This window comes from Rhipicephalus sanguineus, chromosome 9 (genome assembly GCF_013339695.2).
Source record: "Rhipicephalus sanguineus isolate Rsan-2018 chromosome 9, BIME_Rsan_1.4, whole genome shotgun sequence".
Taxonomy (NCBI): domain Eukaryota; kingdom Metazoa; phylum Arthropoda; class Arachnida; order Ixodida; family Ixodidae; genus Rhipicephalus; species Rhipicephalus sanguineus.
In genome coordinates this window covers 72927238-73071416 of record NC_051184.2, presented here as the reverse complement: position 1 = coordinate 73071416, position 144179 = coordinate 72927238, and the positions used below count along the sequence as shown (strand labels likewise).

The 144179-nt window shown below is 48.3% G+C and overlaps 2 protein-coding genes and 1 pseudogene across 2 annotated transcripts; 2 read left to right on the top strand and 1 right to left on the bottom strand.

Annotated features, from left to right (window-relative positions):
- Positions 1–44642: 44642 nt before the first annotated feature.
- Positions 44643–109306, bottom strand: LOC119405318 (protein enabled homolog; annotated as a pseudogene).
- A 961-nt stretch (positions 109307–110267) lies between these two features.
- On the top strand, positions 110268–124405 carry LOC119405317 (autophagy-related protein 101). Its single transcript, XM_037672148.2, has 7 exons — positions 110268–110448; positions 113084–113161; positions 118109–118192; positions 119532–119630; positions 120902–121016; positions 123016–123182; positions 124216–124405. The coding sequence occupies exons 1-7, from the start codon at positions 110419–110421 to the stop codon at positions 124300–124302; spliced, it is 660 nt and encodes a 219-aa protein (XP_037528076.1). The 5' UTR covers positions 110268–110418; the 3' UTR covers positions 124303–124405.
- Positions 124406–136586: 12181 nt separating this feature from the next.
- Positions 136587–140414, top strand: LOC119405638 (uncharacterized protein K02A2.6-like). The gene has a single exon (XM_037672474.1). The coding sequence runs from the start codon at positions 136587–136589 to the stop codon at positions 140412–140414; it is 3828 nt and encodes a 1275-aa protein (XP_037528402.1).
- Positions 140415–144179: the final 3765 nt, after the last annotated feature.

Here is a 144179-nt window from a genome sequence, read left to right as displayed (position 1 = left end):
TCCCACCATGCCCACCAATGCTGGGATTTTCAATAGGGCAGTCCGTTTCATCGGGGGAAAAAAGCGCCGACTTCAAGATAGCCGCGCGATAGTCAGCGATGTTGCATTCCAGATCCACTCCAATCCGTTTTGACGCCAACACGCATAGAGTTAATATAGACCTCGTGAGCTGGTATGGTGGCGCTACTGCTCTCGCCCTCTATCGGGCTAGCGGCGCACTGTTAGGATTGTCGCCTACGGGCCCGACTGCATGTTTCAAGGCGGCGGCTACGGTTACCACTGTACTACGGTTGCGGCGGCCGCTGTTCTCCAAGAACGGCCGCCGTAGTTCTTTTCTTTTTCTGTCTGCGTGTGTAAATACGCTGTGCTAACTTATCTTTATTTATGTTTTTTCTTCCTGTCTGAAAAACTTCTCAAACTACAGCCGTTTAAAGCTGCCGAAAAACCAGCATGCAGCGACTCTTGTTAACGTAAGCATTCAAAAAAACTTCGTCCCCTATTCGCCTCAAGCCATTCGAGGAAGACAGGCCCCTCTCAGTCATTCTTTTCGCTGAAAACCGAACTGCGAGCCCTACCAACAAAAAAAAAAAAGAAAAAGCCGACAAAAGACAGCTGTTTGCGCCGGAAACAAGTTCTTTTACGTATCTTGGACACCACGCGGGGAACAGTAGACCACCCCCCACCCCCCTCCTACACACACACACAAACACGCTCACAACGCACGCACACACACAGGCGAGCGAGCACACACATTTCACAGACAGTGAGACTGCAAGCGAGCGCCCATCAGTTCGTCACTGGTTGTCGTCTGCTAGGAAAGCGCATCGCCAGCCACGGCCGCCAGCCCGCGCGTGAACGTGAGGACACGAACCGACGATCGTCTGTTGTTCTGCGGTTTCTGTAGGATTGAAATTGCAATAACGTGTGTTTCAAAAGGAGTTCTTGATCGCTTGGTACGAAGTCGCACGCGAGTGGTCAGTGTGTGGTCTGAAAGAAGAATTGATGTGCGCGATGGAATCTTCCGACATTATTGGGAAATGCGAGTGCAATCGAAAACCGAGGACTACGCCGAACGAGTGGAGGTGAGCTTTTGATTTTTCAGTGCTCTACGTGTGCTGAGCCATACCAAACTGTTTTCGTTCTCAGCGAAGAGGACGCGGCAAATTTGTGTCTGATTCCGCACCGGCTACCCCTGCTCGCCGCTCTGGCTGGCAAGAAATCACGCGTGAGAGCAGGAGACGCAGACAGGCACATTGCCCCTCTAGGTGGGCGTTGTCAGCCTGCTATCTTCCTATTTCTTTGTGACCTTGTAAGCTTGTGTATACATTTAAAATAAATAATAAAAGGCGAAAAGAAAAAACGCACGAAAGTGGGGACACTTATGTACGGAATTCGAGGCGTTGCTTCGCAGCCCCGCACAGCTGGGGTAGAGTTGTCTTTCATTTTCGTCCGATTTCTGAGGTAACCCGCAGAATTTTAAACCTAGTTGCTTCCGAACGGTGTTCCTACAGCTCTTGTGCCAGCCATGCACGCAGAAGTACGAAAAAGTACCGGACTACTGCGATGTTTTTACGTCCTTTCAGCGAGGAGTCCTGCGTTTCTACCGTGACTGTGCGCCCGGGAGCAACAGACGACAATCCCAACTTTTCAGCCGCGGGCGTCAGGTGGCGCTGCCTGTTCGGTTCAAAGCTGCAGCGCACTAGGCCTATACTGACTCTAGAGGAAAAGCTGGGCCGCGAGACCGCTAACCACAAGAACGCTGACATCTTGGAACGTTGTCATTCTTGCTATCACAAATCAATCCTAAAGAAGCACTTGCACAATTAAAAACGCGCTGATATTGTTTTGTGTTTATTTTAAATACTTTTGCGAAAGAATACGACGGCTATTTAATTATGCAATTTTTGTGCGCGGAAAGAAGAGTTTGCAGGCTGATTTACTAGATGGCGCCACCATATCAACCAACACTCGAGAGTGCGCGGCCGATTGCGCCGGTTTGCGCGTCGTGTTAAAGCCCCGGAAACTTTGACAACTACGAGACACACGACGTAAACATAGTGTCCCGTTGTGCGCGCTTTCTGTTGCCACGTGCCACTCGACTTCATGTGACAGTCCTTTTTTTCTTTCAAGCTGGAAACTTCAGTGCAAATCAGCACGGACGGCAAAGAAGAGATGAGACAAGCGCTGAAAGTTACGTACGAACTGGGCGCAGCTTTTTACACTTTTTAACGGCGATAAAATTTCGTCTGCCCTGTATCTGTAGTTTTGATTGAAGCTTTCGGGTGACGCCTCACTCACATTCACCGCTGCATGCTTCAATCGACATTTTTCTGCTTTACGGCTCTCTGCGCTGAAGTACGGCAGCAATGAGCTGAAAAAGAACGTGGATACACGTTTCTCGTCATTGCAAGTCGAAGCACCGCGCTATCACGGCCTACGCACTTTGCTTCGAGCCGCGAATCAGTGGAGTGACCCTTATTGTTCCAGCAAACGGAGAAACTTTATTCGTTATGCATTAGTGGTTAGGTGTGCCTAGTAAAAACCATGCACAAACAAGTGGAAATGTTAACTGCTATCAATCGGGCGGGCTTCACAGACAACGCCACACTAACATACGGCTTCACGAATCAAAACACAGCTGATGTTCCATGAACAGCGCGTAGCTGGCTTAGGTTGGTAGATTAAGAACTGATTAGTACGTCAAATACAGCGAGCGTTTCAGGGTCTGGCAACGTTCGTTTTGTTCCATCATGGTGGAACCCATGCGGTTATAGGTTTCAATGCATGGGCCCTATGGGGAGCTTCTCCTCTAGAGTAAATATATTAACTCTATGCCAACACGGCAGCGATGTTTTCGTCAGCTGTGCCGTTTTGTCTACTTCGCGTAACTTTCCTTAATTCGGCGACTCGAAGTAAGCACAAATGTTCGTCTATTCTAAAGCGCTTAAGCGCTTTAGAATAGACGAACATTCGCAGCGCAAGCCGCGAAATTTCGCGGCTTGCGCTGCGCAAACGAACGTGAAGCCGCCTTGCACTTGGGAAGCACGTTGAGCACTGGAGGCAGCCATTTTGGAATATGCGGGAAGTCGACGCACTCATCAAAGAGGGCGCGCGCATCGACACCCCTCGCTAGCGGGAACGGCAGCGACGGTCCGCGCTCCGCTTAGGCTCCCTGTAAGGGGAGCCTGGGCCTCGCTCCGCTAGCCCGCTTACGACTAAGCGGAGTACGCATGCGCACTCGCACCCACGCTCCGCTTAGCTGCTGAGCGGAGCGTAAAAACGTCAAACTAAAATACTCTATTAGTATTAGTCTGATAATACTTCGCAATTGAATATCCACGTTCATCACAGCGATCGTGGCGCACGGAGTACAGCACTAAGCCTAACGGTCGGTTCGGCAAGGATGAACTACTGCGGCTGTATAGTACGCGGAACGTAAACAAAAAGGACAGAAAATATGGTTGGTTGGTTGGTTGGTTGTGTCGAGTTTTGTGGCGCAAAAGCGACCATGGCTATATTGCGCCAAACGCAAGGTGTCTTTGAATGCACATGGGAAGTTATAAGAACAGGTTCTAAAAGCTTTGCTAGAGAGTCTTATACCCGTGTCACACGGACACTAAAAAGTCTTTTAAGCAAGAAGACTTTTTCCGAAAAAGAGTTCCGTGCGCTGTCGCACGACAGAGGGCGATCTCCTTTTCAGAAGCGGTCTTTTCTGGAAACGGCGTTCGACGAACTCTTTCGTGGCGGTAAAGGAGTAGCCTTGAAACCAGTGGGCGCCAGCATTTATGAAGTGGTGAAAAAAACTGACAACCCTTTATTACGGTGTCACTTGGGCTCACCATAAAAATAAATTTCATTTGTCCTAAGCAGCGTAAGAAAACCGTTTCAAGCGCATTTTTTGTGTACTCTCGTAAACAGGGCTAAAGGGTTGGGGGTTATGGCCGCCCGCATAGACGCGAGCAACATAGAGTTTCCTGCAATACTTACTAGAGGGAACTCTGGCGCTAGTGTCTATGGGAGCTGCAATGCATCGCGCTTCAGCCAGCATGGGAATCATGGGTAGTACACGGATTTGTCTAAACTTCGTTCTTTTGGCTCCGTTTGGCTCAGCGTCGTCTGCATCCGCTTTGTCGCAAAACGAAGTTCAGCAAAAATCAGCAGTTTCACTTCACCACTTTAACTTCTTTAGGCTCACCGATTCAAATCTGGTCACGAGGTTCACAACGATTCATTCTTTTATCCGATGAAAACCAAAACATAGCAGTAAACAAAGTCGCAAGTGCGTTCGAAGCCCACAAGCACGAAGACTAGGCAAATCCGTGTACTACCCATTATTCCCATGGTGGCTGAACGATCGCAGCGCCAGAGTTCCCTCTAGGTCATTTTAGGAAACTCTATGGCGAGCAATGAACATAGCATCATGGGGGGCGATCGGAGATCTGTTCTGCACCGTTCGTTCGCGTTCGTTCTGATGAGCGCACGCGATTGGCTGAAGCCGGAGAATTCACGCCACTCTAAGGGGCGTGGCCTTTTTTTTTGCTTGTTTTCTTTTTTGGTGACGTCATGCCGCGTCATAACGAGCATGTCGTCTGCTACAAACGAACGGAGAGCGAGACCGTTCGTGCGCGTTCTCTCGAGCGAACAAGCGGCTTCGCACGGCATGGATTTGGATTGATGCGGCGGTTGCGGCGGTCGCAATAGCTGATTTTGAGAAAATGGCGCTTGCAACGGCTGCTTCTCTTGCTACGTTGGCGTTTCTCGAAGTAGATGCAGAACGGTAGGAGGTGCGAAATGCGTTTGAAGAGATGAGCGAGCGTGAATTCCGGCGTCCCTTTCGTTTCTCGAAACGTACTGTACGTTGGTTGTGCGACGAACTCGACCCCGTCATCGGGTGCCAACGAACCAGTGGGATTCAAACAGAGCGGAAGGTGTTGCGCGCGCTGAGATTTTTTGCGATCGGATGCTTCCAGCGAGCTGTCGGCAGCGAGGACTTCATCGGCCTGTCGCAGTCGTCCGTCAGGAACACGCCATTACTGTCGTTCGCGGGCAAAAACGGTGGGTGGCGTTTTCCGGAGACCACAGACGCGAAGAGCGAACAAAGGCGGCGTTCGCGCGGCTCGGGCGGGTTCTCGTTGTGGTCGGGTGCGTGGATGGCACGCTCATCGCCATCCAGAAGCCCCATGGCCTGAGCTCCACGGACACGACGCATTACATGTCGCGGAAGGGATTCTACGCATTCAACACCATGCATGATCGTGAGTATTATTCATGCATTGTATGCGTAGCGAATTGTTTCATTTATATTGCTTAAACATTCCGCTTTACTGAGTCTGTTCCAACCGAGTATAGTGGGAGCGGTATTTTCGATCTATCCAGAACGGGAATTGGTTCGTTTCAGGGCACTTCGTTTAGGATAAGCGATGGAACCATGCGACGCGGGGTACGCTTTGGTTCAGCGGCCTGCACAGTGCATAATATTACCGTTGCTCGTTCGCCATGTGTACCCGAAGCTTGATTCTCGATGGTACGCTACAAGACTTGAAATTGTCACTTTTTCCTCCGTACGGTCATCCATGGCGAGGCAGACAAGAGCGCTAACAAGGAAAACAGACGCCCACTGTTGCCACAATAATATATAAAGGCCGCCAGTTGTGCAAACGCTTCTTAAGATACTACTGCGTGAACATTTTTTTTTCAACTGGAGTTGTTAAATTTATGTCAACAAACGTGCCATACAATAAATTTGGACATCGTCTGTCGAGATACATAATTTTCTTTTCGCTGGTTCTGTTTTGAAGGCGAGCGCCACTCTTTCGGTAGCGCATTCGGAAGGAACGCCTAAAAAGAGATCGTCGGTGCCGTGTGACTGCGAGGGAACGCCTATTCATAAAAAAATCACAGCATATCCACGGAGTGAATGATGATGAGTGGGCGAAGCTGCGGAGGTTCATCGGTAAACCGTGAATCTTCCGTGAATTCTGCCCAGTACATCATCACCGACGTGAGATCGGGCGCGTTTATACTAAAGGTTCGATGAGTTATGACGACTTGCAGCTCACTTTAATTTTACATGGACGCTGTGAATTTTCATTGTTTAGAAAACCATTGCTTTAGAAAACATCTGGCGTCTTTCGTTAAGCAGCTGGCGTCTTTTCCTTTTGCTTTAGAAACATCTGGCGTTTTTCCGTTTTGCTTTTACAAAACATCTGGCGTCTTTCGTTGGTTTATTTCATCAATCAACGGCGTATTGAACAAAACTTTTATTGTTTAATCACGCACAGGAGAAATCTCACCAGGCACTACCTTGGAGGTAAACAATGGCTGCTGGGAATGAGAGACAGAAGTCGGCTTTTAGCTAACACTTACACTTCTACTTCTACTAACGTTTCTTACTGGAACATGCCAATGGCTGCTAATGGGGAATGAGACAGAAGAATTCGGCTTTTAGTTAACGCGCACGCTGCGAATTTTTTATTGTTCAACAACGCACAGGAAAAATCTCCCACCGGCACCACCTTAGAGGTCAAAGCGTAAGACTGGTTACGCACTACGACTACTACGACTACGAGGGACGAACGGGTGCCGCCTTAAGGAGCTTCGCCCCTAAAAGGCAGGATAAAATGGTGTTGTTTGATGGTATAGAGGCTGAAATAACTGTTTCCGTTCCCGCTCTAGTTCTGTACAAGAGATCAAAAGATGATTTACTGTCAGGATTTCTCCGCAGCTCTGACAAGTCGGTTGTTGCTCCTTACGTAGCAGATAACTGTGGTCATGTGTGCATGTCCGATTCGTAGTCTGCACAGAACTACCTCTATGAAACGTTCCTGGCGTCTACAAGACTTCAATTCTCTAATAATTGGTTTGATAACATGGAGTTTGTTATTTATGTTTTTTATCCCACTTTAGTTGCTATTGCTTGTTAAGTGCTCGTCGGAATGCTGCTATACAGTCGGTAGATGGCATTTCTAGGTTTTTTATCGGCAATGTTGTTGCTATATTTGCAGTCTTATCTGCCCTTTCGTTTCCTCTTATACCGACATGGCTAGGGATCCAGCAGAGTTTTATAGCTTTCCCGGTTTCGTTTGCCTCAATGATGATTCTCAGTATGTCTGCTGCAATGGGGAGCCGGCTTTTGTTGTGTGATAGTGATTGGAGTGCACTCAACGAGTCACTATATGTAACTGTGCTATGGCTGTTGTCTTCTATTGCTTTTTTTACCGCTGTGCATATCGCGAAGAGTTCAGCAGTGAAGATTGAAGCGTGATTCGGTAAGTGTATGCTCTTTTCCCACTCTACTCCAATAACTCCAGAGCCGACGTGTTCATGTGTTTTGGATCCGTCGGTATAAAATTCTGTGAAACCTCGGTATGTTTCTTGCATACTGTAGAACTGTTAGATCAAGTGTTCGCTCGGTGTTTCACTCTTTTCGAATTTTGTTAGCGTAAAGTCGCATGTAGCATCAAGGCTTTTCTATGGTGGTATTGCTTGCGGTTTTTCCCAGACATACACATAGTCATGTGGGATGTTTAGTTTCCGACATATCTCTTCTAATCTGAGGTAAAACGGTTTTACAGCGGAGGGTTTATTGGTATAGAGAACTATTTCCCTGCATTGCGTAGCAATGTCAAAACATGGATGTGAGGGTAATGAGCGAATTTTTAGTGCATATGTTGCCATAAGTAAGCACCGTCTGTCGTCTAGGGATGGTTCGTTAGCTTCTACATATAGACTTTAACTGGGGATCTGTATGCTCCCGTGGCTAGTCGGAGGGCATAGTTATGTATGGGATCTAGCCTTCGCAGGTATGACGGTCTCGCTGATCCGTATACGGCACAACCATAATCAAGGATGCTGCGTACCAATGATCGATACAGGTGAAGTATGCATGTTCTATCCGAGCCCCAGCTCTTTTTAGATACACTCTTATTCAAGTACCGTATAACGTCCGGCACATAAACGGCCCATTTTTATTCCACCACAAGGTACTGCATATAAGCGGCCCTTCAATCGCCATTAGGCGTGACAAATTCTGCGGTGACGGATTGGGCCCGCTATATGCGGCCGCGAGCGGACGCAACGCTTATATGGAGCCCGACGCGAAAATGGCTCGAGCGGACGCAACGCTTATATGGAGCCCGACGCGAAAATGGCTCGAGCGAACGCAACGTTTATATATACAGAGTCCGTTGTTTTATGCAGGAATTGAAATCGGCGCCGCGGCGAGAAGCGAGAGAGAAACTTCTAGCAACAGCGCCGAGCGAGCGTGCTCAAAGCTTGAAGTCCACGTTGACGTCGCGTAGTGTTTCCTGTGCTGGCGCCGAATGCGGCCGGTGAATTCAAGATACAGCCGCGCCTCCCTGACTTTGGCCTGTGTCACCTGTGAGAAAAGCCACAAATTTTTAATAAAAAATATGACCTGTAGCATATGACTGTAAGCTAACAGCACTAACAGTTGCAACAGGTCTCGTTGTACTGCCGGAGCGCCGCCGCCAGCTTCACATATGTGCCGCGCTTACATGTTTATCGTGTATTGTGTGCGTTTATTGCGTGCTTATCGTACGCGACATTCGTCGACTGGGCATTTTCCGCGTGTTGAGGCGTTCTCCTGCCTTGATCCAGTGGCGGATGATGGTCGTTGTTCGTTGCCACTCAACACAGCCTCACGGGACGCGCAGCTTTGTGTCCGCGCTCAAAAGTGCTTTCTTGCTTCGTTCATCGATTACTCACGTTGATCGAGTGATCGAGTGTACTTCCGAAGACAATCCGCGTCCGAGTGTTTTGACAAGCGGCGACCGCGGTTCCACAGGAGCGGAAGCTTGAGCCTTTTGACGAGCGACTGTGAAGAGTGCCAATGCCAAACTTGGGTAAGTTGAAGAAGGTCGCTGAACTACGTAACTTTGTTATAACGTCGAAGTCTGGGTCAGTTGGTACATGACGCTGAGGCAAAAACGAGTCAAAAAGACGCCGGACAAGGGGAAGAAGTGACACACACAAAGACTGGACCTTCTGTGACAATTTCTGGCTACGCCCCGGGTATTGAACATGAGGGAGGTTGACTGGGACACGTAAAGCTCAAGATTTATGGGTGTGCTATTAGTGTGAAAGCGTGCTTTTTATTTGCAGCTGTTATTTGCAATTATGACACCTACTGAGTAAAAGAATTGTTCCTCTATATCTACTATTTAGTATTATACGTTTGCATGTCGTGTCCCATGATCCGAATCAAGCAGGATGCTACTAACTGCCCATTTTTAAGACAGGTGAACATTTATTCCTAGAAGTCAAGATTACTGCCCGAGTTCAGCCACTTCTAGCATTCTGCTAGTTTATACGTTAAAGCGTTGTTAAGCTCAAAACATACTCGGCTGGATGATGTGGAGTGAAGTAATACTGGCCCTTGTCGCTCCGATCACATCTCGTAGCCAAGGAAAGAATCACTTTCACTCGTCGACAATGGGTGGAATACGAAAACAACCTTCAACCTGCTATGTTTCCCAACACAGGGCCTCCACCAGATCGCTGTTCGGCGCTGATATGTGGTCAACTGAGGCATGTTATAGAGCTTAACGTTCATGAAGCTTCAAGGTGCAAAACAAGTGCATATTTAAGTTGGGGTTGTTATTTAGATTTAACAGCACCTATTAGAATGTTTCAAGTTAATCTTTGCATCATTCAGTATAATTGTTAACATGATCCTTCTGAATCCTTCAGGCCACTTCTGACTTTTGAAGAAATAGCATGGTTTTATCCTTGAAAGCTGGATCATATTGTGACTTCATTCGATTTCAAGCATTGCTAGCTTCTTTTGATGCGACGCTTGGCAGGAAACATGTTCTAACGGGTGATGCAAGCGATTTCATGCGTGCTCTTTCCGCGCCAGTCATGCACTATACGTTTCATCGTTTGTGGAAGCCAAGGGGAGCATCACTTCCAACTGTCAACAACGAACGAACCACGAGAACGAACAACCTCAGACCCGCCGTCCTCCCCAGCATGACAATTCCACGGCATCGCTCGTCCGCGCCGTCAGCCTCGAGCTCGGGAGACTGCATTCTTTTTCTGCGAAGGCTCGTTGTTCTTTCAACTCAACAACAACGTTTCTTCATCGTCTATGCTATACTCGAGAGAGAAATGAGCGCGCCCGTTCTGAAAGCTGGTCCGTCGCCTCGTACGCGCTGCACTACACCAAACCCATCAGTTGCGCGAATAAGCGATTATGTGTTTTAATCCGATTCTCTGCGCGAAGGACGTGGGAGACTGTACTTCGCCAAGTAGAGATGAGATCAGCTGACTTCCACCGCCTGTACTGCGTCAAACATCGCAGAAAACTTTTCTTTGGCGGCTGGTTGCACATCAGGGCACGTTCGGCTGCTGTATGATGCCGGCAAATGGAAATGCACTCGGAAACGCATCGTTCATTGTTCACCTCTGTCTCCGTGCGGGATGCGCAAGCCGTCGGACGAGAAACATAATTCCACACACAAACTGACTATGACTGCCCGCGAGGGTTCGCTTAAGGTCGTGCACACGTATACACGCGCATTATACGCGAACGATGCCTCTCATATATGCAAAATTATAGCGTTGTAGCCGATCGTAAAATCGTCCAAGATAACGTGAAGTGCATATATAAAGCCGCGGAAGTCCACCAAGATCGTGTGGTGCGGTGGCGTAATGGTTACAGTGTCTGCTTGTCACGCGGTTGGCCTGGGTTCAAATCCCCGTGGTGGAGTGTGTGTGTGTTGATACATGGCTTGCGACTCTCTGTGCAGAGTTCTTGTGATGTGTAAATGCATATTCATGAGTTGAAAGGCTGAAGAGAAGAAAAAAAAAGAGGAACACTGCACGATCAACTACAACGTAGAAGAATTTCTCTTTTTTCTAAAAATTTGCGAAAAGTACCGCATATATTTCGACCGCATATTGAGCCGTATATAAGCCGGACAGATTTGACCTGAAATACCGCTTAACCACATCGACGGTATGCGTTACTTTAAGCGGTCACTTTTAAACGGCCTTCTGGCAACGAGATGGCCGCGCATAGGGAAGAGCCGCATAAATTTAGGCCGTATAAGAAAGAGCCGCTTAGCCAGAGGCCGTATAAAGAAGGGCCGCATGAAAGAGCCGTATAAGTAGGCCGCTTAGAGAGCCATTTATAAGCGTCGAAAATTTGACCTACTTTCCGCCTTATATGCGTTGTTTTAAGCGGTCGTTTGCTAAGAGTGTAGGATCTTTAGGATGTTAAGAGATTTATTTGCTTTTGCTTTCAGTGCATTTATATGAGGTATAAAACTTAGTGATTTATCAAATATTAGACCAAGGAACTTGTGTTCTTTTCTTACGGGCAGATTCTGTTTGTCTAGTTGTAAATTACGGTCAGGTTGGAGTCCTCTTTTGCATGAGAACAATACAGTTGCCATTTTCTCGTTTGAAAATCTGAAGCCATTTTTATCTGCCCATTCAGATAGTTTGCTTATGGTTTGTTGGATCTGTCTTTCGCAGGTGTTTATGTTGGAAGAGCGACAGGCAATTTGTAGGTCATCTACATATATGGAATACTCTACGGAACGGGGTATTACTTTTGCAACGGGATTCATTTTCACTGTGAAGAGGGTTGTGCTTAAAATACAGTCATGTGGTACCCCATTCTCTTGAGTTAAAGTACGCGAGAAGGCGGTGCCAATGCGGACCTGAAAAGTGCGATCTGTGAGGAAGTCCGATAAGCAGCTTAGCATTCTGCCTGTAGAATTCAGAACCTCCAGGTAGTGTCATAAGCTTTTTCTAAGTCAAAGAAGACTGCTAGGTACTGTTGCTTATGTATAAATGTCTCTCGTATTGTGTGTTCTAACCGGACAAGGTGATCCAACGTTGATCGCGTTTGTCTAAAACCGCACTGGTTAATATCTAGTAGATTTCGGTGTTCGAGGATGAACATGAGCCTGACATTTACTATGCTTTCGAATGATTTTGCTAGGCAGCTTGTTAGGAGCTATAGGGCGATAGTTATTAGGCAAACAAATCAACTACCTTCTCTTAGGCTCTCGGGAGCACGAAGAGATTGAAATCTGCGTAATCTAAACGAGAAAAATGAAAATACTGGCTACCGGAAGTAGTCATAACATGAAGAAAAAAAAAAAAGACCTCCTCTCGTCTTTCAGGTGTGGTGCAGCGGTAACGTGTCAGATACAGGATGCACGGTGCGTCGAGGTGGTGGGGTCGACTCCCGCTCGCTCGTTTTAGTTTTTTTTTTTTCTTTTTTGTCGCAGTGCTCGCGTTTCAGCCCCAATTATGATCTGGGTATGACCACAGTTTTAAAAAAACAATTTAAAAGCCCGATTTCGGCCCATAACGGGTGGCCCAGTGTGCAGTGCGCCAGCGTCCAGTGTGCCTCGTGCAGTGTGCCAGCGTCCCAGTACCCAGCGCCACAACGGTCCACTAAACAGGTATGGCACTGGGACAGTGCCACTGGGTTTTCCAATAGGGGTCTTCCCTGCTGTGCACTCCCACACATTTCCTTCCACTTTTCAGGAGAATATATGAGCGCGTAAGATGCTTAAATTTGTAGTAATATTGTTTTATTTTGTGCGATTACGATCACTAAAGTATATCGAGTACAAACGCTAGGATATTGGTGGAGAAATGTGAGCCGGTGATATGTCACTATGCGTCTTGTTATTAAATTAGTCATGAAAGTATTAGTCTCTTTTATCTAAATGCAATCAATGTCAGTGCATGTTAAAGAACCCCAGGTGGTCGAAATTTCCGGAGTCCTCCACTAAGGCGTACTTCATATTGAGAAAGTGGTTTTGGCACGTAAAACCCTATAAATTAATTACCTAAAAGCAATAAAACCGATTGTTTTCTTTTTTTAAGCGAGAGCACGCTACCGCAATACAAAACTGGCTGTTTACAGCATATATTGCATCCCGTGTCCGCTGATGACGCGCTCATGTTTAGCGATGCTTCATGCGCCAGAACGACGGCCAAAGGAAGAATATGCTCACGCAAAAGAAAAAATGCAACGAAAATGGCCATGAACAGGGGTTGCACAAGAGTAGTGCTTGAAGCGCTGGCAAACTAACCTTCGCGCTGTGGGCAGCAACGCGTCGCTTACATTGCAGGTGGTGGTGGAGCCATCTACCAGGTGAGACAAAGTGCGTCAGTGCACGGCCTCCAGTCAGCCTACTACCCTTTTCTTGAACACTTTACCGTCTAGGTGCAGTCGTCATGCAGGGAGTGGAGCCACTGCGCGATACTAGCGCCCTCACTAAAACAAATTCGAGAGTGCAGATGTACAGGCCTGCTAGTGTCGGTTATCGTCGGGCGAGTTGTGTAGCGGTCGTGACGGTTGCAAACTCTTGAAAAGTCGGCGTTGTTGCTGTTATGATCGGCCTGCCTGGCTTGGCGCCGCTTTGACGCATGAGACGTTGCGGCTAAGACTACCCTGATTTCTTCCGGGTCAGCGGTTCCAGAGATGCCCCAAGAGCGGCGACAACACGAAGGTCGTTCGTCTAATATTCTCAGGTTGTCTGCGTCCCTCGTAAAACCCTTTGGGCACGCCTGACCGACTGACAGATTAGGAAGAGTTGTTGGCCGTCGAGGCGGCTTGCTTTGTCGTCAAGGTGCCCCGGACAAAGGACCCAGCGTCTGGGAACCGTCTGCGGATGCATTTCCCACATTCTCCGTGGCGCCTTGTTGCCGCTGTTTCCACAATTCGTGGTCTGCCTCGCGCATAACCATTTGCAACAGACTACGAAATTGACTTCCACGTAAGACTCAACGTCTTCGTGCTGTGCCGTGTGTGCGCGGTGGGCAGTGTTTTTCCCTCGCCATGGGACGAACTGGATGTGCCTCTTTCTCCTTTCGTGGGTTGGGAAGGAGGCGGCGTTTCACCTTCCCCTTTTGGGGGCGGAGGTGAAGATGGAGATTTTCATTGGACTGTCCTGGCCTCCATTGTTTTTTTCCTACAGGGAACCCTGGGAAGGCCAGGACATAAAATGCGAGCGCCGATGCGCTCCCGACGAGCTCTCACAAGTTCTCTCATGCTCTCACGAGCCTCGAGAGCTTCCATGATGCTAACCCCATCATGTAGCAACACGCTACCTGTAAATAAACGTTACTGTTAACAGCTCCGGGCTCCTCCCCTCGATATCTCCCCGGGACTCTGGCTGGCTCCGGTCCTCTGGGCAGACCCCCGACTACATCAACTGGATGGCAGCGGTGGGATGCTGCTGACAACTGGAACACATCAACTGGTTAGCAGCAACGGGATGACCCATGCTTGACTCGGGCCTCAACGATATGGTGAGTGCTTGACTTTCTTTGAGTTTTGCCAGGTTTCAGCTTTTGAAGTTTTCTAAATCTGTGTGTAATCTTCTGTGCGTATAGGCTTCGTTGTACCGCTACCATACGTCACAGCTATTCACCATTTTAGTTTTCATGTTCTAAAACTGGCAGTGTTCTACCGTGCGTCTAGGCTTCGCTTGTTCGCTACCTAACGTCACGGCGGGTAGAAAGTCCTCACTCGTGAAGACCATGGAGTTGGTAAAGAAGCTAGAGAGACCAGACCTCTTACTACTGTGTGAAGAGCTGGGAATTAAGGTTGGGAGAGAAGAGAGAGAGTCACAGCTGATTAAGGCTATTCAGGAATGCGGGGCGGAGGATGATGAAATTGAGGAGTGCTGGGAGGAAGTTGAGAAGAACAAAAGATGGGCTGAAGAAGACAGGATAAATGAGAAAAGGCGATTGGCTTTAGCACTTTATCAGGCATCAAGTAACCCGAATAACGAGATAGCACCCTCAGATAAGAAAAAGAAAGGCAGTCCTGCTAAGTCCACGTCTACAGTGAGCCACTCAGAAGATCGAAAGAAAGAAAAGGCGTTTAAGGCTAGGAAGCCGGTTGTATGCCACCGTTGCAAAGAGCTAGGTCACATCGCAATCGGCTGCCGCAAGCCTAGGAATGCTCTCTGTTTTGGGGACAGCAGCGACAATGATCTGGAACAACTGAAACCCCCCATTCAGGAATTAGTTGAGGAAAACGTACCGCGGGACTCTGCCGCAACGTTTGATAGTGTACATCCGTACTCTTTGACAAATGAGGTGACCACAGGGGAACGCCCGTGTGCATGGCAAGTAGTTGAAAATGAAAGTATGTGTTTGCCATTAGCCCGCGTTGAGTGTGAGGGACCGTTCAGACTGCTCGCCACGGAAACTTTGGTGTCCCAAAACCTGCCCGAGCATTATCCCTCTCAGAATGACGTGGATATGCTTTCGAAAGGCCTTTGTTTTGGTGACGAATCCGCGGCAGCTATGACGGATCCGATGGCCTGTGAGTCTGCTCATGAGGTTCCGAAAGCAGAAAGCGCTAATGAAGCAGACTGTAAAAGTTCAGATGATGAGGCGCTTAGCTTACTACGAGAGGAAGAGGCGCTCAACATAGCGCGAGGTGATGAAGCGCTTAGATTAGCGCGAGGTGATGACTCTCATCAAGGAGAGACATCTGATGGCGAGCCGGCTGGTTTAGCAAGTGTCGATTGTAGCGTTGTTTCTGAAGTGCAGACAGCTAGAAATAACGCCGAGGATAAGCCAGTTGAGCCGCCTGGAGTTTTGAGCAATGTACTTCAGAGTATTATTGCCGAGTCGGTGAGCGTTCCGTGCCTCCCCGAAAGAAAAAGGCGCCAGCGAAAACTTCGGGAAAAGGGGAAAGGTCCAAGTTGCCTCGAGCGGAGGCTGGAAACCCCTAATAAGTTCTCTAAAAGCCAAAAGTTGCGGGTCTCGCACAAATCGAGATTAGGCATGAAGCGTGTCGCGAGGGCCAAGAAAAAGAGACGCCGAAGTGGTCGCCTGGTTTCTTCATCTTTGGTGAAGGCTAAACGGTGGAGCAAAGCGAGGTGGTGCGTACGCGACTGTAACGACCAAGGTCCTCCCCCAAGTTTGCGAGAGGGTGACCGCTGTTCGGGGAGGCCCACAATGAGGAAGCTTAAGCGTCCGGGTGCCTCTTTGTCGAAGTTCGGGGCCCGCGGAACAAAGGTCACCGCCACTGTGTGCTTCGGACAGGTTGGCTTTTGTCCCTCCGTCGCGATCTGGCCCATCGACAACTGTGGTATGCGCGTCCCCCCAGAGCACGTCTGAAAGGGTGCCGCATTAAATTACGCAGTGTCACGAAGGATACTAAGAATTTGTCTTGTATCCAGTTTTATTATTGTTTTGTTTAGCTGTCTAACGTTTGCATGTCTGCCGATGAGCAAGGACTGTGTCGATTTTTGAAAGTTTTATTTTCCTCCTCATCTTAACTGCAGACATTGAGATATTTGCTAAACTGCTTGTTTGCTTACATTTTGCAAAAGCTAGCACCCGAGTAGAGGGTTTTGCGCCGATTTTAACAGCGAAGTAGGCTGAGGGTAAAAGCCTCTGTATAAACCTTGTGTAAATTGCAGCACACTTGTTAGTATGCGCATCAGTGTAGTGTAGGTTTTTTGTTTCTCCGTTTGTTTTATTTTCATACGCGCAAGTTTGATATTGAGTTTTACTTACACTGTGAGAGGCGTAATTCATTAACTACCTCCTTTCGTTTTGTTTCGCCCGTAGCACCTCCGTGCCTTGAACGCTGTGAATCTCTCTGGGAAATGATACAAAACGTTAGGCTGTTGATTTGCTTCGCACGTAGTAGGTCTGAGTTTGTTATGGCTTCATTATCTGATTCTTGATTTTCACGAGTGAGCGCACCAATTGTAAATTTCTAGGGAGTTTTACCGAAACTGTAACCTGGCATTTCTCGAGGTCAGTTGAGTGCTCTATGTTTGTTGTGCCTCGGGTCTTGCGTGGTTCGTTTCTGGCGTTTGCTGGCCATGGCTCAGGTCCAGAGATTGGTGCAGCCTGCGTCAACGTCTACAAGGGAGCAGATCTACGGTCTCTGCGGAGTGCTTTGGTGCTGCAACCCCTTCGAGACCTCCTGTGACGGTGGACGCGCTGTTATGATCGGCCTGCCTGGCTTGGCGCCGCTTTGACGCATGAGACGTTGCGGCTAAGACTACCCTGATTTCTTCCGGGTCAGCGGTTCCAGAGATGCCCCAAGAGCGGCGACAACACGAAGGTCGTTCGTCTAATATTCTCAGGTTGTCTGCGTCCCTCGTAAAACCCTTTGGGCACGCCTGACCGACTGACAGATTAGGAAGAGTTGTTGGCCGTCGAGGCGGCTTGCTTTGTCGTCAAGGTGCCCCGGACAAAGGACCCAGCGTCTGGGAACCGCCTGCGGATGCATTTCCCACGTTCTCCGTGGCGCCTTGTTGCCGCTGTTTCCACAATTCGTGGTCTGCCTCGCGCATAACCATTTGCAACAGACTACGAAATTGACTTCCACGTAAGACTCAACGTCTTCGTGCTGTGCCGTGTGTGCGCGGTGGGCAGTGTTTTTCCCTCGCCATGGGACGAACTGGATGTGCCTCTTTCTCCTTTCGTGGGTTGGGAAGGAGGCGGCGTTTCACCTTCCCCTTTTGGGGGCGGAGGTGAAGATGGAGATTTTCATTGGACTGTCCTGGCCTCCATTGTTTTTTTCCTACAGGGAACCCTGGGAAGGCCAGGACGTAAAATGCGAGCGCCGATGCGCTCCCGACGAGCTCTCACAAGTTCTCATGCTCTCACGAGCCCTGAGAGCTTCCATGATGCTAACCCCATCATGTAGCAACACGCTACCTGTAAATAAACGTTACTGTTAACAGCTCCGGGCTCCTCCCCTCGACATCTCCCCGGGACTCTGGCTGGCTCCGGTCCTCTGGGCAGAACCCTGATCACATCATTGCCCAAACGTTACCTATGGGAACCGTGCTTTGAACCAGCGATGGGCTCCCTTCCCGCGATCGTTCAGTTGGCGATGGAGGTGGTCGACTCCGACAGCGAGGATGATGAATACGACGAACTGCTGAAGATCGCACTAAAACGTGCGAGACAGAGCAGGAATCGTGTGCCATGCTACTACGAAGATGTCGTGAACAAATATATTGACTTCGAATTCAAAAGAATTTCCGACTTTCGCGGGGCACGCTTTACGCACTTGTCGCCCGTTTTGAAGCCTCTTCTTTTTACCCAAGTGCACCAGAAGGCCGGCCTCAGATCAGTGCCGAGAAAACGTGCTTGGTTGTCCTAGCCTATCTCGGACATCAGTCCTGTATGTACTTTCTCACTGGCCGACCGCTTCGACATCGCCGAATCTTCTGTACAAGCCTGCGTGGACAGGCTCCTCGCATTCCTGAATGCGGTGAGTGGGAAAGTCATAAAGTGGCCTGAACGCAGAGGAGAGATAACGGTGTAAGGCGGGATTTCTGGCCAAAAGTTGCGGGAAAGGACCACGTAACAGCATCGGCTGCGTTGATGGCTGCCACATAGAGATCAACACTCCGCGGGAGTCTCCCCAGTCGTACTTTAACCGGAAGAAATTTTCTTCGATCATTCTGCATGGGATCTGCAATAAACGCAACAAGTTCATTGATGTGCTTATTGGGTTTCCAGGGTCAGTGCACGACCCTAGAGTACTCAGGGAGGGCCCTTTCTTTGCGAAGGCCTCTACAAGTGCAGTGGTGGTTATCTACTTCGTGACTCAGCTTACCCACTGCTGCCTTGGCTGATGACACCCTACAGGAACTGCCAACAAAGATTACCAGTCTGGGAAAAAGGTATAATAAGCACCATTAGCAGCAAAGAGTAGCGATAGAAAACGCATTCGGCCTGCTCAAGCTGTGCTTTCGGCGACTCTACATTGTTAACGCGAACTCCATCAAGCAGTGCTGTTTGTTAGTCATGGCCGCCTGTACCCTGCACAATTTGCGCAATGAGGAGCGGGACTTCTTCGATGAATTTAAGGGCGCCACTCTGGACGATGAAGTCGGCAGCGATGAAGCTCACATCATGAGCGATGACATTTGCTCCAACGAAACATTGAGGAATTTTATTGCACAGCTGTGGGACAAGTCGCTATTTTGTCGTCCACGGAGCGATTGAGTTGGTGGCAGCTCGCACGAGCGAAGCTCGTGCAGCCAGTGAAAAATGGTGTATTGTGCGATGGTCAGCTGCAATCCTCGCATGCAGAGCAAACTGCGGAAAGCGTCGAGCAATACGTCCGATGCTAGTTTCTTCAAAGTGCCCAAAGTTCGTACGAACGAGTGCGAAAAGACGAAAGCTCTCTCGGAAGAGCGTCGTCGTGTTTGGCTGGCGCGCATAAGCCGGGCTGGCATTGATGACCCTGACAAGTGCCGCGTCTGCTCACGGCATTTCTTATCAGGTTCTGTGGTAGTTTTATCTTCGCGATAGTGTTAACAAGGGGAAAAAAACTATGTGCAAGGCTACTGCGTCGTATAGCCTTGTGTCGGAGACTCCATGATGCTTTTCACTCAAACTTACAGCTAACTTGTGTTTAACGTAAACTTGGAAAGCTGACAGACTTCAAAACAGTGGTAACATCACTGTGGCATTGTCAGGCATATCACGATAAACGAATGATCCGCGAAATAAATTTTGTATCTACTGTGCGTTGCAAGTAAACATCCCATCGCTCATCTATGCAGGGAAGCCTGCCGTTTTTTTTGTTTGTTTTTTTTTTTTTTTTTTTGAAGACTGCTCGCCCGACCGGGCTCCGTCGGTGCATTTAGGGTACGATGCAAAATCCGCGTGTAGAAGCCGATACAATCCGCTAAAAGCACTGCATACCCAACAGCAGCAATTTCATCCGACAGGTAAACAACTTTTAGGCCGCGAAAACGTTTCACCAACAATGACCTTGCTTGTTTACAAACGCAGTTGCACCTGTGGATGTAGGTCTAGCTGCAGCCATGCCACCGGAGTTGCTTGCTGACGAGACTGCTGCAGTGGAGCCCTTTCACTGTGCAACGAGTCTGACTTTTGTAGCGGCTGCTGTGTAGCGCTGCTATAAAACCGTGCTCAAAGCTTGTACAATCAAACCAGGGAATGATGTTCTGATTGGCAGAATGTCTAACGTGGAGAAGGGAATTTGACATGCGTTGTTTCGTCATCTGATGTACTCGTGTACTGCGCTTTTCTTTCTTCTAGGCATAAGTTGCCAAACTGAGGTGACCGGGAGTGACATCATGAATCTCCAAAAGGAAGTAGCAAGCCTACAAGAAGAGCTGACATCTGTGAAAGCAGAGCTAGTGGCAGGGAAGTTCACTGAAAGTGCATCACACCATGACGAAAAAGTGTCGTATTATACAGGGCTGCCAAAATTTTTTATGCTTTTTTTTTCACTGTTCAACCTTCTTAAGGAACATGTCTCGCACTCTTCCAGGAATGCCTTCACGCAGTTTGAAAAGCTAGTTATGTTCCTCATGCAGATGAGGCTTGGAATTCACCTTCAGGATTTGGCGTATCGCTTTAAAGTGTCACAGCCAACTGCCTCAAGAATTTGTAACAAGTGGCTTGACGTATGCTGTGACCGCCTGAGTTCACTGGTGTACTGGCCAGAAAAAGAAGACATAATGAGAACTGTGCCAGTTTGTTTTGTTGAGAATTTCGGGTTAAATGTGAGGTTCATATTGGATTGTTTCGAAGTATTCATATAGAGGCCAAGTTCACTTCTGACTCTAGCTGAGACGCGGTTGCAATACGAACACCAGAAACTGTTAAGTTTCTGCTAGCTATATGCCCACATGGCATGATAACGTATATTTCAAAAGAATTTGGTGGGCGTGCTGGTGACAAGCTAATTACAGAAGACAGTGGTGTGCAACAGTTGCTTGAAAGGGGCGACATTGTTGCCTTGTGGATAGCAGACCCTGTAGTGGCACCTCTGTTCCGCCCCGCCACGGTGGTCTAGTGGTTATCGCGCTCGGCTGCTAACCCGAAGGTCGCGGGATCGAATCCCGGCCGCGGCGGCTGCATTTTCGGTGGAGGCGAAAATGTTTGAGGCCCGTGTACTTAGATTTAGGTGCACGTTAAAGAACCCAAGGTGGTCGAAATTTCCGGAGCCCTCCACTACGGCGTCTCTCATAATCATATGGTGGTTTTGGGACGTTAAACCCCAGATATTATTATTATGCACCTCTGTTCCGTCACTTCCGCTTGGCCAAAAGTGACGTCACGCACACTATGTTGCCAATAATTCTGGGAAGCTGGTGGAGAGAGTCGGGGCAATCAATAAAATGCATTCGTAATGCATATGCGTATCTCTCCAGCCTGTAATTTGTCATAAATAACGGGAACGTGAAAAGGAACGTACTCAAGGAATATTATTGTAATCCACTGACTTCGAAAAATCGCCGGAGTTGGCCTTTAAAGATGACCTGCTTGGTGCCAATCAAATGATGACGGGCGCCTGGCGAGACGTGAAGAAGGAGCCAGTGGCATGCTTCCGGAAGGAAGGCTTCTTGACGGCCGAACTTTCCGAAACCTGCGAAGACCTTTTTCGGCGACGGCGACCAAGAAGACGAGGGCACGGACGACGCGTTTCGCGAGTTGTCGCCCCTTTTTCCCGGCCGCCGTTCCAGCCGAAGTGTCTGCTGACGATTTTGTTAACGCTGACTGCACTGTTCAGGCTGTTGCGAGCCTCGCTGACGAGGACACTGTAGCTGCGGTCGCAGAGACCCAGGCTGACAGCTCTAGTGACGAAGATCGTCCGGACGAGGGGATGGCTACACGCTCGTACTCCACCACTGAAGTGGCGGCAGCGTTCGGCTTGATTCGACGTTGTTGCGGCGACATAGAAGGAACCGGGCTGTCGCACCTACACAGCATCAATAAGATCAAGGCCAGCGTCTTTAACTTCATTTCGAAAACGAAGAAGCAGACTAAGATCAGAGATTTTTTTTTCACGCACATAAAGCATTCTGTTGCGTCGTGTGTGCAGAATTCGTTATTATTAGACACATTAGGGAGTTTTGCTTGTACGTAAACTTCTTTACGTTACCGTGTTACCGGATGGAATCTGCGCATGCGCGAACCTTTTTGGAACGTAAACTTTTGCGGAACGTAAACTACTCACCGGATAAGCTTTACGTTCACGGCCCTATCTCGCAGATCCACCTTTGTTCGTGGCTACTCGCGATATCCGCTTCGCGGAGACTCCAGCCACCGAGTCAAAGTAAGCCGAAGTGCGAGCGCCACTTACGATCACCTTATTTCAGCCGGATTACCGAGGCTAGAGCGACCTAGAATACCAAATCCGCAAACGTGAGACGCCTAAAGACGCTGACAGGCTGGATAGGTGGCGCCATCCAGCGGGACCATGGTGTACTACGCAAGCACAAAATTGTTATTGCAGAAACATCGGGCGTTCTACTTCCAACACCGCGGAGGACCTGGAGCGCGTTGTGCCCATGAAAACTATATTGAATAATATAAGAATATCTGTTGCATGCAAGCTGATGCCAAACATTTGGCAGAGCGCATAACTCTGCAAAACATCAAATGGCAGTTTCACATTGAGAGTGAAAGCGTATAGCCGGAGTGTGGCTCTCCCGGTTTGGCTCGAAAGCGGATAGGTCATGCCCTTACGGAGGTACTCCTTCCCTGCCCCTAGACAGGTACTACTGTAGCTAGGGAACGCTCCGACGACTCATCAGCCTTGTGCCCAGCCTTTACTGGTAGCTGCCAGTCTGACTCGGTGCCCTCGCCCGCCCTGCGTTTACATGTGGACGCATGCCTCCTTTGCGCGGTGTGGTAATAGGCGACAGCCAAGTGAAATTCATATGCAAGAGTAGCACCCAGTCAGACTCGGTACCCTCGGCGGCCTTGCGTTTACACGCAGAGATATGCCTCCTTTACGCGGTGTGGTAATAGGCGACAGCCAGTTTAAATTCATGTGCGAAAGTGGCTGCCAGTCACTCTGCACCCTCGCCGGCCTTCCGTTTACACGCCGAGTTATGCCTCCTTTACGCGGTGTGGTAATAGGCGACAGCCAGGTTAAATTCATGTGCAAAGTAGCTGCCAGTCAAACTCGGTACCCTGGCCGGCCTTGTGTTTACACGTAGAGTTGTGCCTCCTTTACGCGGTGTGGTAATAGGCGACAGCCAGTTTATATTCAGGTGCAAGAGCAGCTGCCATTCAGACTCGGTACCCTGGCCGGCCTTGCGTTTACACATCGAGTTATGCCTCATTTACGCGGTGTGGTAATAGGCGACAGCCAGGTTAAATTCATGTGCGAAAGTGGCTGCCAGTCAGTTTGTACCCTCGACAGCCTTGCGTTTGCACTTCGACTTATGCCTCCTTTACGCGGTGTGGTAATAGGCGACAGCCAGCTTAAATTCATGTGCAAGAGTCGCATTTCCTTGACAACGTGCGTCGAGACATGCACATTTAGTTTCGCTGAATTCGACGCTGTGCGCATGGCTGAGGCAGTCTCTCATGGCTCAGCGCGTAGATTCTGCAGTGTTGTACGTTGGTGGAAACGATCCACGGAGAGGCTCTGACGACACTACTTCAAACTGCTGCTTCCTGCACTGTGCCACAATCACTGAGCTTACATAGGGAAATTCAATTATGCACCATAAAAATATCGAACTGATTAATACTCCACGGTGCGACTGTGTAGGGCGATACAAAAAATCTAGGAGACAAAAGAGACAACAACATGCAGCCAAGTGCTAACTTCCAGCTGCAGGTCTTTGATGCAGAACAGTTTATGCATGAACAGAATCGTTTGATCCTAGCATGCTACTTCTTACATTATTATACAACAGGATACCAGCACAAGCGGCATAAATACCTTTCCTTTGGGCAGCAATTGTCAAATCTTCACTTCGCTGTAGGTAGCCATATGCAGTGAGAATACAGTGCAGTGTGATATTGAGTAATGATTAAAGGTAGGCTTATTCTTCTCGAACGGCTAGTGTGTGATAAGAAACTGGATACTATCACTGCACTGAATGGAATGATGGGTAGCTGAAGGACTTAATTTCTTTTCTGAAGCGTAGGGGTGAAAGAATAAATAAAGCACTTGACATTAATCTACGAGTATGTCTAAGGCCTTTGAACTATTTTCATCGGTTTGATTTCTCTCTCTGATGCTATGTTGCATTTGTATTACAGAGCTTAGTGAATGGAAAGCTCAGGAAAAGACGAATGAAAACTGTTGGTTTGTACTTCACGCGGCTCCCAAAAAGCTGGCCAGTGGGCAAACAAGGAGGCACTACTACTGTAATAGATCAGGAGTGTCTAGGCCAAAGGAAGGTCATAGTAATCGTCGAGAGAAAAGTGAGAATAGACCTGCAAGTCCGGTAAGATATATGTCTCATTTATTACTGTGACGAAGCAGAACACTCAAAAGTCCGCCACTTGGAGATATCAGCATAAATGTAAGGTACCAAAGAAAGCATTATCGTCAAAGCAGAAATTCAGCACTTGAGGATGAGTGACAAAGAAAAGGCCAACACAGCGGAGGACCTGGAGCGCGTTGTGCCCATGAAAACCATGTTGAATAATATAAGAATATCTGTTGCATGCAAGCTGATGCCAAACATTTGGCAGAGCGCATAACTCTGCAAAACATCAAATGGCAGTTTCACATTGAGAGTGAAAGCGTATCGCCGGAGTGTGGCTCTCCCGGTTTGGCTCGAAAGCGGATAGGTCATGCCCTTACGGAGGTACTCCTTCCCTGCCCCTAGACAGGTACTACTGTAGCTAGGGAACGCTCCGACGACTCCTCAGCCTTGTGCCCAGCCTTTACTGGTAGCTGCCAGTCTGACTCGGTGCCCTCGCCCGCCCTGCGTTTACATGTGGACGTATGCCTCCTTTACGCGGTGTGGTAATAGGCGACAGCCAGGTTAAATTCATGTGCAAGAGTAGCTGCCAGTCAAACTCGGTACCCTGGCCTGCCTTGCGTTTACACGTCGACTTGTGCCTCCTTTACGCGGTGTAGTAATAGGAGACAGCCAGGTTAAATTCAGGTGCAAGAGTAGCTGCCATTCAGACTCGGTACCCTGGCCGGCCTTGCGTTTACACGTCGAGTTATGCCTCCTTTACGCGGTGTGGTAATAGGCGACAGCCAGGTTAAATTCATGTGCAAAGCAGCTGCCAGTCAAACTCGGTACCCTGGCCGGCCTTGCGTTTACACGTAGAGTTGTGCCTCCTTTACGCGGTGTGGTAATAGGCGACAGCCAGTTTAAATTCAGGTGCAAGAGTAGCTGCCATTCAGACTTGGTACCCTGGCCGGCCTTGCGTTTACACGTCGAGTTATGCCTCATTTACGCGGTGTGGTAATAGGCGACAGCCAGGTTAAATTCATGTGCAAAGTGGCTGCCAGTCAGACTCTGTACCCTCGCCGGCCTTGCGTTTACACGCCGAGTTATGCCTCCTTTACGCGGTGTGGTAATAGGCGACAGCCAGGTTAAATTCATGTGCAAGAGTAGCTACCAGTCAGACTCTGTACCCTCGACAGCCTTGCGTTTGCACTTCGACTTATGCCTCCTTTACGCGGTGTGGTAATAGGCGACAGCCAGCTTAAATTAATGTGCAAGAGTCGCATTTCCTTGACAACGTGCGTCGAGACATGCACATTTAGTTTCGCTGGATTCGACGCTGTGCGCATGGCTGAGGCAGTCTCTCATGGCTTAGCGCATAGATTCTGCAGTGTTGTACGTTGGTGGAAACGATCCACGGAGAGGCTCTGACGACACTACTTCAAACTGCTGCTCCCTGCACTGTGCCAAATCACTGAGCTTAGATAGGGAAATTCAATTATGCACCATAAAAATATCCAACTGATTAATACTCCACGGTGCGACTGTGTAGGGCGATACAAAAAATCTAGGAGACAAAAGAGACAACAACATGTAGCGCAGTGCGAACTTCCAGCTGCAGGTCTTTGATACAGAACAGTTTATGCATGAACAGAATCGTATGATCCTGGCATATTACTTCTTACATTACTATACAATAGGATACCAGCACAAGCGGCATAAATACCTTTCCTTTGGGCACAATTGTCAAATCTTCACTTCGCTGTAGGTAGCCATATGCAGTGAGAATACAGTGCAGTGTGATATTGAGTAATGATTAAAGGTAGACTTATTCCTCTCGAATGGCTAGTGTGTGATAAGAAACTGGATACTATCACTGCACTGAATGGAATGATGGGTAGCTGAAGGACTTAATTTCTTTTGTGAAGCGGAGGGGTGAAAGAGTAAATAAAGCACTTGACATTAATCTACGAGTATGTCTAAGGCCTTTGAACTATTTTCATTGGTTTGATTTCTCACTCTGATGCTATGTTGCATTTGTATTACAGAACTTAGTGAATGGAAAGCTCAGGAAAAGACGAATGAAAACTGTTGGTTTGTACTTCACGCGGCTCCCAAAAAGCTGGCCAGTGGGCAAACAAGGAGGCACTACTACTGTAATAGATCAGGAGTGGCTAGGCCAAAGGAAGGTCATAGTAATCGTCGAGAGAAAAGTGAGAGTAGACCTGCAAGTTGGGTAAGATATACGTCTCATTTATTACTTTGACGAAGCAGAACACTCAGGGTCCGCCACTTGGAGATATCAATAAATGTAAGGTACCAAAAAAAGCATTATGGTCATAAAGCAGAAATTCAGCACTTGAGGATGAGTGACAAAGAAAAGGCCAACATAGCAGAGGACCTGGGGCGCGTTGTGCCAATGAAAACCATATTGAATAATATAAGAATATCTGTTGCATGCAAGCTGGTGCCAAACATTTGGCAGAGCGCATAACTCTGCAAACATGAAATGGCAGTTTCACATTGAGAGTGAAAGCGTATCGCCGGAGTGTGGCTTGTTCCGGTTTGGCTCGAAAGCGGATAGGTCATGCCCTTACGGAGGTACTCCTTCCCTGCCCCTAGACAGGTACTACTGTAGCTAGGGAACGCTCCGACGACTCCTCGGCCTTGTGCCCAGCCTTTACTGGTAGCTGCCAGTCAGACTCGGTACATTCGCCAGCCTTGCGTTTACATATGGAGTTATGCCTCCTTTGCGCGGTGTGGTAATAGGCAACAGCCAAGTGAAATTCATGTGCAAGAGTCGCCTTCAATTGACAACGTCCGTCAAGACTTGTACCATTAGTTTCGGTGGATTCGACGCTGTTCACATGGCTGAGGCCGCCTCTCATGGCTGAAAGCGTAGGTTTTGCAGCGTTGTACGTTGGTGGAAACGAGCTTTGCAATGCCAACGTGGAGCGTCAGGAGATATGCGACAATATCAGGGCACGCATTCTGAAATTATCCCATGCTTGGCGTCCGCAGCTGAAAGTTGTATTTTATTTAGATTTTAGGAGTTAGTTTCGCAACTGCAGCACGATGTGGAAATACACACGCAAGGCCGCCATTTTGACCTGTGTGTCGAGCGGTCTGCGTGCGCGTGGCGTGGAGTTTATCGACCGCGCAATGACACCACACATGCGGTGCCATGTTATAATAAGGCACGCCGTAATCTGGGCACTGCTAGGCACAGCAAAAGATGAAGTACGACCGCTCGCATCGGAATGGCGAACTGGTGCTGGGACGCCATCACGTTATCAGGGATGCTAGCAAACATTTCGCAGCCTCGCTGGCACCGAAATGGTCCAGTCCGTACCGAGTGCGTGAGAAGGTTTCCTCGCTTGTTTATCGGCTGGCGAACATGAAAGGCAAACCGAGCGGCGGACCGGTGCACGTATGTCACTTCAAACGCTACGTCTCACGGGAGGAACGTGGAACGACATTCAGTCCCCCTCCGAGCTGCAGGCGGCGGTTGAGAACGCTCGCAACCGAGTGAAGAGCCCAGAGTCACAGCTGCAGAGCCCAGGTGCAGACAACTGTGCATGGTAGGCCCCGCTTGATGTTCTACGCGGGGTGCAGCGAATCACGCGCAACACGATTTGAGAGTGTTAATCCTTTTCTGTGTCGACTCTCCCCAAACTGATGGACGTCAACAAAGGAAACAAGTGCCGCCGGGACGGCTCCGAGAGGAGACCGCCTCCTCACGGCGAGCCCCCACACCCTCCATCGTCGTCGTCGCAGCCCCACCCCACCCAAGCATCGCCGCGGACACCTTCGTGGAGGAACCCCGGCAGGCGACACCAACGCCGCACGTACGCCCCGCCGCCTCCGCCGCTTCCCAGCTATCCCATCGCCTCACCACCCGGCCTTCGCCCAAGGGAGGTCCGGAGACCATCCACCAGCCCAGCCGGGAAAGCCGGCCACATCGCCTCGGGATCGCACCTGGACGAGCCAGGAGGGAGTGGACCCACCGGTGGCGTATGTCTCTTCAATGCCCTGGCGCCGGCAAGAGAGGGACCGTGATGAGACACCTCCCGCCCGCCTGTACCGTCTTTTCCAAGGCAAGACAGTGGCGGACGGGGACGGGAGGGCGAACGGGGCCTGCCTCTCGGTGCCAGCAAGGACGCGGTTGTGCTAATGCGGAGCCATTGATGTCCACGACACCCACAAACAGGGCAAACTGCACCGGCGCCGCACGGGAGGCACCCTGCCACCGAGCCCCGACCCCTCAGATGAACGCCCCAGCGAGGCGGCCAGGGCCATGCTGGCGCGAGCAGCCCGGGAGGTGGACTTCGCGCAGTCATGCTGCGGGAGCGGCTCTGCCTGATGGCCACTTTTGCGTCGCCTGCTCGATCGTCTGTCTGCTCGCGCCGTGCGGTCACTGTCATCCAGCATACCCCTGAAGCGAGCGAGCGGAGTCTAGAATATTGTGCGTGCACGCGAATACAGAATACGCACTGATCAGAGGGCAAGCGAATCGTCTGATTTCGATCTGTCGTCATCACGGCACCTATATTTTGCCCTGTGAAGTCTTGTGCTAGCGAAACGGCAGACAACAGGAGCAAATTCCACCGATTCCCGTCCGATCCGGCGCTGAGACAAGCGTGGGTGGACTACGTGCGCTGCGGCCGAGGCGGAGAGGGGACGCCGACTAAGCGGAGTTTGCTCCCCTCACGCCACTTCACTCCGGACGCGTACATGCAGCATGCAGTTGATGACCGACTTGGCATTGTCGACGAAGAATCTGTGCCTTAGAAGTGATGCCGTCCCAACATTGGCCACCCTGCCGCAACGGCGCATCACGATGTTTTTCAAGGCCATGTCCAGCCGCCGTCACGCCTGCGCAACCCGCCTTTCATACCCAGGGTTGGGGCACAGAGCCACGCAAGGAGAGGAGAAATTATCACTCTTTCGACGGGTGCTCGCTATTTGTTGTTTTCTCCGTAACCTGTGCGGAATTCTCAACCACTCAGTTTTGCACATGGCATTTATTGTTGCTTGCAATGGCATGAAAAGTGAGACGAATAGACATTACACTGGCCTGGAACTCGCTGCGGTCGCGAATCAACGCGAACCATGGATGAAAGGTCCCACTCTAATCGATAGGGCTGCTGCGGTAGTGCAAGCGACTGCCACTCCGCTAGCGCACGGTGTGACCACAAAGAAGGATCAGGTTCTCACACGCGGACCCGTGTGAAATAATAACCCCTATAGACTACAACCTTCAGGTGGTCCATCCACAAAATGCAAAATAAACTGAGCCTTGGGTCTCAGCTTCAGGCTGAGCAAGTCGGACTCTAGTGTAACAAACAAGTGGAATGCCGAAGTCACTCCTGGAAATGGTGTACTGGAAGAATCCAAGTAGAGTTCTAAATGGTTTATTACCAAGCAGGTACTATAAGAAGTGGACAAAGCTTGTTGCCATCATGCAATTTCGCTTGCAGTCATCCATTCCTATGGAAAGAATGAACAAAGTGAAGCAACTCATAGTGTGCTTCTTGAAAGAATACAAAGACTTCAATTGCAAGGTGAGCATTAATATACAATGCTCGCATCCTTGTACATATCGTGGACCATGCTGGTGGTCAATGGGGTCCATTGTAGAGCTACTCTGCTTATCCATCCGAGTCAATGAATGGGAAGCTGATCAGTATCAGACTCTGTTGAGAAGTTTGTTATGTTAACTTCCCTTCAGTAAGTCCTGCCTATGAGCAATAGGCGGAAAAGTGAGGGCTTCCAATAGTCTCGAATGTGCAAAAAGGGAGTTGATGCATTGTGCGGAAAGGAAACCTTATGACCTATAAGACAGCAATTGGCGACATCCCATAGCGTGTAGATTCAATGGACAAGTTGCAAAGGAACAATTCTTACGCTGCCACAAGTGCTGGTTCATTCGGTCAAGTGATGAACATCATCCAGAATACTGGTGTGCAGCATGGTTTCGAAGTGCAGTTCAAAATGAGAAAGCTGCACATTAATGACACGCTTTTTGTTTGCTTAGTTCGTTGTCATTCTGTTCATTTTGCGACTGTGAAAGGGATGAACAAATCTTGGTTCATGCTGGGGAAGCTGAAAAGTACTGTGTCATACAGGCAAGGTTATTTGGTGTGCAATTCATGAAAAATATATACTAGAATCTGATCTAATAAGGAGAAGGCATGATCACAGTGTTGGCCACCGAGCACGAACTGCTCGAGCGCATCTGCCTTTGCAGGTGGTCAACAGCAGGACCATTACCTCAGTCGAAAAGATCGCCGAGCAGCGATCTTTTCGCCGTAATACCGATGCTGAGGTGTTGCACTCTGCTTCCCTCATTCTATCTTGCGATGCACGAACTAAGAAAAGTGACCTTTGTTTATCTGAACTGGGCAATCTCAGTCGCCGCCGAGTCCTTGATAACCGTACTGAACATCGTACCACGTGGGCGATGCGCCCGTAGCTCCCTTCCCTTTGTCCTACTGCACCGTTTTGTCGAGAGTGCTTTGAGTGTACGCAGCGGGAGTGATGTAACCCGCGGGTGGTTGTCTTCTGCACATCGCCATCCCCGCTGGCCAGGAATGCAGTCGCGAAATCTCGGGCAGTGGACGTGCCTGTGACCTGCGCGGCTGCCTTCAAACAGGCACCCTGGGGAATGCTGCTCGCAACCAGAAGACGTGTAGGCGCGAGCGACGCTTTGTTGCGATGACTGCCACGTTGCCATTGCTGGTCCGGGACTGAAGTCAAGTCGTCGAGCCAGTGCAGCGGTTTCGACCAGAGGCCGCGTCGCGGTGCACGGACATTCTTTAGGGACATTTACGTCACATGTGTTGTCTTCTTTCGGAGAGCTTGTGTAGCTGTTTGTTTTAAGGTTTTTTTTTTTTTTTTTTACCGGGATATGTGTTGACTTAATGTTGGGGAGATGTGGGGGTGCTATCACCCCCTGTAGGTCGTTTGCGCCTCATGGCGCACGCGCGCCTCGCGGATTAGCCGCAGTTAGCATTAACAGCCGCCGGGCGAGGTGTGGCGCTGTGCTCACGCGATGTAGGCTTAGCGCGGTGGCGCCGGCAGCGCCGCCTGGTAGGTTAGGCCGGCGTGCAGGAAACACCAGCGAGTCTTTTTTTGAGATTAGGTAGCGTGCGTGGATGGACGTCTCCCGCGTTGGGTCCGTGGGGGACGATACCGCGGCTCGTTTCGCGCGGGCCCGTAGTGGTGAATCGAACGTCGACGACGCCGCATTCGCGATACATTGTGTGTGCTATGTTTTCTGTACATTGTATGGTCATTGTATAACCTTACTTAGCGTGTTCCTAGTTATGTATCAAATTCGACAGGCGATCTTGCCGTGATGTAAAGGCAGGTTATAAAAGTACACGCGGTTGCTGCCCGACGGCGTGAACTGTCTCCGTGTGTTCTGAGAGTGCGGCTTACTACAGACCCCAGGAGGAAGTGGTATACGGCCGAGAGACTGTTTGTGCGCCCCATCTCTTCTTCCCTGTCTTCGTGGCGGATCAGCGGCGCAGTCGGCGACAATGATTGCCCCAAGGAAGCCTACCACGGCGGAACCAGCGGGCTCACCGGCAAGGGTCGAGGAAGCCGACCAAGCGGGTACCACGGCCGCCTGGGCCTGCGGCCTCGGCGCAGCCACGACCCAGGACTCAAGTACGTAGCTTGGCCACGTGGGCGCAACAGCAGGGGCAAGAGGTGCCGCGCTTCTTCTGCAGCGACGCACCCCGGAATGGCCAAAGGCCGGTGCGGCGCGACCTGCCTCTGGACCGTGGCCGTTCCGCGGCTGCACGGTCTCGGAGGTCGATGTGGCGGCCCGGGGGGCCCAGTTGCCAACACCAGCCGGCGCGAAATTCTGCGCCACGTGAGGCGTGGCTGTCCACTTCCGTAGCCATTACCAGGGAGACATGCACGTGGCGCGGACAAGGAGACCAGCACCAAGAGGGCTTCGGGTGTGCCGGCCCCGCTCGGTCAGCGCTCAGACGCCGACCTCGCGGCCCTCTGCCGACGCCGCGCGGGGTAAGATCCCCATTTCGCGGCGCTACTGACCGGGTCGCGAAATGGGGATATGGACGCTGCACACTGTTTGCGCATGGCAGGAAGCGTAGTGGCGTGCTCCCACGTTGCAGCCTTAATCAGGGTGCTGTCAATTCAGCGACAGTCACGAATGAAAGCCTGCGGGATGATGATGGAAAAGGTAGCCTTTCATACTGGCTTTCCGACATATTTGACGTTACTTTCCGTGTTTGAACTGTTGGTCATATTTCTCATTCAGCCAAGCATACCCTCACACAGTTCCAAGAGATGATTCTCTTTTTGATGAGATTAAGGCTGGGCTGTCAGCTATATACAAGACCTTACTCATCTTCAAGGAACGCGTACTATAAAAATCTTAACGCGACGTCGATCGGAGCTGGAACGTCAGACAGATATAGAGCACAGCTCAAACAAACAAAGAAAACGGCGAGATGGAAAAAAATATGCCTGCCATGGGCTTTGGATGTGTATACGACCGTGTGTGACTTGACGTACACACACGCCAGTAACAGTAACGACATGTTTCAACGACTACAATGTCCTACCCTTACAGTGATGTGACCTTAAGCTCATTTTTCTAAAAAGTGCAGAAGTTATCATTGGCCAGCGCATGCTTATTTAAAGCAATGCGTGATTTTTTTCTGATGCACGCAGCAAGATCCCTATAGTGCAGATAACTAGAGCTCATTTACAGTCTGGTGCGTCGATTTACTCGTATTCATATTGGTAGCGCAGGAAAACAAGTCTCAGTATCAGCTGAACACTGATGGTGCGCATGCGCTGTTGTTCTAAGGTTTTTTGGCTTGTACATCCTTCCAGTAAAAAATCAGTTGATGTTTAGCGCCCATCCCGTGTGTGTGTTCTTCCTTGTGTCTGCGAGTCTTGTTTTCCGGCGCTACCGATATGAATACGAGTCACTCCAACCATGCAACTAGCCTGCATCACCGCCTTGACTGCGTCGATTTGGTTGCAGAGTTGCTTTTCCCCATGAATACGCAGATATACATTTGATATCCAGCATATCCACAGAATTTAACAGCTTAAATTTTTTCAAAGAAAGTGCATTAGGAGTTATGGCAGTATATTTATTGTGGGATGATCACAAGAGTAGTAAAACTGCTGCAGGGTGTCAAACCAAATGTGAGATCTGATAGAGCTGAGCACGCTTCTCTTCAATTTCATTGGCCAGCATTTCTTTAGTGCTTTCAAAAGCCATTGTTGAAATCGGCGGGCGATAAATATTGATCAACCCATTAATGCCTGGCACAAGTGTAGCCTGATCTACTTAAAAATAGAGAACTAGATATTGAAGTGTTCAGATACAATGGCTGGACAACATCTAGGACATGCTGAAAATTTTCTTGTGGCCCTGATGTGAGGGAGTCTGTAGTTACCAATGTATGTTTGTCCCTGCAGATAAATGCAAATTATTGTTAAACTGATCATACTGCCAAGTGCAGCACGACATGAGCAGCATACGTCTTAAATAATGACTAATGTTCTCAGATATAAGAAATGTTGTATGCACGTGCTTCTAATTTAAATCACTGTTGCCTTTCTGTGTGCAACTGTACTGTGATTTATATTTTCATTTTTTTGCAATTTCACAATTTTATTTTGAAGTACCCTGGTTGACATTTTTTTATGATTTTGTAGACTGCCTGGCTAAGTACGTGGAGGCATTTTTTATTTAGACCCCCTACTAGCCAGTGGCTATGGGTCTAATCAGTGTTGAAAAAAAAAAAAAAAAAAAAAAAAAAAACCCCCAAGCCTCCGCCAGGAGCCCCTGCGGTACACCGCCTTGCCGCTGTGCGCAAACATCTGCGCAGCGACTTTACTGAAGCTGGCCGTTGTGACAAGAGGCCAAAAACAGAAAAGGCATTGGGAATAAAGGAAGACTAATTTATTTATTTATTTATTTATTTATTTATTTATTTATTTATTTATTTATTTATTGTGTGCAATAAAATATGTTATTCTACTCTCTGCGTGAGCCGTGATCCATTTCTCGGCATCCACCGTGCTTCCAGCAGTGTCCAGCAAGTCCAGCATTTTCCATCATCCACCATGTTCCAGCATCCATCATATGCCACCATACCAGCACCATAATCCACCATAATGATGGATTGTGGATTCCACCATCTTCATGGTGGCCATATTTTCAATAGAACTCACGTATGCCTTTCTCGGACGCGCGTGAACGGACGAATAAGGGACGACGCAGCTGTCATGGAGGAGGGGGGCACTGGCGCGGCCGACCCCCTAGTCACCTAAGAGGGGAGGGGGCGCTGGGATGAACCTTCGAACCTCAACGTCCCAGCGAGGAAAAGCACATGGGTTGCCGAAGTAGAAGCCAGCAGGACGGGAAAACCGACAACCAGAAATAAGGACAGCTCTTCCTCCGGTATCAGAGCTGGACGACCTAGGAAGAGGTCTTCTCTTGAGGACGACGGCGCAGAAGAAAGCAGTGACAGCGAATCGTCTTCAGATAGCACGGCGCGACAACAAAAGGTGGTCGGAAGGAGATACAAGTGATTCCGAGGTACTCTCCGGAAGCCTTGACAACCTATTGGAAACGGACACTCCTACTACTTCCGTGATTCCAAATACTAGCAACGTCCCGAGGGTCCGCGGTAGGGGTTCCGGAGAAATTACCTTCAAGGGGGATGACTGTCGTAGTAAACTTCAAAGGACAACTTTTCCCGGGAAGAATGACGAAAGTCAAACCTGAGGGGTGCATCGTCAGCACTATGGAGAGGACCAAAAGGAATTGGAGATGGCCGGACCGCGAGGACGCTATTTTGTACACAAAAGAAGAAATTTTGTACACATTTGAATCCCCTAGGCCGGTAGGCAAGCGAGGCATCTTTGAGGTAAAATTATTAATTGAGGAGGTACATGTATGAATAATTTGTACTACAATTGTAACGTTGCCAGAGCAGAAACCAATTGTAGATAACGCAAATAAACTTTTGATGGGGTAACTTTATGACAGCCCTTTTTTTTCCCAATCATATTCATCAGCCAAGAACAACGTTGTCAAAGTTGCCCCACACGACGGGGCAACCTTGTGACAGCTTCCGTCGTGTGAGGGAAGGTTTTAGCAACGTTATATGCCACTATTCATTCGCCTTTATATTGACAATTGTTCAGCGAGAAAATGAAAACGTACGGAATCTGCCACAAAGTAACCCCGTTTTACGGTACCTTCCGAGCTCGTAGTCGCTGTCGATAGCGACCGCGGTTTGGTGCGCGGCGGTTGCGGCAAACTATAGTTCATTTTCAATCCGCATGCGCTGGCCGCTTACGTGCCTTCAGAACTACCTCGGTTGTTACAATCTATGATCTGAACCAACTCGCCCAATCTTCAACACTTGTATCTGTGATCGCATCTGCCGCGGTTTTGACCGCAGCATTTGCGGAAAGGAGCGTCGCTTTGACTGGATGAGCGTTGGACGCGTGCGCGCACTTTTGGAGTTCCGTCAGTTTCGTCGTCGCCGTACATGATCGCGTTAAGAACAACAGCGGTTTCGTCCACAGCGGTTGTGGGAAACGATAACCACAGTTCTGACAGTGTTTGCGCTAGCCGCGCGTGTACTTCCGAAGCTTCCAGCACGCTGCTCTCGGCCGTCGCTCGACGGTTTCGGTGCCAAAGTTCGTATCACCCGCCGCGACACGGAAAAGTGGTCGGAACATCCCAATTTTGGCCCACTGGACACAGTGCAATTCGACTGGAGAATTTTACGCATTCGTATCAGCCGGTTTCGTATCACCGAGATTCGATTCTACTGTACTTACATCAACGTCTCCTAAATTGGTTTACATAATGCTGTACGCGATGGGTTCGCAAAAAGCCTGGATCGGACTCGCTTGTTTGTGAATGTGACCAGATCACGCACAGAAATTTCGATTTCCGGGAGCTTTTCCAGCCAGCCGTACAAACGTAAGAAATGGTCGAAATCCGGAAGTATCCCGGATAATTCGGGAGACTTGGCAGGTCTACAAACGGAACAGGACGAGCCTTGAAAAACTCCGGCTTAGCATTGCCTTACGAGTGTCATCTTTGCAGACACACCCTCGAATGTCCTTAGGGCGTCGTTGAAAACACTGGCATGCTCGACAGGCTGTTGGCACAATATGACAGTCTTGACTTAACCAGCCACGCTTCATCACAGACGGGCAGCACCCATGGACGACGCACAACACATCCAGGGGCACCCGTGGTTTCCAAGCCGGACATTTGCAGGCAGATTGCCTCGCATCGAGGACAGCTCGCCGGAGTAGCCCTTCAACGTGACGCTTGACGGTTCTATAGAAAATGACTGGAACTTGCGCTGAAATACCTCCTAGCATCACGACAGACAGGATCGCTGTTGTGTAAAGCTCCGAAGTGGGAGCAGATTTCTACTGCAGTAGGCCATCATCTTCCATGAGATGATGGCCTCACTAAAGTGGCAGGCTATCATTGTGTGCATGAATAAGTGACACTGTACAATTAACAGGCATTAGCAAATATACAAGAACCCTGTGGAAAGATACATTGATAGGATTGTGTCATGTCAGAGCTTTAATAAAGAACGAATTTTTTCTAGATGGCTCTGGGGATTCATGATTAAAACTTGTGTCCTTTACTGTATGTGTTCGTTGTTCTTTCCTGCAGCTTTCGAACTCTGGTTAATACTTAATTTCTCGCAAATTATGTATTTAATTTTGTTAAAGCTATGAATGAGAAAACAGTAATTAGTGTCTTGCTGCAATTGTATTATGTTGCGCCATATTACTGAAATTGGTGAAGTTTTCTTGAACTTCACCCTAACAAGTGACATCAACTTGTGTGACAAGGTAAGTATGCCTCACATGTCTTTTGGGTGCATTTATTCTAGGTACTGTCAAGTACACCATCAGCAAGCCTTTGGAAGACCGCAGTGACGAAGAAGCTCTGTTAGACATGAAGGAAGCTGTCCGAACTGGCACTATTGTGCGCGGTGTTAAGGGCCCATCCCCTCTAATCAACCTCCCTGGTTTTAGCCCTGTTTGGGCGTGGTGCCGCGATTATATGCACTGCATACTTTTAGGAGCTACTCCGCAAATCACAGAACGGTGGTTCTTTGAAGTGGCAGCAGATTTCTACTGCGGTAGGCCTTCGTCAATGGCAGTCTTAAACGACAGGTTGTGCTCTGTGAGGATGCCAGGCTGCATCAGTCGTCGGCCAAGGTCCTTGATGCTTGGAAAACACTGGAAGGCATCTGAGTGGCAATATTGACTGCTCGATAACAGCATCCCATGCTTAAACAGGAGGAGTTTTGAGCTCAGTCCATCCAGGCTAATGGGCACTACTTGTAGCTAGAGTTTACTTCCTGCTGAAGGACTCCGTCACAGCACGTAATAAGTGAAAGCACAAAGCTAATGACCGAGTTTGCAGTTCAAGTTCATTATGTGCATTGTGTGCTACTATGTGTGACACGACAAATCACCGAGTTGTACTTGCCGAAAATAAACAAGAAATTCTGCATTTGCAATCCGAGCCACCCGAACTTGCTTAATGAGCAAATTTGCAGTGTGGAGCAACCTGGACATTTTCACCGACTTCAACACTTGCATTTATTAAGTGCTAGAAGGCAAGTGAGTGGAAACAACGGCTGCATTTTTTTTTTTGCAATGCCATGTATGCATGGAATCTGCAATGCCAAGTTTTTAAGACACTTTGGTTTACTCATCAGAGGTGTTTCACGGCTTCTGCGTAGATTCAGGACTGAAAATATTGTTGCGAGTACAGATTCTCTAGTAAAGTTTGTAGTTCCCGTTCAGTTCCTCATTGGGGAATCATAAATGACAATGCTCATGAGCTTCTGAATTTGCCCAGGAGTAACACAGCAGGGCCCACTTTGGGCATACTCATGTTTCGTATTATAATCAAATCTTCGGCAAGTAAAGGAACTTGTAACACCTACGAAAGGTACTCCCATGCAAATCATGGAGCGGCTAACGATGAAAAGCTCATATGCCAGTCTGAAAGCTTTTGGCCAGCTACAAAGTTCAAACCGTCTTGAGCAAGGATAACAACATGCACCAAGAACGTTTTGGCCCACTTGGAAAGCCACGCACAGCTCCTCCATCACTTTTGGAGCTTCTAAAAACCAGTTGGATTTTTTATAGCTGGAGAGCCAAGTAACACACAATGTTCACCAACTATTCCATGTACCAAAGTCTGTTGTATTCTTCAGCCCCCTGAGGGCCCCATTCTTTTTTCACATTTCAAACTAACTCCGGCAAACTACTGAAACTTATAACATTTCTAGTGGTGTGGCCTTTCAAATCGCCACAGACCTTCTTCAGAGTAATTTGTCTGGTTTGGAACAAGCGTCCAGTAATAGGGCTTTGTAGCTTTGCTCAGAAAAACCTCCTGAAAGTTTTGCTGACGGCACAATACCACTGGGAAAACCTGAGCGGCTTGATCGCAGCTTGCTTGAGGAATACATAGAACTGCAGAGGTGTGACAAGCGAACTTAAGAGGATACTTCTCAAGCAATCATCGTGCCATGTAGAGAAGTACTTAAGGCACAAGAGGATAGGCTGCACTGCAGTTTGCTTGTCCAATGGAAGCTACGTAAAAGACCAAAGATTAATTTTTTCCAGAGACCAGACAGGTCGTGAAAAAATATGTTTTTTTCTTGCGATTACATTATAGAGCCTATAGCAGCATGCAGTCGCTTTAAAGCTGCAGGAAAAGGTACACGGTAGTTGTCTGAGATTACTGAGAATGCTTGTCCCTGAATTCACCTTTGTGCCCGGAGGCAAAGTTTTTTTGCGACCTAGCAAATTGTTACGAGCGGTCTCAGGAGATGAATTACCAACAAGCCCAGCTGGAAACCCTTCCGAAGTTCATTTGTGCAACATTGAATGTGAAATTTGAATTAATGTCAGATATCCCCATTCCAGATATTCTTTATCCAATAACCTTCAAGAATGAAATAGTGCAGACATTTTTTTTTCCATCAACTAATCACGATATTTATCAACATTTGACAAAGGAACAATTTAGTATTTTTGGCAACATGCTTGGTGGTGTTGTATATAATCTGCACGTTATTACTGCTAATTATCAGTTGCATTTCCAAATTTTCTTGTCTAATGAACGTCTTGGGGCAGTTTCGTTTGTGTTTAATGTTTGCATAATGTTTAACACATGCATAATTCGAATATTTCAAGTTGCGGGAAACAACATGAAATGGATATCTCAAATAGGAAAACATCAAAGATACTGATTGTGTCTTGCTGCTTCAAATACTCATCAATGACACGCATGTGTATGCGATTACAATGTTAGGACTTGTGCTATTGGCCTGGTGTGCGACCGATGGCGGCGCTGCGAACGGCGCCTGTATGACGTCAGAGCGGGGATTCGCGCGCTTTCGTCTGCTACGTAGGCCCAGCACCGTGTTGAAACCACCGTTGTGGTAAATCTCAACAAAAAAGCAGATCAGTTGGTTATCTTGCGTATGGTGGCTGCTGACGCTGTTCGAACAACCGTTGGTCTGCTTTTAACGTTCATTTAGAACTGCAGCTCTTTGTTTTGTAGAACTGTGGCCGCTTGTCTCCGCGGCGAGTGCTGCGCAATGATGAAGTGCTGCTCTCAGTGTACTCCGTCCGCTCGTGAAAAAGGCGTTAGCTTTCACAACTATCCTAAGGACCCAAAGCTGAAGAAGAAGTGCATAGTCAAGTTCGGTATGGGAAAGCGCCCCACGCCTTCATCGACAGTGTGCAGCAAGCACTTCGCGGACAGTGACTTCTGCTACCGCCACTCTTAGGTAAGCTTGTGACCGCGTTTAAGCGCCTCGCCAATACTTAAGCCGTTTATTGCACGCAGGCTATAAGCAGAGCTGAGGTACACCAGGTGCGGTGCCGTCCCACAACCTGCCGCGAAGGGAGCCGACGACGCGGCCTCCGAACCGCCTCGCAGGAAAGCGCGCGTCGTGAGCTCAGCTGAGCGGCGCAGGATATCTAAGACTACGGCTGCATTTCGATGGTGTACATACGTATTTTACTTATGAAGGCAAGCGCGCACCTAGCGGACTGCTTATCATAAATTCATAAGCGAAACCTGTTGCCGCTTTTTGGTGTACATTCTCTAAAAGTTTTCACCTGATGCAGCACAGACACTTCTTTAAAAGCGGAGCTCTTTAAGCTTTTCGTTAGGCTGCGTGGCGTGAAACTCGATCCAGCTTGCCTTTGCCACGTTAATATCTGTGGCCCTTTGAGTGGCATAATCAGCGATTAACTATTTGTTATATTCTAATACCCACGCGACGGCCCCGTGCGGTGATAATATGAACTACGACGTAATATCGTTCTCACCGAACCAACATTACGGGATAAACTGTGATCATGGGCATCGGCAGGGGGGTGTGCAACAAGGCGGCACTTGCGCACTTGTTTGCAGGACGAGAGCTGCGACGGTGATGCGATCTCCGTTGACGGCCTCGACCGCGCATTCAACAACGTGGCCTGCGTCGTACACCGCCTCGCCCTCGATGAGGCACCGCGACCTTTCACAAGCTTTATCTACATACTTGTAGATGCTGGAGAACGGCACGCTTACTGAAATATCGAAAGAAACACCCGAACTAATTAGTATCGCACGGCGGAAACACGATAACGAGCGAGAACACTAACACATGGTTTCACTTTCTTACCAGCAATGCGGTTGGTGGCATCGGCGCACTCGTCGGCCATCCGGGGGATCTCTTGGCCCTGTCGATTGGACCGCAACTAAAACAAGTTCAAGATTACACTCGAAAACATTCGTTGTAGGCGTTAGTTGACCGTCGCGGGGCTGTTCGTTCGACAAAGTTCCCGCCTGTAGCAGACGATCCGCATACAGGAGCAGCGGCTGCTGCGGCGCGGTTCAGAGCGGAATCCCCGCTCTGATGTCACACACGAGAGGGCGCCACTCCAAGATCTCGAGGCCAATACAATGTCTGTTATCTGCAGACAACGTTGTCATTGCCAGAGGAGAAAAGTGCTCTGCTGACAGTTTCTAATTTTTTTTTTTTCAGTAACTTGCACATCTGCTGATCACTTGAAAACTAACCGGAAAATATTCAGTGTTTTGAATATTTATTCTTTTATTTGTTTTTTGAGATTTTTATATCTTGTTCGCCTGTAGCGCCCAGATACTACATTTGTCTCAGTAACTTTCTTTGTGGGCAATATTCTATGAAAACTTATTTACATTCTGTGTCATGGATTCATTGTGTCTATTTTAGAGCTTGTTTCTCTTGAAGCGCTGAACATTTTGTACAGTAACTGTAGTCGTGCGTCCAACTCTCTTCACTGATGCTGTTCTCAAATCTGCCTCAAGAGCAGACGAAACATTCCGCTGCAGCAACGCTAGCCGTCCAAGGCCTTTTCAGGTGCACTAGGATGGACATGTTTCGGCTCCTTCAAAATCCAGCAACTGCAACAAGGGCCGAAGCTGCTATCTTGCACTCTGCTACAGAATGCCGTAGCTGCTGAACCATTCTGGTGGGTGCATAAAACATTCCTGAGGCAGCCCACAGAGGTGCTCAAAGAGTGGTCGAAACCTGTAGCGAGATGAGCCAAAAATTGTTCTATGCATTTTTTCGCTTATGAAAGCAATCTGCCAGAACGTAACCATATACAACTTCACTGTAAAATAACGTGCTTCTGACTAAGACTCTGCTTGAGCTTATTTAACTAGTATTGTGTCCACCTGGTGCGAGAGAGCCCGATAAAGCATGTGAAAGCAACCACTGAACTGCAACCAAATCATATGCGCCTAAACCGACACTCTGAACACTGGCATGTTCCGAGGCCACGCACTAACTACGGCTTTGAGGCACTGTGTTATTGTTTGCCAAATACTCTAAATAATCTCAAAATTACTTGTGAAAATGTACGCATTCACTCTAATTCTTCTATTTTAAGTATTCTTTGTTAAATATGTCCATAATATTAATGGCTTTTTGTAGAACTTCTTTTTTCAATGTATAGCATGTGCATAGTTGGTTTGAATAGTGTTTAAATTTACTTTGCTTTTGCCGTCGTGTTTGCCACAATAAATCTGGGACATAGAGCACTGTCCAGCTGTTTTCATGCAGCTTTTTTTTTCCCTGTCCCAAACACTTATTTTAGAACTGTATGTGGATAAATAAACTCAACTCAACGGATGTGAGAGCTCTATGCAGAGACTTCAGGTGCTGCTTCTGTGTACGATTTGGGACTGCACGAACATCCCAGTATCTCAAAAGCTGCAACGCCTTGGCACATGAGATGCACTGTGCATGTAAATGCACAGTGGAAAGAAGGGTCACGTTGAAGAGAATATTTTGCTGTTCCTGCTGTCCTTCGTGCCCTGCTGTGACGCTGGAGCTGGGACGCCCTGTTCCGTCCTTCCCCTTTTACGGGGCGGGGCGAATTCTCTCAACTCTGGAAATGTGCGCCACTTTCTGGACGTTTCTTTGCTTTCCGACTTGAGAGGTGTGGCTGAATGAATGTCAAGTGAGCCAGGAGAAATGCCTCCCGCCATCACCACCCTTGCAGTGCCCCAGCCTTAGTATGCGGCTCTCTGCCGCTGGGCGGCAGAGAGCCACGGAGCCGCTGGGCAGCTCTCTGCCGCGGAGCCACGCGAGTCAAGTTGAGCAATTGTCGCTCACTCAACGTGTGCTTGCTAGTTATTTTTGCCACAGCCCGAGAAGAATTCTCCGCCGCTGCAGTATTTTTTTTTGTGTGTGTGTGGTACTTATTGTTGATTGTGGGAGCACCAAATACAGGAGTTATTTTAACACACAGATCCGCATGTACAAACCTGACCTTTCTCTGGGTCACACCACTCACTACCAGAGTAGCAGTCACTCGCTAGCTCTTCCGCAGCAACTGTAACAGTTATGACCACCTACCGTATTTACTTGCATTATGAACCCACTTTTTTTTTTTCAGAAAAGTTTACACCAGTTCGAGGGTTCATTACACGGGAGAAAAAAATTTCGAGTTAGGTGAAATTTCGCATGACGGTGTGAAGAAACTCGCTGTCCAACCACTGCTGGCCTTGAAGTCAGTGGCAGGAATGCCATGATACCTGACCATGGCCCGTGCGTGGGTTTGAATCATTTTGTGGGACAATGCACAACCCTCACTACAGAGCCTCTTAACATGTTCGAGAACTTAACTCTCCACAAGGGAAAACATTCCTTGCTTTGGCCTGTGAAATGCGCGACGATCCTTTTTTTGTAGCCCGAAGCCCTCCCTCATTTCCTCCAGCAATGTTCACGCACCACATCGGAACTGAAGTGTCGTCCAACCGCACGGTTCCCATGCTCCAGCACATATTCGACCACCTTGAGTTTAAAACAGGCCGTGCAGCTAGCATACCGGACCATCGTACCCTACACAGCAGGTACCCAACGAAGTTCACCACGAGAAACCCGACAACAAAGCAGCGACGGATGACGGTGCACACATTGCGCCGTCGGCGCCGTTGCACTTTGTTTTTCTATTTTTTTGCTGTTTGCATGTCGCTGGGTTATTAGCAAGGAGGTTTCTTCTGCATTCGGCATATGGCGCTCCACCACAAAAAGGCGCGCGCGACTCAGGTATGTTTCGACCTGTATAGTTCGCGCTCGTGCTGCTGGCACCTATTTAGCCTGGTTGTTAAACTATGTCTGGACTTTCAGTGGGTCGTTGTTTTGAGATATAATGCCATAATTTAACGTTGTTTCAATCGTCAATGGCAATCACACCAAAATGAAATGAACAGGTGCATACAATACAAAATAGCTTTTTTTTTAGAGGACCAAAGTGGGGGGTGGGTTCATTATGCGAGTGGGTTCATTACGCGATTAAATAGGATAGTCTCCTGGTTAGCTTAGATGGTAGAACGACCACACTGGAAAGGTGTTGGCCATGGGTTGGAAACGCATACCGAGTCCAACTTTTTCGTAACTGGGAAGCTTTCCTCATAACTTTTGTTTCTAGCATTGCACTATGCACAGGTAGGCGAATTTATTTCTTTCCTTCCTTCCACAAATACAGTACAATAGATTGTACAGTACCATACAATAGTACTCTCTTGTGCATTTAGCATGCTTTCCATTTTCCTGTGCTGTACTATCTGTTTGCAGCTAGCGTAGCACAGCAGACAAACATTTGTTCTCAGTTAAATAGAAGGGCGCCGTTTCATCTACGACTGTGATGGTGGGTTACACCAGGCAGGCTGAGGCTCACGAAGTCATGAAAAAAAGATCACAGCCTCCCAAGTGCTAAACTAGCCAACCTAAGCCATTTCAAAATGTAAAATGAACCTTGCACAGCCATCTTCTAGCCAGCTGCAACACTGCAGCTTCAGCTCAAAGGAAATCGAGGCATATTACAAAACAAACATGGTACTAGTTTTATTATTCAGATCTACCGGCATCACACCCAAAACAACTGCTCAGAACATCTGTATATGCAATTTCTTCTAGCCAGAATCAAGAGCTTTGTAAAGGAAGATCACTGGGTAAACCTCCTAAGCCTACAGAACAAAATACAACAACCTAAGTGTAAAGAAGTTTCGCCAAAGCGCTCGCAAGTGGTTGCAAAGGCATCAAGTCAGCAATGTCAGCGTCACAGAGGACATGGGTTAAATAAAATTACACCTAGAGTGGGTGGCATTGCGAGCCGGTTTGCGTCTGCGAAAAAACCGCACGGCGCTTTCGCCAGTCTAAAAGAAAAGTATGACAGCATCTATGAAAAAAAAGTCTAAAAAAGAAAGTAATCTCTTGAGAGCAAGTGCTGCTGTCAGCACAGAAGAAGTAGTTGTTAAGAAGACATCCGCGTCGTCTTGGTAAACATCACAATTTTCCAATCTGTCGAGCAAACAGCACGGGCCTACAATTGTCCAGCGTAGTGCCAGGGTGATATGGTTGCCATGGCAGATGTGTGCGTCAACAGCGGTGAATGCGTCACTGAGCAGAATTTGCACCACAATCATGGAAAAGTCGGCAAAAAGCAGCACCCAACGAGAGTGGCACGCAAAGCACGGGGGTGGGAAAGGAAGTTGACGAGCGGGCTGGGAGGAGTGGGTATAAGGAAGAGAAAGCTTCACTCAAATGCACCCCGGGTGAATTCGCGACCAGGCGTTCTGTTTTTCACGACGTACAGCACACTGGCCGAGGGAAGACAATGGGAACGCACACGACGGAGCTCGTCACGTCGCGCAGCACGGGCCAGCCCGTGCAACAACGTGTTCTTGCACTCGCATGCACACTCAAAGCTGCACGAGACGAGACAAGATACTCGGATAAAAGAAAGACCGCGCACCCGCCCACTCCAACGGCAACAACTACACATTTAGAAAAGTCAACAACTGGCTCTGCAACCCCTTTTTGCAAGGCCAACGGCAAGCCGCTTGTCTGCCAGTGCCCTTCACACCTGATAGGAACAAGCCTGAAGCATGCCATCATCTTTTATCACTATTTAGAATAGTGCCCAAAATGGCCCGCCGTAGAGAGCCTTTTGACCGCTCGAACACGTGGTCAAGGCAGGAGGACATGCACATGCAAGGAAAAAACGACGTTCAGTCATACGCACGCGCGAAAAGTTCGTCTGGATGAAGCTAACGCCGATGGCGGCAACGTCTGTTAACGAACCTACAAGAGTGCAAGTTATTGTTTCCTCACTACTGTGTCAATCAGCAGGCATGTGTGTTATTTCACCATAGCCCAAGCATAGCGACCTTGGCCTTTCTTGTCAAAAGCAAAAGGTGGGGCCAAATTAACCTTCGACAGCGCCAGAATGCTGATCTCATGCAGGCGGTTCCAATTAATTGCTAATGGAAATCCTAACAATCTCGGTGCCGAAAAACAAGGCAATACGCCAAACATGGCACCAAACATGCTTGCTTCCCGTGCAGTGTTCATCCGCTGCCCCGCCTGTTGCAGATCACACAAGAAAGCTGCCCTAGAGTAGGCAGTTTGCTAACAGCACTCCGATAATCCTGTAATGTGAAAGTCAGTTGGTTCGGCCTCACGATGGCTTAGGCTTTGGTCACTAGAAACAACATTCCGTTTACAGAGGTGTGTGCGCCAATCGCGCAGACTGAGCATGTGGGCAAGCTCAGCACCCACAACTCGCACGGCCTCTGGGCGAATGCGGCGTTCATGCTGAGGCCGGCCGCCAGGGGCGCAGTGGCCTAGTTGCGGTGCTGTCGAAGGCTCTCCCGGTTGTGCGGTGGCGAACTACGAGGAGCGTCATCCGATCCGCGCTGCGCCCATGGCTCCAGCAAGGCGCTCCTCGTCCTCGGGCGACGCCCCCCAAGGAGGCGAGGGCCACAGTGACGTCCCTCGCTCCACGCCGGGGGGCAGGTGCGGTCGCGGCGACGGCATAGACTGCGGCACCGGCGGTGGCGGGCTGCGGCACACCACGCACGAGGGGCGGCCCGGAGGGGCACGACGGTGCGACCCGTTGCCGCACCGACGAGCCGGCCCAGCAGTCACCGCCGCCAGGTGCCGCCTGGTATGGAAGCCCCGTGGTTGGGTCGTAATATCCTGGCGTGTACGGAGGTGGCGGCTCTTCTGCACCAGACAGAGCACTTTGCTGTAACGCAAGCACCATATGGAGGTTCCACATGGACACTGGCGGCAATACCATCCATCCATCCATCCATCCACACCACACCTCAGTCGCTCCTTCACACAAACCACGCTCTCCTTGTTAAGTGGCGCAAAGCCAAGCGATCCTCTGTCCCTTGCACCACCGTAACCAAAAGAATATTTGCTGTCTCCGGAGTTCTCCACTGAAAACCCTGTGGCCTTGCAAGTGTCAGTCAAAACTTCCATCACAGAGGGATCCACACATGGCACCAAATGTGCCAGCATCTTGAGGCCTCCCGTTCTGTATGAATGCACTGTGGAGCTAGCGATATCCTTGTGACACGCCGTTCCTCCCGTCTAACTTGTGAACTCTTGCCTCCCCTTTAACTTCAAGGGACATACGTCTGCCTGCAGTCTGTAGAACGCATTTTCATACCTGATTCATCACAGTAGCAGCACTTCTGTGTGTCAACCGAAGGAATGAATTCACTTCAATTTCCTGTATACTTTCCAGCTTGCCTGATGAGCGTTCTTCCCCGGAAAGAAATAGTCGCCTATGCTGAACCAACACAAAACAAAAAAGTGGGCTTCTTTGGAACATAAAAATTAAAAGAAACCTGAACACTGGTGACAGAGCTTGCAATGTATGAAACACACAACTAAAAAGGAAAAACAGAGCTTCTTCCAGAGTTAAGTAGCTTGCAACGCCTAAGAATAATGCAGCATTTCGACGAGTTCATCTATTGGCTGCACCATGATCCAGCAAATTACTGGGACATTCACTGCAACATTGGCCGCCGACACAGACCCGGCACAGGGATGGTAGGACCTCACGTGTCCCTGGCTAAATGAAAACAAGCAAAGCCTCTAAACATGCCAGATTTATTGCAAGAAATTCTTAAAGCTGCTTAATTCAGTTTGCATTGTAAACATCTATGACGTAGTAATTACAGTATTGCGTTTCTGTGCTAGAGGTTGTCTGAAGACTTGGGAGGATCGGTAAACCCTACTGCATTCAGAGGAGCTGGTGGCGCAGACCATGGCTGCCAACCGAGCCAGCAGTGTCATGGACCACCACCGAATGAACGCTTGAGCACAACGGGGCCGTGCCGGGACCTGGAAGCCTGCGTGCTCCAAACTCCTCTGTTCAATAAAGTGTTTCGCCTCCTCCTGTGTTAAAATACTGGAGAAACTGTTGTTCGTTCTTCAGATTTTATCTCAAGGTAATCCTATTTTTATTTTCAATTTTATTCGTCTGATATATTACGGACCAGCGCCATCACAGAGACAACTCACACATGCATTTCGAGTATTTTTTTCACATAATCAGGCCTGTTATTGCTTGGGCAATAAAAGTTCACCAAGCAAATATGGACAGCAAGAAAGAAAAAAAAAACTTGGCACAGATCAATAGGGCACAAAAAATTTTCTTCAGATACATTTTTTTGCAACGTGAAAGCAGTGCACCAACCTAAGCTCCAGAAGGATACGTATGAAAAGAGTGTGAAGAGCAAAAAGGTGATCGTGTAACCCTAAAAATTCTTGCCCGCATTACTTGCCGCAGCCCTAACACCTACCTAACTGCAACCCTTAGATGTAAGAATCACATAAAAGCACACAATATTAAGATTTTATTAAAAGCCACACCATACACTTCAAGCATTGCCACAAAGTGAAGGAAGGCTCCATACCAGCGAAGAGATCACAGTGCTGATCAATTTCGTGTGCAGTGGCACGAAGGATATCTGGTGCGCCACGACAGCAGCTAAAGGGGACTACGCAATATAACCACAGGTACTAAATTTACCTAGTCACTGTTTCAGGCGTGCAGTTTCCTTAACACCCTCTGCTTTCAAACTGGAGAATAGGTGGAATCACCCTCTCTTCTTTTGCGACTGTGCTTCAGCGCTACAATATGTTAGCAAACATCAACTTGCCCAGCACACACTCTGCAGTGACTGTGTATTATGGATGGATGAATTTAAGTTTAACGTACATATATCATGGAGGGGTGCTGAAAATACACCAAGGAGACCTAGAAGCAATGCAAAAGAGCCGTTCGGGCTACTTTCCATTGCATAGCATCCACTGATACAAACCCCAGGCGTTTTCATTGCCCAAGTGGTGAGGAGCCTTGGTGCAAATATAACATGGCTATAGCTAAGCAGGAGACCGTGCCAGTCAAAATGTAAGATAGAAATTGTCACTTCCAGCTTGAATGTGTGTACGTAATGTATACATCGTACTTTCCAGCCGGTGGGCTCTTGCGGTTCTCCGACAGCACGCTGTCCCGATGAAAAGAAGCACGAACAGTACGGCATTTACCCGCGCCGCTGGTCGCATTACTTTTCAAGTGGTTGTAGCCTGGTTGGTAATAAAAAGACAAGTCATCCATGATGCATTCACGAGACTAGGGTCTCTTTATTGTCACCAAGCTAAGAGCGCGGAGAAGGCAAGTGTGAACAATGCTGTTCGCGTTTCTTTCCGTCGCCTCTGTATGTCGTAGCATAGTCCCTGAAGTATTGACGGAATGTGGTCGTAGATACGTCGACGAGTTCGCTCGAGTGCTTGCATGACTTGTAATTCCTCTTACGGTGGTCAACATCGTGTTCGCGTTCGGTGCCGCAGGTTACTGTATCACAGGGTACCCTTATTTCGCATTCGCTTGCACATATAAAAACAAGAAAAATCTAAAGTTCAAAACATGCGGAAATATGATAACGATAACAATATCACGAGCAACCAAAGTGATAAAGACTTGAAGAGCTAATTAAAAAAAAAAACTATATAGTAGTCACGTGAAGGCATGGTATGTCTTGCATTTCCTTTTTCTTTTTGCAGCTAAAATTTCAGTTCGCTACGCTTTTCATATTCTTCCGATGTGTGTGCAGCTGAATATTTTTGAGGGGTTGGAAGTTGAGTAAAATACTGCAATGCAATAGCAAGAAAAATATATCTTTTGTGGTATGGCCATGGCTAGGAAACATTGGCCACGGCACAAGCGCTGGAGCCAGCAAGCGAGCAGACTACAGCCAGCCACAGTTGCAGCTTATGTTTTCGGTCAAGCATGCGGCGTGGTCGTACTCGACGTCTGTAGGCTTGTAAGTGTTGCATGTTTGTGTCTTTTGAAGGTTGCACAAAAATGTACGTGTGTAATCACGGCGGCAATGCTAGGTCAGTCATGAACGGCATTGCAAACTTGTGCTTCACCACATCACGCAACTGCTTTGTGCGGTGGCACAATAGCCACTATGGCTAACATTTTCTTTTGTATAAATTTAACTTTTACAGATAGACAGTTCATATTTGCAGTAATGTTGTATACAGCCTTCTTTAAAATGTATATTTGGAAATTTTTTTAGATTGTGTTGACGACCATCAACGACTTCGGATTTCTTGGGGCAGATCGCCCCGAACCCTTCTGTCACAATTATCTCGGGGGTGTTTGCAATGATGGATCGGGAGAGAGTGAGACGGGCACAGGAGACCGTGGTAGGACGGGCAAAAACAACAAAGTTTATCATGAGCAAAAAGGTGACAAAGAAAAAAGCGTTATGACCACTGAACAATATACACAAAACCTATTTACATTCTTGCAACATCTCAGTTCATGCCCAGAACCGAAATTAGCTAAACAAAGTGTTTTAGCTAGACTTAGGTAAGTCTCCAACTCAGTCTGGCCACTATGGGCCTTGCGACAACAGAACGTTCTTACAGTTCGTCGCGACGACTCGATGTTCTCGTTGCGTCAATCTCTCGTCGAGACCGTCGTCGACGTCCCTCAGTAGGCCTCCGAGTTCATCGTCGGTTGCCTTCGTCCAGTCTGTTGCTTGCTCTCGTCGCGTGCGTCCCCAGTAGTCTTCTCCGTCCTCGGTCCGTCGAGGTTAGGCCTAACTGGGCCTTGGTCCCTTGCTTCAGGACTCCACTGGTGACGGGCGTCTCGTTGACTGCACTGTGGTCTGCAGCCGTCCTGCCGAGAAGAGAAGGGCTGCTGGCGATCCCGGAACTGCTGTATTGAGGGGCAACGCGTCCGGGTAGCCTCGCTTGGAGCCTTCCAAGGTCGACGGCCACTCCCCGGGCCTTGCGTTCCACCACCTCCAGAACAGAGTACCAGCCACCTTCGCCGCGGGTGCGACGCTTGCTCCTTCCTTGATCTTCTTCGTCCGGCGCCCCACAGCACAGTCCCACGATCATCTTTCGTCGTTCACCATCACGGCTCGGGTCGCATGCCACGAGCCCCTCTCTGGCCAATCCTCTGCGTCGACGTGGCTGGTGCGCGTGCCATCGGGTGACTTTTCTTCTCGCGCACCGTCGCCGCGCTTCCACGTTCGGCACGCGCCTCGTGCCCCTCCTTTACTCATCACACCTTCATCTGGCACCCAACGTGGTATTGCCGTCTGCTGCCAGCAAGGATGGAGGCAGCGTTGAGCCACCTCCTTGAGGCGATGGAGCGCCTCGACGTGGTGTCCGCAGCCTACTGCACAGTGAGCGGCATTGTAGTCCCGACAGTCACCTGTGAATGATGGCTGGCAGCCCCAATTTGGGCAAGTACTGGTGCCCGTGAGTTCTGTGCAGTTTAACCATTTCATGTTCCCTACCAATAAACGTTCGTTTTGAGTTTTCCACTGGCAACGACTTCAGATTCCTTGGGGCAGATGGCCTCGAACCCTTCAGAGGACAAAGGTGAGCTTTTCCAAGAAGCACTGCCACATTAGCAGACATGCAACTGCCACTACTTGTATATGCACGTGAGCACTTGTCTGTGTCGCCTCTCTTCGTCTGTCTGTTCTTTTCCACACCAATCTTTTTTTTCTTTTGCAACAACTAACCTGCACAAGTGTCCACATTAAGCATTGCTTCAGAGGACTTCTAGTACGGCGTCTGCCAGGAAAAACCAGTCACAAAGATGAAAATTTTGTCAATCGGGCATTTCCTGGCCATGTCTGGACGAAGTGACCTCAGATACTATTGCAAACTGCTTTCACAAATCTGGAATTTTTATGGGACTGAATGAGGCTCAAACGGAAGAATAAGAAGAGCCCAACGATGACTTGCAGATTGAAAACAGGGAGAATGTCGAAACTCAAGCTTCAGCTCAAGACTTCATCGCTGCAGAAAACAATGTTGCGACTGAAAGTCTAGTTTCCTTCAGCAGTTCCCATCATGAAAGGCGCATCAAGAGAATGTTTGATCGCCTGACAGCAGAAGCCAGAGCCCACCGTCATCGTGGAGTGAAAAGGGCCCGTTTGAAAGAATGTTCGCAAGGATCGTGCAGCACAACTTATGCTGGTGGACAATTTTGGCGACTTTTCATGCTTTTCAAAATTCTGTTCACCATTATGGCCTAAGATACTGCATTTTTAACAACACTGTGATAAGAAAAAAAGCTTTGTTCCTAAAGACAAGGATGTGCCACTGTTTGCAGTCCAGGCAGCAGTTTGAGAGGCCCTCCAATGCATTTCAACCTTGGCACCCACACTGCTAGTTCTAGCATATTGCGAGAGCTGCAGTTAGAGCAAACCTCAAAGGGTTGCCAAAGGACAAATGAAAAGGGCTACCACTGCATTTTCAGTGCAGAGAAGAAGGGAGAGACACTAGGCAGTTTCTCAAGCAGCTGCGAAGTGGATGCAGAGAGAAAGCTCCACCCAGGTAACTCGCCAATGGCTTTTCCTCACATGGCGATTAGTTATTCGGGCTTGTTGCCTGCCCCAGGCATGAGCGTCGGCAGGATTTTGTCTTGGGGGGTGCAAGCCTGTGTTGCATTGCGGCTGGGAGAGGGGGAGAGCGCTGGTGTAGCTTGGGTGGGGGCAAGTGCTGGTGTGGCTTGAGGGGGGCAAGTGCCCCTTTTGCACCCCCCTGCCAACGCCCATGGCCCCAGGTATGGCGAAAAAATAGCACAACTTTTTCGAAGGCAAAAAAAATAAATCACACCATCTTCCGCTAAAGGGGAACGTGAGGCAATGCGAAGCAGCGTTTCGGCATGTCGAGCCCGGGTTTCGAGGGGGATGGGAACGGGAGAGAGGGGGAGCGTAGAGAGGAAGTGGAGAGGGGAAAGGGAGCGAAGTTGGGGGAAGTAGAGAGGGGAAATGGAGAGGGGGAGGGTAGATGGGGAGCTGAGAGAGAGAGAGGGGGAGTGGAGGTGTGTTGAGAGGGTTTGTGCATGCACAGTAAGAGTGGTCACGCCCCACACCACCTGTTTAAACTCTGCCATTAGATGCTTTGCATCTAATATATATATATATATATAAGGGCTGGGTTCCAAGCTTCCTACTGTCATGCAGCAGGTGAGACTTTCACGAACGAAGTTTTTCACACCCAAGATAGAGACACCAAAATAAGGCCCTTCGAAGTGAATTTGTGCGCAATGAACGCTATAAATAGTATTGGCAAGGAGGCAACGGCTGTCAGACTCCTACGCCATGATCAATATTTCCCATCAAGGGCTTCAGGATAAGACATACCAGAGCCACATAAAGGTTATGAAGGACACCTGCAGTGCAACTGCTGCTAAATGCAAAGCGACGAGTGTAGCTTGCATCAAAGAGCTTTATGCAGAGTTAGGCAATGCACCCGGAAACGTTGACGTCATTTATGACGGCACCTGGCTTACGTGTCGACATAGCTCGCATATATGCGTTGGCTCTATTGTTGAAATGTACAATGGTCTTATGATAGACCATATCGTGCTGTCATTCTTTTGCCAGGCATGCACCACCGGACCCAAAGAAGGCAAGGCAAGAGCTTACCCAACACGCCCCTCTATGTCAGAAGAGTGTTGGTTGCAAGTTGAGGGGATTCGAGGCACGCCCGTAACCTTTGCACGGGGATTTGCCGTCTGCTAACCCATTTTCTCCCCGTTCCCTCCCGCGGCGGCAATGTGGCGCCATCTTGCGCCATGCGCCGCCGGGTTCTCGTGGTGGCGCTGTACGCTATCTCAGAAATCGCGAGATTCGGTGCACGCTGGGACGGCTCTCTCTCTCTCTCCTGGGCCAGCGAACGGCGAGGTCACGTTTTCCTTGCGCTCCGACATCCCCTTTGGGAATCGCCGGACTGTAGCCTGCCTGGATGCCTTGGCATCCTTGGCGGGCGTGGCCACCGTTGCGGTAGCTTCTGTTCCGTACACTAAGCCAAAGGCGGTGCCAAGTGTTCGTGCGTGGTCGTACCACGCTGAGCCGCACTTGCCGGAGGCCCACGTGTGCGGAGATTTGCCCTAACTCTCTAACTCTCGCGACCAGGCCCAGCGGTCATCGCGAAAGTGCGCAGCATAGCCGCTCAGGACCGTTTCCCTAGCGGCGTGTCAAAGCTCGCCATTGCGAGCTGCGACGTGCTTCACGGAACCCCTTTGTGTATTCCGTCCGCCTGCGGCGGCCCTTTGCTCCCCGCGTCCCGGGAGCGGACGCTGTGCTTCGTTGGGGTGCAGCGCGACCTGCCCGCTGATCGCGTCCCATGCCCATTCCGCGGCTGCACGGTGGCTGAGGCTGAGGAGGCTGTTGGGGGGGCGCAGCTGACCACACCGGACGGTGTCACCGTCTGCGTCACGTGCGGTGTGACGGTCTGTTTCAAGAGCCACTACTCCGGAGAGATGCACGTAACGCGGACAAAGGCGGCTGCGGACCACAGAGGCGTCGCGAAGGAGGCACCGCGGGCGCCGGCACCGCTCAGCCAGCGCTCAGCCAGTGCTCAGATGCGGCTCTCGCGGCTCTCTGCCGCCGCCGCCGCCGCCGCATGGGCGAGGACCCAGAGTTCGCCGCACTGCTGGCAGGGCCGCCAACCAACGACGGCCACCCAAGTGGGAGGTCCGCGGACACCCTGGCCACTATGGACGTGAACCGACTTCTAGAACTCTAAGCATGGACTAGACAATCCCCCCCTCTGTCCACTGGCTTTTTTTTCTTTTTTTTGAAATACAATCTTTTCCTTTACATATTTTCAAGTGTATTGTTTTTTTTTTTTAGCAGCATTTACAGGGCTGGGCTGAGGCTAGTTGTTGCTCAGTTCATGTCGTCTTTGCATGCATAAGCGACGACCGGCTGCCTTTGCAGACCGGTATATAGGGTGAATTAAGGAGAGGAGGATGTGGGGATTCGAGGCACGCCCATAGCCTTTGCGCAGGGATTTGCCGTCTGCTAACCCATTTTCTCCCCGTTCCCTCACGCGCGGCAATGTGGCGCCATCTTGCGCCATGCGCCGCCGGGTTCTCGTGGTGGCGCTGTACGCGATCTCGGAATTCGCAAGATTCGGTGCACGCTGGGACGGCTCTCTCTCTCACTCTCCTGGGCCAGCGAACGCTGAGGTCACGTTTTCCTTGCGCTCCGACGTCCCCTTTGGGAATCGCCGGACTGTAGCCTGCCTGGGTGCCTTGGCATCCTTGGCGGGCATGTCTACCGTTGTGCTAGCTTCTGTTCCATACACTAAGGCAAAGGCGGTGCCAAGTGTTCGTGCATGGTCGTACCACGCTGAGCCGCACTTGACGGAGGCCCACGTGTGCGGAGATTTGCCCTAACTCTCGTGACCAGGCCCAGTGGTCATCGCGAGAGTGCGCAGCATAGCCACTCAGGACCGTTTCCCGAGCGGCGTGTCAAAGCTCGCCATTGCGAGCTGCGACGTGCTTCGCGGAACCCCTTTGTGCATTCCGTCCGCCTGCGGGGGCCCTTTGCTCCCCGCATCCCGGGAGCGGACGTTGTGCTTCGTTGGGGTGCCGCCGAAAAGCAAATAAAGTGTCTGTGTGTTGTATTTGATTGAACACTGTTTCTGTCACGCGGCGCTCGGCGCCCTCGTTAGCGGAATGTCCGCGGAGCGGTGCGCGTACGTAAGCAGGCAACGGCACACGCGGCCCTGTGGCTCGCTAAGCCTGAACCCGCGGTGGTCTCTACTCCGGTGAGTTTGGAGACTACCACAAGATGAACTATTTGCAGTCGAAGTGGCTCGGAGGAGGCAGTCACTTGTGCACTGCTTTGTTCAGCCTTCTGCGAGATGCACCGGGCAATTACCGAGCACAGGAGATTCCTCACTGGGCACCTTTCCCGCACTACGCGGTGTCTTTGCAACTTTGTGACCCGACCAGCAGCTGGTTGTCACTTGCATCGGCGACACATCCAGGCAAGGAAAGACTGCACCTGACAACTAGACCAGTTTTCAGGAATGTACATCGCTGTGATCCCTTCATTGTGCGTATAGTGCCCTATTGTGTCTGTTGTTCACTTCCCGGTCACCATCCGTCGTGCCAGGCACGCCGCTTCTCTCTTTCCTGGGGTGGGAAGTAGGCGGTGCTTACTTTTCTTTTAGTGGGCGAAGATGAAGACTGGACTGGACTGTGCTGGACATATTGCTTTCTAATGAGGGGTACTAATTAGTACTGCGTAGTGCTCACTGTGGAGGGGTAGCAACTGATGTGGGTTCGTGTTGTTGGTGGGACGAGGTCGGTTCTCGCCTTATCAGTCAACCTTGAACGTTGTTCGAGTGCCCTAGTCGTATGATGATAAGAGCTCCTCGGACAATAGATAAGCGACCACAGACGCAAACACTTGAGTGATTAGCCAAGAGTATGGATGTAGTAGAGACCGACACGCTCACATTATCCATGTCTGCCCCTGGGCATCAAACTACTGCAGATGCAAGCCCTTACAAGAAGTCCCAATCAAGCGGCGAACAAGACCTTCAAAGCCCTGGCAATTCCTTACAGTCGAACACTTCGTCAACTTCACTGAGCATGCAATGCTATACCCCAGGCAGCTCTGCTTATTTGAAATTGGAGGCTCACCCGTCTACGTCTCACTTGCTTCAGGTAAGTATTTTTTATATATATATTTTTATATATATTTTTTAAATTGTGTTTTTTATATGTATGCAGATAAGACTGATGGAGGTGGACCAAGATCCCAGGATTCCTGGAATCCGCTCTGGCCGTTTGGTTACCAAACTCTGTGTGCCGATTTCCCAACAAGCCAACCTGCTGCCACTTCAAGTGCTGATGCAAGCTGCGATGCAGATGCTTATCAAGGAACTACCTTCAGCGAGCAGCCAAAACGAAGACCCCAGGATTCAACAGTAGATCTCATTTACAACTTTCTGAAGCAGATTTGTGTGTCTCCACCAAAGTCTAGCTTTCGTACTTTAGAGTGGGTCAATGGCCCTGTAGCTTCATATAGTGCAGCTGACTCTAAATATAATTTTGCAGTTCGTAGGTGGAAGACACAGCTGACCTATTGGTCCTTTGATGACTTTTGTCATCATTATGATGTAGTTCAGCCAAATCCTGTTTTTGTGCCAATGACTACATACATGTCACTCAGTGAAAGTGTTGTCTGGATGGAAAGGATTTTATATATTCAAACAAATGGTAACATTAAGCAGTTTGTAACTGAAGTATTCCAAGTTCTTGAGAAGCTGTTGCCAAAGAAAAATTGTATATATATTATATATGAGCCCAGTTCAGGGAAGAACTTTATTTTTGATGCTATAAAGACATTTTATTTAAACACTGGCCAAATGGGTAACTTTAATCGCAACACTTCGTTTCCTTTCCAAGACTGTGACTCCCGAAAAGTGATTATGTGGAATGAGCCTAACATTGAGCCTCGCTCATATGAGACTGTAAAGATGCTGCTAGGTGGAGACACTCTATCTGTGAACAAAAAGTATGAAGATTATGTTGAAATATATCGGACTCCCATTATAATGTTAACAAACATTGAAGTCCTTCCTAGAACTCCTGTTTGGACAGATCATTGCTTCTTTTACCAATGGCAACGTATTGACATATGGGAGAATAATGTAGCAAAACCTCACACATTTGCATGGCGTGAGTTAGTAAACAAGTACGTTGACTTGAAGTGAATAAAGACAATTTTATTTTCATTCATGAACTTGGTTTTGTATTCCTCCGTGAACAGCCGATGTAATGCCCTTGTAGACGTTGTCTCGGGTCTTGAATTGGTTGTCCACCCACATAGAGTCCTTGGCAGCGTGCCTGAAGCTTCTTGTATAATAACTCCAGTGATATTCCAGGTGCAATTCTGTGGAGACTTCCCATATGCCACACACAGCAGCAAAGTCAGCAGTCGGTGATAATGGTGTGTTTGTCTGTACTGGTAGTACACCAAAGTTTATCAACGGAGGATCATACGGAGTCATGCTGTTTCCTAATGGACGTTCCGCTAATTTTGCCTTTTCTATAGGTTCATCATAAGCGAATATTATTTCATCTAACTTGGCTATAAGATTCTTTCCTTCTTCAAATTGGTTTTTACTGTTAATCTATACACTGCTGCTTTTACGCCTGCATTACAAGGAAAAGTAGCTGGTACTTGATATACATTTTTTATCGGTGAAAACTTGTAATCATGCTCATAATTGATAATTGGTTCACCTTTTTGTACATTCATATCTGTAATATTTAAATGCTTAATTAGTCTTACAGCCTCCTTTTGAGGAGTCTGAATCAATGTGTATGTATTATAATGTCTTGGTATACCTACAACTGCAGGAATTTGACTATCTCTATCCAAGTCGGCACCGCCCCATAATGCTTGAATGATACCGGTCGGTGTTTTTTCTGACGTTACTACCAGCTTTGTTGCGTCCGATTCAGTCCATGCATATGGCACGGATAATATGTTATATGTCGTATCAAGTCCTACACATGAACCAATTTGTACTACTAATTGGCTATTAGCATATCCGCTCGTAGTCTGATTTGTAGCAAAGGGTAAACGGTATCCTAGTGGTGTTACTTTCATTTTACAAGATTTTGCAAAAGTCCTATCGGGTAATGTCATAAATTGTCCCCAGGACATGAAATTAAAAAGGTAATTTGGGTTTAGTGTTACTAATGGTGTCTTAAGAAAATAATCTTTAGAGTCTACACTGAATCCCAATGTTCTCATTACGTTTGTTATTTTTTCATATTCGAATCTATATCCGCCAGTATATACTTGAAAGGTATTATATATAGTCATATGTTGTGTTTTTTCTGTCGGATTCCTTATTATTTGATTTACTTGCATTGCTCCTGTGGTAGTATAACCTTCTTCATTTTGTACTTCCATTCCCTCAAGGTTTTCTCGATTATGACTTGTCATTTTCGATGGCTCTGGCTCCATACGTGCCCTCTTACGGCTAGGGAAAAATTGCTTTATGTCTGCCGTGTTGATCTTTGGATACTGTACACCAGCTACAGACTCACCAATATATTTTCCTGCAATGCCGGCTGTCCCAATCCAAGCGTGCGGATGATTGAAGCCTTCTTTAAAAGTCTCTTGAATAAAATGCCAGTCAGCTTCTCGTACTATGGAGGGGTCTCCTTTTTCGATGGCTTCTTGATATGCACGGTCGTGCTCTCTCGCAAGGGCGTCGTCCTTATCAGCAGGGTCACCGTTGTCAAGAGCGTTGCCTGGACCGACGTACTTGTGTTCTGGCAGGAGAGGCATTGATAAGATTCTGCTTCGCACGTCTTTATATACTGTACTGATAAGGCGAGAACCGACCTCGTCCCACCAACAGCACGAACCCACATCAGTTGCTACGCCTCCACAGTGAGCACTACGCAGTACTAATTAGTACCCCTCATTAGAAAGCAATATGCTGGAACGGCAACCCCAAAGGGGCACCCCCAACCCATTCACCACCGTGGCACTGCAGCCCCGAACTGTATCATAAAAAAATTAACAAAAATTAAACAAAAAAACCTTAAAAAAATATATATATATAACAATATATATAAATAATTATTAATAATAAAAAAAATCGAAGAATTAAAGAAATTAATAAATTAATAATAAGATGAATAGCGATAGCTATAAGCGGTGGAATGGGTTGGGGGTGCCCCTTTGGGTGGATGAAGACTGGACTGGAAGAATGTGGTTGATTGGACTGTCCTGAACTTGTTCTCCAACAGGGAATCCCGGGAAGGCCCAGGCTTTATAACGCGAGCGTCGAGACGCTCCGAACGACACTACTACACGCTACCAAATCATTATGCAAATAAATGTTCCTGTTATCAGCTCCGGTTCCTGATCTCGACTTCTCCCGGAGGCCTGGTTGCTACCCGGTCCTATGGGCAGACCCCCAACCACGTCACTTGGACGATGACAAGGACGTATTTAACCCAGAGGAGAGAGGTCTGTTCTATAAGGCGAAGCCAAACAGCATTTGACAGTGTTGTTGTGTTATAACATGAATGGCACAGAAGAAAGAAAACTGTTAGTAAATGGAAAATCCAAATAGCCTCGCACCTTGCAGCATGTAAAGAATGTGCCCCAAGTGGATTGCAGAGACGAAAGCATGGATGACGAAAGACATCTTCAACGCCTGGCTACTGCAGTTTGACAGATAAATGATAAAGCAGAATAGGAAGGTGCTATTTTTAGACAACTGCTCAAGCCACCACAACTTGAAGCAGTTGAGCTGGCCTACTTTCCTCCAAACGCCACCTTGGTATTTTCAGCCAATCAAGGTATCTTACTGTACTCGCCTTGTCAACGCCTACTCTTCGACATGCGAAATAACCGGGAATCGAAAATAGGCGCCAAATTTCTAGTCGAAGTGTTGGCAAGCATTTGGCAACAAGTGAGGTCATGAAAAACTGCTGTAGGACGGCTGGTTTTCAGCGAAATGATGGAAATGCCAACAAGGAGTCGTCCTTCCTAGATGTCAAACCATCGGACACATCACTGTGCCATAGTCAAAGAAGTTGAAAATGGCATGAAAAAAGCTGTCATGGCCGCAAAGTATGGTATCACGAATACCGCTGTATTGGTGATTTCGAAGAATCGAGATTAGGTGCGACAGCAGCTGGACATGAATGCTGCTTCATTCTCCGGGAAAAGAAAGCACACATCCAAGTACGAGGACGTTGACGCTACCTTGTTCCGGTGGTTCAAGGGAATGCGGGCACAAAATGTACTGATTGGTGGGCCTACTCTGCAAGCGAAGGGCAAGTGCTTCGCAAATCTTACGGGGTACAATTAATTTAACCCCCGAAACGGCTGGATTCAGCGATTTAAGGATCGCCATGGGATAATCTGTAGAGTTATTTCTGGCGAAAGTGGAGAAGATGACTCCGCGGTGCAAATGTGGCTGAAGATCAACGTCGAGACAATGTTTCAGGCACATGCGGACCGCGATAATTACAACGCTGACAAAGCCGGGCTGTTTTATAACCTGCTCCCGAATCGCATTCTTTCAATGAAACGCGAGCACTGCACAGGTCGTAAGGCTTCAAAACAGCGCGTCACAGTTTTGTTCTGTGCTAACTTGGATGGGTCAGAGAAGCACCGCTTGTTTGTCATTGGGAAATATGTGCGGCCACGCTGCTTCTAGAAGACTGAGCATCTTCCCATGATGTATAAAGCCAACGGCAAGCCTTGGACGACCCAAGACCCATGACGCAAAAGCGCCGTGTCATCCTCATTTTAAACAACTGCACAGCTCACAACATAGAGCCAAAGCTGGGAGCTGTGAACTTGAAGTTCCTTCCGGCCAACACCACTGTGAAGAGCCAGCCGCTGGATCAAAGCGTCATGGCAACTGTGAAGGCACTCTACAAGAAGCGCATATGCGAGCAAGTTCTGCTGCATTTACAGCGGAAGGAGCCTCTCAAAGTGGATTTGAGAGCCGCAATAGACATGATCATGGCCGCTTGGTGGCAAGTTAAGCCATCTACCATCAAGAAATGCTTTGAAAAAGAAGGCTTCATCCGCAATCACGGTACCGATGTGCCCACTGACGACAGCGACGACCAACCAGTGTGCGCGGATGAGGTATGGTCTGAATACATCACGAACCATGTTGTATCCGAAAGTGACACTACTGAGGACTTTTTGAAAGACATTGACGACGATGCGGACATGTGTGAAAAGGCTGCAACCGATGAATACATCGTTGCAGTGGTCCGGGGTGACGAAGATGAGGCTGCGCTCGAGTCCGTAACTGGGTTCGATGCAAGTGCGGGTTGGCTTTTCCGTTTTCATCAGAGAAACGGCATAATTTGGCAGGTAGTCTCGGGTGAAGAAAAGGCTGCGAACAAAGAGGGCACGAATTCCTGGTGGAACGATAGTTTCCGAGAGATGGCAGAGTCTTTCTCCGAAGATGATCTTTTCCCCCCATGCGAGACCGCATGCTTCTATCAGCTTCTGCCAGATCAGACGATGCGCTTCCAAGGACAGCAGTGTAAAGGAGGCAAGAAGTCGCATCTTCACAAGACAGTCTTGCTCTGCTGCAATGCATCAGGCACAGAAAATCAAGCCACTCATCATCGGAAAGTACGCAAAGCCTGGCTGCTTGAGGAACGTCGTATCCCTACCAAATGACTATCGTGCGAACACGCATGCCTGGATAACAAGAGAATTCTTTTCAGAATGGCTCATCAAATTAGACCAATTGATGAGAGAAAAAACAATTCTATGGTGGTCGACAGCCGCTCGGCCCACATCATGAATGTTCACTTGCCGCACGTTCGCCTAGAGTTTCTGCCCCCGAATAACATGCCCCTGCTGCAACGACTCAACCAAGGAATTATGAAGAGCGTTGAGGCAGAATTTCGCAAGAGCCTTGTGCAGGGGTTGATTATCAACCTCCGCAAAAGCCAAAATTCGTCAAGCGGCGGAAATGCTCATGGGAGCTTGGTGGATCTTGAAGTCGTCCACAATCAGCAGCTGTTGGCGAAAAGCAGGCCTAATGAAGGTGCCTGTGCAACTTGAAGACTGCTTGGAAGTGAACAAATGTGAGGCCTAGCGACGGCGATGCTTCTGACGAGTTTGCCGTGGCATTCAAGTATGTCAGTGCCTTTTAAGAAGATCGGACTCATCGACAACGAAGGAAGATCGCGAGAGAAAGAGTTCTTCCTTGATCCCCGACATAAAAGCTTTAAACATCCTTGTGATCATTGCAGTGTGTCCAACGTGTCACCGTTCGGGAATACGTGTCCGGTAAACAGCTGACGAACACAAAGGCATCGTTTCTGGAACTACAATGCGAAACAGTGAGTGCCCCGAAAGTATTCTTTCAGCGATGTGTACACTGCAGTGAGTAGCTTCGAGCGAGGAGGCCAGTGTAAGCACGGCGAGTGACGGGCTGATCGCAAACAGAACCTACGACAGCGGGAGTTCGCGCAATAGCTATGCTGTAAATGCGCAAGCTGTCAATGTGTAGCTGCGTGCGCTTCCGTCTCATGATCTAGTAGCTCTTGGCACATCATGAGGCAGGGCACGCCAGAAAACAATGTCTGGCAAACTAACAGCAGAAGCAAGAGCACATCGGCGTACGCTGGAAATCTCTCGTCGAAGAGTCTGCTCAAAAGCACTGTGAGGGAGAAACTTATGGTGCTGGCTCATTTCAGTGGCAGTGGCCACTAGAACAATAATTCGCCCCTTCTGTGTGCAAATATGATCGCATTTAATGACCTCTTTCATAAATAAACATTCAATTTTAACTTCAAACTTCGTTTTGCGCAAAACACTTTTTTGGCAACTTTTTCAGCTTGCCCGTCTTGATACTTCTGGTGCACGGATCTGCACAAAATTCTGCCCACATTTTCTCTGAGGTGTGAGGAATGCAGTTATCTCCTCCAAATCTCAATATTATTTACCGCACTTTTGCGATTGTAAGCAAAAGTATGGTAAATACTGTCGCTGTCACTGCCGATGCAATCCAGACGAAAGCGATGGAGATCACGAAAAGAAAGTAGATTCCCCGCACGGTGTTTCATGCTAGCCGCAGCTGGGTGGAGCACATGATGAGGAGGAATAGTTTTTTTTTTTTTTGAGGCACCGGACAACCATATGCCAAAAGCTGCCAGGTGACTGAAGACTTTTCAGCAATACGTTATGGATCTCTGCAGACAAAAACTGCTACGATCTCGGCCAGATCGGCAACGCCGATGAGACGCCAGTGTTTTTTTGACATGCCGAGGGTGAGCGCTGTTAATGAAGTAGGAGTCCAGGAAGTGAGGGTAAAGACGACAGGGTATGAGAAGCAACGTGTCACAGTGATGCTGTGCATCACAGCCAACGGCCGCAAGCTTCCGCCCTATATAATCCTCAAAAGGAAAAACATGCCGAAAAATGAATTTTTCCCGAAAGATGTCATCGTCCGAGTGCAGGAGAAAGGGTGGATGGCAGCCAAACTGATGGAGAACTGGATCCCAGTCGTGTGGCAAAGGTGACCGGGGCAACTGCTTAGATAGCACGCTATCTATGCTTCTTTTAGATGCCTTTCGCGGCCACCTTACCCCGGAGGTTAAGACCAAGCACCAAAGAGGAACTGCGACTTGGTCGTCATTCCACGGGGGCTACACCGGTGACATCGGTGCTACAACCCCTGGACGTCTCAGTTAACAAGCCGTTTAAGGCCCACCTTCGACAGGAGTACGAAAAGTGGGTCCGGAACCCCGACCGGAAAAAACCGCCAACGGGAAAGCTGCAGAAAGTGTCCCCGTCAGCGATAGCTACGTGGATTTTGGACGCGTGGAAGCAGATCAAGGTTGACGTCGTTAAATCGTTTCAGAAGTGTTCGATCACTAACAACTTAGACGGCACCGAAGACTATCTGCTGTGAAATACCGAGAGCAGCAACTCAAATGGTGCGATGGACTCTAAACCGACTCCAGCGGCAGTGAGAGTGACTGACCGCAGACACAAGTGGTGGGTTCACTGCCTACACTTTCTTTTTATTTTTACTGTTTTCTATATGAAATGCGATTTCTCATACCCACCTTGTTGAAATATTGCTGCGAAAAGGGGTTGGCCGTGCGGTCATTTTTCATTTCTCGAATCTAAGCACCCCCCTGACTTTTAGTATCGCGTAGAAAAAAATGGGGAGCTTAGAATCGAGTAAATGTATATTAAAAAATTTGCAAGTAAACACTTACTGGGGGTCTGGGTAATATGAACTTCTCCAAGTTCAAATTTTTCACATCTATTAAATATTTTGTATGCACTTTCTAGTTGGTTTTTGGCATTCTACAGTTCAATTGGAGCAATGTGAACCTTCAGCGCTCAAAAGATATAGAAGTTTAAGGATGGAAAAAGAGTTGGCAAAAGGCCTATGTATCACACTTTTGTCACGGTGCAAAACAAAGTATGCAACTTGCAAGAAAAGTATATATTTGAAATCACCATAAAAAGCTCTACAAATAGCCTATGTTTCAATGTTCTAGGGCTAATATTTTAAAAAAAAGTGTCTTCGAGCAGCATCTCCCATAAAATCGCAAGTTTTTCATTGCAATGATATCAAAATAACGAACGAGCTTCGGTGGTCCCGCGTGATTCATTATATCGAGATTTGACTGTATGTGGCAAGTTCCTCGAGGCAAAGAAAAGGCAGCAGATGCCAAAGGTGCAATTGCCTGGAGCAACGAGCAGTTTCAAGAGATTGTCGAGTCATTCAGTCTAGACGATGTTTTGGACGCAGACGAAACAGCGCGCTTTTATCAGCTGTTGCCCGATAAAACAATGACCTTCCAAGGTGACAAGTGGCAGGGCGGAAAGAAATCGCATCTTCACATGTCGGCCCTCTTCTGCTGCAATGCCACGGCCATGGAGAAACTCAAGTCGCTGATTATGGGCAAGTCTGCCAAGCCACGCTGTTTAAAAACGTCTCGTTGCCTTGCTACTACAGAGCTGTGAATCTGCTGGTGAGCGGCGCCTTGCTACAAACAAAAGCAAGAGATTTCGCCTGCATCATGGGCTATGACAACTTTGTAGCAAGTTCGGGTTAGCTCCAACGCTTCAAGGAGCGCCACAACATTGTCGGGAGAGTGGTCTGTGGCGAATCGCAAGCTGTCGACGAAGCAGAGGCTACAAAGTGGGCAAAAGAAAACATGGTGCGGCTGCTGAAAACATACAGCGCGAAGGACATTTCTAACGCGGGCGAAGCCACTCTCTTTTTCAAGATGTTTGCGCACAAGACTTTAGCCCTCAAAGGTGAGCCGTGCCATGGTGGCAAACAAAGTAAGCTGCTGATCACTGCGCTACTTTGTGCAAACATGACTAGGTTCTGAGAAGCTGCCAATTTTCATAATTGGCAAAAGTACATCCCCCCGCTGCTTTAAGGAGAAGAGGCAGCTCCCAGTCAAGTACACGGCCGATCGTAAAGCCTGGATGACCAGGGAGATTTTTGCAAAATGGCTTTGCGAATGGGACGATAAGCTGGCAAAGGCGAACCGCAAGGTGTGCCTTCTTTTAGATAAATGCACCGCCAAGCACACTGCTGCCGTGCTCCAAAACATCGAGCTGCTGTTCCTGCCTGCCAACTGCACAGCAAAAATACAGCCGCTTGACCAAGGCATGATTATGTCGCTGAAGGCAGGTTACCACGAGCGCATGATCGATAGGTACCGATGACGACGCCCGGGTCATCGACACGAAAGGCAGCTACACAAAAAGACAGCTCTTAGAGTCCTGGCGTATCCAAACAACACCTGGAAATGTTAACCGCTCAACTGGATCCTTACCGAGTGTGTACGTGCACGGTCTACGAAACCAGTGGAGAAAACACCGCAGCAACAAGAACGGCGGGAAGAAGGCCGATGGAGAGGCGGACACCACCAAAGAAAGTCGCTAGCTTCGGAGCCGGCCGAACAGTCACCCCTGAGGAAGGGACCGAATCGGTCCCGAAACGTCGGGTCTGTAATAGTTCTTTAAATTTTAACTTTAGCAACTTTGGACTATAAGTGGCTGGAGAGTTTATTATTTTTTCGTACGAATAAAATAGGTGCGTGACTTTTCCTTTTTATTTGCGAAATGCAGTTATTCTGTTAAGTATCACCGTGCGGCGAGATGCTATTTTGCCCGCTATTCGTTTTGGGTAAGTACAGTGCATAATATTTGCGGCATACAGTGTAGTGCATATGTTTTGCTGCAAAACAGCGGCGCTGTTTTCCAGCAAAAAGCAAGGGATTATGCTTGCATCCTGGGCTGTGATGATTTAAAAGGCAGTAACTGGTGGCTCGAAGGTTTTAAACGCAGGTACGGGATCGTCGGCAAAGTGATCAATGGTGAGTCCCCTGCAGATAGAAATGGTGCCGACTCGTGGATACAAAACAAGCTAACAAGTATTTTGGAGCGCTACGAAGCGTCGGATGTGTACAACGCTGACCAAACGGCACTTTTCTACGAGTTGCTTCCGAACCGTACCCTTACGGTTAAAGGAGATGTCTGCCATGGCATTAAGCAGAGCAAACATTGTTCTACTGTGCGTAAATTCAGACGGAAGCGATAAGAGAGTACCGCTGGTCATTGGCAAAAGCGGCCAACCTAGATGCTTCAAAGGAACCCACAGGATGCCCATAAAATATGAGGCAACACGAAAGCCTGGATGACGCGCGACATATTTAGTGAGTGGCTGACGGAGTTCAACAATGACGCCAAGAGGCAAGGACGCAAGAGTTCTCTGTTCATAGACAATTGCACTGCACACCACATAGAAGGGCTCGAGCTATCCAACATTGAACTGGAGTTTTTACCCGCAAACTGCACATCGCTCATTCAGCACCTTGATAAAGAAATTATTAACAGTGCCAAGTGCTCATACCATCGGCGACTAATCCAAAAACTGCTCCTGAACATTCGTCTGCAGCGAGATACGAAGGTAGACATTGTACAAGCAATTGAGATGCTTGAAGGAGTCGTCAAGCCGCAACACATGGAGAAAAGGGACAGAGGGGCAGCCACAGAGGACCCCATCAGAAGGACACACAAACAAAAAAGACAAAGAATCAGGAGTGAGTTTCCCAAGTCAACAGGGATTGGGGAAAAACTCCGAAGAAAAAGAATAAGAGAGTAATGACCCGGACAACCCAACTGCGGAAAACTCAAAACTGGCCCAGACACTACGCAAGATGTCCAAAATCGATAGGTCATTCATGAAGGCACTCTTGTCGCTGGCAGGAGGAGCCGAGGATAATGAGGCACTACTGGACAAACTCTTAACAGAGTTTACAAAGCTGAAGAGCCTGACACTAGAGGCCACACACAAATTGGCAAGACTTCAGGGTACCATAAGTTCAACAAGAGAAAAGACTGTCGAAAAAGACACGTACGCTGCAAAACTAAAAGGGCACAGCAAAAACCAAGAATCGGGAGAAGAAATCCCCGATTTCTTTGAGGAACAAGATAAAGACAACGAAAAAAGGGACGCAAAGCTGGCTTTGATCATCACGTCGGACAGGCTGGGTAAGGACGAAATAAGGCAGATCGTCAAAAGGAAGGTCGACCCACAGTGATTGGGAGTTCCGGAACCCGAGATGTGCCCCGGAAAGGAAGGGATCGTGATTATGTCCTCATCCAGGAAAGGGCTCCAGCGACTCGAGGACTTCATCAAAAAAGATGACGGACTAGGAAACAAGCTAAACACAACACTACCCAAAGGGAAACAACTGGAGATCAAGGTCATCAGCATAGACGAAGAGTTCGTAAATGAGGATATTTCAAGAAAGATCATCGAGTAAAATGGACTCGACTGCACGGGGGAAGGAGTACAAGTAACGAAAACTTGGAAGGGAAAGAATGGTAAAACAGCCATCGTCTCCCTAAACGTCCAGGCGTGGCATGAGCTCAAAGACAAAACCCATCTCAACATCGGGTGGGAGAGGTGCCCAGTTTATGATAACACTTTCGTCCCGAGGTGCAATTTTTGTGCGAAATTTTTGTGCGAGCGTGCCTGACACCACAGAGGTGGTGTCAGGCACGCTCTCCAAGATGCACCGAAGGCGGTGGCCCCGCACCACTACAAAGAATGTAGGGGAGAAGACTACGAATGTCACATCTGTGTCCTGGCAAGAAACAAGTGCTTAAATTGTTGTGAACTGCTTCTGCAAGGCCTGTATCTCGAAAGAGGTTCAGGTGGTTCAGGCTGAGGAAATCACTGCCATAGAGGAGGAGCCTTCATGCCCGCCCAATCTCGCCAAAGCTTGGATTTCGCTGCGACAAATGGAGGAGCCCTGGGCGATGTGCAGATTTTTGTGATTTTTTATACGCGGACAACTGCGCAGTCACGACTGAGCAGATGACGGATGAGGCTCTGGCAGAAACTGTCCGACACCGCAGTGACAACAACGGACCTTGGGAGGACGACTCTGCACACGCTTTGCCCTCCGCGAAGGAGGTGCTGGACGCCATCGAACTTTTGCGCCATGCCGCAGGCTTGCTGGACAATGACTGAGCAGCATTGCGTTCGTTGATGTCGTACAGTCAGTGCTGCCGTCGTCCATCACAAACAAACAACAAGGCAAAATCACGTAGTTTTTTACCGCGAAATAAGCGTTTTGGGTGAGTTCTGCCGTCTGTTACTTTTTTGCTTACTTAAGGGGAGACACAGCTTTTGGGAGCCGAAAATTTGCCCAAGAATCGAATTTTCAGAATTGTCATTTTCGTATTCTTACTACCATCACGCACCTGTGTGCAAGTTTTCATTAAAAAATTCCACGCATTTGCGGTGTAACAGCGATTCAAAAATGCGTTGGCACACCCGCAGCCCTTTAAATTCTTGACAAATTGCGCTTTACTTCGGCTGCCTGTAACTCTCAAACGGCTCGCTCCAACGCGGCCATTTTGGTATTGTTGAAAAGCTCACACGTTTGCCTTTTTTTTATTATTATTATTGCTCGGTCAAGCAACCAAAAAAAAGTGGGCATAAAACATGGTCATTGGCCAGTTCAGATCACGTGGCTAAAATGGAGTCGTCTGATTGGCTTAGGGTGCTGCATCTGAACGCCTGGCTAGCTGAGGTGCCATTTTGCTTCCCCGCATGACGAACATGTCTGGGGAAGCAAAAAAGTTCCACTCAGTCCATCAGTTCGGCCGAAGGCGAGCGAAAAATAAGAAACGTGCTAAGGGCACGACATCGTGGGTTCCTGCAACCGAGCAGCAAGCGACTGCCGTTGCTTCAACGCCCGACAACTGTGATGGTGGTGATTGCGGTCCGCTCGACAAAGGCACAGCATCGCGCCGCTCTGCAACCGATGAGCAAGTGACTCCCGGTGCTGGGGCATCCGACAACGTCGGCGCAGGTGATAGCGGTCCGCTAGATAAGGGCATGCCATCGCACGGCTCTAACCGATCAGCAAACGATCTACGACGATGCAGCTGGCAGCAATCCGCTTGAGAACGACGGCATTCTTCACGCCGACTCCAGCCATGTGAGAGATGACGCTAGAACTGTCACGAGCAGTGACATAGAGCAAGAGAGTGCCCGTGAGCAGGTCACGCTTGATCGACTTGAGTAGACACCGGCAACAGAGCGTAAGACTGCGGTTTTCACCGATGCGTCATCAGCCTAAGCTGCAAACACTGCAGCTTTGTACTTGATTGTCGACTTAGACATCCTGAGCATGCTGCTTGCTGCTTCCGTACGGTGCAAGGTATGTGGCGGGTGTGCGAAACTAGTCACGGGCGACCGTGACTACGGCCTCGCCAAGAAAGTGACCGTGTTGTGCGACAGTTGTGGTGAAGCTGCGGTGAAATGGAACTCGCGCAGAGTCAATGGTGCAAAAGACGTTCAATCCATTTGAGATAAATATTTTAGCCATGCGTGCAATGCTCTGCAGTTATTTTCGTGTCGATGGGACTGTCGCGGCGGGGGCTCCACAATAAAACGTCTTAACGGCAACTGAAGAAAACACTAGCACCGGCTGCCACCCGAACTGCCGCGACCGTTATGACTCTGTGTGTGAAAGACGCCAAAGAACTGTACGAGGACATGTGTTCTGGGCACAAAAGGAACATTGCAGTGTGCTATGACGGCTCTTCGTTGACGAGGGGGCATTCCTCACACATTGGTGTTGGAACTGTTATCAAACTATTTACTGGCCTAACAAAACGCGTTGCGGGGCTAGTTGGTGATAAATTCTTATTTAAAAATTGTAGCGCTACATTAGACGAGGACAAGAAGAAAGGTACATGACAGGACGGATACATGCTATTTACTGGACACGTGCTCGACTACCATGTGATGTCCAACTTTTGCTTGGGTTGTCAGAATGGACCTAAGCCAGACATTGAGGGCTATGACCTCTGGAGTCAAGCCACCAGTGCCAAAAGAACACAAGCTGCAAGTCTGGCCAAATGGAGGTAGAAGCCGGGAACATTTTGTTTGAGCGGTCACTTCAGCAGCATAACCTTTGTTACACTACCATGTTGTGCGACTGTAACAGCCGCATGTACAACGCCATCAAAAAAGCAAAAGTTTATGGCTACTTTGAAGTGCAAAAAGAGGATTGCATAAACCACGTTGTGGGGATTCGAGGCACGCCCGTAGCCCTTGCGCGGGGATTTGCCGTCTGCTAACCCATTTTCTCCCCGTTCCCTCCCGCGGCGGCAATGTGGCGCCACCTTGCGCCATGCGCCGCCGGGTTCTCGTGGTGGACAAGGGTGTCAATGCAGGCTAGTTGGTATTTGCAGTTAGTTGGCTAGTGGTGATCGCGTCCCGTGGCCATTCCGCGGCTGCACGGTGGCTGAGGCTGAGGAGGCTGCCGAGGGGGCCCAGCTGACCACACCGGACGGTGTCACCGTCTGCGCCACGTGCGGTGTGACTGTCTGTTTCAAGAGCCACTACTCCGGAGAAATGCACGTGGCGCGGACAAAGGCGGCTGCGGACCACAGAGGCGTCGCGAAGGAGGCACCGCGGGCGCCGGCACCGCTCAGCCAGCGCTCAGACGCGGCTCTCACGGCTCTCTACCGCTGCCGCATGGGTGAGGACCCAGAGTTCGCCGCACTGCTGGCAGGGCCGCCAACCAACGACGGCCACCCGAGCGGGAGGCCCGCGGACACCCTGGCCACTATGGTCGTGGACGGACTTCTAGAACTCTAAGCGTGGAGTGGACAATCCCCCCCTCTGTCCACTGGCTTTTTTTTCTTTTTTCTTTTTTTTGAAATACAATGTTTTCCTTTACATATTTTCAAGTGTGTTGTTTTTTTTTAGCAGCATTTGCAGGGCTGGGCTGAGGTTAGTTGTTGCTCAGTCCATGTCGTGTCTGCATGCATGAGCGACGACCAGCTGCCTTTGCAGACCGGTATAGGGTGAATTAAGGAGAGGAGGATGTGGGGATTCGAGGTACACCCGTAGCCCTTGCGCGGGGATTTGCCGTCTGCTAACCCATTTTCTCCCCGTTCCCTCCCGCGGTGGCAATGTGGCGCCATCTTGCGCCATGCACCACCGGCTTCTCGTGGTGGCGCTGCACGCGATCTCGGAATTCGCAAGATTCGGTGCACGCTGGGACTGCTCTCGTTCTCTCTCTCTCCTGGGCCAGCGAACGGTGAGGTCACGTTTTCCTTGCGCTCCGACGTCCCCTGTGGGAATCGCCGGACTGTAGCCTGCCTGGGTGCCTTGGCATCCTTGGCGGGCGTGTCTACCATTGCGCTAGCTTCCATTCCGTACACTAAGCCAAAGGCAGTGCCAAGTGTTCGTGCGTGGTCGTACCACGCTAAGCCGCACTTGACGGAGGCCCACATGTGCGGAGATTTGCCCTAATTCTCGCGACCAGGCCCAGTGGTCATCGCAAGAGTGCGCAGCATAGCCGCTCAGGACCGTTTCCCAAGCGGCGTGTCAAAGCTCGCCATTGCGAGCTGCGACGTGCTTCGCGGAACCCCTTTGTGCATTCCGTCGGCCTGTGGGGGCCCTTTGCTCCCCGCGTCCCGGGAGCGGACGTCGTGCTTCGTTTGGGTGCCACCGAAAAGCAAATAAAGTGTTTGTGTGTTGTATTTGATTGAACACTGTTTCTGTTGCGCAGCGTTCGGCGCCCTCGTTAGTGGAACGCGCGCGGAGCGGTGCACGTACGTAAGCAGGCAATGGCACACGCGGCCCTGTGGCTCGCTAAGCCTGAACCCGCGGTGGTCTCTACTCCGGTGAGTTTTGAGGCTACCACAACGTCAAGAAACGTATGGGTTCCACACTGCGCAATTTAGTACAGCAACACAAGGGGGAAGGCAAACAAAGCCTCGGGAGGAAGGGGAGGTTGACAGCTGAACTGATTGACAGGTTGGCTCTCTAAAATCGCACGTGGGTGATGTCTGTGGGAGAGCACGCGCGCCCATTTCCCTTCCTTAAGGCTGGCGCGATCGCGAACTGACGGCAGGAGCCAAGGGGCCACTAGGAGAGGAGCACCGTCGCCCTTTCCGGGCAACCCCTTCTTTCCCGCCGCTCCTTGCGCCAATCCTCGCATCCCAGCTAGCAGGAAAGGGAACTCACCCTGCGAGAGAAACAACCCTCGCGGTGGGGAGGGAGACGGGAGGTGCATAAAACAGCCGACCAGGCAGAGAGACGGCCTCTCTTGCTCTGCTGACCTGCGAGGAACCACTTCACTGCCCCAAGACCTGCGAGCCGACCATCGACCGAAGGTGTAAGCGTTACCCCTTGTTTTCTACTAGAGCAGACTATCCCTCTACGCGACATTTACGCGTTATTGCTAGCGTAGCAATAAAGTGTTGTTTGTTGTTCTAGCTTGTTGCCTTATTCGCCCGAACCCGTCGTAGCTGCGATGACTCACACTACGGGAAGGGGACATTGACACATGCACGGTACAACTATTTGCGGCTGGGACAGGAGCTAGGCTTCTGCACCAGCCGTACGTAGAGCGGACCCCGTCATGTCGAAGCCATGAGCCGGGCAGTGATGGCAACTTTTCATCATGTCACCTCCACCAACAATTGCCCGAACCACCGACTGTGCCCAACTGGTGAGAAATCTTGGTGCCGCCATAACGCAGCAAAGGCTAAAGCGGAGGCTGAGCCCAAGCACAAATATAATTTGCCTAGCGACGTGGCTGCAGCTCTTTTGCCAGTGTACCAGCGATTGTCCGAAAGGAGCCTGCTGCAGAGATGCCTGAGGGGAAAGACTGAACTCGTACGAGTCTTTCCACTCGGCAAAAGAGCAGCACTGGTCACTGTTTGCAGTACAGGTAGCTGTCGCAGAGGCTGTGCTGCGTTTTAAGGCCGGCAATGGGCGTGCAGCTACAGCTGTGCTAGCAGAGCTGGACATAGATATCACATCCACTGGGTCCAACAAGGCAAAAGATAAGGACTTGCGGCGTAGCACAAGTTCTGCTACAAAAAGGGCAGCGTCACTCGGCCTTGTCAAGGCAGTGAAGAAAAAGCACCATGAAAAGATGCATCCCGATTACTCACTGGATCATTTCGAGATACATTTTTTTGGAGGGAGAGTCTGTAAATAAAATTTTTTACCAGTTTCCCCGAAGCAGCATTTCTGACAGTGTTTTATTGGAGCAACAATATCTCTGGTTCTACTCGTCCAACCTCAAAAAAAATTTTTTTTTTCAGAAAGGTCGTGAAGTGACAAGTGCAGTAGAAGTAATATAAAATTACATATTATTAGAGAACATTTATAAAAATAATTTTTCTTGGGAGTTACTATTTGCTTTTACATGTAAGTTTTGACATGCTCTAATTTTATTCTAAATTGGTGTAAAAACATTCATTCTTGCCTGATTGAACCCGTGTGTCATCCTCAATCACTTCAGTGTTCGAGTGCTTGCCATAATTACCTCAAACATGTCGTGAAATTTTTTTTTTTAGTTTTCTCAAAACTGAGTTTTTGATCGTGGTGTAGTGTTGGAGTGACGACCTCTCAGGTTGTACTTGTCCTATCGCAATAATTCTTTTTTTGTTAGAAAGGTGGACAAACGGGGAGTGCAATAGGCCCTAAATATGAACAAACATGAGACATGTTTTCAATAAGTAATTTCTCCAGGGTGTTACTAAAGTTCTTTGCTTACAAAAGTTCGACACGTAACTTTGGCCCAAATCAGTCTATAACATTCATTCTTGTAGCACTGCAAGCTCTGACCATACATCATTTTCATATGCCAGTCTCCATCACAACCAGCAGTTCAGAGAAAACTCACCTCCAAATTAGTCTATGCAACGAATTTATTAATATTTTGAAAAGTACTTGTTGCACTGGAAAACCAATTGTATATTGGTTTTCCCGCCTCGTGTAGTGTTCCAACTTTATCATTCCCTTTTTCGATCGCATATAAGCTACTGCACCATAGTGTGGGCTACAACCACAAGACGGAAGATGAACAGGTTATTCCTCCTCGAAAAGAAAGCTATTCGTTGCATTAATAACGTTCCATTATTTACATCCCACAAAACCACTTTTTCAAGAAAACAGAACAATTAACGTCAAAGATATTTACGCATACCGCCTCCTACGTCAGCTGCATTTTGCTGATAAGAAAACTACGCACTTTCTAAAGAATTTGTCAGCCCTCATAGAACGACCCAGCACCCGCGCAACACGAGCACCCGAAAGATGGTTCATAAAGCGCCATCGAACAAACTACTATACACAAACCACGAGCTACAATGTACCCAAGCAGTTAAATCAATTACATAAGTGTGTTGATACAGATACGTTTTTATCACGCACACGCTTGCTTGATGTGTTTCTCTTTGATAAATTTCAATTGTCTGCCTGAAGCTTGCAATTTTACATTGTGTCTATGCTTTTTTGCAATGTATTCATCACACGCATACTCCTTTCTTTTATTGCTGCTTTTCTTCATATCCATTTTTGACAGTGTAACAGAACATATTTCCTTGGTGGTCATATTATTCACACGTATGTTAGCCTGCTCACAGTGCCCATGCATGTATTTATATGTATTTATCACCAAAGAAGACTGTGTTGTAACAGTTTAGCTACAACAACGAAAAGCTTTGCTTGTATTGCGCATGTGTTCACTGCTGCTGTTGCCTGGTTGCGGGCCCCTGGCCTCGTCAAGCTGTATGCTTACAGCTTTCTTGCTAGGGTGGCCTTCATTGTACTTCGTGCATGTTGTAAATAAAATTTGACTCGACTTAATTGAAATCAGAATGTCAAAATACATAAGTGATAAAAGTTTGATCAAAATGTACCCATAAATAAAAATGAATTTAAGTGGGGTGTCCCCACTTAAAAATTAAGAGTTTGTATAACTCCGTATAACGAAATCCTCTTTATAACGAAGTTTTTCGAGAATTTGTCTATTTCATTCTATCCATGTTTAACTGTATCAGCGGTGATCATCACGAGATGCAAACTTGCACATGGCGGTTGGTGTAGAGGGTGCGTAGAAAATAATTGACTAGTCACGCCCTCATGCTTATGTAAGGAGTGGTCGATAATAAAGTGGGGCTTTTGGAACGCGACTCTCGAGCGTACGGTGTCTCTTGCGAAGTGCTGCGCTGATGGCGCGTTCTAGGGTATTGCCCTTACCAGCTGAGCATCTCGACAATGGAGTCAGAAGTGGGTCCTGCCACTAAGATGTCTGATCCCGAGACAAGTTCTGCTGCTCTCATTGGCGCCAACGTTTTTCTCTTCGCCCTCCGCCGCCGTTTAACTTCGACAACGCAGGTCAGTGGCCGGCATGGATTCAACAGTTCGAAGACTTCTCCTTCGCGCAAGGCCTAGCGTCTGCTGCCAAAGAAACAAGTCCGTACCTTGCTCTACTGCATGGGTCCTCAAGCTCATGTTATTTGTCCACCCAGTCAATGAAGTCTACGAGTCCAGCCGGTTCCACAAACGCAATCGGCTGCCCGGAGAGACTGTAGACGCATTCTATACAGTGCTCAAAAACATGGTGAAGGATTGCAACTACCCTCTTACGGTAGAACATCGTCTCGTGCGCAACCGTTTTGTCGTGGGTCTACTGGATTCCCGCGTGTCGGACCAGCTCTGCCGCGTCTCGAAGCTCACTCTTTCAAGATGCGCTGACTCAAGCTCGCCAGAATGAAGACGTTGAAAAGGAAAAACAAGCCCAAAGTTTTCAAGCAGATCCTCTCAACATAGATGCTCTTGGAAAGAAGCAAGCCAGTGTCCGCAGCTTGCATGTTGGGCGCTCTTGCCGCCGTGGTGGTTAACGGCATGCACCATTCGTACATCATGCAATGGCGCACGGATACTTCAAGACTCCTTAGACCATGTTGAGACTATTTAGGTGCGCCTAAAGCTGGACACTCGTTGGAGCTTCAAATAAAACTTTGTTTTTGACATCCTGCTTTCTAGAACATCTATTCTTTAGTGCAGGTGGTAAATTCGGGATCGGAGCTACAAAGGTATGTCCCGCTTTTTTTTTTTTTTTGACGGCAGTCCAGATATAGCGATCACCGGTTATAACGATCATACTTTTCGTTTTTTTCGATATCGTTATAGGTGGACTGCACTGCACTTGTGCTCCGAACCGGGCAGTTGGGATCTGATGGACAATGTTGAGCAACGTGTTCTGAAACGCGCGCTCGTGAAACGCATGCAAGGGACCCTTGATCGCCTTTTTTCAGAAAGTTAAATTTTTTTTCTTGGTCTGCATAATGTTTGATCTTTTTTTTAGAGTCCAGATACAGCGAAAACAGTTATACAGTGGAACTTCGATTATACGTCCCCTGGTACTGCGACGACCCGCGTTTTACGACGAATTGGCTTGGTCCCGGCAAAACCCCCCATAGAAATAATGTATTAAAAACCTCAATTGTACGACGCAATTTTACGCCGGCCCCGCCTCGTACGACGCTTCGCTGGACTGTCCGAGAAGAAAAAAGACCTACGGTGACGCGGGCTGGCACACAAACACACTGCGGCCGGGCGAAAAAAGTCGGGAAACCGAGGAACCGAGTTCGTATCCGCGCTGCCACCACAAGGCCTCTTCAATTTTTCGACACGCGGTCGGCCATAGCTAGCCAGAGCCAACGTTGGCCGGAGCCAGCCGGAGCGCATTCGTTTTGTCGCATTGCGATGCGCTCTTCCGTTGTCGCCTTTTTTTTTCTCTCTCTCTTCTTTTGAGTGGTTTTGTAGTGACCATTGTGAGCAGATAACATGCAGATAATTTCGAGCTTGCTTTCTAGTATGCGATAACTTTCACTAGATTTCGTGTTGTTATACCGGACGTGTGAACGGCGATTGTTGAGCCAAAGTTTGTGACAGCCGCGGGAACTGGAACTCGCCGCTGTCTAGCTACCAGAGGGCTGGGGCGTTTTAGCCGCTTGCGATTGGTCGAAGCTTGCAAATCGAATAGGCCTACTGCCGTGCTGCCATTCAGCCATTCCTTCACGTGTTTGACTCATCGGTTGGTTGTGCTGCGCCGCAGCTGCTGTGTCCACATGCAAAATTTTCTGTGTTCGGACATTGGTGTGCGAGGAAGCTTTCGAATTCTTGGTTGCGAGTGCTGCGTCTCGCAATGTCGCGGAGCCAAAAACCGCTAGCGCCGCAGCTGCTGTGTCCACGTGCAAAATTTTCTGTGTTCGGATATTGGTGTGCGAGGAAGCTTTCGAATTCTTGGTTGCGAGTGCTGCGTCTCGCAATGTCGTGGAACCGAAAACCGCTGATGCTCGGAGAACAGCTTCGCATAATCGAGGAGGCGGAGAAGCGGAACGGAGCAACAAAGGCCAGCATTGCCCGCGACCTGAACATTCCCGAGTCGTCGCTGAAAACGATCCTCGCGAAGAAACACAGCATCCTACTAAATGCGGCAAAGTTCGGCCTGAACAGGAAGGCCGCGAAAGATGGCAAATATGCTGCCATGGAGAAGGCCCTCGTTGAGTGGTTGCGTCAGGCCCGCAGTTCAGGAATTGCCGTGGATGGCGCAATTTTGAAGGAGAAGGCCGAGACAGTTGCATTGCATTGCGCTGCGGCATTGACGACTTTAAAGCCTACAATGGCTGGTTGGATCGCTTTAAAAAATGCAGTGGAGTTGTGTACAGCCGCTGCTGTGGAGAGAGCACGTCAGTCAACTCCGACACTGTAGAAAAGTGGACTGCATTGCTGCCGGAATTGATACGGGAATACAAGCCGTCCGACGTGTTCAACACGGACGGAACTGGATTATTTTATACAGTAAAATCTCGTTACTACGAACATCAGATTAACGAAATTTGCAGATTTACGAATTTTTTTTAAATCCCCGCCAAAATGCCTATATTGCCAATGTAAAAAACTTTCAGTACTACGAATTTCAGAATATCGAATATTTCAGATTAAGGGGGCAGACTAATTTTAGACATCTTTTGTTATTTCTTCAGTGATCTTGATGAAACTGTGCACACTTGTGCAGTTTTTTCTGCTGATTTCAAATATGTAATTACTTTTCCTGTAACTCATCTCGTTCCCGAGATACCTTAAGTTCACCCCCCATTGTTTAAGGCCTCAGTAGAAAAAAATTTGCTTAATTAAAAGCGACATTTAAAGGGGCCCTGCAACACCTTTCTTAGTTATATTGGAATAGTCTCATTATTGACGTATGACTCTTCACGAGTCATATGCCGCAAAAATTTTTCGAATCAGACTTGTGTTACCAAATTATAGAGATCACGTTCCGCAGCTTTCTCCCTCAACTCAACGCCGCGAGCGCGCGGAGAGCTAGGCAGCGACTCGAGGGAGGGAGCGCAGACGAGCGAGGCTCCGCCCAAGAGCGCCGGCGGAAATTTTTTCTTCATTTTTTTCTCTCTGACGTCTGGGCGCAACCACGTGGTCTGTGCCGCCACTTCCGGTCGGCTTGCGTCGTTCTCGTCGAGCGGAGCCGATGTGTATCGCGCGTGCTTGAAAACTGCGCGTCGGTTTGGTAATGTTGGGTGTGCACCTCGAACGCCGTAGTGTTTTCATCGCTCTGCCAACCACGGAAGCAAACCTGCGCACTCGTTTGGAACGAATGACAGCTGAGATCGGTTTCGGCCCATACTCCGATACACCGCCTCGTAAGACGGCACTGGCAGACGACCCCGAAGCGCCGCCATTACCGGACGCCAGCATTGTTATCGGAGACATGCTGCACGGCTGCCTCGGTCGGTCGTGAGAACGTGCCGACGATGCAGTTCCCAGCTGACGAGGCAACACTCGAACGGCTGCCACTCTCAACGGCAACCGGCGATGGTCAAAAGCACAGAAATATTCACGTTTTCGGCACTGCGCATGGCGAAGAAAACGGAACCACGCAACTACGAGCAGACGAGCTGTCGGTGAGACCGGAAGTGCTAATATTAATGTTTGTTCGGTGTTTTTAACGCGATGACAGAATATAAACATACATATTATCTACTTATTGAACTCAAAATTAACAACGAAAGTAATAATGAGGGTGTTATCGTGATTATAACATCAGCCAATGGTGGAACTGCCGACAATTGCGTCATATTTTGCGGACTAATACATCATTTGTCGAGAGAAGAGGGAGCGATTTTCAGCTGACTTTGAGAATTTATTGTAAATTCCAGGCCGTGCGCATCGCTATAGTATTTGGCTCGCATGTTCTCGGGAGCCTCGACTACCGATCGGCAGCGCTTTTTGAGCATGCTCGAAAAGTGTTGCAGGGCCCCTTTAAGATATGGCAACATATATTAATGACTAAAGATTGAAACGATGCAAGCAGTTTTCTATTTTTGCCTTTTTTTAGCTATTTTACAGCAGAATGAACTTTACATTCTAAAAAGCACTTGGCAACATATTACAATTTTGATGAGTAATTAATTAAAAAGGCATGGGCTCTAAATTCCATTCTCATACTTGGATGCTATACGCATACAGGTTTCCATTGCAAAAAGAATTATTGTTCTGCCTGCCCTAGCTGCCGAGATATCGAGGCCTCAAGATTGAACATAGTCATAAATTTGCATTTTGAGAAAAATGGAAAAAACAAAAAACACACAGTTTATTCAAAAAACCACAATGAGAATGAGCATATTTTTCAATGCAGATGCTGATAGCCACCAGGAACATAATCGGACTGATGCTTAGCACTGTAGTGGCGCTTCTTCAGTGCTCGCTGCACATTCTCACTTGAGGCACGCTTGCGGTTAGAGTCTGCCACTCGACGCCTGTCCTTCTCCGTCATGCGTCTGATGCTTGGGAGGCTGGGGTTGAGATTGAGTTCATCAAGGATACCTGTTGACGTTCTCACGTGGCCGCAGTTAAATTTCATAACTGCCTCAGCAACTGCAGCTTCAACGGCAAACAGTGAAGCATGGCGCTGCTTAGGTGCCAAAGCCCAGATCATAGAATGAAGGCGTTCATTACTATTCTGGGTTTTACCTCTTTGACACCTTTCCAAGAGCCCTCGTTCTGATAGGCGCTCATAAATAGGCAGAAGAGCCTTGCACACATGTTGTGGCAAATTATAGCGGTGCCTTGGAGTGGGCTCCCCTTTTGCAGCTGCCGCGTTCTGCCGGCACCAAGAGCCTGGGCCTGTCGGACACAGGCTGTGGTTCGACTCACTATCATTAGAGGTTATGTGATGATAAGTCGCCATGACAGCTCTTTTCATGCCCTCAACATCTCCTTTATGAGATTTGAGCGCCCAGCCGTAATAAGAGCTCAACTTGGTTATGAGGTCCCCAGTGAGCCTTCCCCTTCCTCCAAGGGTTTCAGAGGCCCCTCCCTTGTGCCTTGCAACCAAATTGCGTAGGGCAGTGCCCATACGCTTTTGTACATGATTTACACAATCCTCTTTTTGTACCTTGATGAAGCCATAAACATCTGCTTCTTGCAAGGCGAGGAAGGTGCGGCTGTCGCCATCTGATAAGATTGTGGTGTATCTGAGGCCATTTTTTTCCAGAGACCTCTCAAAAAGGAGCACGGCTGCCTCCACTTCCATTTCGCCAGCTTTTTTTGAGGAGTTTTTCTGGCACACGTGGCTGTCACGCCAAGCCTGGTATGCCGGGTCGTCTGCCTTCGGTCCAAGTTCACATCCGGCACAGTAATTGCTCAGAACTACATAGTCCAGCACAAGCCCAGTGAAGAGCTCGATCACTGCCCCCACGGCTATGTGGGATGAGTGCCCGCGCGTCATCCACGAGCCGTCATAAGAAACTGCAATATTGTCGGAATTGTCAATATGCAGTTCCTTATACAGCTCGCGAACTGCACTCGCGCACTCGCCTGTCACTTTTTCGGCCGCGCGGTTGGCTGCAGGCGTCAATTTCCGCTTTACGTATCCTTGCCACGTTTTCTTATGGAGACCGCGATGGGAAATGTTCATAGTCTGAAAGATATCGTTCATTGCAGCTTGACGGTTCCCAGTGGCCTGCATGGCTCGAGTGGCGAGAATGTTGATGGCGAACGGTTTCACTTTTTGATCACAATCCACCCGCGGAGAGCTCCATGCTTGCGCGATGTCACCACAGTTAATGCAGCGCGCACACATTTTCACGGCAAGGCCGTACTCTCTGTCCCGTTTATAGATGCTGACGCTGCCGTTGCAGACTTTACATTTCATAGCATCCAACAGTGGACCCATGCAGCCGAGATCGGCAATTATGAAACTTGCCTCTTCGCTCGGCACCGCGAGAGCAGCGCCGGCCGGTGCGTCGTTTTTCAGAAAATCAAATTTTCTTTTTGACGCGGCCGTTGATGCAAGGTCGCGTAGCCTCGAATCAGCTTTCGTCTGCCTTTCCCGCAACTCTGATTGCGTTAGCAAGGTTGTATCGCGGCGGACGCGGACGCTGCCTTGCGAAGCGTCGCTGGCCGTCAGGCCCGCTAGGCCTAACTCTCCGTTAGCTGCCTCGGGCGGCTCGGCGAATCCTTCGCTGTCGGCGGACGAGCTGGGTGATGCAGAGTCTCGATGTTCTCCTGCGCGCTCCGTTGCCAGCGATGTGTCGTCTATAGGAGCATCAGGAGCATCGCAGGCTGGCGGGCCTGACGGGCTTGCATCGGCAGCAGCGGCAGGCGACCCATCTCGTTCGTCGTCGACACTTCTCGCTAACAAACGCGCCTTGAAGTTATTCGCTTGCAACTTTTTTCTTTTTTTGCCAAACTTATGCCGCGAATGGAACTTCCGCGCTGATCCAGGCATTGCAACAACTTGGGTCGCGAGCACGCTAGCAACTCCGGTCGGCGGTCGAAGAACAGGCAAAATGGCGGCGCAACAAGTTGTTTGCGCGCTGTTGCCGCCCCAAGCAGACGATGCGAGACGCGCTCAGCCAATGAAATGGCCAGCTCGCGGTCACGTGCGCGTAACAGCCAATAGCATCGCGTACTATGCTTCTTTTTCGGTTGCTTTTTTTTCTCCAACCAATGAGCGGAGCGAAGAGGCATGAGCGGGAATTCGTAGACGAAGAAACGCTCTTTCAAACGAGACAAAGGTCGCGGCTATGGCGTTCGTCAAACGGCTGCTCCGCGTCGCGAAAAAAGTGGTGTTTTTCGTCGGATTCTGCGCAAATCGAGCTCGCGCGTCTTCTTTGAAGTAATATAACAAGTAAATTATCGCTTCCTCGAGTCTGAAAATTGGCAGGCAGATGGAAAAATGCTCGCAGAATTCAAAAATGCCATTAGAAAAAAACTGATTTCTTTGCGATTTTTCGGTCCCAAAGACCCGGCCGCCCCCTTAAAGGGACACTAAAGGCAAATATTAAGTCGACGTTGATTGTTGAAATAGCGGTCCAGAAACCTCGTAGTGCTGCTTTTGTGCCAAGGAAGTGCTTATTTTGAAATAAAATCACGTTTTTAGTGGTCCGCATCGCGTTAGCGCGCTTCAAATCTCCCGCCTGAAAATACGACTCTCATACGTCACTGCTGCCGTGCCCAACGTTGCCCGATTTTACTGCGCGGCCGCCGACACTAGTAGCAGCCGAGCGGAAGTAGCGGGACCCACAGTAGCAACAACGGCGCTGCGGCAAAGACTTGCTCGGATGGGCACATTCAAAGCCGTCACCAAGTTGTGGTTGGTCTCGTAATCCTCAGTACGAAAGTGCAGCGAGCACACACGCAGAGGTTTTGACTGTTTAGCACACTGGCGCAATGGCATGACACTAAGCCACTTCGAGCGTAAGGGTTCATTCCGCGGCACCCAGTAAAAAGACACACCGGTTTCCTTGCTGCAGCACTGGCGTTGTGCACCATTCGGGCATCCGGCAATATCACACACATGCGGCATTTTGTCGAGCTTTCTGTCAGAGCGACTTTCACGAGCGCGCAAAACACGCACGGCAGTACGCGATCCCGAAACTACGACTGAGACGGGCGAGGCGCAGTTCGGCGAAAACGGAACCTTTGAACCACGCGCGCCGTTCCCCATGGCAACGCCACGGAGGTTTTGTTTTCCATGAATCAAGCGGAAATGAACAAACAGCATTTTATTACGTCTTTTGATGCTCGGAATGTCCTTTTTTTACTGCTGCTAGTTTGATTACTAGTGATTTATTGTAGGCCGACTTCCCTACGTCATCGGGATCACTTCGAAAATGTCCCACTCGTGGCGCTCATCATGTGATACATTTAGCTTAATTTCTCGGTAAGTAGGGCACTGCTGTTGATAATATTGCCGTTTTAGAAGTTGTCATACATTGGGCTTTCACTCTGACATAAATTGTTATTTGCCTTTAGTGTCCCTTTAACGTACGTAATTTAACCCCAAAATCAACTAGATGCTTCGTTATTACGAACTTCCGTGGATGTTTTGGTACGAAAAATTCTCAAAGCTTACTCCTATCATCGTCATCTGCAGCAGAATGCGCAGGGAAACCCGCCTCAACGGGTGCAGCCCCATCAGCGCCGACATCAACGCGAGCATCAAATGCATGCAACAGCGGCGGAGCCACATGGTCGGAGCAGTCGTGGCGCTCGTAGGCTTAATCCCGCTTCTCCCCCACGTTGTTAGTTGCTGACGGTTGGAGCCGCGAAGTTAAGATCGTGTTGCAAGTTCGCTTTTCTGGCAATGAGTTCTCCTGGCCCCAGCGTTAAAAGGAAACGACGCCAGTTTTCGCTTAAAGAAAAAGTGGACATTCTGACGGAGCTGAATGATGGAAAAAAGCAAGTGGACATATGCAGGGAGCGTGATATCACGCCGTCAACAGTGGCAACGATACTGAAGGATCGGGAGAAGATCTTGAAATTACATCGAGAATCACAGCTGGCTCCCTCAAGAAAACGCTTGCGGCTGGGCGACTATCAAATCGTCGACGACGCCGTCCTCACATGGTTTAAGGATGCCGGACACCACGGTGTGCCCTTGTCAGGCCCTATTATTCAAGAAAAGGCACGACAGTTCACGGTTGCTTTGGGCACCTCCGGCTTCGACGCAAGTGCCGGATGGCTCTATCGGTTCCGGCAAAGGAACGGCATCGTGTGGCAAGTCGCGTGCAGGGAAGAAAAGGCGGCAGATGCTGAAAGTGCGTTTGCCTGGCGGAACGAGCGCCTTCAGGAGATCATCCGAGTCGTTCACTCCAGACGACGTTTTCAACACCGACGAAACGGCATGTTTTTATAATCTGTTGCCTGACAAAACAATGAACTTTAAAGGCGAAAAATGCAAGGGCGGAACGAAATCGCGTGTTCGCGTGTCAGTGCTCTTCTGCTGCAACACCACGGGCACGGAAAAACTCAAACCTCTTGTTATTGGCAAGTCCGCCAAGCCTCGCTGTTTGAAAAACGTTGTCTGGTTGCCTTGCGACTACCGGGCAAATAAGAAGGCGTGGATGACGCGAGAACTGTTCACGCAGTGGCTGCTGCAGCTCGACGACACAATGAAGAAGAAACAAAGGAAGGTTCTTCTAATCGTTGATAACTGTTCAGCACATATGGTGAACGTGTGGTTGAGCAATGTGCAGCTTGAATTTCTACCCCCAAATTGTACTTCTTTGCTACAACCTTTAGACCAGGGTATCATCAGATGTGTCAAAGCCGAATTTCGGAAACGACTTGTGCAGCGCCATCTCATCAACATACGACTTAAGCTGCCAACGGAGGTCAACATCCGTCAAGCCGCAGAAATGCTGACAGGGTCGTGGTGGAACATCAAGGCCAGCACTATTAGCAACTGCTGGCGAAAGGCAGGCCTTCTCGAGACTTCGCTTGCGCCGCAGGACTGCGAGCCTACGCCACGTGACTGCGATGACGAAGTGGAGCTCGATCCAGAGCTGTGGAATGAGCTTACCGAGAAGCTACCGGTAGACGCTGCGGTAACCTTCGAGGATTACGTCGACAGCGACTGCGCAGCGGCTACGGCTACGAGCTCACCTGCGAAGAAATCGTCAGTCAAGTGCGGGAGCAAGATTGCTCTAGTAGTGACTAGGACGACACTGCAGATGCAGAGCCTGGGACAACGGAACAGACTATTTCCAGCTCGGATGTTGTGGTGTTCCTTGAGAAGACCCGATCGTATCTAGGGTGCTGCAAGGATGTACCCGATGACATCCTCAGGAAGGTTGCGGACGTGGAGGCATATATGCACCAGCATCTGCTTTCTACTCACCAGAAGAAGATAACGGACTTCTTTAAGCAGTAAATTTTTTCCACACGGTGCCCAGTGTTTTCGTTTATTGTTTGCACCCCAACACGTGCACCTCCTGCAAAGGTACGTGATTTTCGTTATTGTGTTAAATTACAGACATCATTTTTCAATACTATGATGTTTCAGAATAACGAACTAAATTCGGCGGTCCCGCGAAGTTCGTTGTAACAAGATTCTACTGTAATATGCAGCCAGAACAGACATTGGCATTCAAAGGAGAGAGCTGTCACGGGGGTAAGTGAAGCAAAGAGCATCTTACCGTATTGCTTTGCGCTAATGAAGACTGCTCTGAAAAGCTTCCTGCCCTCGTGATCGGCAAGATTGAGAAGCCGCGATGCTTCAAGAATTTGAAAAGGCTGCCGTGCCAGTAGACGTTCAACCGGAAAGCCTGGATGACTGCTGCTATGTTTTCTACATATCTGCAGCAGCTGGACTCCAAAATGGGAGCTAAGAACACAAAGATTCTTCTTCTGCTTGACAATGCGCCATGCCATCCATCAGATATGTTGCATTTGAGAAATGTGAAAGTTGTATTTCTGCCCCCCAATTGCACTAGCCAGCTGCAGCCACTTGACGCTGGCGTCATCAAGTGCACGAAACAGAAATATCGGAAGTTTCTGGTGCAGCGTCGGCTGGCGGGCATGAAACGCGAGCAGTTGGATAAGAAGCTTTCTGTGCTTGATGCAATGCACTACATTACTAGTGCATGGGACGCAGTCACGCCAGAAACCATCGCCAACTCCTTCAGGCACTGCGGCTTTAAGGGGGGAGGTGGCGATCGAAAAAAACCTTTTTGTTTGTTGACCTAGAGTAATGAAATTTGGCAGGCACACTGAAGAGTGTCTCGAATAGCTATATATGAAGTTTCATTGCGATATCTCAAGTAGTTTTCAAATTACACTATGTTACATAATCTGATGACATACTCTGCTGGTGAAAAGCCTAGCATTGTAACAAAACATGCCAGGAAGGTCCAAGTGGTTTTGATCTTTACTCAAAAGAACACTACACAGGATGACATTATTAAAAATTGTCTATTCCTTTTAGTTTTTTTACAAATAACATCCCCATCAGCTTCATGTATTGCATCAGAACTTCTCATGCACTAATTATCACATACAAAAAAAAAACTATGCCCTAAGCAAGGTAAAGAATGTCATCCTGTCAACAAGACTTCAACGATTAAAAGAAAAAAAAACGGAATCAAAATCTGTGTAGTAGTTGCCAAGATATCTGCTCCATGAGCTGAGCAATATGCCAAAAAAACAGTATTGAGAAAACTGCGTTTAAAGTTTGGCCTTCCCTAAAACACCTAAAGATTGTGGTCTTTGCTTTTTTTTTTATGGTGTTTCACTTCTTGGACAGGTGGCCTTTCTCCAGTGTGCCTTTGTTCTTTTTTCATAACCTCCTCCTTTTTTTGATCTACAAAAAACCAGTATGGATTTCAAACCAAGTTCTCTGTATGAAGGAGTGGTGTGATAGACATGACAGAAAAGAAGATAGTGCAATCTAATAAGGCCATATACTGAAATAATTACACATATTTCTTGTATTTATGCTGTCATTAGCATAATTGTGTCTTGCTTATTGATTACAATTAATCATTGAATATTTTTTATAAAGAGAGAGGTTTGTTGTGACAGAAAATGGCTCACACCGTGATAGCCGATGCCTTCGTTCCAAATAACAAACAGTTATGGCCAAGACGTTAGTGGCACAGGGATTTTTTAGCAGTTTATTCAGTGACGCAAGTCGGGCAGGTAAAAATTCGTTTCCCTTACACGTTCTTTTGCCATTCTCGCGTATGAAACGTATTATCATTCGGCCGATCGCAGCAACGCTAGTCTACGAGGCTTTCATTGTTTCAAAAGATTCATAAACGCCTGCGGCGATGCCAAGCACGGCTCCAAGCACGTCTAAATTACATCACTAGTGCTTATTGACAGCACTCTGACCGCGAAGTGCTCGGCCGCGGGGTCCGTGGTGCCGGCGCTTGGTGGCGGCGTTCGGTGACGATTCGCGAATGCGAAGCTACGATGACGATCCGCCCATCCGCGGTTCCGAAATGCCGGCGAGCAATGTGCTTCTTCGCTTGTGAAGAAGCACATAGCCGCAGGTACGCTAGCGCGTTGTTCTTGCCCGCAAGGTTCGGGGTTCGTCTCGCTAAACGGCGCCGTGAGCGGAGTTAGGCCTAGTGACGACTCCGAGCAGTAGGTGCACAGGCGTGGTGCCCGTTGCTTCGAAGTGCGTAATGCGTGGTCGTGAGTACAAAGAGTCGTCCCGCGATGGCCTTCGTCACGATGTCAGAAGTGCTGATAAGCAGAAATCAAAACATCTAACCGCGAATCCGACGCTGAAGTCAACGCTAGAGTCGGTCCGAGACTCGCGTTTGCGATGTTCGCTAGGAGCGCGGCGCACCATCGTAATCAGGTCGAACTTCCTCTTGCAGCTCCAAACTAAAGCGTAATTATATTCTAAGTGATCGTCGAGCCGTGAACACAGAACAATTGCGAACGTGTCACGAAGTAGCGCGATTCTCGACAGCCGTGAACTCGCGACGTGCAATCGGCAGACGACGATCTCCCGGAGCGAGCATCGGACCAATGGCGAGGCGAGCTGGGGCAATATGGCGGACGCGGCCAATCGGAGGCCTCGGAACGACTCTCCAGTGTTTGCTTTTTGTGCGCTTCTTTCTGAATGGAGGAGTCCGCTGAAGTGGGGAATTTGAACACGGAGAAATGCCCTTTCGAACAAGCCCAAGAAGTTGGTTCGCGGTCACGCCATCACGGAGCTACAATTTTTTGAAAATCGCTCTTTTTTTGCGATTTCCACAATAATTTTCGCCACCTCGGAGGGCAAAACGAACTTTTCGAAGCACTTCTGGGTGGTTTTCAGTGTAGATATTTTGGAATCAGATAGAAAAAGGGTTCCAGAAACTGAAAACTTGATTTTCAGAAAATCGATTTTTTTGCCATTTTTTGCGATACGAAAGCCGCGTCCCCCCTTAATAGAAGTGGTGCTTGTTCTACCAGTGAAGCTGCAGTGCCTGTTGACGACGAACCAGAGTTCGGCAGCCTGGAGCTGCCTGGATCTTTCGCGGACTATGTTGGTGCCGACGACGATGTTGCAGTGTGCAGTGAAGTGTCGCTGGATGACATTATCGAAACTGTGCGTCTCGACACTGCGGGAACTTCCGACGAGGAAGAGATGGACGACGCTGCAGAGGCTAGCACGTCCATTCCGACTTACGCGGACAAGTTGTGCTACGTCGACCACATTCGGCAGTTTGCTTGCGCACGCAACGAGATCGGCGACTTGCTGCCAGATGTTCCAGCTATCGAAAGAAAGCTGATGCGTCGTGGCTGGGCAAACTCTCAGAAGAAAATCACAGGTTTTTTTAAAAGGTGAGAAATAAAGGTTCATTCACACCTCTGATAAAAGGCGTGGTTGTCACTTTTTCAATTAATTTAATCTACGTTCCTCGGAGCAGCGTAGGTTTGTGCCGCGGACTTTCTTAGGCATTATGTGCCCGCTGTTGTGGGGCAACAATGACCGTCACTGCCTATATTCTCGGTTTTTCGATTATACGACGCCCGGATTATACGACGATTTTGCGCGGTCCCCTGAAAGTCGTATAATCGAAGTTCCACTGTAGCGAAGTAATTTCAGATTCCCGCCAACTTCATTATAACTGGGCTACACTGTATTGTTTTTGCTTTTCTGCGTGTTATTTGGGTTTTAGAGCCTTGTAACATTTGTTGGTAGTTTGCATTGAAGTTTCTCACAAGTCCCTCGTGCTAAACAGTTTTTGTAGGCATAAATTATAGTGTTTGGATTATACGACGCCTGCATTTTACGACGCATTTTAGCGATATTGGAAAGTTGTATATTATTGGGGTTTCGATGTATTTCCTAGATTCGGCTGGCGACGTCGCTGTTCCGTCTGTTCCGAAAGCGGCTCTTTTCAGACCCCACAATTTCCAGAGATCAAACGTGGGGGTTTGACTATCATTCAGAGCCAACACACTCGTGGCAATAAGTTGTACGCAGCAGCGAGCGAGAAGCAGGCAGAACAAGTGGCGAGCGTTCGAGCACAACTGCGTCAGCCAAGAGGAAACGCTGAAAAACATGCAGCAGAACTCAGCTCACCGACGGAGGGGCAGTGAGGGATGAGGCGGTACTGGTAACAGTGGTACTGCTCCACACGGTCCTTGGCTCGTTGCACGGCTTGCTTCATGGCCCCCGAACCTGCAAATCAATGTGCACCATCACCGACTGGCCAAACCGTGACAGTGAAACTCCACGTTGACCATGCACGAGAACGCAAGTTCACCGTAGGCACTTTTCATAGCTTCCATGCATCAAAAATCAGACGTGCCATTGGCCAAAATCTCGGAAGCCTACTTGTTATAGCGCCACCTGTAGGGGCAGAGATAGACTAATAAATGATGTTTTTTTAAGTTGTGTCGCACAAGCCCGCCTGCCTGAGATGCCGCTTTGATGGAGCGAGTGTTGCACATTTCAAGAGGATAGAAAGTTGGGCTAGTCGGTACAAATGCATTCTTGATGCAGCACTAAAAGACAGAGACTAAGAAGACACATTCACACAGGACGAGCGGTGACTGAGGAGCACTCAAGGTTTGTTTCAATAAATCATTGGGCACATTTGTGGCCTACATTTTGTAGATGGTGCAACAGAAATAAAAGTCTTTCACCCATCGAAAATACTTCTAATTCTTGCTGCCATAACTTGCACAATGACAGCGAAGACCGCAGCTACTTCTGCAATCGCTCCCAGGTGGCGCGTCGGTTTGCTATCCTCCACAAATTTAGCGATGGGCAATGTCAGGTTTTTAGAATGCAGTTTCACAGCTGGTATGATTCAAGAACTCTGGTTAACTCTACTCCCAACTAGAGTTACTGTATATGCTACCTTTAGGTAGTAGAGTTGCGCGTAGGTCTGGCCAGCAACCACAGTTATGAGGCAGAGCCGCACTGGGTTTTTGCAGGCGACATGCATATCATGTCGCCGATCAACATGTTTGGTGAGCCGAAGACTGGCGATTAACTTCGACTGTCAACGACTGGTGTCAATCCAGTTCACTGCAGCAGCAGCTTCGAGAAATACACAAATTGGCCCGAGCGTTAGCTTCTCCACAACGCATGGTAGCTAGCAGCACCTGGAAGACAGACAACTTTGCTATCAACTCATGCATATACATTAACTGCATATAATTGGTAGCATATACAGTAACTCTACCCTGAACGAGAAGTGTACCACCACAAGAAGTGTCCTACCAGTGTACTTGAAGTCGTGCAGGGCCGAGTGGGGCGGCACGTCGGGCATGTGGGCGGCGATCTCGCGCTGCGCCTCAAACAACAGGGCTCCCTTGTTTGCCAGAGAGAGGTATGCGTCGCTCAGCTGTAGGAGGCCCTGCTTCAGCCTGATAAGCTTGACCGCTTCGTGCTCCTGAACTTTCTCCAGCGCTGCACAGGGACAAGAACACCGCAAAGGTCCGCACTTATTGCAGACAAACTGTCTGAAAAGTCACGTCTGATGTAAACATCTTCCTGACATCTTGAACAACCTTAACGAAAACCAACAGACGATGAAGCCGAGGAAGGTATAGGGGACGTTAATTGTACTGTTTCAACTGTATTGTGGCAATTACTACAAAGAAACGAGAAACAAAGAAACATGCCCTTAAAATTTCATCTTTTGCGACGTCTCGTACAGTCACTGAACAAAATTTTGGGCACCTCGCAGCGTTCCAATTTGACAATTCAGACTCTACCGCACAATTACTTTCCAATTTACTCCCGCTGAGCAGAAAGAGTGACATCTCAGTCTTCTGTGGAGGTGCTATCACTTCCTGTAATGTCGTTTGCACCTCATGGCGCAGGCGCGTCTCGTGGATTAGCCACAGTTACGTTTAACAACCACCGAACGAGAGGTGACGCTGTGGTCGTGCGGTGTAAGGTGGTGCGGTGGCACCGCCCTGTCGACGAGGATAAACCGGCGTACAGAAAGCAACAGAGAGTCTCTTTGGGGTTTGGCAGCATGCCTGGACGGACGGCTCTTGGCGGGGTCCATGCATACGATTCCGCGGGTCGGGCACGTAGGCCCTCGTGACGAGTCGAACGTAGGCGACCCCGCATGCGGCCATTGTGTCCGTTACGTTTTCTGTATATTGTATTAACGTTGTACAACGTTACTTAGTGTGTTACTAGTTGTGTATCAGATTCAGCAGGCGAACTCGCCATGATGTAAAAGCAGATTAATGAAATGTACACGTGGTTGTTGCCCGACCGTGTGAACTGTCTCCGTGTGTTCCCAAGAGCAGCTCATTTTTCCGGCCCCATACATCATACATCGCTGGCATACTCTCGGTCATGTTAGCAATGCCTCACCGAAACGGAATTTCAAAATGCACAGCTCTGTGAAATGTCTTCCTTCTGTTTGCTGCAATGAAGGGGTCAGCTAGGGAGGGTGTTGCAGTGAACTAGCGCGAAGGGTGCTATTACTTGCAGCGCTTCTTCTGTGCTTTCACATGGTCTTCATATGGGAACACCATCCAACAGGCACACACAGAGTTAAAATTTTTTCCATCATGCACCCAGCCCTTAAAAAAAATAGGAAAACATACGTAACAGAGGTGCAAACATAAATTAAACTGCCGGTTTATCTTGGGATCGGCAAAGCCCATTCACTCCATTTAACCTACTCTGGGAAAACGCCAGAAGAGCTAAACCCCTCTAGCTTGCAACAACACGGCCACGTATCATAACACCAATTGCAGTGTTGAAGTTGAGCGTAGTTTCGTGAATACAGGCTTCAGACAGAGCACAAAAGCAGCAGAAAACTTGGAACAGCAGAAAGTGAAGATCACGCTGCTTTTACATCACAGTGACACTTACGGAATTTGCTGCTGCAAATTTTGATCGCTACGGCACGTAATGTACCACCCATGAACCCTGCACCCCGATACTAAATAGCCGAATCCATACAGCGCTAGAATGGCTTCCAAACATTGCCACTCACTCTCAAATTGGGCCAGGTCCTTGGCCCGCTCGGCCTGAGCCAGCTTCAGCTCCAGGTTGCTAATCTCCTCCACGGTGGCTTTCTGCAAAGGCACACAACAGCTGCTGCACTTCCAGAACAACACAACGACACTCCAATGTTCAATGTCCCATCTTTTTGTTCCTTGAAGTACGAGGCAGCCCATGAGGTTCTTGAGAACCTCTATCTGAATGGCATGTTTGAAGCCCATGTACTTATATTTAGATGCACGTTAAAGAACCCCAGGTGGTCTCTCATAATTACGGTGTCTCTCATAATTATATTGTGGTGTTGCCACGTTGAACTCCAGATATTATTATTATCTGAATGGCACTGGAAGTGAATCAAACATGGTATTTTTACAGTACAGTAGACTCACTGAACAGAAGCTGAAGGGACCAGCAAAATATGTTCCATTCAACAGGAATTCTATTTATCGAGAGATGAACAGGGCTGCAGAATTCAAATGTGAAACCAATCATATTAGAGGCAGCTCCATTTAAGCAGCAGTTCAGTTTAAGAGATTTCCGCTTGCCGAAAGTCTACTGTAGTGTTCACACAATGACCATAGTTTAAGCATTACTCAACGAAATGCTTCTCTGTCAGGGCTTTTACATGTCCACTTCCCATTTCTATGCTCTTTGAAAGAAGTGCTCATTGATTTCTTTTCTGCAAATTCAACAAGCACTTCCCATCTATTATTCCTAGGGTCAATATCAATGTTACCAATTGCTTCTTCCCCTTCCTGTTTTTTCCTTACTTTCGCATTTTAAGTCTCCCATGACTATGGCGCACTGGATTCGCACCTTTTCCATTGCTGGGCTGGCCATGTAAACGCGTAGGACAGAATCGATGGTCAGTTAGACTAACGGAATGGATACCGAGGGCTGGAAAGTGCAAAACCGAGGACGGCAGAGAGTTAGCTGATGCAATGAAATTGGAAAGTTCACAGGCACAAAATGGAATCTGCTCTCGCATGACAGGGTGAATAAGATCGTTGGGAAAGGCCTTCATCTTTTAGAGGACAAACACTGAGGATGGTTCGTACAGCAGAATGACACAAACCAAGCTCACAGTGGGATTATTTTTTTCAATCCTAGCAAACATCCAATTGCACATCACAAGGCACAGATCATGAAAAGCAGATATTGAACAGTACACACATAAAAAAACAGGTCACAGGATTATGGAAAGGCAACGTGACCCCCAGTAGCAAAATTTGCGATCTCCACAACGTCAAACGATGTCACAGACCCAGCAAGGTTCGATGCAACCTATTTTGGCTCGGTGCTAATGGATGAAGCTTTGCCACTGTTCGCCGAAACACACACTGAACCAAACAGAGGTGAGCGCACACTACCTTGGCAGCCCGCTTGAGTTCCTTCTTGATTCGAAGCTCTTTCTGCTCGCAAGCGGCCAGGGCACTGCGGGAGTGGTCCACCTGCCGCTCCCCTTCCAGGATCAGCTCAAACTGGTGCCGAAAGGTCTTCAGGTGCTCTGCAACACGCACGGGTAGGCGGCGTCACTATGCTACACCGCAGCGGTTAAAGGGACACTAAATAGAAACAATCAATCAGTTTAGATCAATAAATTGTGCTCTGAGAACTCTAATGTCATTAATTTCGCCATCATAGGTTTACTAATAGAGGAGAAAATCAAGTACAAAGTTTCATTTTTAAATTTCGCGCCGAAATCTCCCCGCGTGACGTCACGGATTTCAAAGTGTATTTATCGTATTTTGGCGCCATTGGCTAAACAAAATTACCCCAAACTTGGTATGTTAAGTCTACGGCCCCCTCAGGGGACAATGTACTTCATTTTTACCGATTAGGAACTATGTAGTCCCTAGGAGGTGCCGTCAAAACATGCGACATCACTGCGAATAGTGGGGAATCTTCAAGGCGGCGCTGCCACCCGCATTTTGTTTTTGCGCGTTTTCTCGCCTACTAAATGTCTTCTCGCAGCAAGCGTGGCGTTTTTGGTATCGTGAAAGAGTACTTTATTAATACAGTAGAACCCCGCTGATACGTTTTTGAAGGGACCGTAGGAAATAAACGTAAGAAACGGGAAACGTAAGAGCTGAAAAACAGGAAAAACGACAAAATATGTGGTAGTACCGAATTTTATTTCAATGCTCACGAGCTGCACGGAAATTGGCGCGCTCAGCCGCGATCTAGTCGATGGATAGAAACGCGGAGCTGGGGACGGCCTCATCCACAGAAATGTAATCAACGTATGTGATTTTTTTAACACCAACAGCTGTAGGCATGAAAGAATTAAGCACACACAATCACAACCAGCGCGGCGAGTCCGACCGCGAACCGCGTGCACGACCATGCGAGCTCCAACCAGCTAGAACTCCTCCCGTCCTCCGGCAAATAACGATGATGATGAGTACGCCAACGCGATGGCAGAAGTGAATGCCAATCTCGAAGGCCTTGCTTTTGCGAGCGATTACGTCATAGACGCCATGTTTGTGCAATGCAGATCTCATGGGCTATGCATTTGTCAATAGTATATGCCAATCTCGAAGGCCTTGCTTTCGCGAGCATTTGCGTCATAGACGCCATCTTTGCAATGCAAATCTCGAAGGCCATGCTTTTGTTTGCATCAATAGAAAGATCCTGTTGCTTGCATCTCTCATGCGGCTAATACTATTACGGTCAAACCAGGCCAAGCTGCGTGAAAATGCACCATGGCCGCTCTCTTCGGTAGTCACTCGGTCAGCTCCGAGCGCCACTTCGCGACGTATCATACGGGAACGGTCCGACAGTTACGACGTAACAGCGGGGATCCCAATACATTGTATCCTATGGGAGCTATGCCGGGACCGGCGGAAAACGACGTAACAGCCGGGAAAACACAGCAGTGAGGAACGTAACAGCGGGGTTCTCCTGTATGAGAAAAATCGTTTTGCCCTTTAGTGTCCCTTTAAGGGGGTACTGACAATATTTCATAGCCGACGTAGCCTGCGGGACAGATCCCTGTGAACATGCGTATATAATCTGCCAAATCGTGCGCTGCAGCAAGTGATGTGCCGCGTTATGACTAACTGGTCCCCAGCAAAATACTGCGGCGAAAAAATACCAAACCAAAATCTTTGTGTCAGTACCCCTTTACAAAAACCTTGCGGAGCTGATGCCAACCGCTACTCTAGTCCCAAAACTGATAGCCAGGCCAGTTGGTCTAGATTCATCTTGAATTGTACAGCGCAAAATACAACACAGACGACCATGATGACCGTGCGTGCTTCTTTGTCGTCCATGTTGAACAATGACATTAAATGTCACTCAAGTAAACGCTGAGAATGTTTTAACGACATTGATATATTCTAGGGTTTGCAAGCCAAGTTGATGAGCACTTTTGACAGGGCAGCTAGAAAGGAAGTAGTGATCAGTGGATGTCACTCACCCACAAAGTCCTTCTGGATGTCTGTCCAAAGGGCATTCAGTTCTGCCAACTGCGCCATCACATCCTGCATGAATAAAAGAGGCAGGAAGCAAGAGTTACCTTTGTAAATCGCTCCTCTGTAACAGCAAGCGAGTACTATCAGTGCATTAAGTTCTCCCAAATCAAACTAAAAATTGCGATGAAAAATGACCTGAAAGATGTATCGCCATGGGATAGAAAAAAGTATTGGTAGCCTTCACAGATTCCTATGGCTTTGAATTTACACGATAAAAAACACCCGCTGAGCGTGCAACATGCGAATGACCCTACTGTGATAATAGATACATACTGTTCACAAGTGGTTGCGTCTTTCATGGAGGAGCTTTTCAAACTTCCAGCAAACCGCCACCTTTCAGGGCATGCTTGCCCCGTCTGGTGTAAGCTGCCTTTAAGCGTGTCCGCAGTTTTGCTCGTGCTGCAGAAGAAGGGTTGTTTAACTTTCAACTGTCATAGCTGGAAGTGTCCAGTGAACTCGCTCCGTTTCTAAGGGTTGTGGGGATTGAGGCTTGCCCGTCGCCATTGCGCGGGTTTTTCGCCTATTTCTGCCGTCCACACGTCCCATCATGACTCTCCCCTGCCCGCGTGGGTATGTTGGGGCACGGCCCCTCACCATGCACAGCGCTGCTCAAGGGGCCTGGCTGGCTGGCCTACATGGATGGCACAGAAGACTGCGTGGGTCAGCTTAACCTTCGTGCGATTCCTCGGTAGCATAGACCAACTAGTACCAGCTTTAGAAGCTCACTGGCAACATAGACTATGCAACCCTCAACGCCTTCTTTGTGACCAAGCTCCAGTGCCCCAAACCCTATATGCAATGTATGGCTAGACCTTCCTGCAGCCATCTGAATTTACCAAACAAACAAATCAGGACAACAGCAGTTGTTCCTCACCTGGATTATCCTGTTTTCGTCAGCCTGTGCCCACAGCACCATGTCCTGAGCCACTGCAAGATCACGCCAAGAACAGCTTTCAGCAATGCATCTCCACAGGGTTCACACAAAATTTAACAGGACACTAAAGAGAAAAACTATCTTCCTCGTATTTGTACATTACACTTTCAGAATACCAAAAGCACCACTTTAGCTGCCAGAAGACTTTTCGTAAGGGAGAAAATGTGCAAAAAACATGGTTGATCCTTCTGTCATAGGAATCGGTATAACACGAAAGTAAAAAGTGTCCTTACGTAAAAAGTTGAATGTTTACTGTACGTTGATATAAGAGAGCTTGCACAATGTCTATTGGCGGTACATCTTTATCCCGACTAGTAACATCCATGATCAATAATTAAACAAACCTTTGTGGTATGCGTAGTAGTTAACGGTGAGAGCGTAATCAGTGCAAACTGTGTGCCAGCGAGAAGAGCGTCGCTCATTGGACGCAGAACGTGGGCAAAGGTCGCCATCCCGCCACATGTTAAAGAGTTACTGAACACCACAGCCGGGCTAGAGAGAAACGCAACGCGTGTCGTGCCTACCCTCTAGTACGGCCGCGACTTCTCTCGGGGCTAGCGTAACCGGGGAACGCAGTGTTACAACAAAGCGAAGCAGGTGCGTGTCGCAGAGCTACTTTTAATATGGATGGATGCTATAAGTGAGGCCGAGGCTTGGCCTAAGGTCGCCACCTCGCGGTGTGTTGAGGCGTTGACTTTTAAAAGTGCACTTCTCCAACTGGAAATACGCCGAGTGGGTAGAACGCGTAGCATCGACGCGTTGCAGGAGCTAATCACAGAGGCCACTGTGATAATGCATTACTTCACTTTACCTCTCCCAGATAGCGACACCACCCCGCCGACCAAGAGCACTGCGAGAGAAAAGTATGATATAAAATGCCCGTTTGTAAAGCCTCCAGAGCGTGTGACCGTGGCGCAGTGGATAGCGTGCCCGGCATCTGTTGTCGCGGACCGAGAGGTCGTGGGTTCGACTCCCATTGATGGACCTTTTTTTCTTTAAGTTTTTCTTTGCCATCTGGTCGTGTGATTTTATCGACGTCATTCGCGTGAACGAAATAAGTCACGAAAGTCTTGGTCAACCCCGGCATAAAACACTTTCGTGCTGAAAGAAAATGTGGGTGTAAACGCCACCTTGGAAATTCCTGCACCAACTCACCGTCACGTCATATTTTGACGGTGTCTACTGAGGCGAACCCAATTTTCAATAGGTAAAAACGAAGTACTTTATCCTCTGAGCGGGCCAGAGACTCAACGTACCAAGTTTCAGGAAATTCTATTGAGCCAACGTGGCTCAAATACAAAAATACACATTGAAATCTGTGACACTGCACTGAGATTGATGTGCAAAGATTTCGGTGCGAAATTTGAAAGTGGAACTTCCACCTTCATTTTCTCAGTGACTATTGCAGGATTAACGACAATAAAGTGCTTATGAAATAATTTGTTAGTCTAAAGTCTCTCACTGTTTCACGTTTACGGCAAAATTCAAGGATTGTGGAGAGGGCCTCATTTACAAATTTGGAGTGCACAGGTAGTCCTGTCCTCTTTACCTAGGCTGTACAAAAAAAAATACAAAAAATGCAAAAATACAAAAAAAATATGGTAGACAACTCAATGATAAGAGATAACAGCAGAGAGCCAACATTTTACCACCATATGGCAAACACAAGCCATTGCCAGCCATGATTTAGCAACTGGCAAGCACCATTTCCCATGCGCGCGCGCGTGTGCGTGCGTGTGCGTGCGTGCGTGTGTTTTTTTACAAGTGGCAAGCACTATTTCCCTTGTATTTTTACATTATTTTCAGAATACCAAAAGCACCACTTTAGCTGCGAGAAGACTTTTCGTAAGCGAGAAAATGTGCAAAAAACAATCAGACAATCAGCCATCATTAACCTACACTAGTCAAAACAAGCCAATGCTAAAGACTGCTCGCTGGATGCGAGTAAATATAGCAGTCGAAATGCAGCGATTATATTGCCTTTGGGATCGGCCCGCACTTTTTGTCAAATCAGATTTGCAGCTGCAACTTTGTTGCAGTAAGTCCAAGTAACATGTGCTTATTGCAGTGTATTTTTTGCTCATCATGCAAGAAACACCATTGCACTAAAGGCGACTCAAAAAAGAAAGCAAACAACACTGAGTGTACTGTCAAGTATGCATGTACAGTTGACCTGCTCGGCTTTTCCAGTGAACAAATATGGCTGCGTATCATCAGCACCCAAGCAACAATAGTCCCTTAGTCCAGAGATAAACTTCAAAAGGATGAAATCACTTTTTCAGGCTGATCACAGGAACAAGATTCGTCTTACTGTGACAATATCTTAAAGCAAGAATTTATTTTCTTTAACAGCACTACTTCCGAAAGGCTTTAGTGTAAACACATGCTTGAAGCTGCACCGCAGTTTTGACGTTCAATGACTGCACAGTTTTTGACGCAATGAAATCAAACCCAGCTGCCCTTGAATTTCCAAGTGGGCTGCTACAAAGCTCCGGTAAAGCTGGCTGCAATCGTCACAAAATGACGGTACCTGCTTTTTCATCAAAAATGCATCCATCGTTACATATTAAGTTGAATATTGTTCTTGCCTTTAATAATGCATTGAATTTCACTCAGATATGCTTGAACAGCTTGACTGTTGGCCTTTCGAGCCAATAGATGGCCATCGAATAAATACAGCCATTTCCGCCAGTACTCCTGCAGAGAAAACAGCTTGCACAAGTCCAGAGATAAGCCAGATTAAAAGGATGAATCACAACGACCTCATACAGAGTGGCTAAGCCGCAGGCAAAGAGACACTGATGCAAGGCAACAGAAAACAATAGGCCTTGAAGTAACCATCTCTCTTGAAGAGCTTTCCCCTTTAACACTGCCACTTCAGAGAGACCTTAGCATAAACAAGTGCTCGACACTATCGCAGCATGGTCTGATGTTTGAAACGAAAGCAGAACGTCCAAAGCTGCACAGAGTTTGCAAGTGGGCCGGTTTTGAAGCTGCTAGCAGTGAAGGTAATGGCCGTCGCCACGAAATGACAGCGCGGGGAACTACGCTTCGATGCACCTGACATGTCAATGGGCAAAACTCGCTTTCAGTGATGCATAACGACAGTCTCGCTCAGCCCCGTGGCAGCATTTGCCAGAACACACTACTCAGCCAATGTAAATACGTATCTGGCGTGTGACACTCACATTTAAGTGGCAAAAGATGGTCTAACGGGCTCTCACGGTCACTTTGTAGCACAAACTACAATAGTGGCTATTAGACCTTAGAGGTTTTTAGCATGTTCGGTATTCCGGTACACACAAGGGGGTTTACGGAATACCGAGTTGCAGGACAACGGTATCGACATCCTGTGACGCTTTGTGCCACCACAATTATAGACGTTTGTTTTCACCTAGTGTCTTTCAGGGAAAGAAGTTTTAAAAAGGCAACTCATCGGTATTAGGCTGTTGGGCAGAATTTACGCCAGCAGAGAAGTAGAATCCACTAGGTTTCTGCAATAACAATTCTGTGCTTGCCTGGTTCATCTCGACCCCGCCAGATGGCACCACCTATCCGGCCCACGGTATCCAGTATAACGCTAATGCAAAGGAGTTTGCAGGGAAGCTAAAACTCTACTCATGGACAATTAGCTGTATAATAAATGCCCTTACCGACCTAAATATCCCAAAAGTAATCAGAGTTCTGCTTTCTTTTTTTACGTGGACTGAGCAAATCACTTGTACTTTGCAGTCTACATAAGAGAAGGCTGTCCCTTTCAATGCCACTGGAATGCAACATGTGAATGGTATACTGGACACATGCCCTTCAGTAAAATCACAGCATGAGTCATAAACCATAACTTCTTGCAAAAATGAAAACAAAGAAAATACCATTTCAATCACCTCACTTTATCCACGACCTTGTGGATCTCGTGATGCGAAAGGATATGCCGACAGCCGGAACCTGCTTCTTATTCTCCCCATTTTGAATTTTACTACACTGTATGTTTTTCTATGCTAACGTTCCAGCATTCACTTTGTTGCATATCGGCATCCAAGTGCTACAAAGTTCTTTTTACATTGTTGTTTTTAGGAAACTGCACAGTATTTTACTGAAGCAGTAAGATTTATTCTGAAGGTGTGTGTATGTGTGTTTACTGACCTCACACAGTCTGAATGAAATGCTTGTCGTTCAGCACATTCAAGTACTCTTTAGACTTAAAGACACTCACGGCACTATTGTTTGTGCAGTACAACAGAGATATTTTCAAACGTTGTCGTATGCTATAAAAATATACGCGCAACTTTACGCTGCGAAGATCCCGCAGAGAAGCTGTACTCGGTGAACTCCCCTGGTCAGTGTCAAGGTCACAGTGACACAGCACACTTTGACACGGCACCGTTTTGCTTCTGAGCTTCGGATTTCATGTGCAGTGCACGAACTTACGGTGAAGACAGCAACCAACATCTAACTGCATAGCAGTGCACTTATTTGACACATCGCTATTTATGTCTGCAGATTAAACTCGTAAATGCACCCCATTTCTTTTTTTTTATTACCACTCAAATACTGCCGACTCCAGAGGGAGACTGTCATTCACATCAGCACATCAAATTTGTCAACGGACATTTTTTTTTATTTTTATACAACCATTTTCTTTTTTATTTCCTTTTTTCTTACTTCTTATGGGTTATTGATGTCGCATTATTCTGTGCTTGTGAAACAATTTGAGATCCTTTTACGATGTTATTTCTGCTTTTGAACTATTTTTGTCATGTTCTATTTCTTTCAAAGAATTTTTTTTAATTCGCTGTTTTTGTCCCTGCTTCTGAGTATGGGTGGAGGGGCCTGAGGAAGAGTTTATCTGCCTTTAGTCCATTCAACTCGGGCAGTACAAGTCTCGATAAATTTAATAAATCCGGATACATGGCAGTTGCACAAAACAGACACAGTATAATTGTTGGGGTTTCACATTCCAAAACCAGAAATGCACAGAACAGAACGTCATTAAAGGGACACTAAAGAGCAAAACGATTTTTCTCACATTAGTAAAGTAGTCTTCCACGATACGAAAAACACCACGCTTTCTGCGCGAAGACTCTTAATAAACGAGAAAACGCGCAAAAAGAAAATACAGGTGGCAACGCCACCTTGGAATTCCCGCACCATTTGCCGTGACGTCACGTATTTTTGACGGCGCCTGCTTGGGCCTATGTAGTTCCTAATCGGTTAAATGGAAGTACATTGTCCTCTGAGGGGGTCAGAGACTTGACAGAGTTTGTGGAAATTTCTTCGAGCCAGTGGCGCCAAAATACATTAAATGCTCTTTGAAGTCTTTTACGTCACTAATTACAAAGTTCGGCGCGAAATTTAAAAATTAAATTTTGAACTTTGTTTTCTCCTCTAATTATAAACCTATGGTGGTGAAATAAACTACACAAGAGTTCTCCGAGCATACTTTATTAATCTAAACCAATTCATTGTTTCTCTTTAGCGTCCCTTTAAGAAACCCAAGACGATGACTGAACATCACTTTTTTTTTTTCTTGTAGCACCAAGCAAGATTGTCAGTGGACTCACCAGCGTTCTGTGCCGTAAGGAAGGACTTCATGGCAAGCCGGATGTCCCGGAGCTCCGAGATGACCAGGTTGAGGTCGGCATGACCCCCGTTGAGTGCCTTGAGCCGGGCGCCACTCCTGCAAGGAACACACGAACAAACTTAACTCCCCATTTCTGGGTACAACACACCTGCAAACTCTGTGACCCACAGGCAGTGTGCATATCCTCATTACAGCCAATCAGCTATACAGAAGCCCTCAGGGTAGACTCTATAGTGAGGTCCATGAAAGGGGAAGACTGCCATCCACTTATTTGCAGCTTCTTGGTACAAATGCGTGAAATGAAATTTTTCCCTTTCATACTTATTTCAAGCTTATTCATTCTATCGATTTCCTTCCAAGTACTGACACGAAAATGTTGAGTTGTTGCTTGGGGACAAATGAAAGGCCATGCCCTCAAGGGGCTAGAAAATGTACTCGTAAGCATGAGTGCACCCTGAAAAATTAGTTACAATATGTTTTAAAAGCTAGTTTTGGCTCCTGCTGTACACTGCTGCTAACAACACAGTAGGACCTTCTCGTCACAGTGCTCATGCAAAATTTTGCGAGATTTCCACGGCCACTCTGCCATGTGCCTTCGTAAGCGATGCACAAGTGGTCACTTGAAATGTTTTGGTACTCGACATCTTCACAACTAGCCATACTAGACATGAGGTCAGCAGAATCAATACTGTAGCCTGACCTCATGGTGGTGTCAAGGCCAGTAGGTGCACCATGCGAAAATAGACTTTAATGTCAAAATAAAATATCTTATTAGCAGTTGCTTAAAGGGACACTAAAGAGCAAAACGATTTTTCTCATATTAGTAAAGTACCCTTTCACGATACCAATAACACCACGCTTGCCGCAAAAAGACGCCTAGTAAGCGAGAAAATACGCAAAAACAAAAGGTGGGTGGCGACGCCACCTTGAAGTTTCTGCACCATTCGCCATGATGTCGCGTGTTTTCACGGCGCCCACTAGGGACTACGTAGTTCCTAATCGGTAGAAATGAAGTTTACTGTCCTCGGAAGGGGTCATAGACTTGACATACCAAGTTCAGGGTAATTTTGTTGAGCCAATGGCGGCAAAATACGATAAATACACCTTGAAATCAGCGACGTCACGCGGGAAGATTTCGGCGCGAAATTTAAAAATGAGACCTTCAACTTGATTTTCTCCTCTATTAATAAACCTGTGGTGGCCAAATTAATGAGATTAGAGTTCTCAGAGCACAATTTATCTATCTAAACCGATTCCCTGTTTCTCTTTAGTGTCCCTTTAAGGCCAGCTCTGTATTCAGGAGATTTGTATGGTAAACTCCGCTTTGAAAATCGGTGTCTGTACGCCTTTAACGGTTTTAGGAATGAAGTCGAAAGCAGTTACGCACGTTACATGGTCCTGAATGTAAAACCTGGAGAATATGCAAGCCGTATGGAACTAGCACAATCACGTTATCACAGTCAGCTTTGGGGTAGATAGACGCCAATCCAGTTGTCCAAAGACAAAAAAGAAAAGAAAGGAAAAAATAAAAAAATGAAAGCCACGAAATGCATTTTTCTAACACTTTGAGCTGTCAGAAAAACCTAGGACAGAGCAACAACTGGGCAACCAACACATAACACAAAGTCATCTGAAGTCAACACCCTATCATATTTCTCCTCAGCTGAGCTAGTAAAAAAAAAAAAAACCTTTACAAAGGATAGCCACCAAAGGAGTTTTCTCTGAACTGAATTTTTTTTACACTGCGGGTCTTTGTTCTTTGTGGACATCTTAGAAAGCACATTTTTTTTTAATTTTATCTATAAAGAGCTATGCAGACACCGTGCACTGTGGACACTGGTGCCTGCAAGCCTTCTGCGAGCCAAAATGATGGATATAAGAGACTCGCTGCATATTTCGACGACGGAACATTTTTCAGGCACTGTGGCAAATCATGTACAGCAAATGCATGTTTCCCTCAGCATTAAAACATACCAAAGAGAAAGATGCAATCTCAGCCTTGTAGAAACATTCAACACAGAAATATGGGCTAGTTGGCGAGAACTGACCCATACATAGTAACAACGAAGAAACACACCATTGCATGTCCTTGTTGCATGTCCAACACATGCACATTGCATGTGCCTGTGTTGGAGTTCCTTTTGTGCTCGCTAAGATATCTGAGGTTGTAGGAATATGCTGCAGCGTCTATAGTCTGATACAACTTTAGAAGGCAGCGGCATTTCCTCCTCAAAGGCGGACGAACACAAGCCTGCACCAATGGGCGCGCACTCAGGACTTAGGTCATGAGCCGGACGGCCGGTGACTTCGGAGAACATAGCTGAGTGCATGAGTGGGACTATTTCTTTAGTCGCGGAGGCAATCGGCTGCTGTGCTTCGAACGTCTGGGCGGGGTCTCTCCGGCCTTCTAAAGTTGTATCTGACTATAGGTACAATGAAAGGTAGTGGAATTGGAGCAGCAACACGTCCTGCAACATTTTCATTTTTAGGATAACTGCCACACCCCTCTAATTCCAAAACAGGTAGCACAACCAATGAAACCAACAGACAATTGTTTATTGTGTATTAATTGTTAATTTTTCAAGGGGCTCATTCCTTTGTCTACCAAAGAAGCGAGCCCCTCTAACAATTCCCCTTCTTTTGTACTTTCATAGCGAGGGCCTCTTCCCGGCAGACTTGACACCTTAGGTAGCACACAAAGGATTATTCGTCAGCTGCCACCTCGTGGAAAGAATAACAGGTCATAGTACTAGCAAAATAGGAGACGGGGACGAGATGAAGAAACACGGAACATCTCGGCCCCCTCTCCTATTTCGCTGGTACCATGACCTATTATTCTCGAAACCAACTAGCCAAAACCTTCCGCCTTAACTGTCTCGTGAAAACATCACATGCCACGTGACACCCTCGGGCAAAGAGTGCTCCAACCTCGCCCCCTTGGCTATGTGCGGCACTGGCTAACAATCCCAGGGATTAAATGCCTATAAATACCCAAGAAAGTCAGCGAGAGCGTGCCCTCTGTCGTAGCTCAAATGGCAGAGCATCGGATGTACAACTCGAAGGTTGTGGGTTTGGATCCCGCTGATGGAGGGCGATTTTTTGTCCACCTTAATTCCTTTCAATTTATGGCATAATCATTACACTACAGTTAAATACAACAAGTAATGTCCCCAATGCATTGACTTGATTGTCCGTTGGTTCCAGTGGTTATGTCTAACGAAGAAACCAGGCCCTTGAACAATTGCCCTTCTTTCGTAAAAACATGAGGCAGTGCTCTTCCATTAGTGCCACAGGGCCAATGAATACAGTAAGGCTGGCTAATATCTGCCTATTTTATTCTTTCACTTTCGACAAAAAGTGAACTCGTGCTACATATTGCAAGCCACTGTGATAATCTCAAAGCCAGTTTGCATAAGCTTGACAGAACACACGCGACTAGCCTAATGAATTTGAGTAGTGGCTCACTGGGCTAATTTGAACTCTACAACTGGCTGCTTGACAAAAAGGCCTGCGAAAAAAAGATTCGCTTCAAAGGGACACTAAAGTAAAACAGTGAATTAATCTAGCCTGGTAAGTTATTCTTTAAGAACTCCATTGTTTATTTGACCATCATATCTTAATTATTCAATGACGAAATGGAGGTCAAAGTAAAATTTTAAGTTTTCGCAACAAAATCCGATATCAGCATGACGTCACGGATTTCAAAGTGTTCTTTCCTGTCTTTGCCACATAGGGTAAACGAAATTTTATGAAACTTGGCATGTTAACTCTCTGGCCCCATCACAGGACAATGTATTTGATTTTTACAGATTAAGTACCCTAGCACACGCTGTCAAACTACATCACAGTGAGCTGGAGCGGAAACTTCAATGTGACACTGCCACCTGAGTTTTCATTTTCTCGCTTACCGAGTCTCCTGTGACCTGTCGCAGTAAGAGTCCTGCTTCTGGTATTTTGAACATGTAATTTACCAATGCGGAACAATCCCTTTTCTCTGTAGGGTGCCTTTAAAACCACCCAAATTAGAGTGGCCAGCGAAATGGTATATCGCTTGCAACAGGGTTCCTCACAGGAACTAGAGGCATTTAGCCAGAATATTTTCTTTCGGGGGAATAGGGTGGTAGAGGTGTTGGGGAGGAGGGGGGGGTGTCGCTCTCTGGCTACACCCCATTGATTAAATTTTTAAACTCGTCGGCAATGTGAAAGATTCGCGCGCGTTATCAAACATGACGTATGTGCAGGCGGCGCAAGCCTTTAAAGGAGTACTGACATGAATTTTAAAATTTTTCGGGTTGTTGCTCTAAATGAAAGCACGGGTGTCGAGAACCCTAAAAAGAGTGTCGTGGTGCCTGGGGATGCATTGCACTATATTTTTAATACCGCTTCTTCTCAACCAGCAGTTTCGGTTTCGAGATGGCGGCTTCATAGTGACGTGTCAAGTCTGCCCGCGACGTCACGGGCAGACTGCAACCCACGAAATATGCACCTGCTGTCCTTTGCTTTCAGTCGAACGTGGTTCATGATGAGTGAACTGTCGTCCAGTGCCTCCGACAGCGATTTCTGTGATTTAGGCTGCATGCAGAACCCAGACTTCGCAAACCAAGTGAGCTGACTTGAAACGTCATAGGGCTCTCCATGCGGTGAAGCTGCCTTGCAGATTCTGGGAGATGAGAACTTTAAAATCAAACTTAAATATTTATACGTGTTTCCCGGATGCGGCGTGGGGAGAGCGTTAACACAACATGCCAAGGAAACCAAAAACGTCCGTTTTGCTGCACTTCAAAATCGTGTCAGTACTCCTTTAAGTGTTGCCAAAACGTGAAGCAAAGAAATTTAGGCAACACCTTGCGGAAGCAACTATCGCCTGACAAAGTACGCACTGCCTGACAAAACTGCGCGTGCAAAGCAAATATACCGACGGCCAGGGCAAAGCTCATATGTCAGCTGATAGCGTGAACAGGACGCGGTTGTGTTTGCCAGCCCGTCGCGCGGTGCCGTGTTGATTCAGGCAGCTCACTTTTTTCTTCAATAACGGGCGAGAAGGCACGTGATCAGCGTAGTGGACACTCTTAGTCAACGAAAAGACGAAAGCAAAATCAAACAACACCCAGTTCACTAAGAGCAACAACGTTCGAAACGCACTTGCGCTCCTTCTCTTGCTACTGGAATCTCAAACACGCGCCGCTTGCCAAAAAAACACGTGCCCTTGGACTCCGCAGCAAAACGTCCGGGATAACTCGAAAGCGCGCCCACCCGTGTAAACAAAGCGCGGTTGAAAACTACGTTTAGCTTGAAGCGTCCAGTTTTCAGCCGGTCATTAAGGCGAAAATTAGTGTAACTACCTGTCCGGACCAATAAACGTAGGCAGCTGCTCGGCCTTTTTCTCGAACTTCCTTCGTCTCCAGGTCGTTGAGATTCGCCCACCACCCCAAACAACCACCGAGGCCAAAAATAAACGCAGCGGAGTGCCTTTGGATCACGGTGTGCGACGGAGTAGAGGTTCGTCCCTTTCGTCCGACGTGCTATCGCGCGAGCACGGCACGGCGAGACAACAAAGTGGGCCAGACTAGGCGGCAGGCACCGCAAGACGCCGGAAAGCGGCCACTCATGCAAATCGACAGCACGCCAGCGTGCAAAAAGCGTTTATTCACGCTCCGTGCCCGGCCACTCCACGAGCACGTACGACACCGACGAAGACTGCGAGCAAGAGACGTAAATTTCGCGAGGCACACTCACCGTCGAATGGCCCGGCTGGCTCGATCCATGGCGAGGCAGGAAAAGTGGCGCACGCACACACACACACCGGTTGCAAACAAAAGGTGCTCAAGCGAGCCGCATCTCCCCGCTTGGCGACAGCGCAGGTGCGACAGAAAAAGCCTTCAAGGTCGAAGCCAGAGTTGGCGCAATCACTGATGCTGGTCTCGCTGGTACTGCGCCGGCTTGTTAATGCGAGCAGCAGCTGAGAACGGCTAGTAGGATAAGTAGGCCTAGCATTGAGAAAGCCGACGCGGGCAACCGGTCGACGAAGACGCGGTCCAGCGCGAAAAACGAACTGTGGGCAGGGCCATTGAAGCCGCCGAGCGTCCGGAATCACGGCTGCGTGCCAAACTACTGCGCAAGGTCTGCACTGATTTCAACTGCAAGCGCTGGCGGCTTCCACGCAGCAGCTGACAGCAGTGTCCAACAACGACCACAAATCGCTACCGTCGGAACCGTCCCCACTTTTCAGCGGTCGCTCTCCCGCTCTTCTCCCTTGCACCGCTTTTCTTCTCTCATGTTTCGCGCATACCCTTCCCCCCTTCCCTCTTCAAGTACAAGCGTACAAGCCAAAGCCGATCCAACAAACGCTATTGATTTGCTGAATTACTTAGTGTGCCGTTCAACAGTCAACTCTTACTTTGGTCTGTCGCAAACTAATGCCGCCTATAGTCGCTGCGGTCGACACCCCCTACAAAGCAAACATGCCGACATGCTCTTTTTCTGCCACAGCGCTGCTGACATGGAGGAAAGAAAGCTGCTGACGTCTGTTTCGCGAGAGTCGCCAAGCTGCCTTGTTTTGTTGATAATGCGCCTAAATTGACATAGTCAAACGTGTCCATGATCTGCAAGAGAGCGCTGCAAACAGTTGTTCATTGCGACGACACGGAAAAACAAGTGACACAGAGCAGACGCATTCTCAGGTTTAGACACACGTGTGTTGACTAATGTAAATTGCTAATGGTTCGGCAGAACATGGGCAGAACCATATGCCAACAAACTACATACAATAATGAACAGAATTTCACAATATCAAATAGTAATATGAGACTCTGTGCCCAGCAGCGCGCATGGTAACGACGTTTTTGCTAACAAATGCACAGTTCTCAAGATTAGAGCAACGAAAGCGTGCGGTTTACATCTTTTCGTGTAATCATGTCAACTCGGTCACTAAGGTTCTACAAAGACAAATGAGTGTCAGCGTGACTGTACTGTTAATGAAATTATTGCTCCAAAATGAGACACTGACATCTTGAATATGAAAATGAAACCTTATTGTTGAACCGGCTTCGTCATCTTACTTATACTCGCAGAATTTATGCTTGAACTCGAGTGATTAGATCAAACAAGCGCTAACGTCAAAACGAAACCAAGAGACGCGCACCTTAAAAACCGAAACTAACGACAGCGATTATCATCGCGTGCAGCACTGACCAGCGTTTGCAGACAACGCGATAGTTTCTGTGTACCCGTGTGTGGCGATTCGTCGTTACCTTCGTACCCTTTGTGCTTCGTGCCGCAGCGTTGGAAAATCACCGTCCTGGGGCTAAACCCCGAGGCGTATCTCCCAAAGTGGGTTGTAATGAGTGAGACATGAATGCAAGATCCGAAGTTTTCGAGCTGGTAAGGCATCGTGAGTGCACTGCGCTGGGCGATCAGCTGTTTCCACGCAGTTCTTTTCTTTGTTACGTCGCGCTGTCAGTTGCCCCGCTTTTCAACTCTCCTCAATCGCTCTAGCTTCGAAAGCTCTTTCCACGTGCACTTTCGTAACTTCGAAAGTCTTGCGCCTAGGCTACCCCGTTCGTAATTGTGCCGTGGAATGAAGGAGCCCACGACCTAAAAAGAAAGAAGGCTCGATATTCTGAATAGCACTCCGTTGAATGTGTTATTCGTTTCGTGCGCATTTTTGGTTGCAGGTGCTCGGGTTAATACTCGTGCGAACACTGCGCTCGCCTTGATGCGCAGGGCCCATTAAAAATTACGGAAAGTTTGACCGTTATGCTTGGTCTTGTATGCTTAACCGCGTCGCCGTGGTGCGCGGTCGCTGTTTTGTTACTAGCAGCCTCGTTGTCTCATAACTACCTGCAGCACGCAGGTCTTGGGTAACGCAGGTGTGACTCATCGCGATCACTTACTGGGGTGTTTCGCGTGACTAGCGTTACGCGAGTGATGCTGTACATGTCACTAGTGATACAGTAAACGGAGTGACTGGCATTTGCCAGGAACGCTGGCTCAGCGTCTCCAAAAATGATCCCCCTCCCCCTAAAATACTGTACCTGCATGTTGTTCTTGCTGCGTGTGTAGTTGTGTTGTACGGCGCCACTTCAACTGTTATGCTAGACGAAATATGCACAACAGCTTATACTTCAGGTCATCTCAATGTCCCAGCATATTGTGGTCTGTTGGCTGTGCTCGTTTTGAGTTGGTTGGTAACAAATGTTTTCTAGTGAGAGTTTCATCGCAGATTAGGAGGGCGAGAAGAGCATTCCGCACATAGCGTATGTTCGTGGGTTGATTGGCAGCAGGTACAAAGTGCTGCCATACTCCATCATGTGGCCAAATGACCAATGAAGAAAAAACTTCTGGCCACGATTCATACAACATGACTAGGGAAGTACTAAGTGTGATGATAATTTTAGCAGAAGCCCATCCCAGATGTTATCATTAACTATGGGGTGTTTACAGCATTGCATATAGTAGTTAACTCTGTGTAACCAGGGTACCTTGTTGTGGCTAGTGAGAGGTGAAGGAGATGCAAATGAGGCCTGAGCATAGCGTGGTTTGCTTCTGGACATGTGATGGACTAATGGGATAACTGGTCACAAACAGATAATACTGCTGGTGTAGCCATGCACAAGGTGGACTTTGCTAGTTGGCCACAAAGAGAGCCTTTTACCTGTTAGACGTTCACTTGGTTCCATCAAGAGCATCCATTTCGGAGTCCTATTTATCTGCATCAGTTTAAACAAGCCGCATTCCTTAAATCACGTGTGCCGCATACATGCACCAATTTCCGTTGTGATAATTCTAGCACCCAGTTGTGTTACACTTAGTTATAGAGGCTTGGTCATCGACTCATTGCAAAACCTTAGTTTATTCAGTATGCTGTTGTGAATATAAAAAGGTAACAGTTTAGAAACTGCATTAATGGAGACCCTTTTAATACTTGTACGCAATATTTTCTCAAAGCAAGAAAAGCAGTGGCTTGTTTGGCATGCCACGGTTTTTTATCACTTCCCCGTTGATGCCACACAAGTACTTTCGCCGGAAAGATTGGCATGTCAGAGATATAAAGAGCTCTTCTCCAGGTTCAACCATTGCAAAATAGAAAGAGAAAAGAAGAAAGAGGCGAGGCTTGTCACATGAACTTGCGCTTCTTTGCCCCCGTCATTTGGGGCAGTACGCAGCGCTTGCTGATGTAAAAATAGTGTGGCTTTGCTTTGTCAGTGAAGCTCACCTTCCGGAGACACTTTGGCAACGTCGTTAATTTCTTCTAACCAGTTCGGCAAGGAACAATTTGATAAACCATTAGGTAAAAATGTTTCCTAGATGGCACCTTAAAACTTCCAGTGTGTGATCAATATCTGTGAGGGGGCCTTGCGAAAGGCCTCTTAAATTTTTTTTTAATTTCTCAATACTGCAGGCCGAAATGGCCATAGCAGGAGGGGAACTACAGTGCAATGATACAGGTGAACAGCACAGCAGTAAATTACTACAATAATTCCACGTCAACTAATACAACGATTTTGCTAACGGAATATTCAATAGAACAGTTCGACATCAAAGGCTTCGTCAGAGTTAGCAGCCTCAAAAACAAACTCGGGTAGACAGTTCCAGTCTGAAACTACTCCAGGAGAGGCATTCGTATGTGTGACCTACCACGGTGGTCTAGTGGTTACTGTGCTCGACTGCTGACCCGCAGGTCCCGGGATCGAATCCCAGCCATGGGGCTGCATTTCTGGTAGAGGCAAAAATGCTCGAGGCCCGTGTACTTTGATTTAGGTGCACGTTAAAGAACCCCAGGTGGCTGAATTTTCCGGGGCCCTCCACTATGGCATCTCTCATAATCTTGTCATTGTTTTGGCACGTTAAACCCCAACAATTATTACTACTTGTATGTGTGAAATGGCACCATGTGGAACAAGTTTTAGCGTTACTCCTTGCCGAACTCTTCCCTTTCTGATGTTCAGTTTGTGTGACTGCAACAAAATGTACACATGAAAGAGTTAACAAGGCTTCGTGGGATTGTTGTGTGCAGTGCCTGGAAGGGCGGCAGGTTCAGGAAGCTGTGTCGGGCATCTTCCACACGCTCCTCTTCCACCGCACCCAGGGAAAGGTGAGTGCGCCTTCGCGCACGTGTCTTCCAACTTTGCCTTTGTCAAGGCCCCTGGTAGCGTGTGCCATTAGACCTCCAATAGCAAGGCTTTCAGAGCTGAACGTTCCATATGATTATGGCTGAATGGATTGGTTGATGAATCTGTCTTAAATATGCAAAGGCGTTTTCAACCAAATGTGTCCATAATTATAGATGGCTTGCACGTGACCTCTTGGACACAGCTCCTGAAAGGAACTGGGACTGCATGATGGCGGCTTTGACGACAAACAAGTTGGCGTCTATGTGAAAACAGCGTGGCAGGAACGTTTCTGTGCGTGAATAATGAAAGAACCTGCATGTGACGTTTCGATATCATGAATGTGACATCGGAAACGTCACGTCCCCACATACTGGTGCTCCAACACAGCGCTTTCAGTGATGTCAGTGCAAGCCATCTATTGTAATGTAATGCCTATAGAACAAAGCAACATGATTGAGTCAAGTATGGTAGCGATTGGCATGTAGTGCTGTGCATTGGCATTGAAGCTGGTAGATGATGGTACAGATAAAAAACGAAGTGTGTGCTTGTTAAACGTTTTAACAGGAACTGCAAGGATTACGACTGAAAACTTACAACCTCGAAAATGTCAGGCAAAATAGTTTTGCCATGGCAATGACGAAGAGAACTGGAGGCATTTCAGTACCTCAGGCTACTCGCCTTTTGGCTGAAAGAACATCCTCGCCTTCCTCTAATTTGCTGAGTCATCTCCCCCTTTAGTTAAAATTTTTTGCTGCAGACCCTGTAGTTAATATTTTTTCCTGTGTGTCTTCCTTTTCGACAACAAGCTCATGCCTGTAGAAAGGGAGGCAGCGTAGTTCTCTGTTATCGTACAAGTCTTCTTTCCAAGCTCAAGCTCATTGTTTTTTTTTTACTTTGTTGAAGAAACTTTGTTATCTTGCTTACCACAAAAATTTTGAGAATAGATAACAAATCACTGCATACAACTTGTGGTGTCCGAAGAAGACTCGCTGCTCTTGGAATACACAGACACAGTCACGCTGCCGAGGAAATGAGCACGTGTACAAAAAAGCATTAACTGCTTTTTTAGTGGGGAACTCGCCAGCCGAATCTAATACACAACTAGTAACACGCTGAATAATCATACATAATGCCAATACAACACACAGACAACATAACGCACGCAGAACAACACAACACATAAAACGTACCGCGAATGCGGCTTCGCCGACGTTCGACTCACCGCACGAGTGCGTGGGCTCGACCCACGGAATCGTACTCACGGACCTTGCCGAGAGCCGTCCGTCCACAGACGCTGCCAAACCCCAAAAAGACAAAGTCTTCTTTCACAAACACCCGGATAACCTCGCTCCCCGCCAAGCGGCACCACTGTGCCACCATGCGCCCACAGAGCCATCTCTCGCTTGACGGCAAAACTAGCCACGCTATAGTTACCTCTAATCCGCCGGGCACGCGTGATATGCAGCGCAAACGACTTTACAGGGGGTGATAGAGCCCTTACAAACTGCCTGCATCAACCTGTCAACCTCATGCACTTTTCACTTACATGTGCAACATCGTTTTTTATGTGTGCGCGCTTGGTAGAATTCATAAGGGTCACAGCTTTCTGTAATGAGGAAGTGATGATGACGATAAACAAGACAAATTGCTTATCATAATCTTTGTTGATTTGTTTTACATTGTTTTACATTACACGAAATCAGCTTTGTATCTTTCAGTGTTTGTTTGCTTTATTTGTGTGTTTTTTCTTGTTTTTCTTTCACTCTTTCCGCCCATGTCGTTATGCTTTCAGTCCATCGAGACTAATGAATGAAATGATTCTTGTACTACATTGACGAAAGCTGGTCCGAAGTGTTTTCATTGCCGATCAGAGGTCTTTGTACGGAATAAAAACGTGTTCACTCGCAGCGTTGTCACAACAGTGGGGGTCTGGAAAATTTTTGAGAACAGGAGGGAGAGAGCAGGCAATCAGCAGGTGATGAACTCCCCAGAAGTAGGTCATCGGTTTGGGGACCATATATGACAAAACAAAATTGTCAAAGGTGAAAGGTAGACGCCGACCAAATACAAAAAGAACTCTAAAATAAAAAAAAAACATTTCGGCTTCCATACGCGGCCCTTGTTCACAACGAAGCAATGAAAGCTCTCATAGCTTTCATTGTGAACAAGGCCCCCGTGTGAGAGCCGAATCATTTTTATTTTTTAAAGTTATTTTTGTATTTGGTCGGTGTCTTTCTTTTACCTTTGACAATGAGCATTTCCGACCAGACGAGTTTTTATTGAACTCTTGATTTCGACAAAACAAAATGTTTCTTGCCTTCCAATGAATACAACTTTTTATGGGGAAAAAAAAAACGTTTTCTTTTTCTCGGGCTTAAACAGGTTCTATAATGGTAATAGGTTTGACTTCTGCTATTTGTTATTATTAGTTTCTGTGAATGGTCACTGTACTCGATTTCATACATCGGGTGCGACGCTGCGGAGGCCGTGCAAGAAGTTCGGTCGGCGTAATGTGTAAATCCGGGCATCTCGCGCTTGCCTTTTGTCGTTGAAGATACTCGAGCGAGCCGACCATGAGGCATCGCGACGGTCTGCGAATGAGGCCAAAAAACGAAAACAAAGAAATGCATCCAGAACAACATACTGACAGCCACATAACAGGAGTTGTTTATTTCTAAAGTACAAAGCATCTTCATTTATTACTTGGCCAAAAAAGGAAAAAAGACAACGCATTACGGGCTGTAAGATCATTGCACTATTTCTGGGTGTGAATGCATCTACTACAGGAAGTCTCACTAGCTTCCATAGCATAGCACTTGATGTATAAAACGGAGTATAAGTTTGAATACCTGTACAGATGCGATTATTCGCCGATGATTGCGTAGTGTACACAACAATAAATAGCAGGGACGATCAAATAGAATTAAACAATTCCTTAGCTTCGATACAAAACTGGTGCAACAAATGGGGGATGAAACTAAATGCAACTAAAACAGCTAGTATTTCCTTCACGCATAAAAAAAAAACCTCTTCAGTTCCAGTACACAGTCAATAACATCCCGCTCAAGAAGTGCGATGAAGTCAAATATCTAGGGGTCACTTTTACGACGAAATTTTAAACTGGGAGTGTGATATAAATAACGTATATCAAAAGGCTCTAAGCAAGCTGCACTTTTTGAGAAGAAAACTAAAAACACACCTCCTAGCGTAGAATTAAATGCATATAAAACTCCTATTAGACCAACTTTAGAGTATGCGGACATGGTATGGGCCCTGCACCAGAAATATTTAACCGATAAATTGGAATGCCTACAGAACCTAGCATTGCGGTTTATATATTCACAGTATTCGCGACAAACGTCCATTACGAACTCGCGTATCAGGGCTAACATCCAACCACTTGTAGGACGCAGAATGGTTTCTAGGCTAAAATTTTTATACCTCCTTTATCAGGGCTCTTATCGAATACCCCAAGTAGCATACATTCAAGCATCATTCAACCATTCAACTCGGACAAATCATAATAAAACAATACGTCAACACCCCTGTCATAATAACTATAAACTATAACTGTGAACTATAACTATAAATATTCTTTATTTCCGCACACCATTTCCCATTGGAATACACTGCCCGCTGATGTTGTAAACTGCTCCTCTGTCGATGAATTCATTAGCAGCATTCAGAATTTAGAATTCAAATGGTAAAAATAATTGGTGTCATTAGTATTTCATATACTACCCCTTTAGCCTGCACAGTTAGTATAATGCTGTTTGCTGTTTATATGAACACATTGTTTAATGCATAATGTTTGTATTCCTTGTGATTTGTATGTGCTCATACTTTTTGCTCTGTATAAATGGTCTTTTTTTTTGTTCCAACTTTTGTGAACTGTATTTAAGTTCAACCCACTCCTGCATGGGCCCGAGAAGGGCCTGCAGTATTGTGAAATAAATAAATGAAATAAAATAAGTGGTGTTGGGCACAAAGAAAAAGAGGAAAAGAGCACCCAGAAGAGTGGTGCACTTTTAGAGAAACGTCGTCCCACCGGAATGTGCGACTGTGTCCCCGGGTCTTGGCAAGTCGGAGGGAGCTGCTCCTATCATTGGTGGAGGAGCAACCGGCTCTTGTGACACCGTCGGACCTGCCGTAGCCGACAGTCTTCAAGGCCGACAAGAAATCGGTGTGGAACGAGTTGAATGCTCTCCTGGACGCCAGAGGGTCTGCACAGAAGGCCACCACACGGTGGCAGGCCTTCTGGTGGAATGAGCGCTTTCAAGCAGAGCAGGTACTGGCTGAGCTCGAAATGGCAGAGGCTGATGGTGTTTAGGAGAACTGAGATTTGGGCAAGTTCATCTTGAAAACAGTGCAACAACACGAATGGTGTCCACTTTCTGCCATCCCTTCACAAGCATTTGGAATCTCCAACTGCTCTGCTACCTTTTCAAGCAACGCCAACGCAGCAACCAAAGCTCCCGTTGCAAGCACCTGGATTGAAACGGCTATTCCGCAGCCGCCATTTGAATCCAATCCAATCCATGCCATGCAAAGTCGGTCTCGTAGTGAGCAAAGCAACGTGCATTCACTCGGGCAAAAACCCTGTCGCCACACTCCGTTCCAAGTGGACGACGTGCTCGGTTTCTAATTGATTGCCAGGAATGGGTGTTACCAAAAACATGGCCGCGCCCCATGCCTGACAGTGAAGGCGTGGCATAGGCTAAATGCATGCCACAAAACTGAACATGCATTCCCAATAACAATCTCTAATCATGCCCATGGACATGAGTATGTAAACTTGAGTGTCAGGCCTTGTGCTATATCTAAATAATAATTCCATATGAGAACGCCACCATGCCTAGTGGTTACCTTTTCGTGTAAAGCATCATTTCGGATCCTCGTATTCATAGCGCAATTTTCCCTCTTTGCAGTTTCAGTACAAGACACGAGGCAGGTACTCAGTGGGCACGGTTGGCTTTGAAGACGTCACGTGCGACTTCATCGACTTCACATATGTGAGTATTACTGCCCTGGGAGACAGTGTCTAGACTCCCTTCTATTTTTTGTATCCCCGTTTCATCCCTGTACCAACAGAGCCGAGTGGTAATATTGCCAGGACTGCACCTTCACGAACGAGTTTGATCGCAAACCTGTCGATTGTTGGCATGAGGACTCTTTCACTTGTTTTTTGTTTAGCCTCCAACTCCCCACATTTCTACAGAAATTTTCCTACAGTTCGCGGGGTCGACATGTGCTATAAACGTGCGGAAAGAAAGGACATGCACGCAGTAATGCAAACATGCAAAGTGGCATATGTTGCCAACAAATACAGCCAACGAGCTGCAGATGTACTCCACTACCATCGGGTTGCCTTCTTTTTGATCTGAACATTGATAACAGGATCATTTATTTGCAGAAGAATACTATTGTGTTCTCTTGCATTCTGCACGGGAGTACAGAATGAATTAACAAATGAGCAATTGACTGAACGTTAGTTCACATGTCGATGGCACTCCTGTGCATTTGAGTGGAACCACAGTGGCCCTTGCTGGTCTGGCCACAGTTGCCTCAGGATTGGTTTCCCCTAGGTGAAGGGGGGTGCATAGGAGGGGCCACCTTTATACTAGCACATCACTGTGTAGGGGGCTCAGCTGTGTGCATAGTGTGAGGCAAGCACGCATAGTTCTTGGACGGCACAGCGACCACCGTAGAGTTTCATAATAGCACCCTTGAAGGAAATCTGGTGCTAGTGTCTATGGGAGCTGCAGCACATGGCACTTCAGCCAGCGTGGGAATGGTGGGTAATATATGGATTTGCCTAAGCTTTGTTCTTTCGGCTCCGTGTGGCCTGCAGTCGCTTTGTCACGAGACGAATTTCAGCAGTTCCACTTCACCACCATGTGACCTTTCAGGCTCACCAATTCAAATCAGCTTACCAGGTTCACTACGAGCCATTTTTTTTTTATCCAAGACAAAAGCCAAAACACAACAATAAACAAAGCCACAAGCGCATTCGAAGCCTCAAGCACAAAGGCAAGGCAAGTCCATGTATTACCCACCATTGCCATGGTGGCCGAACAATCACAGCGCCACAGTTCCCTCTAGTAAATATTGTAGGAAACTCTACGGTTACCACTACCTCTGTCACATCAGCATTGGCTGCTACACATGACACAGGGTACAGGAATCATGCTATGCTGTTCTCCAGACTAATGTTGCAGTCTTTTAATGTGTTTATGTTAGGCACAGAGCAGTTTCGACAGTTGTAACTAGCAATGAGCAGTTTGATAGCTTCATTCTACCCTTGTGGAGAGCTCTTCACTGAACTGACATGTTTTCCCTGGCTGTGCCCAGGTGCGCTGCGCATCGGACGAGCTGAATGAGGCGGTGTGCCGCGACGTGACTGCCTTCAGCGACCGGCTGCGCAGTCACGATGGTCCACGCACTGGCCAGGTGAGTTGTAGCAGCGGCGTTGCTCCGGCTGAGTTTTGGGCCAGTGGAGAGGTGTGGACAACAGGACTAGTGCCAAGTGTGATGCTGGCAGCCAACAGCTGTAAAACTCGTCCCTTTGTGTGAGTCTCGCTTCCTGTGTAACTAAAATAAGTTCTTGTGTACTTTAAAACATTTATTTCTGGGTCGATTTTGATGGCACTTGCGCAATTTATGTATATCTGTGTGCTGATTTGAAATATGCAATTATTTTTCTGCTATAATATGTGTTTTTTTTTTTTAATATGAGATATTTTATGTGCCGTTTGGGGAGCAAAAGACTTTTCCTAAGCTGAGGGAGCTACAAAGTGAATCAGTATATCACAGTAATTTGGAATCGGAACTGTGTGCTGTAGAACAAGAATGAATGTTCTAAACCCCTCTGAACAAATGCTATGGTATGCCAGACATTCAGTATGTTGACTAAAATCCCAGCTTGGCATCAACTCATTCATGAATGTTCAACATACCATAACTTTGTTCAAAGGTGTTTAGAGCATCCATTTTTATTGCACTGCATACAGTTCCCATTCCAGATTATTGTGATGTAACTGATATACTTTGCAGCTCTCTCAGTTTAGGCTGAGAAGAGCTATATTTAATGCACCCAACAGGTGCATAAAATACTTTATATTTCAAAAACTACGTTGTACTAAAAAAAAATCGCACATTGAAATAAGCACACAAGTATACATAAACTCTGCAAGTTTCATAAAAATCTTATGAAGAATTTCTTTTTTGAATCTTAAAGAGCAGTTCCCCTCCCCCGTTAAGCCTACCAAAGCCATCGTTGGCATGTATGACATACTGCCCTGTATTTATATTTTTATTTGATTTAGTTGCAGTGTGCGTAACATTATTTTGTAGTTTATGGGAACTAAGCTATCCTAAAGACGTTCCTATCCTTTACGTATCACTCCATGATTATTTGCACTTCTTTTCCTCAGTGCAGTTGACTTCTCATGTAATGTTTGCATTCCAAGTGCAAGTTGTTCTCGTAGTTGCATATTTTAGCTTAGGCCCCCCTACTAGGCTGTAACCATTGGTATAACCAGTGTTGCCTTTTCACATGTATTCAAAAGGGGGTGTAATAAAGAAAGAAAAAAAATGCAGAAATTTGATGGCTAGAGGAAGTTTTACGAAAGGAAAAACGCTTCCGTCGCTTCCTTTGTGTTTTCCGCGTGACGAAAGGTGTTTAGTATTCCTCATCGCAGCGAGTGTCTTCTTCTGTGCAGATCTGGCTGGAGTTCTTCCAGAAGAAGCGCACCCACTGGATCCTCTCCTCGGAGAACATCCCCTGGGAAGTGTGGAACATCCGCGTCAACGTCATCACCTTGCCCAACGAGCAAGGTACTTCCACTCAGTACATGCGGTGCATCTTGGCCTGTCATGCCATCAGTCCTTTAACCCTCTGAGGCACTGTGTACGCAATTGCGGACAGCACATGTTTGTGCTAGTCGTGTCGACTAGTCGCTAAGAAAGAGCCAGGTACATTGAGGTTTGGATTAATTTAATTTCCTTCGTGATAAATACATCTTCGTTTAACTTAATTTTGCAGTGCACTGTTGCATATGATCATTTTGCTGAAGACACTATTATGTTCCAACAGTCGTTAGACATGCTATGATATCGCGGGCACCTAAGAGACTAAAGTTACATTAAATTCTTTAATTTGGAAGTTGGACTCCTCTCTCTCTCTCTCTCTCTCTCTCTCTCTCTCTCTCTCTCTCTCTCTCTCTCTCTCTCTCTCTCTCTCTCTCTCTCTCTCTCTCTCTCTCTCTCTCTCTCTCTCTCTCTCTCTCTCTCTCTCTCTTTCTCTCTCTCTCTATATATACATATATATATATATATATATATATAGGGAGAGTGAGAGAGAAATGTCGAAGAGCAAGTCGGGCCCCCGCCCCCTCCGGTAAAATGAAAACTCTCCGCCTATGGTTGAAACAACCTTCATTTCAGCCAGAGACTAGCAGAAAATAATGAATTTAATGTATTTTTCGCAAATTGGCGTGTCTAGCAGCCGCGCCACGAACTAGAGAGGAAGTGACGCGAAACTCTGCGGATACTGATTCGCCAACCATGCTCACTGCAAAATCGCTTACCAATCGACATCGCAAGCCGCCACCCGCTGCCGCACGTCTCTCTCAAAACGTGTTCTCACTGTCGGGAAGGTGTTCTTGACAGGAGAGGTGGAGAAAGGGAAGTGGCAGGGCAGGATAGTGCGTGCCGGTTGCCCCCCTCTTGCTGAAGCATTCGACGTCACGGCCGTCAACAAGCGCACTGGCGTGCAGCCGCCGCGCTCTCACAATCCACTAAAAATATGGCCAACTGCTTGAAATTACGTGAAATAAACGCTGTTTATAGGAACAGTCGTGTTGTCCGAGTCGAATGCAAGTGTTTTCTTAGCTTTTTCAAATTTTTGTTCAGTATCCCTTTAAAATTAATTCAAAGTCTCCCACTACAGTGCACCACCATCATATTGTTACGGAGCTATCAAGAGTGGCACCAAAAACGATTAAATCAGTAGTAGTCAAAAGAGGATCATTCGAGGAATTAAGCAGCGACCAGTTTCAAGCAGCTGTTCTGCTTATGTGGTATTGCATGACTTCTAAAAAACTTGTAAATACAACATTGACTGTGATATCTGCATATGTTTTAAGGTTAGCGCGGAGGATACCAACAACTGAGTTGTTAGTACCACTGTGTCCTCGTGTCTTCTTTTGTGTGATGCTAAAGAAAGGAGCGCTAAAGAAACTGAGATGCAAACAAGAGACACCAAGTGACAGGCGCTGGTGAGCGCCATTCTTGTGTGCCTCTTGTTTGCGTCCCTGTTTCTTTAGCGCTCGTTTCACAGCAAGTATGAACCAACTTGCCCAAACACAGGTCTTACTGATTCTCTTGCGCCCTTATGTTTCCTTGTTCTAAACCTTAAGATATCATATTTTCTTGCGTATAACCCGCTAACAAAATTGTAAAAATTTTTAGAGCGAAAAAGACTGAAAATGCAAATTGCGGTCTGCAAAGGTGGCTTCACGGCAGTGGTGAAGAGCTACGCGAGGAAGCTAGCTTCGCGGCAATGCACGGGGATCATTTCCGAGAAATTTTCCACGAATCATTGTTAAGTTGCAGGTTATATGCGAGAAACTACGTAAGCAGTACCAATAGACCCACCTGTCAGTTTTATAGAGAGATATCTGCGTTGTTTTTGCAACATAACAGAGTCACGGGGTTGTGGGATAACGATCCTCATTTTGACCCTCTCAATGCCCCAGAGTTAGATTTAATAGGGTCTAATCAGCCTAGATCTCCCACAGCATTGTTACCATATGCCATTCAACTGAATTTTCAGAGCGGCAGCGTCAGCGTGCCCAGCTGGGTGAGCAACTGGCCGAGAAGGTAATTGCAGTGGCAGCCTCCATCAACCGGCACCAGTACCTGCCCCGGGTGCCCAGCGAGCCCGACGTGGAGCTCGTGTTCGACACCCGCTTCTCAGACGTCCAGCCGTACCATTTCAAGGCACGTAGTGCCACTAATACTTCCAGGTCGCTTTTCAACAGAAAAAGTGTTTTTGTTGCGAGCAGCTGCAAGCTTTATTCACGATTCAACGGGCAAGTGACTCCCTTGAAATTTGCTAGGCGGAAGGATTTCGTGCATGGAAAAGTTGGCAAATGTATTCTTGCCGAGTTGGCGCACTTTGGCTTAATATTCTTGCATAGCACACCAAAAAACACGGCAGAAAGACGGGATGATGACACAATAGTGCTGTGCATGCCTCGTTTTTCATTAACTACGTATAAAAAGAAAACTCCAGTGAATGTAACAAACCAGGACCCATGGCCGTAGCTCTGGAACACGTCCTTACTCATCAAGGGCCAGCTTCGAATAGCACTTCCCCAAAGGCCACGCTCCGCGTCTTTATTTTCAGCAACCAGTTCAGGTTTTCAAGAAACTTCTACAGTCAAAAGCAATAAACTTGCCGGTTTGGTGATCGAACATGGAACCATCACATTACTAGTACACTCAAACCTCGACATAACGAACACGGATATAACGAATTATCGGTTATAACGAAGTAAATGAAGAATAGTCTTGGCATAGATACAGTGTTACATATGACCGTTTATAACGAATGTTCGGATATAACGAAGTTATTTCCATGGCAGATGTGACTTTGTTATAATGAAGTTTGAGTGTACTACTGTTTTACCAACCGCCACTATCTCGACAGACCTTAGCAGATGGCTTCTACACTTCTACGTATCGGTACTTGCTTCGCATTGAGGTGACAAATTCCTCGAAAACCGCCTCGCTCACTGCAGCAACCGTAGTATTCCTTTACGCCACCGTTTTGCAGAGTTACGCGAGATAAGATTCTAAAGAGTTAGCTGCTAGTCTCACTTCTCATAGCATTCCAATTTGCCGCTATCGCATTCATTGCTTCGCCCTTGCAGCGAAACTGTGACTTTTCTTTTTTGCTATGAAAGTACAGTGGACCGATCGTGATGCTGGTTCCCATGGTAACAGAAGCGTTCCCTCGTGGCACATGCAGGTGGGCTACCACACGTCCGGACCCTCCAACAACCCATCGATGGGCAGCACTATGCGGAAACTGCTCAAGGACACCTTGGCCTTCTGAGGAGTGGCCACTAGACGATCACATTTGGCGCATGTACATATGCGGCACACTGCCTATTTGTTTCTAAGCTCAACGGAATAAACCTTTTGTTTTTTCGTACGTAGCCACGTGCATCGTTTCGCTTAATACATTTATCTCCTGGGGTCCCATTACACTTGATTATTTTATTATTTACACACACACTTCAGTTGTTTATCATAGGGCTATAGTAGGAAGGCCTGGTCATAAACAAAATACACACAAGCAATTAATTTAAAACAATTGACGTTGGTAAGTGAGCTACACTTGAGCTCCGTCTTCAAGAGTAAAACGCAGTAGCGTATTCGAGCCCCGTTTGCATCGCCTTTTCATTCGCTAGCCAGGCTTCGCTTCTAGGTGGGCATCTCAACCATGTCACGAAGGAAGGAGCCCTTCACCATTTCAAACCATCCTAGTATGCCCACTGCGAGTACAGTTGCAAAGTGCCCACTACACCATGATTCATCATTTTGCAAATTAGCAAAGTGCCCATTATGTGTCTGTAAGCCATTACATGCACTTACTTATCCGCATACTTTGTTGACGCTGTTGCCGATGATGAATTATGTCGGACCGCTTTGTGGTGGGTGGGGCTTTAAACCACTCGCTCGTGAAATTCAGATGGCGTGACGCCTGGTGCAATTTTGCGGTTCTGCCACGCAATTTTAGATGTTGTAATTAACAAGACTCCTTGTACTACATGATACCTGCATAGGGTTTTTTTGTTTTTTGAAACACTTTCAAGCATTGGCGTGGCTCTGTTGTAGGATGCTTGTCACACAGAAGGCCTGGGTTCGACTCCGGCTCGGAGCTATGATTAGTATCATTAGAGCTGTGCGAATAGCAAAATTTTGGGTGCGAAGCGAATTCGAATATTGAAGTGTGAGTGCGAATCGAATATTTCTCGAATACTTCAAAGCGAAATTGCAGAAAAAAGAAGTTAGAGAGGATTCCTAAGCATATTCTTATGAGATAGCAACATGAAAGTATTTATTTTCGCTAGGTTGATGAAGTACTGTCGGGGTGGTGTTTCATAGTTGTCTTATCAAAAATGAGGCAATGTAGAGGCCGAACTGTATTTATGTACATGATTTGGTGCAACCAAAGTGTTGCCGACAACACACTAGACGTGATAGGCAAAGATGCCATCTCCTTGGCCTCTCCTCTTTCAACTTCTGTGGAAGCCCAACTGATGTGGCGGACAAGGGTGTGCTCCCTTCAAGTCCGGATTTCCAAATCTACCTCGTAGACGTCAATATATAAGAACATCTGAAATTTTGGATGCTAAAAAGCTTCGGCTTCCGATTTTTCGTACTTCCTGCCCAAATTTCACGTCCAAAACAGCATTAATTGAGCCCCCAACTCTGCCACATATTTCATCTCCATGTTGGAACCAGCGTTTTCCTGGGTTAATACATTTGCGACCGTAGCGGATCTTGAAAGGCAGCTTTACCGCAATACGAGAGTGTAATGAGGTGAAGCATATTAAAAGTCTGAAGGGGGTCACTTTCAATCTGACGACTGTATTTGTCTTTGGGAAGTTAGAATAGTTCGAATAGTAAAATTCCAGTGTGAATCGAATCGAATAGCAAACACTATTCGAAAAATATTCGAAATTACAAATTTCGCACACCTATAGTTTTTATTATTTGCATTTTTCGCTATTTTTCGCTCGCGGACAATGCCAATTTTTCACTCGCAACCAACTATGCCGCTGCTGACAGTGGAGTTTCTGTGAAATGAAGTCTCTAACGCTATGGTGTTTAAACAAAAGTAAAGGTTAAGCAAGAAAAGTATTCGAAAAGTAGTCTACTACGGTAACTAGAAACTCAATTTACTGGCAAGGCTGAGGGGGCTACAGCCCGACTCACCGTCGTCACCTGCTGCTGCATCTAAAGAAACCACGAGGCCTTGGTTTCAAATAAAGGTTTTGTTTTCTTCCTGGCAAGGAACAGTCAGTACCGAATAAGTCATTCCGGAGCTGTGTTGCACTTGCAAAGGCAGCTGTGTTTAAATGGATTAGCGTGGGAGAAACAAAAGGTGTTAGACGAAAGCTTGGGTACAATGTGTATACAATTTTCTTTAGCAAGCGTGATATAATTGCAGTGATGTTTCTAGAGAAAGCACAGGAAAGAACAGTTCAAACCTTTACCCGCCGTTTCACGAGCACGTTCATACACTTCGCGCGTCTCATAGCGTAGACTAGCCGAGGTCGTCGATGGCAGAAACGTCCCGATTTCTCTTGCCAGCAATGGTCTGAACAAGTTGCTTTTCCATGCACAGAGGGTGCTTACTGTAATAGTACCATACTACACTACAATAGCCCAAGCTCTACAGTAAAGCCAACGTTCCTGCATACTTAAGTGGTCTTTCTTTCTTTGTTGCCCAAGGAAAAAATATACTGTTTTGAATGTATCTTGTTGTTTGGTTAGTGTGCCAATTCCAAAGAGGAATGAAAAGAAATAGGTCACTTGGGTTTGTTTTTTTCTGTGTGTGTTTAACAATTTGGTAGGTAAAGGATTGACTTCAAACTGGGAAATGAAGGTGGACTTGGTGTCGATAGGAGCTAAACCCGCATATTCAAATTGCATATATGACACTACTAACTAAGCTATAATTAATGCTCTCGACACACACTCTTTCTTGGGTACTTGTGCATATGTGTACTAAACGTGACACTAGGAGTGCACGCCGGCAGTACTCATGGCCTGAGGCATAGCCGTCCCATTTTCCCAGAGCTGGGGAAGGTAGGGGAGGAGACACGCACAATAATTGATTGTCGCGATCAAAAATTTAATTTTTGCAATCTTCGATGTAGCTGTATACTGCATGACTAGAATAAATTCATCTGATAAACTGGGAATTGTACCGGTGTGTCACTTCGGCAGCCCAGATGACGATACATGGTGTCAGAAGTGGGATGGATGGTGCACTAGACCACAAGCAGCTGCGAAGTCTTAAAGATGGACTACATGAAGCCACCGGAACCACTGCGCTTGTCCGGAGACGGCGGAAGACAATGGAAGTCTTTCATACAACGGTTTGAGCGTTCCTTAAAGCAACCTGCCCTGACAAGCCGAGATCTGAGGAGGCAAAGACAGCGATCCTGCTGAGCATCGCTGGCGAAGAAGCAATAGAGGTGTATAACAACTTCTCGTTTGCTGAAGAAGCGCACAAGCACGACTACAAGACGGTAGTCGCAAAGTTTGAGGCATACTGCGTCGAAAAGGAAAACGAAATACACGAAAGGTATGTGTTCCAAACACGTCAACAAGCGGAGGCGGAACCTTTCGAACAATTTCTACGAGATATCAAGACGCAGGCGGCTCATTGCAACTTCTGCTCCTTGACAGATGGTATGGTGCGTGATCAGATCGTGTTTGGCACGAATTCGCCACGAGTGCGGGAGAAAATGCTCAGGGACAAAGGACTGAACCTGGAAAAAGCCATTAGTATGTGCAAGGCGCCAGAGACGGCAGCTCGCCAGAACGACGTTTGGAAGAAGGGAAAAGAAAGCCACGAAATAGACACAGTAGCAGCCCCTACAATGACGCAGATGTTACGGGATAAAGGAAAAACCGAGTCGTACAACGAGAGCAAAGAAGAATCGGAAGTAAACGCGATGACAAGACGCCGTCCTACGATGTGACCGACGTCACGCTCCAAGGAATTGTCCGGCATATGGCAAGAAGTGTCACCACTGCAAAGGGCCAAATCACTTTGCCTCATGCTGCAACCGCGTAGAGCGGACGTCAAGAGGATACACCAAGTGGAAGATGAGTTTGAAGTCCTGGACGTAGTCGTAAGCAGTATCGGTCATGACCGCGACTGGCTGATTAGCACCAAAGAGGCCAGGAAGTAACATTCAAGGTTGATACCGGAGCTCAAGCAAATCTGATACCATTGTCTCCAGGGGCGTAGCCAAGGGGGGGGGGGGGGTTCAACCCACCCCCCCCCGAAATTTTTCAATTTTGCTTGCGCATATATACGCGCACACATACAAACGAACGCACAAACATACATAAAGTATGGTTGAGCCCCCCCCCCCCGAAAAAAATTTCTGGCTACGCCCCTGATTGTCTGTATCGAAAGTTAAGCGTTGAAGCTCTTCAACCTAGTGGGGCTTTACTGCGTTCCTACGGAGGAAGCATCATCAAGCAATGCGGAACATTTTCAACACCAGTGGTGATAAATAACAAGCATGTGCTCAGTTCGGTTCTTCGTCGTCCGAAAGGACCACCAAGCCATCCTCGGTTTGGAAGCCTGTGAGCGCTTTGGTCTAATCCAACGAACCATCGAAAGTGTAACTCCTGCAATTGGTGATGTGACCAAAAAGTTCCCCGATCTGTTTCGCGGAACCGGATGCCTCCAGCGGAACTACAATATTGTGCTTCGCGACGATGCGCTACCCATCGTTCAACGGGCACGAAGAGTGCCCCTCTCCCTCCAACAGCCACTTCGCGCCGAGTTAACCAGGATGGAACAAGAGGACATAATCAAGAGAGTCAGTTGCCCAATGGACTGGGTGAATCCCTTAGTTATTGTAAGAAAAAAGGACGGTAGGCTCAGAATTTGTCTAGATCCTCGAAAAATCAATGAGAGCATCAAAAGAGAGCATTATCAAATGCCGCGACGCGAGGACATTGAAGCAGAACTGGCAGGCGCTAAATTTTTTTCTCGCCTTGACGCAACTGCAGGGTTCCATCAAATTCCTCTGAACGGGGAATCGTCAAAGTTGTGCACTTTTTCCACCCCGTTCGGCAGGTACCGCGTTCCTTCGGCTACCCTTCGGCATAGCATCAGCCAGAAGTATTCCAGAAACATTGAACGAAATATTTGATGGCCTGCCTGGTGTACGGGTGTATGTTGATGATGTGCTTGTGTGGGGAACCACAAAAGGAGAGCATGATCAGCGGCTAGAGGACACGTTGAAAGCGGCTATGACTGCGGGACTAATATTTAATCCTGCAAAGTGTGTTTCTTCAGTGCAAGAAATTAAGTTTCTGGGCGACATCATTGGCAGTAATGGAATCAAGCCAGACCCTTCACTGCTTGCCAGCGTATTCGACTTACCCGCACCGCAAAACAAACAAGCCGTTCAGAGAATGCTCGGTGTGATTAACTATTTTGGCAAATATATCCAGTCTAACGCAGCAAACTACACTTTTGCACTCTCTTTTGAAGCATGATGTACCGGTGTGTCACTTCGGCAGCCCAGATGACGATACAGGAATGTTTAGGGTATTCGATACCGGGCAGGTCCGGGCAGGTACGTGTAATCGAGTGTCTTCGGCAGCCCAGATGACGATACAGGAATGTTCAGGGTATTCGATACCGGGCAGGTCCGGGCATGCAGGTACGTGTAATCGAGTGTCATTTCGTGCTCTGTAACACATGGTAGAAAAAAGTTTCGGGGGGCGGGGGGGTCACGGACCCGGTGTGTACCCCCCGCCCCGGCTACGCCACTGGGAAGGGCAGTCACAGCTTGCCTTTCTGCAAGTGGCACCTCTGCTGCTAGCCATGGCAGCGGATATGTGACACTCATTCTCATAATCTGCAAGCATATCCAGGATGACACAAAATGTCCCAGAGACGTCCCAAAAAGAGACACATATCCCGCATTCCAACGAAGACAACCACTGAACTTGCAAGAGATGTCCAAGTCGATAAGATCGAAAAAATACAGCATCACGGACATATATACTTTATTGGGATGTGCGAATTAAAATCGGCATTCCATATAATGCGCATCAGGAGACGGCCTGCCACGTCAAGCTCCCACCTTCCTCGAACGTCCCACAGACATCTCATCCAGGACCTTTTCTTTAGTTCACACATTACAGTCGGCCTCCCAGCTTACCCTGGTGAAATCTGGTAAGCTGGTGCCGTTGTCAGATGGGAAGGAGACGCGGCGCCCGGAGGCGCTTTGTCCCGGAGTTCTACGATACTCATCAACCCATCATCATCCGTACGTCTATCCCGGCACTTCCTCCCCCACGGGTTGAGGAGGGGAAGGTTTGTTTCGGAAAGACGGTCCCTGCCCGGACAAGGGGGCTACCGCTCGGCGCGAAGCGCCAAACAGACGTAGCCAGTCTCACGGCCCCACGCCAGAGAGACTCGGCCATGGGGCTACAGTTTGGTGCGGCAACTTCAGTCGCCGCACACAAAACAGACGTACCCAAGAAGTACCGCACGGCTGGAAGCCGGCGGGGTCCTACCCGAACGGGGGGGCCACAGTTCGGCTCGACGAGTCCAATCGTCGCGCACTGAACTGCAACCGCATTGGGGCTATCGTTTGGCGCGGCAACCTTGGTCACCGCACCCAAACTAGACGTACCCAGGGAGTACCGCGTGGCCAAAGGCCAGCGGTGTCCTACCCGGACAAGGGGGCCGCCGTTCGTCGCGGCAAACAGAATCACCGGGCACAGAACGGAAACGACCGACGTGGACCTCGTGGGTGGAGCCCAACAAGGCGACTGGATTACCCGGGCGCATGCAAAGCACGGGTAAGCAACAGCGGAGACCTCGACCGTCATCACCGCGGTGTAGCAACCGAAGTCGCATGCACCCAGACCGGTTCGGGCTGTTGGTTCCGCAAACACAAGTGACTGGCACGCTAGGCCAGTTCGGTGTACCTTAAAGGGAGCCATCATTAAAAGGTGATGGTGATCTGCCCTCCTGACTCACTAAAGATGACTGCTGGACGGTGCCAGGTTTCGAGAAACTTCTTAACGCCCAGGCGCTGCCGTTCCCGGTGGAGGACAAACCAGATCTCCTTCCGCACTTTTGCAAGTACTTCGTGAAGACCCGGCCGCCTCCCATCGAAAACGGCAGTGCACCGTGCCACCCAAACTTGGTAAGAGCACTTGACGAGAAGAAGCATACTTAACCGCCTGCGCAGGCAGGGGATTCAAGAACCGAACGGTTTCGAATGGAACTCCGGGGTGGCCATACAAGCTAGCTATCCTTTGAAGGAGGGCTGCTGGGAGTGCACACTGAGAGAAGATGTGAACCAAATCCTCCCTACTGCCACAAAACGGACACTTTCCTCTGGTAGGGATTTTCGTGAAGGGCCTGAATGTTATGGGCAGGCACCCTCTTGCCATGCGGTACATGAATGTAGCACGCTTGGGGTCCAGAAAACTGGCAGTGATCAGCTTCCAGTTAGGACTGTGGCGGGACAGGTCATATCTCACACAGTGGGCCGGGAGATCCGGCGTGAGTAAGTCGACTAGATCATGGAGCTCGAGAGAATCTAGCTCTATCCCTGGGTTGGCGTCACGGAGACGAGCCAGAGTGGAGGCGGCCCCCGCATAGAAGGGTGAAGGAGTTCCCGCCCGAGGCACTGAGTTAGAAAAAGCCTCAGGTGAGAACAGCCGCAGTCGTGTGCTTAGGAAAAACGACGCAAAGCTTCGAGTTAGGAGCATATCCGATTCGAGAGCTACCCGTGTCCATCTAAGATGCAGCGCAGTGGCCACGATGCCCAGGTCGGGAATTCCGAGTCCTCCCTTATTCCTGGGCAACTTGATCACAGGACGCGCCACATACATAGAGGAGCCACTCCATAGGAAACGAAAGAGGAGCCCCTCCAAGACTAGCTTGGTTCGGGTTGCAACCGGCATAACGGAAGCTACATAGGCCAGAAAAGAAAAGAGCAGCGATCGAATGATCGTTACTCTGGCCGTCAATGGGCATCCCAAGGCACTGATTTCCTGAATCCTGTCGGTCAGCTTTTGCTTAGCCAGCCTCCAGTTTTCAGTAGTCAGGCCATCCGGTTCGAAATGGAAACCCAGAATACGTAGGCGTTGTTGCACGGGTAGGCCGTGAACAGGACGCGGACTGGAAGGAGCGGAGTTCAGATACATGACTACACTCTTGGACCTGTTTATCCTGGCTCCGCTCGCCGAGCAGTACCCCTCCATGACGTCCAAGACGGTGCAAACTGTGGCCTCGTCAGGGACAACAATGGAGAGGTCATCTGCGTAGGCAAACAGTGCGACAGGAGGGGAACCTGGTGGAAGGGGAAATCGACCTATGCTGTTGTCACTGGAAAGCCTCTGCAGAAGCGGCTCGAACGCGAGCACATAGAGGGCAGGCGAGAGAGGGTCCCCCTGCCTAACTCCACGACCTACGTCGAAAGGCTCCGAGATGCGATCCTGTATTACAACAGCCGAGCTGGGACGAGAATAGAGAGCCCTAACCATACTGATAAACTGGCCGCTGAAGCCGGCCTCTCTTAAAACCTTGAAAAGGTACCTGTGACTGATAACGTCAAACGCCTTTTCTTGATCGAATGAGCAGAGAATGCCGCTGAGATTCCGTGCATTCGCCCATTCGATCAGGTCCCTGACAGCAAAGCCATGAAGCTGGCAGGACCGCCCTGGAACACAACATGCCTGGTACGGTCCCAAAACCGTGCTTAGCACTGGAGTGAGTCGTACGGACAGGCACTTGGCTATGAGCTTGTAATCGCAGTTCAGAAGGGTGATGGGCCGCCAGCCTCTCAGGTCAGTGCGTCTCGACTCGTCCTTGCACAGGAGAGTGATAAGCCCTTCCCTTTGAGTTGGTGACAGGGTCCCCTCACGGAGAAGCCTGTTTACAAGAGTGGTAAAAGGCTTCCCCAAAACCTTCCAAAACTTGACGTAAAATTCAACGGTCAAGCCATCCGAGCCTGGGCTGCGATTGCGCTTCATAGATTTGAGGGCTGCAAGAAGCTCCTCCTCAACAAGTGGGGAGTCGCAGATATCGACCTGTTCATAGGACTTGACGAAGGGAAACGAGTACGGGGAGGAAGGTGGTTTGGCATAAAGGTTCTTGTAGAACTGCCTCGCCAGCTCCAAAACTCCGTCCTGCGTTTCAACAAGATTGCCAGTAGTTGGATCTGTGAGAGAGGTCATAACCGCTCTCTTTCGAGCTAGGTGCCTACGAAGGACATTCCTGCTACACCATGCCTCCATTTCCCACTGCTCAGCAAGCGCTGTGGCTCGCAAGCGGTCCCAGCGTCGCTGAAGCAGGACTCTAAGTTCTTTGCGAAGCGAAGTCAGAGCCGCGGTTACTCCGGGGCCACCGGACAGCGGCTTTGAGAGCAGGAGGATAGCGTCTGAGACGATTTTGATCTCAGCACGCTCCTCGCGTGCCCGCCGCTTGCCCCACTCCCGAAAGCACTCCGCGACACTGGCCTTCACTGCATCCCATTCGCTGCCGCCTAAGTCCTGTCCGCCAAGCAGCGAACGGCAAAGAAGCCCAGCAACATCTTTAGCGGCTTCTTCATCTTTTAAGAGGCGTGGGTTCAGACGCCACGGTCTCTTGCCCTGTGCTACGAGGTTGGAATCGGCGAATCTCAAAGCAAGGAGGCAATGGTCACTCAAAGCGGAAGAACACAACCAGGAGGAGTGCATGCTGGGAACGAGGGATGGCGAGACATAAAAGCGGTCGATCCTTGATCGGCTGCCCCTCCCTGTCCATGTCATTCCTGACTGTACAGGGCGAAGGGTACGCCAGGCATCGACCAGTCCAAGCTCATCAACAAGCTCCCGCAGCTCTAAGTCGCCTTTCCTGTCTCTATACTTTGGATTTCCCTTAAGCGATACGCGATCCCTTTGTTCAAGAACACAGTTAAAATCACCGACTAAAACAACTCGAGAAGGCCCAACTAAATATGGATCCAACGAGGAAAAGAAATCCTTTTGTTCCTTCCTCTGAGTGGGAGCATAAATATTGACAATCCGAATACCAGAGTCAAGATCTACTGACAGGACACGGCCTTCCGAATCCCTGGCGTGGCGCAGCACAGAGCCGGTGAATCGTGGCATCAAGATGATGGCAACCCCCCGACAATGTGCCGCGCCATAACTCCAGTAGGATTTGGTGCCAAACTGTCTGTCAAAGTTGTAAATCTGACCCAGTCTAGACACGAATGTTTCCTGTAAAACGAGGATGTCTATTTTTCGAGACCGAGCTAAGTGAATAACCTCAGCTTGTTTAGCTGCTCGAGAAATACCACGACAATTGAAAGTAGCTATAGTTAGAGAAGGAGTAGCCATGATGAAGGAAAAAGGGGGGGGAACAAGGCTAAGGACAAGAAGGGGCTAGGGGAACTAGGAAACGAGAAAAAGGTGGAGAATGGGGAAGGCTAGTACACGAAAATACTAGCCCCACTGAAAGCTACCTGTGGAAAGCTAATGAGAACTCTCCTCGTCAGAGGAGGAGTCCTCGTGTGTGGACGAGTACACTCGGTCAGACAAGGGTGAACAATCACCATCGCAAGTGCCTAGACCGCAGTAGGGGCAAGAAGAAGAGAAGAGGCTCGTCTCACCCTCGGTACTGCCCTTGACGGTGGACTGCGTTGACTCCGAGTCCGAATCCGCCGCTGCGGTGCGCTTCACGCCAGGCAGGCCCTCCTCCGAGTCACCGGGTCCGCCGCACGCAGCCGCCGCCGGCCGCTCGTCAGAAGAGTCCCTGGACCGCGCCCGGCGCTTCTTTCCTCGCACCAGTCTCCATGGCTCCGCATCCATGGCCTCCCCCTGGTCCTCCTCGGCTGCAGGCGCGTCAGCAGAGAGTGCAGGCACGTCGGCAGGCGCCGCAGGCACGTCCGTGGAAGCGGCCGGCGGCGGCAAGGCGGCGGAAGGGGCGGAAGCCTCGGCTAACTCCGGCCTCGTACCCTGCTCGCCCCCTCCGGGAGCCTCTGCACTAACTGGCTCCGTCTCTGGCAGGGGGGAGCCCTCGGGACCCTTCGAAGGTGCCTCCTGGCCTTCAGCTGCACCGCTCGTCACCTGTGAGGAAGAAACACGAGCAGGAGCACGCGCAGCAACGGACGAATATGTGCGCACCTTGCAGGCCGACAAAGCATGGTCGTCGCCACAGCGCTTGCATGCCGCTTCGCAATGGGCGTGCCCGAACTCAGCGCAACGCTCGCACTGTGGGACCTTGCAGTCAGCTGCGTGGTGCCCCGGAAAAAAGCACCTGCGACACAGGCGAACGACGCCATCGTACTCGCACTGGACGATCCTGCTCCCTACCGTTAGGAGGTTGGGAACGGGTCGCGCCATCTCGACACGTACGCGTCGGTTGCCCGTGAGGACAGTCTTAAATTCCGGAACGTGCTCGTAGTCCATACCAAGCACCTTGCCGTACGCCGCTAACCCGTTAAGGAGCGCGCTGTCACTGGCATCGGCTGGATAGCCCAACATACGCACAGTCTTCACACGAACGCCACGGTACTCGAACTTAACTTCCGCATTGCGAACCTTGACGACAGACTGGTCGAGAAATCGCTCAACTGCCGCCATGGTCGCAAAGGTAACTTCAAATCTGCCGGCGCCAAAGTCTTGAACACACTTGAGCTCGCTTGGCGAGAACCGCTTCACGAGCTCCTTGCAGATGTCAACGTTGGTCGTGCCCTTAGGAACACGACCGTAAAACGTCAGCGGCCGAAGCTGCTGAGGGGCCGCCATCGCGGTAGAGACCATGAGGCGGCAGCGGCGGACTAGCTAGCCTACCCTCGAAAAAACTGAGGTTAAAGCTAGCCTATCCTGAAAAAGAAAAAAGCGTCAGAAAAGAGGAAAAACCTCACCGAAAACCTGCGAGAAACAGGCGAAAATCCGTCGCGGAAGGTCGCCGGGTTACCGCATGAGATCGCGAAGTTCCTCCTTCCTGAAAAAAGAAGTCCGCTACTCACACCACGCAGGAACAAACAGCGCTACACCTGCGGGAGCAGGGCCATGACGCGTCCGATCAGCGGGCCATGACGCGTCCGATCACAACGAGTGCTGGAACGAAATCTGGTAAGCTGGTACCAGCTTACCCTGGTACCAACTGGTCCCAGTCAAGCGGTTTATGGAACAATTTCCAGTTTGTCCTCAATGCACTGGCCTCTTCTTTTTTTTCGAAAGCCTGCCTTTAGGTTGGTTGGTTGGTTGGTTCTTTAGGGGTGTCGCGGGCGCAGCCACTAGGAGATGGCGCTATGTGTACCGCATCACGTGACGAGTGGAGGATCGGGCGGGAAGAGGCTCGCTGGGACCTGGGTCCCTGGGTGTGTGATCGTGTCTGTTGAGCTAACATGTAGCCGCGCGTGCCCGCGTGCTTTAATCCTTAATAACTCATTAAACAGTTGTCGTTATCCGTCTGCTCGTTCGTGTGCTCTGTTCTCGACCACGACATGGCGGCAGCGGCGGGATACGTGGAAGTCACGACAACGCAGTGAAGAAGGCACCGGACAAGTAGGCCTAACAAACGCCGGCACCGCAACACGGAACTTTGCAGCACCCATGGCAACGCCTACAGTGCCCGCAGCTCAGCCTGCAACGCCGCTCAACCCTTTCGTCGTCGAACTGCCGGAAAAGCTCGACTTTCGGAGACCCGAGGAGTGGAAGCGGTGGTTTACACGATGGGAAAGGTACCGCGTCATCTCAGGTTTGAAGAAACAAGACGACGAAACCCAGGTGAACACACTCATTTACGCGATGGGCCGTGAAGCAGAAGATGTCCTGGCGTCGCTCAAACTTTCCGACGCTGAGAAACTCAACTACGACGCGGTAACACGAGCGTTCGCGAAACATTTCGTGCCGCGGACGAACGTGATATATGAGCGGGCGAAATTCAACAGCCGGAAGCAAGAAGCGCATGAGTCAGTCGACGCGTTCGTAACCGAACTCTACAGACTAGCCGAAACCTGCGAGTACGGAGATCTGAAAGAAGAATTGATCCGCGATAGGCTCGTGGTCGGTCTCGCAGACACGCAACTAAGCGAGAAACTGAAACTTAACGCCGAGCTGACTCTTGAAGCCGCCGTCACCGCTGCACGCAACTCAGAAACGATCAAGCAGCAGCAAAAAGATCTACGGCCGCAGCAACAGACGCCTGCGGCTATAGACGCCATGCGTGGATGCTCGAAGAGCAAAGGAAAGCCAAATCAGCGCTCTCAAAAAGCACAGCGTGATCAAACGGCGCTGACGTGCAAGTGGTGTGGCTCAACAACGCACCCACCATCACGCACTATGTGCCCGGCGTACGGGAAAATATGCAGTGCCTGCGGCAAAAAGGGACACTTTGCCGCCGTGTGTTTGTCTGCCTCTCCGAGGAAGAAAAAGAGCACCCACCAAGCCGTTTTGGAAGAGGTTTATTTGGGTCAATTGGCTGACCAACAGGACTCTGGGCCGTGGAGGACTGACGTTACAGTAAATGGCTTGCCAATGAAGTTCAAAGTAGACACCGGTGCAGATGTTACCGCTATACCTACAAGCCTCTACAACGAACAGGTCATGGGCAACCTGAAGCAGGCCCAGAAACAGCTGCTGGGACCCGGCCGGACCAAAATCGCAACAATGGGTCTGTTCAGCGCAACCTTGTGCTGGAATGGCCGAGTGTGTCAAGAAGAAGTTTACGTGATCGACAAGTTACACGATGCACTTCTCGGACGTCCTGCAATCAAATCATTGGATATCCTTCCAAGCCTCCTCGAAGTCACAGCGTCAACAAGCAAGGTCAGCGACCCTGCCAACATTCTCTGCCACTACCCCAACTTGACTACAGGCCTGGGTCTTCTCAAGACGGAATACAGGATAATATTACTCCCCGATGCCAAGCCAAGCGCTATTACGTATCCGCGGCGAGTACCCCTGCCCATGCTGCCCAGTGTCAAACGTGAGTTGGAGAGAATGGAGAACCTTGGCGTCATTAGAAAGGTCGACGAGGCCACAGAGTGGTGCGCACCTATGGTAGTCGCGAAAAAGAGAGGAGGCGAGCTTCGAATCTGCGTCGACTTCGGAGGGTTAAACAAGAACATTTTGTGGGAACGTGTCGTAATGCCCACCGTCGACGAATGTTTGGCCAGACTTGCCGGAGCTACATGGTTCAGCAAGCTTGATGCAAGGGCTGGTTATTGGCAAGCTCCGCTAGCACCAGAGTCCCAGAAGTACACCACTTTTCTGACGCCATTCGGCCGGTTTCAGTTCCTCCGATTGCCCTTTGGAATTTCGACAGCACCCGAGTTTTTCCAGAGAGAAATGCTAAGAGTTCTAGAAGGCATTGAAGGCCAAGCGTGTCTACAAGACGACATTATAGTGTTTGGCCCTTCAAGGGAAGAACATGACGCACGACTGCACAAAGTACTGCAGCGCCTGCAAGAAGCTGGCATCACCTTGAACGCAGAAAAATGCGTACTACACCAGCAGTCAGTGAGATTCCTGGGACACATTGTGTCGGCGAATGGTATCTGTGCCGACCCTGAAAAGGTCAGCGCACTATGTCACCTAGCAGAGCCTACAGATGTAACAGAAGTGAGGTCCTTCTTGGGAATGGCCAACCACTTGGCCAAGTTTCTCCCAGGGCTCTCGCAGCTCACAAAACCGTTACGTGACCTGCTTCACAGCGACGCTGAATGGTGCTGGGACAAGCCACAGCAAGAAAGCTTCAACGCCGTCAAGAAAGCATTGACGACGACTCCAGTGCTTACTCACTACGACCCTTGTAGTCATCACACTGTGTCGGCGGATGCATCGTCGTACGGTCTTGGAGCAGTCCTCCTTCAAGAGACAGCGGGTCAGAGACTTCCAGTAGCCTATGCCTCAAGATCCCTCTCTGACACGGAAACGCGATATGCGCAAATAGAGAAAGAAGCACTGGCAGTTACATGGGCCTGCGAGCATTTCCGCTCCTATCTGCTTGGTCTGCAGTTTCACGTGGAAACTGATCACAAGCCACTGGTGCCATTGCTGTCATCAAGCCGCCTGGACGAGCTTAGTCCCCGACTGCAACGGTTCCGTATGAGACTCATCGAGTTCGATTACACCATTGCCCACATCCCAGGCAAGGAAATGCATACAGCCGATGTGCTCTCAAGGAAACCGCAGAAGGAAACGGACAACAGCAGCCCAAGGAGCCTCAGCAAGGCCGTCGTAGAACATGAAATTCTCACTGTGGAACTTCTGCCTGCTTCCCACGATATGCTTGAAAATATAAAGGCAGCACAAGAGAACGATCCTGTTCTAGCAAGAGTTAAGGACTACTGCACGACGTCGTGGCCCAAAGAAGTGGCACTACCTCCGGACGTGCAGAGGTATTCAGCATTTGCCCATGAACTGACACAAGTGGATGGCATTTTACTCAAAGGCAGCCGCATTGTCATTCCACCATGCATGCAAAGTGATGTGCTAGAACACTTGCATGCCGGTCATCAGGGCATTGGGAGATGTAGGGCTCGAGCCACTCAATCGGTGTGGTGGCCAGGCATTAACCAGCACATCCAAAGTTATGTGTCAAGATGCCCTGTCTGTCAACAACACCGTAAACCACACGCCGAGCCTATGATATTCTCCCCACTACCTAAACACCCATGGGAAGCGATAGGAATCGATCTCTTCTGTGTGGATGGTGTTAACTACCTCGTAGTTATGGACTACTACTCACGTTTCTTTGAACTCAAAAAGTTGAAGCGTACCACCACAGAGAACATAACACAAGCACTGAGTCAGATCTTCGCGCGCTTTGGGGCACCGGCTGTCATACGATCAGACAACGGCCCTCAGTTTGCTTCGGCACAGTTCAAAGCGTTTGTCAAGCAATGGGGATCAAGTCACGTAACCAGCAGCCCCTACTTCCCTCAGAGCAACGGCGCGGCAGAAAGAACAGTTCAGACTGCTAAACAGCTGATCAAGAAATCGCCGAACATCCACAAGGCTCTGCTCGCGCATAGAGACACGCCAGGGAAAGAAGGATTCACACCAGCGGAACTCCTCATGGGAAGGCGCCTAAGAACCGACGTGCCCGTGGCACCACACGTGCTGAGGCCACAGTGGAGCACCGTAGAATTTACTAAACGAAATGAAGCCTACAAGGTCAAGCAGGGCCAACAATATAACCGGAGACATAGGACCTTGGCAAGAGAGCTCATTCAACCGCAGACAGCCGTCCGCATTCTGTCTGGTGCTCCAACAACAGGGACCGTCATTGGGCCAGCTCACACGCCTCGTTCGTATGTAGTGAGCACACCTGGAGGTCTCACGAGACGCACCAGCAAACATCTCCAGCCGCTACAACCTGTGGCGACAACAAGAAGTGGACGAACCGTGAGAGCTCCTAGTCGGCTTGACCTGTGACAAGAGCAGGAGGGTCACTTCAAAGAAGAGGAGGTGTCGCGGGCGCAGCCACTAGGAGATGGCGCTATGTGTACCGCATCACGTGACGAGTGGAGGATCGGGCGGGAAGAGGCTCGCTGGGACCTGGGTGTGTGATCGTGTCTGTTGAGCTAACATGTAGCCGCGCGTGCCCGCGTGCTTTAATCCTTAATAACTCATTAAACAGTTGTCGTTATCCGTCTGCTCGTTCGTGTGCTCTGTTCTCGACCACGACAAGGGGAATAGCTCAACCCACTGCGGGGGATCGGCCACGAAGCGTACGGCAGTAGACTGAAAAAATAAAAAGGAATATGCGAAAAAGATGATTTATAGTAAAAAAAAATGTTGGGGCAATTTTGATTTCTTTCCTTTTTTTAATGAAATGTTAGTTAAACGACTGTTAAATAATAGATTTAAATAAATGAGTAATTACAGAAATTTAAGTAAGGGAATGAAATGATATATTAAATGCGAAGCATTTCTTAGCGAACCTCTGGCACTTTGAGCGTTTCTATCTACGTATCTATCTATCTATCTATCTATCTAGCCGCCTACGTCTGGGTGCTCTCATGATCGCCTCCTTAACTTGGTGTAGACCAAAATTTGCATGGGAGGGTAAGAGGATTTGACGAATATTACTGCCGGGTCATGACATGATTAACGTTAAAATCTTGTCGCGTACGTCGTCAAACCCTTTCCACTAGACACGTGTGGCACATACCCGTTTACCACGGGCCGCGGTGTACGGGTATGCGCCACAGGTGATTGACAGTTTATATCTACCCAGGAACGGCGAGAACAGACATTGTTAACTTAAATGCTAGAAAAACCAACATCGGCAGCGTTGACTCAACGAATGGAAAGAATGAAAATTAGGATCCCACCAGGAATCGAACCCAAGCATTCTGCGTGGCACTCAGGTATTCTACCACTGATCCACGCCAGGTCTATAAATTGGTTTGGAAAAACAGCCTACGCAGGCGTAATATCGGTGCAACGTCAAGTGTGGTTGTGGTCTTGCTATCTAATTTTACAAGGAAGCAATAAACACTACACGATACTCCTACGATGTCTACGATACAGGCGTCATATCAGATTAACGTCTGTAGTTCCAGTGTTGGCTCCGCTTTTATAGCAGTCTAATAAACATTACGTTTGTGTTCCTATGATTCAGCAAGCTATATTGAAGCATTGCTCGACCCCGGAGGAATACATTAACGAAAAGCTGGGCGATGGCCTCATGCTGACCGAGGATGATGCCAGATTGATTGACAGCAGACTAGGCTACGTAGGCCACATACGCCCAGGTAGTCTACAAGTACGACAAACACCATCCAGGCCCGTAACTAGGGGGGGGGTTGAGGGGGTTCTGACCCCCCCCCCCCCGAAATTTTTTTGATGCTTTAACTTTTCGGGTGATACTAAAATATTTACACGCCTTCACAGCGACCACCAGCTGCCAAAGTTACACTGCAACTTTCCTGGCATTGCTTCCCTCTTCTCACTTTCTTCAAACCTACCCTTTTACCAGAACACCTCAGCGCTCCCTCCCCCGCACGCGCACCTGCCCTATTTGTACAGCTTTGCACTTTGCCCTCGCGTTCCTTCGAGTCTTTTTTTTTTTTTCGTCTTTCACCCCGTAGCAGCTCCTTTATCGATTCCAGATGCTTTCCTTGTCCATTGCCGCTGGAGAAGTTATCCATCTGTGCGGACCGCACGTGTCGGCTTTGGGTTCCTACGAAAAGCGCATCTCCTTCTGTGAAGGTAAACAGTTCGACAGCAACGGCAACACCAACACGACGTGCGCAAATTTGCCAGGGAACGAAACCCCTAAGCGCAAAAACTCAGCGGCGCATTCCGAGGACGCAGGCTGCAGGGTAAACTTTTCTCAAACTGTAGTCCTCGCCACCGAAACGAATCATCGAAGATGACATCTACTGAAAGACTGGCATATCCGAGCAACTTCGAACAACCTTAACCACACGCAAGGAAATCTACCTCTTCTGTACACAGAAGGTATATGCACCTCCCTACAAAGCGCACAAAGCGAGGATACAGCCGGCACACAATCCGGCACCAGCGGTCAACTTTCACAGGAGAGAAAAAACGCCGCCAAGCTGGGCTGTGCGCGGGAGTACAGAGGCTGACGTCACAGCCTACAAAGTGCATTTTTGGGGGGTCACGGCTATTTAATTAGCGCAGCCCAGAGAGAATTATGCAGGCACCCAGGGAGCCGTCTGTGAAAAGGTGACTTTTTCACAGGAATGGAGCAACACCTCCTTTCTGGACTGTACCACGGGAGTGCAAATGTCTCGGCAGTGCATTCTTGGGGGTTCACGTATATTAAGGGGAGTATGCAGTGCCCATGGAGTCTTCTGTGAAAAGGTCTTTAAGTAGCGTTAATCCAGTTTGCTGCAGCTGGAGTACAATAATGGGCCTGCATGCACACCAGCTGTAGCGGCGTTCAGAAAACACATGCGCCACGCGGGAGCCGGCGCGTTCATCACACTTCTACATTCTAGCCACTGTAAAGTGGATAAGAGAGGAAGAAAACATCGCCCGCCGTTCACGCCAGGCAGTCGAAGCAGTCGCAAACGTCTTTTTGGAGCCACTGGCCACTTCTGTGTGCGTGCACAGGATTGCGGCAGCAAAATGAAAAGACACTCTGCAACAACGAAGCAAAGGAGTCTTGCGTCTTACTTCAAGAAAGTTCGAACCGATGAAGCGGACGGAGAAGAACCGCCTCCTTCGAAGGATAAAACTTCGCCCTCCTCAGCACTGGTGGAAAGCCAAGCGCGTCCGAACTTCTGTAGCGACTCAGGAGAATGCACCGGTTTATATGAATCACCTGAGAACGAACACAAGCAGGACACCCATGCGCCGCCGGGAAATGATGGTGGCCGCAGTGCAACTCCAAGTGACCTTTGTTCTACAGTCAACGCTGGGCAAAGTGACGCCTTTACCACTGGGCAATGCCCAAGGAAGGTGAGTGGCATGGCACCTACACATTCTGGTTCGCCTCCCCTCACACGTCTCTGATCTCTTCACTGTCTCTGCTTACGTACGGAACGACCTAACCTGCTGCCATTCCCGTCGCCGACTTCGCGCTGGCGACGCTAGAGTGGCAGCTTGTAACACATACATACCGTTTTTGTACCGCGGTTACATTGTGTTACTTCATCAGGAGCCGTTGGTCGCGGTGTCCCCGGCTTTGGTGGTGCTATTGTCCAAACTTATTTCTTGCTTTAACCAGAATTTGAGGTTGACATACCAATTTCTTTATTTGGGTACAAATAATTGAAAAGTACCATCGAATTATTACAAGTAAGCGATGTACTTGTTTTATTCACGAAAATAAGCCAGTATAAATCTTAAAAAATGGCAGCCGTTCTACACGCAAACCCCCCCCGAAAAAAATTCCTGGGTACGGCCCTGACACCATCCACTGATGTTGGTCTATGTAGCACTATCCAGGCCTACCAGCCTCGACGGCCTGTACCTCACCAACGCGAAGGGTGGCTTCAGGGTCCGACAGGTCGCCGGCTCTATCGACAGACAATTTGTCGACGAAATGACCGAGCCATCCACGAATTTCAACAGCTATACTATACCACATACTTCACTACAAATGAACCCCTCGTCACCACGATCACGACCGGATCCTATAACAAGTCATGACCAGCTGCTGGTGCTCACTGATCACGGTGATGATGCCCTTGTTCAAGAACTGTCAAGACCATCTTGCAC

Coding starts and splice junctions, on each gene's coding strand:
- LOC119405317 (XM_037672148.2), top strand. CDS start 110,419: ATGAATGCAAGATCCGAAGTTTTCGAGCTG. Junction 110,449..113,083: donor GATCCGAAGTTTTCGAGCTG/GTAAGGCATCGT, acceptor TGTTGTGTGCAG/TGCCTGGAAGGGCGGCAGGT. Junction 118,193..119,531: donor ACTTCATCGACTTCACATAT/GTGAGTATTACT, acceptor GGCTGTGCCCAG/GTGCGCTGCGCATCGGACGA.
- LOC119405638 (XM_037672474.1), top strand. CDS start 136,587: ATGGCAACGCCTACAGTGCCCGCAGCTCAGCCTGCAACGCCGCTCAAC.